General features: G+C 43.6%; 1 protein-coding gene across 3 annotated transcripts; it reads right to left on the bottom strand.

The window, feature by feature from the left end:
- Positions 1-14,456: 14,456 nt before the first annotated feature.
- Positions 14,457-120,372, bottom strand: ONECUT2 (one cut homeobox 2). Of its 3 annotated transcripts, XR_009761224.1 has the most exons (4): positions 118,400-120,372; positions 40,732-40,815; positions 29,456-31,692; positions 14,457-24,761 (listed from the first exon to the last, which is right to left on the bottom strand). XR_009761224.1 is itself a non-coding variant. In XM_061615203.1 (3 exons), the coding sequence occupies exons 1-3, from the start codon at positions 119,607-119,609 to the stop codon at positions 31,406-31,408; spliced, it is 1,581 nt and encodes a 526-aa protein (XP_061471187.1). In that variant the 5' UTR covers positions 119,610-120,372; the 3' UTR covers positions 14,457-31,405. The 3 variants fall into 3 exon arrangements, 2 of the variants coding, with proteins under 2 accessions (XP_061471187.1, XP_061471199.1); XM_061615203.1 differs by having other exon boundaries at positions 14,457-31,692; XM_061615215.1 differs by lacking the exon at positions 40,732-40,815 and having other exon boundaries at positions 14,457-31,692; positions 118,400-120,369.
- Between the last annotated feature and the right edge of the window lie 2,968 nt (positions 120,373-123,340).

Raw genomic sequence — 123,340 nt, 5'->3', positions numbered from 1 at the left:
AGTTAATTTTCTCCCATGGGGCTTTTTTAGATCAGGAAGTGACGGCAGCTGGGGAGGCTGCAGAATGCTGGAGAAATATTTAATCATTTTTTTTTAAATTGAGAGGCTTTGGGGGGCACAAAAAAAGTTTGGCATCAAGGCATCACAGCAGGGGATCCACAGGAGCAGTACAATTTTTAATTTTTTTTAAATGACTGTTTTTGGGGGGTGTCTTGGAGGCCACAGGTTTGCCACCCCAGGTTTAACAGAGAGAAAAAACACACATGCCTCCTACACTCACCAAAATTCTAAAGAAATCCTAAAGTGGCCTGAGAAAGAAGCAAGAAAAATGGGATCCTCTTTCACAAGAGAAGAAATGTGGAGAGCAGGTCTTGACCCACATTAACTACGCTGGCTACATGTTCTGCATATGCTGTGCAGAAATTCACATGCATTGTTGTGCAGCAGGAGCAGCTAGCAGGGAGAGGACTTGCCATGTACCCAGACAGTGAGGGGATGGCACACTCGACAAGGTCAGGGTGCTTCGGGCCCATCAGCAGGGCAAAACTGGTCCTATTGTCGCCACTGCTTCCAGAGCACCCTGCTCTCACCACGGCCCTTCCTTGCCCTGACACCGCTGTTGGGTGGCCATGACACATTCCCCCGCTGGCTGCTCCTGTTGTGCAGCCTTGCTTGAGGTTACAGAAAGCATCACGTGCACACGAATGCACTTTCCCCACGAGACTTCATCGTCTTGAGATTCCTTGGACGAGGAAACACCCAGTGGGGCTGATTCTGGATACATCAATCCCCTCCTATGCTGCATGCCAAGATTTCTTGTGCTAGTTGTGGCTATTGCTCCAAATCAGTGTTTCTCCAGGCCTGATTCCTAAATCACACTTTCCCCCCCCTTTGGAATTGAAATTGGACCCACCCTTCAGGAGGCAAGCCCAGAGCAGTGAAGAGACATACAGGAGCACAACAGACAACTGTTTCTCTGGGTGGGCACTTTAGGCTGATGGGGACCTTTCATGTATTTTTCATGGCATGGTCGGGTACTGTGGCACACAGTTGGGAAACGATGGCTGGAGATGTTGCTTCAACAGGTTATACAGCTAAGAGTGAGCTGAGTTGTGTCTTAATTCAAAGTGAAAGGAGCTTAAGATGGTGTGTGTGTGTGTGCACACTATTTTCCATTTCAGATGATAAAGGAAGAAATGGTTTCCTGAAATGCTGTAACTTTTTTTTTAAAAGCAGCAGCTCTGAGAGACAAAGGAAAAGTACACTCCTAAGTGCTTTTCCTTGTTTGTTGATGCAATTGCATCTGCTCTCCACTCTGCATGAGGCCGCTCGAGACAAATGTTGGACTTTTTCATGCAAAGTAAAATGAAGGTCAACAGAAGGAATCCATTGTTGGGACGCCTCTTCCTCTAGGTATTTTTTAAAAGTCTACATTGGATGCTTTCACTCAGCTATTAAAAGATGCCCATATTTGGATTCTCTAAAGTGGATGTGCCTTTTTTTTTTTGTATGCTGGACTTACTGATTTAATACCCCTACTTTCTAGAGAATCTTAGAACAGTAGCTTGCCAGGGAAGCCTAAGGACTTCTCTACTGGCCAAGCTATACATTATGCTTAATATGTACTGGGCACTCTGTCTCAGTTTTCCTCCCCCTTTAATTCAGGGATGGGGACCCCTTTTTAGCATGAAGGCCGCATTTCCTCATGGGTAACCTTCTGGAGACCGCATGCTAGAGTCCACCCATGCAAAAGCAGAGGTTTTGACTCATACATCGCTGTACCCAGGCAAGCAAGAGGCACGATGACAGTTCGAAGGCACATTTGGCCAGGCAAAAAAACTGGAGGAAGGTGAGGAAGGTTGCCAGGTCAGAAGCATCCTGAACCCTGAGATTTCAGGGGTGGGCCCTAGTGATGTCATGTGGTGGGTGGGCGGGCCCTAGTGACGCTATAGGGGCAGGCCCTAGTGATATCACAGGAGTGAGTCCTAGTGATGTCATTAAGCATGATACATTTAAGCATCAAACACAATTGCTTGGCACATACAATTCAAACAAAAACAGTTCTCTGATTGGAAATTAAGATAGAAATCTTAGGTAAAAGATGGAGCCTGGGTAGGGAACATTTAATCTAGACTACTTGCTTCTGGCAAGAAGGGTTTTAATGCTCTCAGGTCAAGCCAGTCACCAAAAGTCCATTATAGGAAGAAAGGAGCCTAGTGTTGTGGAGATGTTAGATGGATTATCTGTTTTTAACAGCTTGTTGGTTTTATTATTTTCAGCGTTTTGAAATAAATTATGTTTTTGCCAATAATTTTATTGTTTTAATTCCTTCTGTAAACTGCTTTCAGATGTTTTACAATAAAGTGGTATATAAATAGGGTTGCCAGGCTCAGGGCCTGAGACTGATCCTGTATCTTTAGGAGAAGAGAAAGTCAGCCAAGTGCAGGTTTTCTTGCAACATTGTAATGGGAAAAACCACAAGGTGGAATTCTGTCTTCCCCCTGCACAACTTTTAAAGATACAGAAGACCCCTTGGTTGCCAGGCCCGGCCTCCACATCTGCTCTGCCCACTGGTCTGTGTGTGTTGTTGTTTAATGCTGGATCGGTACATAATAAGACCATATTCATGATTTGATCGTGGATGAAGGTGCTGATTTGGTGTGCATTACTGAGACCTGGGTGGGTGAGCTTGGAGGAGTTGATCTGACCCAACTTTGCCCACCTGGATACTCGGTGCAGCACCAGCACAGGCTGCAGGGATGGGGGGGGGGAGGAGTTGCTGTGGTCTACAGAACTTCCATCTCTGTCACCAGGAAACCACTCTGTCTTGGAGCTGGCTGTGAGGGCCTGCACCTGGTGTCAGGCCGAGGAGACAGTAAACTAGGCTTGCTGCTGGTGTACCATCCACCCTGCTGCCCAGCAGCTTCTCTGACCGAGCTGGTGGAAGTCATCTCAGCTGTGGCGTTGGAGAAGCCCAGAACGATAGTGCTGGCTGATTTCAATGTCCATGCTGAGGCTGCCTCTAGTGTTCCGGCTTGGGACTTCATGGCCTCCATGACAACCATGGGGCTGTCTCAAGTTGTTATTGGCCCAACACATAGGGCAGGGCACACCGTTGACTTGGTTTTTGCTCCAGATGGAGGAAGGGGTGGTCTGGAGATAGGGGGGTGAATGTCACTCCATTGTCATGGTCAGATCACTTCCTGGTGAAGTTCAGACTTATGGCTCTGATTCTTCCCTGCAGGGGTGGTGGACAGATTAAGATGGTCCGCCCCCAGAGCCTAATGGAATCCACTGGATTCCTGAATGCCCTGGGGGAGTTCCCAGTAGATTGAGCTGGTGACCCTGTGGAAGCCCTTGTCACACTGTGGAACAGCGAGGCATGTTAGGCTCTCGACACAGTTGCCCCTGAGCGCCCTTTCCGGCACTGTGGAGCCCGGCTTGCACCTTGGTACACCAGTGAACTAAGGGCAATGAAACAGGCTGGATGACGGCTAGAGAGCAAGTGGCAAGAGACGTGTTGTGAGGCTAATCGGGCATGAGTAAAACATCATAACCGTGCCTACTGTGTGGCAGTGAGGGCGGCGAAGAAGGCCCACTTCTCTGCCTCCATCACATCCTCAAATAGCCATCCAGTGGAGCTTTTCTGTATTGTCAGGGATCTGTTGACATCAACTCCAGGAAATGGAGTCTTAGACCCTTCGGAGGCCCACTGTGAATTGTTTGCTAGGCACTTTAAAGTTGCTCGTCTCCATAGCAGTCTTGATGGCCCATCCACATCTACTGTAGTCCCCAATGAGGTGTCCAGTGCAATGTCTGCTTCAACTTCTTGGGAACGGTTTCAGTTATGCGTCCTCATGACGTGGACAAGGTGCTTGCGATGATGCAGCCAGCAATGTGTCCTCTCGACCCTTGTCCTTCTTGGCTTATTAAAGCTTGCCGAGGAGGTCTGACCAAGTGGATCCAGAGTGTGGTCAACGCATCATTGCGGGAGGCAGTGGTTCCAGCCGCTTTGAAAGAGGCAGTGATCCGACCACTCCTGAAAAAGCCCACCCTGGACCCAGGGTGGTTTGTGACAACTACCGACAGGTTGCAAATATCCCCTTCTTAGGGAAGGTGATTGAGTTGTAATGAGAACGAGATGGAGGCTACTAGTAGCCATGTGTACCACACCATGAGATTTTTTTAAAAACAACAACCCTGATTCCTGCTAATTGAGACTTTGCATGGAGATATTTATAGAGACGATGTGTTTTTTCCATTTTTCCTAGTGGTCAGGGGCTATTGGATTTTTGCCTTTCTTATAACCCAAGATCTACTAAAGCTTGATCTGTATATTAGGCAAGTCAAAGTACTTAGATGTAGGTCAACTATCCTGTCTTTACTGGATTTTTCAGCATCTTATAGTACGTCACAAGGCATCTTTGAATTTCTATTATTTTATATTATGGTTCCACATCCAAGGAACTCTGCCCCTGAGGTGATCAGCTAGTTCTTGTCTTTTGCTTCTTTCAGGAGGCAAGCTAAAACATTTTTTACTTATCCAGATATTCTTGTTACTGTTTTCTAATTGTAATTTGTGTCAGTTGTATGGACTGCTCTGTCTATATTAATGACTTTCATATTATTTTAGGTTTAATCTACACTGAATTTCTATTTTGATGGGAAAGTAAATTATACATTAAAAATAAATTAAAACAATTCAAATAAAAAAAAATCCACTGCCACCACCAGATCTTCACAGCTCCATCTGATAGAGCTGTTTCAGGTGGTTTGGAGCTTCCTGAAATCTGACCCAGTAGGAGACAGGAAAGAGTCCTCAGTAGCATGCTCTGCAATGTTTACCAGACACAGATAAAATCGCTCTCTTTCACCACAATCTGGGTGTCACGGTTAATGCAGATCAGTCAAGGTAGGTGTCTAAGACTTCATCTAGGCCAGAGGCAGAGAACTCATTTCCCCCACCTTGGCCAACTTTGACACATGAGTGGTGCTGCCCACCTGTCAATCAGCTGACATCATATGACAACTTGAAAGGGTAGCCTTTGAAGTCCCTTTGCAAGTGATTTCAATACAAACTGCTTGGAAACAAACTTCAGCAGCGATGTCTCTCAGGCATGAGAACAGAATGCTGGACTAGATGGGCCATTGGCCTGATCCAGCAGCCTCTTCTTATGTTCTTCTTAGTGCCAATGAGCTGAAAAGTGCTGAGAGGCATCAAGCTGAAGTCTGTTTGCAAGCAGTCTGTATTGAAACCACTTGCAAAGGCACTTTGAAGGCAATATCTCTCAAGGTCTGGCTTGTACAAGTTCTATTCCATGTTCATGTTATGAGGTCAGTTTTTAATAGTACTGATGGGGTCCCAGCTTTTCCCAGCACTTTTCAGGCAAGGATGCAGGAGACCAAAACTCCTTGCTAAAGAGTGCATAAATCTATGCGTGTGGGAGGAGTCACAGCAGTCTTGGGTGGGACCACACGGAGTTACGTTTCAACGAGGTGGGTGAGTGAAGATTGTTTTTTCTCCCCTCTCTTTTTAACTTTTTTTTTAAGTTAAGCTGCCACTCCAAACTTAGTTGCTTGCAGCAGCCCAGTGGCTGTTACCTTTAAAAATGTTGGCCAGAATGTCCCTGAGACCAACCCAATCTTGTGTGGCCTAGCATCATTCCCAAGAGCATTCTTCAAGTGGGAAGAGGGGAAGATGACAGTCTTCATGTGCTACAGTGGGCGGCAGCCCCGCTCCCTATGGCTGGAGCATCTTTTGCCAGCTTAGGTTGATAGCTCACCACCCTACCTGGACAGGGATAGCCTTGCTTCAGTTATCCATGCCCTGGTAACTTCCCATTGGGACTCCCACAATGTATTCTTTGTGAGGCTGCCTCTGAGAACATTCTGGAAACTTTGGTTAGTTTAGAACAGGGGTGCCCAACATGGCCAGATATTGCTGAACTACAACTCCCATCATCCCTGACCATTCACCATGCTGCTGGGGCTGACGGGAATTGTAGTCCAACAACATCTGGAGGGCACCATTTTGGCTATCCCTAGTTTAGAATATGACCGTGAGATTTCTAACTGGGACTACCTGATATGAGCACATCATGCCAGTGTGCTTCCATCTTCACTAGCTCCCAGTCTGTTTCCAGACCCTATTCAAGGTGCCGCTTTTGACCTTTAAGGCCCTTCGTGGCTTTGGATCAGGGTATTGGAAGAACCACCTCTCTCCACATATATACCTATCTACCCAGCCCTTGAGATCTACTCTGGAGGCCCTTCTCTGAGTGCCTTCACTGAATGAGGTATGTCAAGTAGCTATGGGAGAGAGGGACTTTTCAATGGTGATGCCCTGTATGTGGAATGCCCTCCGCACAGAGGCTTCCCTGGCACCTACTTTGGTGTGATTTGCGCATTAGGTGAAGACCTTTCTTATTTTCCATGAGCCTCTAAACAGTTTCAGCTTTGTACTGCCTTTATGCTGGAACTATGTCTTATGCATTATATTTATTTTATTTATTTATTTATTTAAAATATTTCTATCCCACCCTTCTACCCTATAATAGGGCACTCAGGGCGGCTTACAAAAATAAAATCAGACATGTACATAATAAAATTGTAAGCAGTAAAATCACAAAAACATTAAAATAAATTAAAATTCATAAAATACATAAAATACAATATACATACATATATATAGGGATTGGTACTAAAGGGACTACAAAGGTAAAATTTAATGTAGAAGACATAAAATCAGTGTCAGGCTCTACCTTCAGTCCCTCCCAAAGGCTCTCCGGAACAAGATCATTTTCAGAAGTCTCCAGAAAACCAACAGGGAGGGAGCAGAGCGGACTTCTTGGGGTAGGGTGTTCCAAAGCTTGGGGCCACAATACTTCCATTGTTTTATTATTAATTCTGAACTTTAAACCTGAGAACTTTGTTGTAGTATTTGTAGGTTGTTCAGTATTTACAGTATTTCTAGGTAGGTCAGGTTGACCCTCCAGATGTTGCTGAAATACAACTCTTATCAGCTCTGGCCATTGGCCTTGCTTGCTGGGGCTGATGGGAGTTGTAGTTCAGCAACATCTAGAGGGCCAAAGGTCCCCACAAACCTTATCCCATAGGTAATAACTTACAGGGTGGCTTAGAAACTTAAGTAAATAAATAGATTCAGTGGCAACCTGAGGAATGCAGAAATTCAGATCGTATTTCAGTAGCTTTCACTTCAATTATAATCAAAACTCTTATTTATTTGAAACATTTATATAACTTCAGGTCCGGGGGCCAAATGTGGCTTTCCGGGCCTCTCTATGTGGCCCTTGGAACCCCTTCCAAGCCACACTTACTGGCTATGCTTCACACCTTGAGTGTTTTTGCCTGGTTGGAATGTATCCTGGAACCCAAACAATGCCTTTTGCTTGTCTGGATAGAGGATAGAGACAGAGCTGTGTATGTGTGTGTAGAAACTAGCGTACTGTACAAAGGTAAAATTTACATATGTTACTCCACCCACTTTTGCCTCTGCCTCACCCACTACCAGTGTGTGGCCCTCAGAAAGTTGACCAGAAGGGATTGTGGCCCCTGGGTTGAAAAAGGTTCGCCACCAGTGATATGCTGCCTCTCACTAAAATAATACCAACATGGTTTACAATGAAACAATTCAATACAGCACAACAATGTAAAAACAATTCAATATTCAATAAAAAATATTCCAATAAGAACAACATACCACACAGTTACAGTAGCAGGAGTTGTTCAATTAGTATCAGAGGATAGGGAAAGATAGCTTACCTCAATAGGTGTGTAGAGAGTTCATTACATAGGCTGAGGGCCACTGTGAAGAAGGCCCTGCTCCGTCATCATGAGACGAACCTCTGTAGGCTGCAGTGTAAATAAAAGGGCTTCCTCTGAAGATCTTAGTAAATGGGCAGGTTTGTGCAGGAGAAGGTATTCTTTAAAATAACTTGGTCCTAACTTGTTTAGCACTTTATGATTTATAACCTTAAACTTGGCTCAGCAGCAGATTGGCATCCAGACCAATTGCTTTAACACAAGAGTGATACGTGTGAAGCAGGAGACTAACAGAAACAAAGCTGATTGTCATGAGCATACTGATGACACAGTGTTCCAAATATCCTAGCAACTGCTTCTGATGGCTTCATATAGATTTTAAATAGCATTGAGAACAAGATGGTTCCCTGTAGCACCCCACAGCATAACTACCAGACAGGGGGGGAGTTTCAAAAATAGCCACCCAGTGTTACTCTCTGAGACTGGCCCTATAGATCCACTGTAACACAATGTCACCAACTCCCAAGCTATGAAGGTAGTCCAAGAAGATATGATTGATGGTCTCAAAAAGCTGCGGAGAGGTTGAACAAGAGTAACAAGGTTACACTCCCACTGTCCCTCTCCTGGTAAAGGTTATCTGCCAAGGCTGATTCCATCACAAAACTGGTCTGAACTAGGTCTAGATATTCAGTATCCTCCAAGAGTGTCTGCAGCTGAACTTCAAATAGCTTTTCAAGTCCCTTGTCCAAAAAAGGAGGGGTATTAGTTTTTAGAGGTTTTGAACAACTAATCTTTGGTTGCTAATCCAGAGTAGGAATGGGACAATCTGTCAGTTTTGGTTCTCTTAGTTTCTCGTTTTCTCAACGTTAATTGCAGTTCTCCAGGTTTTTCCAGCAATTTGTGAATTTTTTTTAAAAAAAGAATCCTCATGAAAATTCCTCGGCATTTTAGTGCACATTTTTCCTAATACACACATTTTTGTATGCAGTTTTGTTTGTATTTTCCAAGCAATTTCTCCTAACATAATGCATTTTTGTATGTTGTTGTCACTCATATATTCACTTTTATACACATTTTCCCCATATATATGCATTTTTATAAATATTGTTTGGTTGCTGAACTGCATCGCAACATTCAGGTAAGTGTGAAGGATACGTGTGTTTCAGTTCTCATATTGAAAAGTGTGGATTTGATAAATTTGGTTTTATATGAGAACTGAATTGAATTTCTCTCCCATCCGTGTTCCAGAGTGGCCTTTTTCAGGAGCAGAGACACTACTGCCCCTTTAAAGGTAAGTACCACTCCCTCACATAATAATGCATCGACCACACCCTGGACCAGCCTGGTCAGCCCCTACTGGCTGGTGTCCTTCAGTATGTTTTCAGCCAAAGCAGGATGGACCTGCCCAATTTACCCTAGGCCCAGGGCCGGATTAAGCTGAGGAGGGCCCCTAGGCTGATTCTGAGCCGCCCGCCATCCCATCCCATCCCCCCTGCTTCACCTACCTTTCTGCTTTTTTTGCGGCTGTGCACTTTGCGTGCACAGGTTTGCCATCAATCAAGGTGACAGCCAAGGTTTCCCTAAGGGGCTGAAGCCTCTGCTGCCATCTTGGTTGATGGCAGCAATGCGTGCATGTAGCACACATCCGTGCCATCAACCAAGATGATGGCAGAGGCTTCAGCCCCTTAGGGAAACCTCGGAGACCATCTTGATTGATGGCAAACCGCAAAAAAACAGCAGAGAAAAAGGTAAGTGAAGCAGGAGGATGGCGGGCGGTTTGCAAGCTCTTGTCCCGCGATCCGTGGCTCCTGTCCTGCTTCTGTGGATCGCGGGCCCCCAAGAGCTCCAGGCCCCTAGGCTTCAGCCTACTAAGTCTAATGGATAATCCAGCCCTGCCTAGGCCTGGCTCTGGGTGATTTTTGAGCTTTTCAGAAAAACACTGGAGAATCAGGAGCATGTCAACTCTTTCTCTGCAACCACCTTCCTTTTTCAGAACCTTTAGCCTAGTCACTAGCATCTAACCTTCCAACCTATCAGTCCAAACAGAGCAAGCCCACCTTAGCTTGTGGAAGATTTTGATGACTCCCTCTCCCCATCCTATATTTTTTCAGGAAAACCAAGAGGCTTTGTCATGAACCTGGTGTTCAACATTCATAACTGGTGGGCTGTGTTCAGCTTGGTGGGTCATAAATTTGTGCAAGCCTGAGAAAAGGGCCTGCATAAAAGGGCATGTTTAGTTGCATGACAAATGCAAATATCTGAAGATCATATTGAACAGATGGGACACTTTCATCCTGTAGGATCCATAATTTCTCTATATTGTATTGTAGTTTGTGAGAAAAGCTCTTTTTATGGTCAGTACTGTTATTGGCTGTCTTGATTATCACCAGTGAGCCCATCGCAAAGGTTTTGCATACCCTGGGACCCCGTGACAGGCAAAATGTTTTTAATTACTTGTTTTTAATTGTGCTACTGATGATTTTAATGTTTTTTGCAAACCTCTTAGAGTTTTTTTTTACACTCAAGTGGTATATGAATTTTGTTAAATAAATAAATAAGCAAACTTAATGGTCCTTAATGACTAAAAAGTTCTCTTCACCTTTTGGAATGTCACAACCTTGAGCCAGGAGGAGGGGTAGAGAAGGCATCTGTCACAGCTTTGAATTTGGGAAAAGGCAGAAAGTCAGAGACAGTTGGGAGTTTAGATGGGGAGTAGCTAAACTGTAAGCAGGCCTGGGAGCGTGTGGAGGAGTGGTAGTGCCTTTGCTCTGAGGGGATCTGATGCATGGTTAGCAGTTGTGCTGCCTCCTTTTGGAGCCTGTTCTCTTCCAATATGCTTTGCTTGTAGATTTTAAATCAACGTTACAGGGACAACCCTGATAATAGTAATTAGGAAATGGTGCAATTCTCAGTCAGGGGCAGTTTTGTGTACAACCGTCCATTTGGTCAGAACAGATTCTGGACTGTACAACTTTATGCATGTCTACTCAGAAGTAAGTCCCACTACATTCAATGGGAGTTACTCCCAGGCATTTGTGTTTCGAAATACAGCCTACCACTATTTTTACTCTTTATGGGTTGGATCCAAAATGGAGTTGCATGCAGATCAGAAGGGCCAAGTTAGCCATGACTTAGCTTAAGTTCCACAGATTTCAATGGGAAGTAACTTTCCCTGGATCCAGACCTATGTTTCCAGCTCTGCTTTATAGCTTTCTAGCAAAATCTGACCACACTTCCATGCTCACATATAGAACTCCAGAGCTTAACCCAGTCTGTGTTGGAATTGCTTTTTAATATGCTTTTTAAAATAAATAAATAAAAAAATTTTTTATCCCTTAAAGATGTTTTTAAAGCTTTTTTAAAAAATGTTTTTAAAGTTGTTTTGTTTTGGTGTATTTTAAGGTCTGTTTTGATGATGTTTTGATGTGTTTTTAGCGCTTTTGTTTGCCGCTGTGGGCTCCTGCTGGGAGGAAGGACGGGATATAAATAATAATAATAATAATAATAATAATAATAATAATGTGGAGTTTTGCCTCTTTCCTTCTCATTCCATTAGCGTTAGGGAATGATCTGCACACAGAACATATTACACATATAGAACATTTCCTCAAAATGGTACATGTGAAGTACCATGTGTGCTCTGGACCCCACCCTGTGTACTGAAGTCACTGAATAGATCCTGATCCTGAACTATCAGTCACCCTCTTTCTGTCAATGGTGTGCCTCTGCGCCTAACTAAAAAGGTGCATGTGAAAGTGCCTAACTGTTGTGCAAGGATGAAAAAGAAAGAAGGCATTCCTCGTTTATTCAACTTCGACAAACCATACGTGTTTTTTTCTTTATTTTCACATCAAGAACTATAAATTAAGACTTTGACACATATACAGTAATTTGTTATTAAGGTAAAGGATGTCTGTTGGCACAAATAATTGAGTAAAAACCATTTAATAATAAAATAACATTCATTCTGTAGCTACTTTATTTGTCTGGAACACTCGATTTAACATATCACCTTCACAAAATAAAAACAAAACAGAACAAAAACCCATGACATATAATGGTATTATAAAATATACCTTAAATTACAAGTATACTTGGCAAAACCTAGTAAGCTGGACCACCCACTGTTTGGTTAAACAGTAGCCAGCATTGCCATTCTCTCGCATACCCCTTATTTCCTTTGGATTGAACAACAAAAAAAGCATTTGAACAGTATGCGACGTTACACCGAACGGCTGCATTTTAGTTAAGAATGGTTTGTGAATCTGTTAGCATGACTGGAATTTACTTGAAACAAATATTTGGTTCGACTTATTGCGGAAGAACATATAAAGCTTTTGGGAGGTTTTTAACACTATTACAATCATTAACTGTCTTACAAAAAAAAAAACCTATTTAAAATCCTTGTATCCAGTACCATCTTTGGCAGATAAATAGGAAAACAAAAATAAACAGACTATAGTACAAAGCTTTCATTTATCACAATCTACTTTTATAAGGCCAAATAAAAATATGTTCCTTTGCACTAATGTAAGCACACGTCCAATATATTCTTAATGACAAAAGACATATAAACACACTACTGATGTTCATGTTGGACGTTGTCTTGTATAGCAGACTGCCGTTTTCCACACTCAACCCTATTCCTAAGTTGCACTCTCCTAAACAAAGTAAAGTGTACTTAGCAGTTTATTTGGCTTTATGGTGTAGCTGGGTAGATGAGATTAGGCAGAACATTTGCAAATGGGAATGAACCCAAATATAAAAGGATATCCAATGTGCTAATGACAAGCCAGGTCCGCCACATACTATGGTATTTTTTGTCACTGCAGGTTCACATATTGTGCGCTACCCTTGATAGGGACAGTGTGGTTCAGGGTTGGGCCAAAGGCCTCTTCTCATAAACGGAGAGTGCACCCCACGGCTCCCTGTTAAATCACAAGGATTCTGCAGCGCACTCTTGGTGTGTGCGAGGAGTTTGCCATACCAGTAGAGCAAAACTAAGGCCATATCCACACCATACTTTTAAATCACATTTAAAGTACATGACTCCCCCCCAAGAATCCTGGGAACTGTAGTTTGTTAAGGATGCTTGGAACAGTAGCTCTGTGAGGGGTAAACTACAGTTCCCACAACTGTTGGGAGGAAGCCATGTGCTTTAATGTACGGTGTGGCTGTGGCCTAAGAATGCTTGCTTTACAGCTGATAATGGCAGCTGCCTTCTCTGCCTATATGGTTGAGCCAGCCTCATTCTTCCATTCCAAAATGTTGGATCAGATCATTGGAATCTTGTGGGTTCCCACTTTGGCATTACGGGCTGGAATCAACAAAGGTACCCCAAGCTAGGACAAAATTTGATTGCTGCCCCCCTGCTTTGCAAAATGCTTTTGAAAGCACTGAGTTACAATACAGTGCACAGCATTCTTGACCTGTCTCCAGAATATATCTTTTATAAATACTAACTTATAGGCCATAACACCTTACTTTGTCCTGTGAAGGCCCCAAAAAGGACCACCTCCATTTTCTTTCTTTTTTGGCAAGATACAAAACAAAACAAACGAACACCCTTGAAAACTGAAATACAGTTGCATAGGCAAGGTAGAGGAGTAGCTACTAGAACCGTGTTGGTTTTTTATTTCTATGTTTTTAGCCTGAACTACCAAAACAGCCAGCTGTCAATCACAGCAGACAACAAGCCTTGAACGGACCCTGCTAATTCCGGTGGGGTTTGGTTCGTGCTGAACATTGGCCACCTTGTAACAATACACCCTAAAAGGGACAAAGCACAAAACCATCATTATGGTAATTCATTCCCAGCAACCTAAAGAAAATGCTGCTCTTTCTTCTCAGAAACACTATATAAATTTGCTATAATATTTTGTGTATTGCTGGATATTTTTTTACCATAAAGCCAAAGGAACTCCTTTTGTATTGGCAAACAATGCACAGCTGACTCATATTTCCAATTTAGAGGTGTCTCTCTTCAAACTACCCACACATAAATGACATTTGTCTTAGGGAACTACCAATGGGCCAATCATTCTTTTTAACATTATAATTCGAATCCAATTTGGATTGGGTATATTTTTATTTTTTTTCCAATGTGCACTGATCTAAACGCATATTAGAACAGAAATACCTTCACTTTGCAAACCAATATTTCAACTGTATGAGACAGAACTGTGCACATTTTTCACAGTCTAAATGCATGTATACACAAACTGTTCACAACCGCTAACGGATAACAGGCTCCCATGCATAAATAAATTTCATTAAATGAAAGGGAAACATCTATTTCCAAATGAAAAAAAAGTTGCTATTAAGAACCACAATGCATTACACTGCTAAGTTTTTTTCTTTTTGCCTCATGCATCAAAATTATAGCACTGAAATTATAGCAGTTGCTAATTATAATACTACACCGTTAACACAGAACAATTAATTGTTCAGACCAAGTAGCACAAATGTAGAAAATAATCATACTTTTTTTTTTCTTCAACAGAGCAAATAAACACAGATTGTTTCTTCAGCAAAGTATGAAAAACTGTAAACTTTGGGCTCATTCTGCAACTTTCCCCAATCCAGAATAAATAAAAATCCAAAGGGAAAAAAGACGGACATACACCTTTAAGCGCACCTTTTTTTTCCTTGTCTATTACAAAAGCACAACCTAAAACGTATAAAGCTTTTTTTATTTCTTTTAAATCACAGTTACCAAAATGAAACAAGTGAATAATTTATTACATACGCTATAATAACATTACTCTAAACACTATTATCTATGAGGTATATCTGAGAAAATTCGGTAAGGAATTGAGCGGTCTGCGTTGCCAACATGCCCAGGTTTATATTTTAAAGCTTTGGAACCGTGAAGAAAGAGAGAGAAGAGGAGAGGGAGAGGAAGAAGAGAAGGAGAAGAAGCAGAAGAAGAAGAGAGGGGAAGGACCTTTGGTATTATTATTACAAATCATGTTCTTTGCAGGGTTGCATTGCAAAGCACCACAGTACAATAAGCCCACCAGTTACAATATGGTGGCCCAGTTGACGCTGAGGTATTCACAGGAAGAATAAAAAAAAAGCACAGAGAGGTCTAGACTGGCAAAATCGTTGCTTTGGTTCAAGCAAGGCACTCATCCTGTGGTAAATTCACACTTTGCACATGAAGCATGAGTCTGATAGAAAATGCAATTGCCGTCAAAGGGCCCTGCCAACTGGAATCATTTTCTGTGTTCAGCTCTTGGCCTTCTTTCAACGTTCCCTTGCAGGGAGGGAGGTTTACGGAGGGCCTGGATGGGAGGGGCTTAACACAAAGGATCTATCATTGTCTTCCACACATGGAAGGCATCCTGAGAATTATTATAGCTCTATGTTGAAGGCATATTGCCATATATAATGTATAAAACATACACAATAGGATCCAAGAAAGGAAGAAGAAAAATGGTGTGTCACTTAGAGGAAGAAAAAAAATAAAAAGGAAGGATGCATAGGCAAAAATGAACCTTTTAAGGGGGGGGGTTGGTTGCGTCAAACTGATGAAGGGCACAGTTTGGATGTAGGAAAGTCAATGCTGAACTGCTAACAGCTTGTTGAAAAAAAGTGGGGGATTGCCACTCCAGGAGAAAACCTGTCCCACTTGCCAATAACCCTCTTATATTTTCTTTCTTTGCTAATACAATTGTGGATAGCCATGTTGGACCATTAGGGGGTTAAAGAATAATCCAGAACCCACAGATACCTTTATTAAGATCACAAAGTCATGGTGAGCACGTTTTTGAGTTCTCCTGAACTCTTCATATGTACTGAGCAAAACGGGAAGGGGGTGACATTCAAAAAGACAAGGCAATTATGCAGTTGCCCCAACATCTGCAAGGTTATATTGGCTGCTGCATCTTTTCTGAAAAGAAAAAAATAGCAGACATGGGGAAAAGGTGGAGAGAGAAAATGGGGGTTTAACTTTTTCCGCCCCTGCCGTGGCGCTGACAAAAATCCTCCTCCCCTCCCCATGGCTGCAATTAGTTGCTTTCAAACCTTTCTTTAGTTGATTCTACCTGATATTTTGGAAGGTGGGGTGGTTGTTATGATAGTGTGTAGTATGCTGTTTGCACTGTTTTGTATTATTGTCTTGTTTTACTTTTTGTATATTTTTAATCTGCTGTAAGATGCTTTGAATCTTTTTTTAGAAATAGGCATTGCATTTTTTTGATTTTAAGAAAAATAAGCTAACCTATTATCTCTTGAACTTCCATTCACTGGATGAAAACTACCTCTCCCTGGCCCGCATATTATTCTTATTCTTGTTATTGTTATCATGGCAGCGACACGTTTGATGTCATGTCTAGTTTGGCCCCAACCCTGTCAGTCTTAAGAAGGGGTGCTGGAGGAGGGGGTTACACAGATATAATTGGATTTGCTGTGCTAGGTGTCATACAGATCTTAGGACGGGCTGGGGGGCTAATGGGACAAAGTATCTAAAAGAGAGAACTGAGCGACAACTTGGGATGGGGAAATATGTAAATTTCAGTTTCTCTCCATTTCTAATTTTTCTAAATTAAGTTCCATTCTCCACATGTCTACATCAGTTGGTAATATTTTTTAACAGGTTCTCATGAAAACTCATCTGCATTTCAGTGAGAATTTCCCCTACTATACACATTTTTGTATGCGATGATCCCGAAAACACATTTCACAGTTTTGTGAAAGCAATTTCCTTTAATTTAGTGTATTTTTGTATGTTATTTCAAGCAATATCTGCATTTCTATCAGCACTTTCATTAGTGTATGCATTTTTGTACGCATTCCTTGGCTGGAGAGCGGCACCGTAAAATTGAAGTAAGTGTGCATTTTGAAGCATGACCGTGTTTTGGTTCACATACTGTTTCGGAAAGTGTGAATTAGGTACGTTAGCCTTTAAATGTGAACTAACTCTAATTTCTCTCCCATCACTAATGACTAGTTGTTGCCAGGGCCGGATTAAGCTGAGGAGGGCCCCTAGGCTGATTGGTGTTTGGGGGGGCCTTCTCCCTACCTTTCTACTTTTTTGCGGCTGTGTGCACTGCGCGCAGGTTTGCCATCAAGATGGCGGCCGAGGTTTCCCTAAGGAGCTGAAGCTTCTGCCGCCATCTTGGTTGATGGCAGCAATGCGCACGTGCAGCATGCATGCGTGCCATCAACCAAGATGGCGGCACAGGCTTCAGCCCCTTAGGGAAACCTTGGCCACCATCTTGATTGATGGCAAACCACAAAAAACAGCTGAGAAAAAGGTAAGTGAAGAGGGGGGATGGCGGGTCGTTTGGAAGCTCCTGTTCTGCGATAATTTTTTAGCTTATGCACGGGCCCCCAAGAGCTCTGGGCCCCTAGGCTTCAGCCTACTAAGCCTAATGGATAATCCGGCCCTGGTGTTGCTGCTGTTGTTTTTTAAAAGGGGAAATAGCCATTTCTGGCTTTTGTGTTTATAGTCTTGAAATCTGAAGTAAAGCAAGAGAAATATCTGCACATCCTTCAGCTTCATGCAGCTCCAGTGAAGTGTGTGGAGGGGCAAAGAGCAGGACTTCTCTGCAGCAAGAAGCTTGCTGAACCAGTAGAAGCTCCCGGCATCATTCAGATTTAGAACCCCGTGCATTCAGGGTTCTAAATTCCGTGGGGGGCCTGCAGAAGTACAACAAGCTACCTGCTTAAAACCTCACCCTCCAGTATGTGGAAGGTGTGTGGGGTGCAACACAGCAGGCAGAACCAGCAGGAGTGGGGGGCCCTGTCCCTCCTCATGTGATTAAGCTGAATGGCTGAATAAGGCTCTTGGCAACACTAGATTTGGGGGCAGCAGACTATCTTCTTGATCTAGAAGCTGATGTGAGCTGCCCTAGAAAGTGTGAGTGGGATATGCCCATTCAAATCTCAATTCGGTCTCTAAGGATACACTCCTATGAACAAGTTCCTGGTAGTAAGCACCATTAAACATAGTGGGGGTTACATCTGAGTAAGCATGAGAAGGACTGCACTGCAGTGACTTAAATTGGTGAGCCTCTGTCTTCAGCTTCGTCCTGAATCTTAGTCTCTGCATTGTTGTTGTTGTTATGTGCCTTCAAGTCGATTATGACTTATGGCGACCCTATGAATCAGTGACCTCCAAAAGCATCTGTCATGAACCACCCTGTTCAGATCTTGTCAGTTCAGGTCTGTGGCTTCCTTTATAGAATTACCATGCAGATAATAAGAGTAACCTACCTTACAGGATTGCTGTAAGGATTACAGAGATGTCCCTGTGAAACCCTAGAAATGCACTATATAGGTCGTGCTAAGTATGTGAACCTGTCCTGACAGAAGACAGAACCACACAGTGGTTGGTGGCTCCATGTCAGTGGGGCAGTGGAATCCACTCTGGGGTTTACCCTGAAGCACTTTGGACAGCTCCTTGAAAGTTTGGACTAAAACCCAGAGCAGATTCACTGCCCCACTCACTTTGGAGCCCCCAGTCTCCACTGCAGTTGAATCTGGTGTTTATATCCTCGCGGATGCTTCCTAAACAATGTTATCATCAGTCAGAAGGAAGGAAGCTTCGTGAAAATGAACTGCAAAGATAGAAGCAAATGCACTCTGCAAGAGCACAGCTTTCCTACTTTGCTGCGGAGTACTCAACATACTATAATGGCACCCTTGACCCAGAGAACTCAACCACAGCCATGGGGTGTGCACAGCATATCTCTCCATGCTAAACAGAGATAGTGCTATCAGCTTTGACAGTGGAGATGAATGGGTGTGGTTTAGGATGGCCTGGGAATAAGCCCTCTCTGCCCAGCAGATAATCATTGCTGTATTCCTCCAATACAAGGTGGGGGATCTTAAAGTGGAATCTGTTGGAAACCTGTTTAGACAACACTTCCTGAATCAAACCTAGCAAACATAGCTTATTAAGGTAGGTTAAATGAGTGTTGCAAACTTGTAAGCTGAGAAATGGCAGGATGGTGCTACTTTAAAGGGTCAGGTTTTGTTTTCGTTATGGATCTCCCTACACAGTGAGTTCCTGCTTCAAATGTTCTTTTTTGGGAGGCCAAATTGATGCTCACTAGGAAAGGGCCCTCTCTGTTGTGATATCATCTTTATGGAATTCTGAGCCCAGGGAAACCCTTGATGCTACTTCTTTCCTGAAGAACCTTTTTTTAAAAATCACAATGCTTTTGAACACTTAGGAACATGGGAAGCTGCCTTATACTGAGTCAGACCCTTGGTCCATCGAGCTCATAATGGTCTACACTGACTGGCAGCTGCTCTCCATGATTTCAGGCAGGGATCTCTCCCAGCCCTGCCTGGATATGCCAGGGATTGACCTTCTGCATGCAGAACAGATGTTCTTCCACTGAGCTATGGCCCTTCCCTTACTAAGATGACTGTAGTTTAATCTGCCTATGGTTTACCTTTAATATCATTATTAAAAGCTGTATATTTGTTTTGTGGAATTTGCTTGCATTTTTAGTCTATGCTAATGATATTTATCATGTCAATGCTGAATTTTTAATATCTTGTTGTAAGCCACCTTGAAGGTCTGGTTAAAGCCAAAAGCCAGAATTTTACAAATAAACAGCAGTCGCAGAAAAGGGAGACTTAATAGTGCCATCCTAATTATGTGTACTCAGAAGCAAGTCCTTCTGAATTCGGTGGGACTTACTTCCAGGTAAATGGGATTATGATTGCAATACGGCAGTCTTAAGTCTTTAATGCTCTCATAGTCTTCGGTTCCCTCTTAACATTTATGAACAGTTTGAATTAACTTCAGTAAGTCAATATTAGTCCTAGTATGTTTTGGCTTCATTTTTTGGCATTGGTCATAAGAGCATGAGAAGAGCCCTGCTGGATGAGACTAAAGGTCTGTCTGGTCCAACATCTTCTAATCAGATGCCTTCAGGAATCCCATAAACAGGATGTGAAGGCAATGAAGGCCCTAACCTGTTTTTGCACACTGCCTCTGAACAAGAAGGCTCTGTAGAGCCATCGTAATGGTCACAACCTGAATCTCGGGAAGAGACAGCCAAACCTCTCTTTCATTTTTAAGGATGTATCTTGTGGTGACTTTATACATTGACAAAAAAAGAGGAAATGCATCACCAAAGAGGACAACAGGTGACGCAGGTTTTGCACAAAATTTGGCATATACTGATTTATATGTCTAAATGCAGATTTAGGAATAATGGCTTAAATTCAAATAGAAATATGATACATGTTACCATAGTGGGAGAAGGCAGGAAGCAGGAGTCCTATGTGCCTGCTCAGTCTGCTCTGCAGATGCTAACAGCTGATGGGCAACTTCAAATCTCCTGCTGTTCTCCCTTCTGATGGTTTGTTATCTTTAACTGCACTTCAAATACAGAATGGTCCTCAAATAGACTACCTTCTATAAAGTAGGACACACGGACAACCTATGTATACCAGGATCAAATGGTGCTAACAAATCTTGTGTGAGATCCCCCAGACATTTCCAACAAGTATTTAGCAGCCAGCAGAAAAAATGGCCAAGTTAATTTCCTAGGAACAATGAAAACAAAAGAGTAATAAAACATAACTCATGTTCAACATATTTGCCTTCTTTAGTTTGTAATCCCACACCTTGATCTCAAACACATATACCCTGATCCAGTTGATCCTTGTACAGAAACTTGCATGAGAAGCAAGCTCTCATTCATGCAAGAGCTTCCCTATTTCACTTCAATGAAGTGGGCTGTTCCTTCTGTTCAAAGGGATGCCTTGTTGAGCATCCTCTTCCATTGAAAGCGGAAACACGGTCATCCTGGAGGTTTGTGTGTGTACACATGCCAACACAACTGGAGCTCTACCTCCAGATGGATGCAATCCCGGAAAAAAACACTGGGCGAACTGAAGCCAATGAGATGTAAGGTTAATTGTCCAACCACAGTTGTGCAGATGCCCTTAAATGGATTAACCTCTAAGTAAGAGTATGGTTCTATGTATACTTGAAGGCAGTGATTCCCAAACTTCCACACACACACACACGGGGCCTACTTAAATATTGCTTGGCTGACCACTTAATGATTTTTGTAGCAATTGTAATGCACTGTGCTAGATTCTATATGATTTTTCATTGTATTATATTGCTTCATTTATTTCTTATCTTGTATTTTACGTATTACAATTTGCATTTCATTGAACTCAAACTGTAATACAATAAAATACAATATCAGAAATAAGCAACAAAAATACAGTTAGAAATCAATATGGATATTTAATGTGGGCATGCCACAGACCAACTGGATGAAGCTCATGGACCACCAGTGGTCCATGGACCACAGTTTGTGAAGCCCTGCTTTAAGGCAACCTTCACCAGCCTGGCTGGGGCTGATTGGGGTTGTCGTCCAAAACATCTGGAGGGTGCCAGAGTGGAGAAGGCTGCTTTAAGGGCATGATACTGCACATTCACCCCATTCATTTCTTTGACCCATATCTTAAACACATCTCCTTAGAAGCTCCATTGATCTCAGTGGAGCTCACATCCAAATATGGACTCGATAACTGCAATCTTAAGCATAGTCTGGATTCCTCCCCTCAAGCTGATGTCCCATTAAAACTGGTGCACTTGCTGCAAGTCCAGAACCCTATTATATGATGAACAAATGAAGCTTTTTTACACTGAGTCAGACCATTGCTCCATGTAGCCCAGTAGCAGGCAACCTTTTTTTTCTCAAGAGCTCCATTCCCTCAGGGAATAATCTGTTGGGGGCCACATAGCACCAGTGGGTGGGGCCATGATTATATTAATATAAATTCACAGTAAGAGCTGTAGCATATATTCCTCTCTCTCCTCCTCCTCATTTCTCTCTTTTTCTTCCAGACTTTTTCAACAGATATTTTACTCACTCTGACTGACAGCACCTCTCCATGGTCTATGAGCCGCTCCAGACTGGTGTTCTATTGCAGCAGAATTCTGCAACATGCTCTTGACTCAATAATAGTGCACTAGTGGTGGGTTTGTTCTGCTTTAGTTTCTTCTGCAATGCTTCCCCAACACTACCACATTATTGCTGTCCGGAGGGACTATAGCACAACAAAAGTGGGACAAACATAAACCAGAACATTTATGATATAAAAAAATTGGGGATTTCAGGAGGAAGTTATGGGATGTGGACCGCTTGGAAATGAAGCAGTGTAACCACCCCAAAACCTTTGCAGGCGTAAACCGTGTTGGAAGCGGGATTGTGCTTGACCACCCAGGTAACATCATGAATCGTCATGAATGCTCAATAAAAGGATGCATAGAGTGGCTCACAGACCTGCTAAAGGAGATATTCTTAACTGGAGTTGACAGAGATTGAATCTGTGCCCTTCTGCATACAAAGCATATGTCCTGCCACTAAGCTACTGGCTCTCTCCATTCATTCTTTGGATCCTAGCCAATGGTCCCACTCAACCAGTAGTCATGGGCAACTAGTGTCATATACTAACTAATAGTTCCAGAAAGGGATGCACATCCCCATTCATCTGCTTCAGGATGCTCCAGAAAGGAACAGACATCCCCACCCATCTGGTAGGTGGATGTGCAGATCCTGATCCATCCAGAAAGGGATATGCATCCCTGTGCATCAAGTTCAGGCATATCCAGAAAGGGACATGCATTCAGGCTGCTCCAAAAAGGGATGTGCATCCCTTCCAGTTCAAGCCACTCCAGAAAGGGGTGTACATGGCCACCCCTCCAGGTCAGTGCAGCATGCATGAGTGTCATGATGCAAATGTCAATGGGCAATCCTATCAGCTGTACACACAGAAGACAATTTTTCTGCACGTAGATTTCTCTTGCTGAATCAAGGCAACTGTGCTTGAGATCAAGCTGTTGGACCCCTTTTTTGGAGGCAGGGAGAAGGGACCTGGGGGGGGGGGAGAGGGAGTGGCAGAAAGATAAACACAGAAAATGACTTCTTCAGAATTAGCAGATCCCTCTAATGGTGTTTCTTAGGAGGGGGGGCATCTGAGTTGCAGCTGTCCATAGTGGATGTAAAGGAGAAAAAGTTAAAACTATAAAGAGCACAAGCAAAATGCAGACCGCACAGAGAAAGAAATCTTTGGTATCTTTGGTATCATCAACACGATTAAAATTACAAATGGAAAAAGTCAGTGAGGTAGCCTCTTTGGTTCTCACTAGAAATAGAAAGTTTTTTTGTTCCTTTTTTCTGTTTTTTTTTAATCCTTTTCATTTTTTTTTACACACACAAAGTTCATTCTTGGAAGCAGCTACTTTAAGGGTTTCTCTCTTTTTAGTTTTTTTATTCATTTATTATTTTTTTGCTTGTTGTTATTTTATATTTTCCCCCCAGCTTAGGTTTTTAAAAAGCCACAAAGTTCAGGCAAAGTGTTGCAGTGTCTTGTCTTTTTTTTTTTAATCCCCTGTTGTTCCTGAATGCATTGTTTAGACAAAATATTCCTTGCTTGTCCAAAAATAAAAAATAAAAATCATCACTGTTGTTCTGACAGCAAATAAATTGTAGTGCTTTACGTTGATTTTATAAAAAAAATAAAAATATAAACTATACAAGGGCACCTTCAGTAGATGCTGAATAAGTTAAATAAATAGGTTATATTATGAAGGCTCTTATGTGCCATAATAATAATTAAAAAGGTATGCCTCACTGTTTTTTGGTTTTCTTTTTTTGAGTGAGGTAAGAAGGAGGAATTAACTTAAATAACTTAAGGGTCGATCATTTTATAAACTATTGAGATTGATTATAAGAAATAAAACATGCCCCAATTTGGGGAGAGGGGGTGGGGGATCTTTAATATTTTTGGTATCTTGTCTTTCCCCACATGTCTGTAACAGGACTTTACAAATACTCCCTCCCCCCCAAACATTAAATTTATGTGCCAACCTCAGATTTGCATCTAGGATGCACTATGATTCTAGGATTGATAAAAAAGTAAAATAAGTCTAGCAAAAAAAAAAAAAAGCACAATCCAGCAGAAAAGGCTCTTACACACAGCCCACTGAAATCCGTGACATGCTCTTGCACAACTTTGGTTCATTTCAATGGGACATGCTTGGGAGCATATCCATATGGATTGCAACAATCAAAATAATCAGGAATGTCATGTAAATAATCATGAAAAGTAATCAGTAGAAGCCTGACCCTACAGTTTTAGCTCCAGCTAAACTTGTGTCCAAAATCCAAAATGGTGCACGGGCTCCATTGGAATTGACAGAAGCTTTAGTTGGAATGAAGATTTAACTAGAGCTAAGGCTTTTAGTTTGAGTCTTAATCTAATCAAAATAAATCTTATGATTCATAACCACCAATATAGCCCAAACATATCATGAAAGAAATAAAGGCTGTGAAGATTACTGGCATAACTTTTAAACAATAGCAAAAATAATAATTCCCATAATAAATATAGAGTAGGGCAAGCATAATCTTTTTTTAAAAAATCACAAAATACTTAAATATGGTGACAAGCAAGAAAAAACATCAGAATTTTTGTTCCCCCATAGCTATGTCATTGCCACGTCTCCTCTTTTTTGGGTTTTTAAAAAAGGAGGTTGCTATTCCCGTAAGTCGGTCTGAGCTTTACGTTTTGCTGGTTTTTGTCCTTTGAAGGTCTTTGGATTTAGCTTTAGTTAAGAGAGATCCAGAATAAAGCTATTCAACCGAAGTAATCAAGCACATTCTTTGTTCCTCCACAGATGATTAAACAATATCCAAGGTTTCTTGAAAGTTGAATTCATCTTGGATGTGCCCATGAAAAATAACTCCAAGTATAAATGGTAAGGAAGATGTTGGGATACTATTTTGCTAAATTTTCTTTGTGGAGCAGAACACATACAATGGACAGTAATCAGTGTAAATATACAGAAGTATAAGTTATGACATATATAAAACATGCTAAACACGTCAGCGTTGTCTGTGAGAAAGCCTTGCCATTGTGTGCATGGCAGATAGGGAAGCAACAGTCACATAAATGTTCACCAATAGTGCAGTTGGAACAAAGAAAAGCTGGTTGAGACAAAAGAAAAACAAAATTGCACAAGATTAGGAACAGAAGTGCCTGTTTGGAGTTGTTTGTAATGGGGCCAGAGAGGCTGGCTACCTTCAGATCTCAGAAGAAGGGCTGTATGCCATACATTGATTCAGAATAATTGGCTAAACTGTGGACCACCATTGCTGGAACTACAATGGGATGTCAAACATTAATACTTTCTTTTGCATTTATATTATTAAAATATAATACGCTTCTCATGCCTGACTAGACATACTAGATGTTAAGATTGGACAGGACACAATTTGGGATTATCCCTTTTCACCAATATGAATGTTGATGACATCAGAGATGACATCAGAGCTTAGAGTGAGACCTCTGGTAAATTGACGTGTGTGTGTGTATATACACATCCATGTACAACAGACACACATATATCCATCAGAAATGCATATTTGTGCATACAGTATATTCTATAAACACTTGAGTACTCTGGTCCTAGCCAAAACACAGTTGTATTTACCCCAGGGCCTTAATTGATAGCAAATCCAGGGCCTTACTGGCTTTAACTGACCTGTCCCTGAAAAACAAAATTATTTGCAATGAATCTGCCCTCCACATTTCTCTTTTTCCTCATTCTTATGGCATCTTGCACTGGAACATGGCCCTTCAGGGCTTGCTCTGTCATTTTTTGGTGTGCATGTGCAATGCTGGTGCTGACCTCAAGACCATAGTGCAATGCTGATGAGCACAGCTATACCTGCACTTCTAATGCCTTACTCTACGTGACAGACCCCTGTGAGATTTATGTATTGTCCGTTGTTCTGAGTAGTATAGTATAGTAAAAAAAACAAAAAGACAGAAGTAATGGAAGAACTAATGTGTGATGATAAGCAAAAGTCATAAAATGTACCCTCTGTCGGAGCCATTAAAAAAAAGTCATCAAGGGAAAAATTAAAACAAATAAATCCAGTCACAGGATGCTAAGCAGGGCAGACTTTAAAAAGTTGAGCATTTTCATTTTCCCCAGACAGTGATAGTTCTGTGAGGCAGGTAGGGAGATTTTTCTGCACTTTCCCAAGCCACAGTGCGTAGGATTCTTAGGGGAAGCCCATTAGAAATTTGTAGTGCAGATATGCCATATAACTCACAGCAAGAAGGGAGACGATCAGTCATGCTTGTTGGGCATCCAGCAACAGCTAAAGGGCCAGAGGTGCCCAATCCCTGGCTTACTGCTTTACCAACATAATTAATTCTCCACATGCCTATTCAAAGGTAAGTCCCACTGAGTTAAATGTTACTTACTCCCAAGTAAGTGAACATAGGATTGCAACCTAAGCCTTTTGCCAGGTAAAACATTCCATGCAAACTTTTGTGTAAAAATTGAGAAGTGAGGTCCTAGTCCATAAGAACAGAACCACTGGCTAGGCAGCCAAATTGCAGTGATCTCTTGCATCAGGTGTACAGTTTATATACAGGCAATTATCTTGAGCAAAACTGAAGACATCCTCCTTAACATCTTAAGCTCAACTCTTCCATGTTTCTTTTTTAAGAATTAGATTTTGGTTGCCTATGGTGCCTGCCTGTAAATCACAGAAATTGGGTGTGGGTGTGGGTGAGAGTGAGAGCGGGATCCTTCATTGCATGGTCTCTGGCTCACACAGATTACAATCCTCTGGACAGCAAGCAGAACTGTTTATAGTGTCATCTAGTCTTTCCATAGATAGCTGAGCACAGATTTCCCACTGCTTGTCTGTCTGGTATGGCTGCAATGAGATTTTGTCCGCATCTTTGACAGTAATTTGTGCTAGAGGAGCCCCAGTAGAAGACAGAGGGATTTGTTCTGATACTGTTTCAGCTGGTGATTCTGGCCCAAGGCATAGGGGCACACTTAGCGTTACACAGCGTTCCTTGTAGCAGAGTTATGTGTGTGTATTCTGATGCGGGGGGAGGAAGCCTCTCCCCTTCGCTCGGTTGTTTTTAATACAGGGCAAGAGTCTCTTTAGGCAAAGCAAAGGAGGAATTCTGCAATTTAGTAACTCTTTCTCCTTGCAGCCATTTAACTGGATGCAAAGTCTCCGTAACTGACCAAAACGGGAAAGCAAGGAGGGAGGCACCCCAAATGTACCATAGACGAAAAGAGGGAAAACCCTCAAAGTGACTAGCCAGCAAACAGCCAAAAATGAAAACAAAAGTCATTTACTGGGCAGCAATAAACCTATTTTTGTTTTCATTTTTGACTGTTTGCTGGCTAGGCACTTTGCAGGTTTTCCCTCTTTTCTGTCTGTGGTCTGTAAGTGATCAAGCCTGTCACTTACATGGTGCCAATTGATAGGACTGGGGGTGCTGTCCATGTTGTATAAGAAATGATCCAACAACAACATCTCCTTCTGCAATCCTGAGTGTGTCTGATGGTGGAGGGGTGACACACAGAGTGAGCATTTGAAGATGAGGAAGTACCCCACCCAAACTAACAATGGCGAGAAAGGAGATATAAATGGATTCTAGACCAGTAATTTTCAGTCTGAGGAACTCTGGGGTTCCTCAGAACTTTTATCAGGGCTTCCTGGATACAATAAGAGCAGTTGTGGCAGATGAACTTTCCGAGAAAGACAGCTTGCTTATCGCTGCTAATGTTTCCCTGCAATGTACAGACAGCCACAGGGGAGGGGAAGGTGTGTTCATGCAGGGCAAGGGCAAGGCCTGACAGGCCTGGTCAGTGCTGTGCTTGAACTGAGTAGGCTGCCTAGGATGCAACCCAGAATCATCCATCTGCCCCTTGCAAGCAAAGGAAAAACAGAGAATATTTGAAAAGGTAGGAAATAGCGTGTTGTTCCTTTAACTAAAGTACCATGTTGTATTCCTAATAAGAGATTGTTAAAGGTCTGAGAAGCAGATGAACAAATCAAATCAAACAATGAACCAACCGCATTGCATAAGTGAACATTCTTGAATAGAAAATGACCCCAATTGACCCAGGTTGCAAATATATATATATATTATTTTGTAGAGATGGGTCACATCTACAACCCTGCAGATGCGCAGATCTGTCAGGACCTGGAATATCACATAAACTTTGTAAATCTTTTCGTTTGCACAAGGAGGTCTATCTGTGAGACCACTGTGTAGGTTTTGCAAACCTCATGCAGTGTTAATGTTTTATGACCACTGATCAGCCACTGCAGCAATGAATAGGCCTCAGTCCAAGCATACAATTGCTGCTATAGCAATTCTTAAAATAAAAAGGAAGAGAAATTTAGATTTTTGGCTCAAAAACTTTACGGCCAACACTCTTTTGATAAAAGCGAAATCCATCTCATATCAAAGCAACTCTGAATTTCAGATGCTTTTGTTTTGTATCTTCAGGTTAGATTTTGAAGTAATGTTTTTTCTTGAATGCCTCTTTTTCATAGAGAAATTCAAGTTTGTTCTATTGACATAAGGGTTCCAGTTTCTTTCTTATGAAGAAGTTGATCATAGCTATCATTAATTTATTAAAAAGAATTTTTAAAAATTTTTAGCAGCCCATAAAGGAAAAGTCCTAACCTCAGATAGTTATGAATTTAACCTGAGAGTGTAGTCCAGAACTATATAAACCAATGGGAGTTTTGCTATTGAAATTTGTGTATTTGATAGCAATAGTCACTTCAGTTTTGATGCAGATAATGCCTGCAAGTCAACTTCTTCAACTCCTCATCAAGCTTAGGCCATTGATTCCCAAATGGTAGATCAATGTCCCTCAGAAGGGTTGCAAGTGCCTTAGAGGCGGTTCACATTTTCAGCAGTGACTGGAGGTGGATTTTGCATATAATAGTTAAGAAAATTTCATTTCTACCTTGAATTGACAGAATGCATGTTCTGGATGGAGACAGAATATCACTGATGGGTCCCTATTCCCATTATAGAAGGATTAAATACAAGTCACTGAGAACAGTGTTTCAATCAAGATTCTAGATTTCCCAAAAGAAAAATTATAGCTCCACTCATATTGATGACAGAGGAGAAGAGAATCTTGCAACCCAGATGTTATATGTTCCTGAGGTCAGAAAGGTGGTATTCCAGGGAGAGAGAATGTATAGGAGTCTGAGGGAAGAAATTGTGTGGTATGGGTGATGATGGCGCTGTGTGTGTAGGAGCTGATCACAGGCCCTGCTTGGTGGCCAGAATATCTAGTAGATTTCGAGGAATTGTATGATTTCCTAGTTTGAGAAACACCGATCTAGTAGGAAGAACTGGACCTGGGTGGTCACGACTGGGTGGTCATGGCCGTGTGAATCACACTGGATAATGAAGTCAAACTGCCTGAAGATCTGACAAGGAACAAATTATTCCTTGACTGGATTATATAATTTAGGATCCTTTCTAATAGTGTGAAATTATCCAGCATGAAGCAACAAAATGTCATTCATTTGCACACACAAAACATATCCTTTACCCCATCTCCTAAATGATCATTTAAAAAGCATGTAACATATATAACCCCAATGAACCAAAACCAGCATTTAACTGGTAAGATGCTTCCCCACACACTATGTCAGGTTGGAGAAGCTTCGTTAGATTAGTATCCCAACATCTTATACTTGGAGCCCATGGAATCCTTTAGAAGATTCCATGTGACAGCAGAAATTGGAAAAAAGAAAATAACTTTTTTTAAAAAACATCCTTTTTTGTGTTTGCTTGTTGTTGCTGAAAAGAAACAGAATCAATTTACCTTTACACAGATCAATCGTGCTATACGCCTATTAGCTGTGCAAGGGGAGATAATGAACTGAACTAAAAGTCGTGAGAAATCCTCATCTTTGGTATTGTAGCTGTTGAGGTCTCGGTTGCTCTGTTCCTTGTTCTTTTGAAAAAACTGCATAGGCACAAATTAAAGACAATCTTCAACTTTAAGATTACTGAGTTGTCAAATGAAGCAGCAATCCCGTTGGCTTTTCCATTCATTTTCCTTTCTTGTCAACCCTTTCTTTGAACTCTGCTTCCTAAAAATGTTCCAAGATGTCTGTCAAAACACAGTGTGTTAGCATTGGTTTATTTCCTGACGTGCTTCCTTGTTTTGGTTTTTTTTTAAATTATTATTCATTTCTTTATTCCCCCCCCCCCTAAATGGAACAGTTTGTTGCAGAAGAAGTAGGTGCAGAAAACGTTTCTTTGGTTTCGATTAAGTAGTACATAAAAGAGTCTCAAGTGTCTTTAAAGGATCGTTACAGCATTTGGCTTGCTTTTGAACACTCAAGTGGTGTTCCAAGGAAAGGGGCTATTCACTGGTAAATATGCACATTGAGTGACCATAGCTATTCTGATGAGAAAGATGGTGCGCATGTGTGTGGGCATCATTAGGTGAACACTGTACCCTAGTGTGATCAAAAGTTATTTTTGATGCTTCACTTGAGGACATCATCTCTTTTAGCTCACTTGAAGGGTGAACTGAAATAAGAGCTGTACGTCGCCTGATGTTGATTCATATTCAAAATCTGACTACATTGGTGATGGGAACAATGGCAATGAGAATGATGTTAGAAAATGGTATGTTATAATGGTCTTTGGCTTGCAATATCCTGCATCTTTGGTGTGTTGCATTCTTACATGAGGTGGTAGGTGGGATGGTTTTATCCATGGAACAGACTTGTAGAGCATATTTAGATAAATGCTCCAGTGGTCAGTGACATCTTGAAGGCATTGGTTTAATTTCATGCCCGGAAACACTAACTAACTCAAATACAGAACTGATGTGGCAATTTTTTTTAAAAAAAATGACATGATGAACTTAGATGCCTCGTAACTGATTAGGACATATTAATGGTTGGTTTTTTAAAAATAATATCTAGAGCTTTTCAAGTGTTGCATTTGCTCTGTCTGTGATAGCATCTAAACTGGCTTCCTGAGTGTGTGTCTGCACTATGTACAAATAGAAATTGTGAAGACCTGCAAAAGTGTGCTTGAAACCAATGTGTTCACTAACACCCCCTAACTCCGAGCACGTCTTGTAAGAACAGGCAAAGAGTCCAGAGCTGTTCCTGCTTTCTGTTGTCTTTGTGCTTGATAGTTTGGGTTCAAGGGAACCAAATCGTACTGATCCAAGACCAAATGTTCATAAACAATTTTTTTAAAACAGCAAGTCAGATAATTCTGAAAATGTTTAACATAACAACGCCTGAGTTTCTAAAATAAAAAACCCAATGTTCTTAGGTCTAGTTTAAATTTGTGCTCAGTACTTGTATATTTCAGTGTTTGTGAGCTCGGGTATAGTAGTCTGGAAAAGCTAAGCATGCTGGAAATGAACTAGGTTAGACATGTTTGGATTTCTTTTGGTGAACAAATTTTAGCAAAGTTGGTGCCATTTTGTTGACCGATCTCAAAGCTGATGAATCTTTGAAGCTTTGGTTGGTGTAGTCATGTTGGTCCTGAATTCATTTCAGTCATGAATCACCTACTTCTATTTCACGCATGCTTAGTCTGCCTTGAATGTATTTTTGACCTGTACATTTTTTAAAAAGCAACCTTAAAAGTCATTTTAAATAAAATTTAAATGTCCCACGTTGTAAATCAGTATTAGTGTTTTAAGAGGATTGTGCTTTCAAATCACCAGTGAAGGGCCCCAATAAGAATCCTTTTAATATATATTAGTTGAGTTGTGCCCAATTTAGATTCTGCTCTCCGATCATGCTTTGGTACAAGTGGTAGAGGTTGAGGAGGCTCCCCCGGTGCTCAAATCATCCTGCCATTTCTCGAGGCTCCGCCTCCTAGCATTCATGAAGAAATTACTGACAGTGGTAAGTTCCAAGCCCAGCTGTTGGGAGATGGTGATCTGCATTTCTTTGGATGGACGTTTGTTCTCTTTGAAGATGGCAAAAAGTGTTCTGCGCTGGAGATCGGTGAAAACCAGACGAGATTTCTTCTGGGAGTTGTTCCTGTCTTTGTTTGGTTCTTGTTCTTTGCGTTTGCATGCTTAGGAAAGAGAAACAGAGAGAGGAGAAAGAGAGAGAAAAAGAATAAAGGCATGTATAAGTACCAATCAGCAGAACAGGTGATACATTGATGAAGCTGTAGAGATGTAAACGGTTAAACTTTTATTGTGCAAATTGCAGAAATGTCAATATCCAACCTGCACAGGCCCATGTATTCTGACTAAGAGTGACTAATGGAGACTGTATGCATAGTAAAAACCATTTTGGTTAATTCTGAGAGTGCAATTAACCAGGTTGGCTTCACCAGACAGGCAGACTAGGCAGCTGTCCGCATTGGCAGAATTCAAGGGTTTCCTGCTATGTTGGAAGCAACTCATACACAAATGTCTAGCTAGCAGGGCTAGGCCCGAGGAATTAGTTCAAATTAGTTCGCATTTAAAGGCAAACCATCAAATTTGCATTTTGCAAAACAACATGCAAACTGAAACACTGCCATCCTTCATAATTCTCACTTCTCTGAATGTTTCAGTGCAGCTGTCTAGCCAAGTAATGTGTACGAAAGTGGATAAAGTATGCATAGAAACACATAGTGAAAATAACATACAAAATGCATTATTTTAGGGAGAAATGCATATAGAAATGTGTATATTAGGAGAAATTCTCACTGAAATGCTGTTGAAGAGTTTTTTAACTGATCTAGAAAAAGGAGAAATGGAGAGAAAGCAAAATTGACAGATTCGCTCATCCTTATTAGGCTCTGCTGGAGAACACAAGGGATTCTAAGGCATACTTTCAGTTTGTATAGGGATACCCTGCTTTCATCCTGTCTAAAGTAGCCAAAAAAGACAATTGAACAAGCAATGCCAATGGTTAACAACACAGGAACATTCTTGACTTGCTGAACCATTAAGAAATGTGCGGAACTGGGTGCAGCTTTTAGATTAGTGGTGTTGTACAAGCTGTGCTGAAGCTGAGTTAGGAATATTGCATCTGTAGAAAGGTCACTTCTGGCCTTTCACTGTATGGCAACCTTTCAAGCACTTGAACAGTGCTATCGTATCTGCCCTCAGTCTTCTCTTCTTATGCCTTAACATGCCCAGTTAGGCATGTTAGGGCTTTGTTTCCAGCCCCTGATCTTCCTTGTTGCCCTCTGCTGAATCTGTTCCAGTCTGTCTGCATCCTTCTTAAAGCGCGCTGTCCAGAACTAGATGCAGTACTCAAGATGAGGCCTAACCAGTGCCATATAGAGGCAAACTAGTACTTCCAGTTACTTTAGTTTGTTGGTACATCTACTCACATGTTTTCCAATAATGCAGGGGCAGTCAACATAGTGTTGTCCAGATGTTGTTGGACTCTAGCTCCCATCAGCCCCAGCGAGCATGGCTAAAGGTCAAGGATGGTGGGAATTGTAGTCAAGCAACATCTGGAGGGCATCACGTTGGTTACCCCTGCAATAATGGATAAGGGTAAGGAGAGTCACAATTTTTAAATAACTAAAACAACCACACAACTGGCTCACTAGAGATGGCAAAGTCAAGATGGGTTGAGTTGATTAGGCCAGGAATGAGCTGAAATTTCATTCTGTCAATAGCTGATTTCAGCCTAGAAATGAATATTTAGGCTATACTCAACCTTTACTTCAGTCAGTGATGTGCAGGGAAATGCATATTTGTTTCCTAAAGTAAAAGCCAGTTCACACCTTCCTTTCCTTTCATAACATCTGTCAGACTTTACTTTGCATTATGAATCAGAGTGTTCCACATTTCCTCACCAGCACCCGTGATGTGGGGCTACAGCAACAAAGTAAAAAACACTATAGCCCTTTAATAGTGGCGGCTGGTAACATTTTGACTTGCTGGGGGGGGGGGTACAATTTTTAACCCTTGCTGTTTTCATCCCAGTAGGATTTATACAGCACTTATTTAGGAAAGAGTGCCGTTACACATGTGCAGAGTGATACTGTCTCCTCACTTAAAATATGTCAATTCTCTGCACACCTATGGACAGAGGAAGAGCTTCCATATAAGAGGGTCAAGTATCTTCAGACAACACATCTCTTATTTGGAAATTAAGCCATATCGCATGGCATAAGTTTCTGAATTCATTTATTGATTGCTCCTACACATCCCCTGCCAAAAAACTAAACGCACACAAAAACATTTAAAATGTGAAGAACAGTCGCTTCCAGTTGCATACAGTTTTTCTTCCCCCCAAGATCAATTTAACTTTCCATTATCCAAAATCCCCCCCCCAAATTAAAAGAATAAAATATTCCAATCAATAGACAAAAATAATTGTTTCATTTGAGCTAGGGCACAACAGAGCACAGCAAAACATACTTGCAGTGCATGGCTGGGTCTTGAAAATGTGAAGTAATAATCTCTGCTCATGTGCAGAGTACATCACACTTCACTAATCATGATCAGTCTCTGTTATGTCTGAGATTAAGCAGAATATGTTCTAGGTCTGGGGAAGGGTGCAGAGTCATATCCAGACAGGCATGGAGTCCAAACTTTTCATTTTAGAAATCACTGACAAAACTCACAGAAAAGCAAACTAGAAAAGGCAGTACCAGCATTTTCCTTCATTCCTCTTCACTGAAAATATTCTGAACTTAAGCTGCAGGAGGGGCTTTTCTGGAAATACTGTGGAAAACACTCTGGAATTACAAGTGGCTCAGATCAGCCTGCCCTGCCCCACCCAACTTTTAAATGAGTAAATGCAGGAAAATGGTTAATACAGAGTTTGTTGCAACAAATGCACAAACCATCCACTATTTCCCCTTCCAGTTCCCCAATTCACAAAAACAAATGCAAAATTATTAAGTAAAAAAATGTAGATATTTATTATAGAAATAAACTCACTGTTGTGTGCCTGCTTGCTCTCCCTGTCTCTAGCAAGGTCACAAAAAACCCCTAAACAAAACAAAAAAGCTCCTTAAAGTAGGAAAAATTCCCTGTTGCTTCTCTGGTTACTAAAGAGGAGATATGGCCTCAGGGAAATAGCTCTGAGCATGCTCAGAACCAATGTATGATTCTGTTCTTCAAGCAGTCCTGACTCCTCCATCATTTGTTATACTGGGTGTGCTGGATAGGCCTCATAACAACAGGAGCCTAGTAGGGCTGACAAGCAGGTAGTCCTGGGAGGGACCTCTTTGCCGTAGCTATACTTTTAGAATAGGATTGGCTGAGTGGTGCAGAGAGCTGATTATGCAGAAAACAGGAAGCTGATTGGCCAGAGAACAGGAGATTGACAGAAATGTCTTCACAAGCCTCTATAAGTTCAACAAATTATAAAATGTGTGTGGGCAGGAAACAGTGTGTAGTTTTGAGGTTTTTTTGGGGGGGTTCTAAACTGTTTGGCATTCTGATTGGGAAGGGTACAGCCCTCGTGATCCAGCCTCCATTGCCCTTTAGTGCATTCCTCCACACATAGGATAAATATATGAAGAGGGAGCAAGATGAAGCACATTGGCAGGGCTGGCACCAGGCATGATTGAGCCCTTGGGCACCAGCCCGCCCCGGGCCTGTGGCACTCACCCGCATGCCCCACCTACCTCTCCCACCGCAGTGAATGCTGTGCGTGCTACATGCACATGCCTACCATCAACCAACAGGACAGGTAGGTGGGGCATGCAGGCAGGCATCGCGGGCCTGCATGGTTGTATATGGGGGTGCCTGGAAGTTCCCTCTCTGCAATCTGCAGCAAGGTCCAGAGCCAAACTGGATCATGGAACGGGAGTGTTACCCTCCCACCCTAAGCCCTCAGCCTGGGCCCAATCTGGCCGCCTTCTGGTGCTGGCCCAGCCCATTGGGCTCTGGACCTAGAGTCCACATGTTCACTTGGACATCTTCAAAGGGGCATCTACATGCCTACTGCTGTATGTGCATAAATACTACACAAAATTGGGAAGTCTGGTTGTGCATGGTATACAGTGGTGTAGGAACACATCTTGAGATTTCCTGATGAGACCTGATGTTGAGAACTGGCTTGGGAGTGGGGAAGGCATGGCAACACATTTATCATCACAACTGATTTGGTCCTCTAGTGAACATGAAGTGTTACTGTTCTAAAATTTTCAGATAATATCAAGCTCAGTACAATCCCACCCCCACCAAAATGGTACTCAGTAATATCCAACATTAGTCAAATTCAGAGCACACCCATTGAAATCAATTGATTTAAGTCCATTGCATTCAATGGGTCTGCTCTGAGTATAGCTTTGTTGAATGTCTCCCACTGTCTTTTAGACTGGAAGAAATGTTACAATTACTATAATAATCATCAATAACAACAATAGTTGTTATTGGCTAAGGTCCTGTTCACATACCTACCTATCCTATGTTGACTGAAACCTCAGGAGATGACTTGCCATCACAAATGAAACATCACAGGTAAGGATGGGAGAGAACCATTTCACATTTAAAGGCAAACCTTCCTAATCCACACCTTCCAAAACAATCTGCAAACGAAAACACAGCCCTCCTTCCAAATTTGCACTTCTCTGAATTTTGCAATGCAGTTCTCTGGTCAAGTAATGCATATGAAACTGTACATACAGCGGTAAAGTGTCTATACAAATGCGTATATTATTGAAAATAAAAAAATAATGCATTATTTTGGGGGATATTGTTTTGTTAAAATATGTATATTGGGCAAAAAATTGCACACATATGTATGTATTAGGAGAAACTCTCACTAAAACACTGATGAATTTTCATGAGGACTTTCAATTTATTTATTTTTGCAAATGAATGTGGAGAACTGAAGACTGGAAAAAAGAGAAAGTGAGAGGAAACAGAAATTGAATGATTTGCCATTCCCTAATCACAGGTAGTGGTTTCATGTTGCACCTTCCACAACAGTTCTCAAGAGAGGCAGTTCACACATTCAGCTGTGAGCCATCAAACATTGAGTAACCAAGTGATGAGAGATAAAATGGAGGACATGAAGAATAAGAAGTCCAGGTCCAGCATCAGCACCAGGCCCCCTTGGATCGCTCCCAGGTTCCTGATGCCTCGGCATTGCCTACCATCCCCTGGGCCCTCTATATTGGGCAGCTGAGTATGCAAGCCACCAATTTAAGTTTCCCACAATGCTCCAGAGTGATGCTACATCAGGGGTGTTGTGGGAAATATAAAATGGTGGCTGACAGCTACCTAATGCTGCCACCAGGTAAACTCACAGCTGGAAGTTCACTGCAGTAGCAAATGCCCAACTAGAGGGCATTGTGTCAAGGGCCCACTCAAACCTAGACACAGCCTTGCCTTAAGCTGCAATCCTAACCTCACTTACCTGGGAGTAAGCCCCAGTAAGATCAATAGGACTTCATCTGAATAAACATGCAGCCTCAGGGCTCCTCCAGATGACCTGTTGGTTGAGCATTCATTCAGATGTGTTGCACAAAGCTCACACAGAGGTTATATCCCGTCCTTTTGAGCATTCATTCTGATTTGTTTGTGGGGTGTTTGTATGTTTTCCAGTTCGTCATTTGTTCATCCCCCACTTTTCAGTGGATTTCCCTTTCCTAACCATAAAAAGTCTGTACGGGTTTTTTTCAGCAAAAGTGAATTTGTTGCACTAGAGCTCCAGAGCACTTTAAATCACTTTAATTGTGCAAACCTAAATTTCCAGTATGCACTTTAATCCCTTCCAGAAAATAGTGAGTCTGGAGGCATCTGCAGCCCATAACAGTGTAGGCAAAGTACAGTATATCCTTGAAGTGAATGAATACATATTAAAATGGCTGTAAAATGAATTCAGAACAGATGACTCTTTTTGTATAGTAGGTCAGACAATTTTGACCTAATATTTTATATTTACTCCCGTGAACTCTATAGTGCTGTATTTCCTGTTCTGCTTTGCAGAACTGTGCTGAGTAAATGCAACATTAATCTGCTAAGTTAATGCACATGGTTGGAGACAAAGCTGAGCCAACATAATTCTCCACTTCTCCTTGTTCTGAGCATGGAAAGGCTTGCCAAATACACATTTGCAAAACTGGCAGAGGCCAGGAAGAAGGCCACTGTGGAACATCAACATTTTATAAGTTTGTTATCTATGTCCATTTTTAAAAAAATTATCCTTGAACATTCAAGAAACTCTTGTAATGTAGGTTTGGTTCAGACATTAGCAGAGCAATCCAACCCCCCTTCCCCTTTGCACCCAGCTAGAGGGTGATGGGTTGGATGGGGTGGAGGTGTTTCTCCACCAGCCTTGCTGGCCTCCATCAACCTCCTGCCAATACTTCTCCAGAAGCTGACTTGGGAAGAGAGAACACTGAGAGGGATGGTAAGAAGACTCTGGGAAGCTTGCAACCCTTCCCATGTATAGAGCCTCCTCCCAAAATGCCCCATCCCTATTGGAACTGCAGCTGCTTTAGGGGACCCACCATGCCTTTATGACATCAGCAGCCATCAAACCAATCCTTGCCCTCATCTGAAGCCTATTTGCTTTTTAATCTGAGCATCTGTCCTCCTCCTCCTCCTCCTCCTCCTCAGGTTCGTGAGCTATAGCCTACTATCTTTATGGCCATAGTTCCAGACACATTCCCACAAATTGAGCATGTTACTACTAAGGCTGCAATCCAATACATGTCTACTCAGAAGTAAGCTCCATTGGGTTCAATGGGACTTACTCCCTTACTTACTCACTGCCTCCAACAGTGGAGGAAGACATATCTATCACTGATAGTAGCCATTGATAGCCTTGTTTGACAGCCATGACACCTCTAGTGAGGTGATGCCCCAGCCCTGGGATAAAGTATATAGGAATTCTAAAGGTGATGCTTTTATCAAGTTTCATTTTTCTTTAATTTATTTACAGTTGGGCTGCCATATAAAGTTCTCAGACTGGCTCACAAGAAAAAAAAATCCAACAAATAACAGTATAAAACCAGCAGAAGAATAATAGCAAAGAGTAAAAATAGCTCAAACCTAAACCAGATTAAAAGGCCTGGGAAAATAAAAAGGTCTTCACTTGGCACTGAAATGTCAGCAAAGCAGGTGCCAGGTGAGCCTCTTTGCGGAGGGCTTCATACAACTAGAGGCTATCACTGAACAAGCCCTTACTCTGTCCTCATTGTTGCTAGTTGTAGTTTTCTTTAGGTCGGAGCTAAGAGAGACTCTTGTTAGGATTCTAGTAAATTTCTCACCCTCTTAAACTCTCTCTCTCTCTGTGAAATAGTTACAGGTTTAATATAATCATATGACAGCCCTATACAGCTTGGGACCAGGATACCTGAAAGATCATCTTATCCCTTATACCCAGTCAATCACTACGGTCTGCAGGTGAGGGCCTCCTGCAGATGCCATCTTATCAGGAGGTCCCTCCTCTTAAATATCAGACAGGCACCATCTCTGTTATCTTTTCGGCGCCTACTGAAGACCTTCCTCTTCCAACAAACCTTTTCAGCAGAGACCTTATCCTAGTCTGAGTCTGTGCTGGAATGGCTTTTTAAGGTGTTTTTAAACTTTTTTTTTTTTAAATGATGTTTTGTTTTAATATATTTTTAAAGATATTTGTTTTAATATATTTTAAAGTCTGTTTTTATTATATTTTAGAGTGTTTTTAGTGTTTTTGTTTGCTGCCCTAAGCTCCTACTGGAAGGAATGGTGGCATATAAAATAAATAAATAAATAAACAAACAAATAAATAAATAAGAGATTTCTTCCTCACCCACCCACACTTCTTATTGCTTCACTTAGGTTATTTATTTATGATGCTTGTCTCCGATCTGGTCCCGCAAGAAGCCAAGAGAAGTTATGGAATATGATCAGGAGCTCTTACCTATTCACTGTAGTTCCTAAAAGGTTTTTTTGGGAGGTTATTTTATAACATCACTAATTCATGGCCTGAGGCATCCTCCATCTCATACTTATCTGTAGCTAATAATAAATAATGCAAAGACTGCATGCTTCTCAATGCAATTCGGTAAATACTTTCCTCCAACTGTTAAGTTTGCTCTGGAAAAGAAATTGTGGAGGTCTTCTCTGCCCTCCTCCTCTTCCCTCCCCCACTGAATTTGCAATCAGATCTCATGGCTGCAAAAATCAACACCACCACTTACCATGAATACCTGGTCATGTAAATGTGTGACATTTGCACAAGTAATTGTGACAGCTTGTTTTCAGGCAGAGTGTAGAGTATGATGGGACAGAGACCAGAACAACAGGAATTCAGGAAGCTGCCTTATACTGAGTCTGACCATTGGTCCATCTAGCTCAGTATTGTCTACACTGACTGGCAGTGGCCCTCCAGCGTTTCAGACAACACTCTCTCCCAGCCCTAGCTGGTGATGCTGGGAATTGAACCAGGGACCTTCTGCATGCAAAGCAGTTGCTCCCCTCATGAATGCGGACAACCATTTTCCAAGGCATAACTTAGCACAATGTCCAGGTAACTACTTAGCAAGGTGGTCACCTAAATAATGCTTCTATTCAAAGGGGGAGAATAATTTTTATTACGCAACTGCATATGATTGTGGGGCTGGAGATGCAGGTAGCCATTTAACAGGAAGCAAATTTATCACAACATACATATAACCACTGGTTGCAGGAAATCAGGACCTCGGTCAGCTCCCTGTGGAGTGGTTGCCTCCACTGGAAAGAAGCTCCCATTTGCTCCAATGGCAGTTTTATTTCCAAAGAAAATTGCAGGCATGGGGTGTCCGATCTGCATCAAGACTATAGCTGGATGCAACAAGTTAAACCCCCACTATTCCCCATGCCATGGTCCCAATCCAGATACCACCCCCCACCCAAGCAGGCAGTTTCTGAAAGAAACAGCTTGCATTCAAAGGGCAAACTGCCTGATAAATGCCATATGTAGCTTGGCTCTAAGCATGTCAGTCCTCCAGTACATATCTGGAGCCAACTGCAGGCTTTAATAGTCCCACAACCAGAGTGTTCTTTCCAGTGGAAGGGTGTAAGATTGGGAGCCCAACAGTAAGTGGAGCCAGAGCCAATGATGGGCAGAGCCAATGAATTCTAGTTTTGTCCCCATCCTTCTCCAGGCTGAGTTCTTCAAGGGCATCACAGAGACTAAGGAGGAGGAGGAAGCTGACAGAAAATGCAAATACCTGGATTGATTGTTAAGTAAGGCGGCAGGCAAGCAAGGGCAGGCTGAGGTTGGTGGGGAAGTGCTCCATTCGCCCTGGGTTCCTCTGGAAGGAAGGCCAGGATAGAAAACAAATAAATCAGTCATGGAATGTAACACGTTACAGTGAAATGTTGGGTTGCATTCAATGCTAGTCCTACTCAGAGTAGATTCGTTAAAATGAATAAGCCTAAATTAGCCATGCCTATCAACTTAAATGGGTCTACTCTGAGTAGAACTAGCATTGAATACCACCTATAATCTCTTCCACCTTGGGAGAGAACTCTGAAAGACAGCCTATAAATACTGAAATGAATGAATGAATGAATAAACATTTATATAGTAGAATATTTATTCTAGTGCTTTTGTTTGCCGCTCTGGACTCCTGCTGGGAGGAAGGGTGGGATATAAATAAATAATATTAATCCCGTCAAGTTCAATGAGGCTTACTCACAGGTAAGCACATATGGAATCACAGCCTAAAGCTCATAAAATTGCTAACTGTAAAACTAACAATGCTATAGTTACAAATCCCACTGTGTGCATAAATAATATAGTGGCAACAAATATAACTTATTGAGCTTCTTTGAATCATAGAATTGGAAGGGACCTATAAGGCTATCGAGTCCAACTCCCTGCTGCTGCTGCCTGCCTGCAGAAATCCCCAAAATAAGGTGTTTGGGGGTGGGGAGGAATTGAGCTGGCCTGGGATCCATTAGATCCTCAGCTGGCTCCACCGCCATTGCATGAGAGTATCAGGCCTGATCTGGGTTGGTGCAGTGATTTTCCTGCCCCTGCCTTCTGTCCTGGCTGTCTTGTAGCTGTGGCTTCATCACTCACTTAAGCCCCACTGGGCATCTATCAGGGTTTGGTTTGCACCCAAAGGTGGACATCTAATATCCCAGTTCTGCTAGTGCAAAAAACTTGCACTAGCGGAATGGAACTCCCTCTTCACTTCCTTGCAGCCCTATGTGTGTCCTCAAAATCAGCTCCAGAGGGTTGGAGGGCCCTCTGAATATGATTTTGGGGATGCACAGGGGTGGGGAGAGGAAATGGAAGTTCTGATGTGCAAACAGAACTCCACTGACCCTGGTTTGGATACAACCAGTGTGTAAAGGAGTTTGAAATGTTTCAGTAAGTTGCTGGTTCTATGTAATCAAAAAGAGAGAGAGAGAGAGATTTGGAGTGAATTTGCATCAATATGATATTTAATTCACTACATTTTCTATAAACTATTTAATCTATTTATTCATTCAGTCATTGTTTTTATAACCTGCCCATACTCCAATCAGGAGCATAGAGTGGCTAACAAATAAAACAACTAAAAACAGAAAAATAAAATACGACAATCATAGTTAAAACCACAAAACCACAATCAAATGAGTAGCGTCAACCATCTATACTAAGAATCAATAGGGAGGTTCAATAGATTATATTTATTACTAGTTGTATTTTGTTTTAGGTATTTATGCATATGAAAATGATTAGTAAATCAAACATATTTAAAGTGACTATCTGAACTATATCAACTGTTTTAATTTTGTTGCTTCCTTCCTCTTAAAACAGCCTTTCCCAACCAGTGTGCCTCCAGATGTTGTTGGACCACAGTTCCCATCTTTCCTGGCCATTGGCAATGCTGGCTGAGGCTGATGGGAGTTGTGGTCCAACAGCATCTGGAGTCACACTGGTTGGGAAAAGCTGTGCTAAAACAAGATCAGCACAGCACGTGTCTTGTTTCTGTTATTTGGGCTGATAGCAAGTGTTGCCACCACTCACCATGTGCTCAGAGGCATGTTACCAAATTCTTCCAAGCTACACAGGAAGTGGATTGGACTGTGAAAGACCAACCTAAATTTGTTTGCATTTTGACAAATTTGTTGGGCAATATCTCAGAGAGGATGTCAGGTCTCCTAGTTCCCTGGTGCATTGACTATAGCTGCCCAATTTCCTTGCTTTTAAAAATTTGATAGAAATATCTGTTGGCTACAAACCGGATATTAAACCGCAAGGTTTTTTGCCTATTAGTGAATTTCTCTGCTTTTTAATCCAGAAGGTAAAAAATGGGATCCTGTGCAAGTTTGCTGAGAATGGATTGATCACTGGCATGGTTATTGAGTTCAGTGGGATTTACTCCCCTGCAATGATGCTTAGGATAGGTGAAACTGACCACAGGGGATGGGGAGGGGAGGAGGGGGAGAGGAGCAGGCAGGAGGGGAGAAGGGCAGGTTTGATCATTTGCATGTTTATTGAGTTCAGTGGGAGGGAGGCCTGGAGTGGGCAGGGGAGGAGGAAAAAGGAAGAGGGAAGGAGAGGAAGAAGGGAGGAGGAAGGGAGAGGAAAGGGAAAGAAGGGGAAAGGCAGGTCTGATCATCTGCATGCTTATTGAGTTCAGTGGGATTTACTCACATGCAATCATGGTTAGGATAGGTAAAACTGACCACGGGGGAGGAGAAGGGGCAAGGGGCAGTAGAGGGAAGGAGGAAGGGGGGAGAGGGGAGCAGAAGGAGGGGGAAGGGGGAAGGGGGAAGGGGGAAGGAGGGACTTGGAAGGGGAGGCGGAAGGTGTAAAGGAAGGAGGAGGGAAGGGGCAAAAGGGAGGTGATGGGAGGGAGGAGGAAGGAAGGGGAGGTTTGATCATTTTATTTATTTAATTAATTAATTAGTATCCCGCCCTTCCTCCCAGCAGGAGCCCAGGGTGGCAGACAAAGCACAAAAACACTCTAAAACATAATAAAACAGATCTTAAAATACATTAAAACAAAACAGCATTAAAAACATTTTTAAAAACAACCTTAAAAAGGGTTAAAAACATTATTAAAACATATTAAACAATTCTGATACAGATGCAGACTGGGATAGGTCTCAACTTAAAAGGCTTGTTGAAAGAGGAAAGTCTTCAAAAGGCGTTGAAAAGATAGCGGTGCCTGCCTAATATTTAAAGGGAGGAAATTCCACAGGGAAGGTGCCACCACACTAAAGGTCCGTTTCCTATATTGTGCAGAACGAACCTCCTGATAAGATGGTATCTGCAGGAGGCCCTCACCTGCAGAGCGCAATGATCGACTGGGTATATAAGGGGTGAGACGGTCTTTCAGGTATCCTGGTCCCAAGCTGTATAGGGCTTTGTAAGCCAAAACTAGAACCTTGAACTTGGCCCAGTAGCAAATGGGCAGCCAGTGTAGTTCTTTTAGCAGCGGGGTGACATGTTGGCGATACCCTGCTCCAGTGAGCAGTCTCGCCACCGTATTTTGCACCAGCTGCGGCTTCCGGACCAACCCCAAGGGCAGCCCCACATAGAGTGCATTACAGTAATCCAGCCTGGAGGTTACTAGTATGTGGACAACTGTGGTCAGGCTATCCTGGTCCAGAAACAGCTGCAGCTGTCTCACCAGCCGAAGCTGGTAAAAGGCACTCCTAGCCACTGAGGTCACTTGGGCCTCTAGTGACAAAGATGGATCCAGGAGCACCCACAGGCTACGGACCTGCTCTTTCAGAGGGAGTATGACCCCGTCCAAAGCAAGCAACTGACCAATTATCCGAACTCGGGAACCACCAACCCACAGTGCCTCCGTCTTCCTAGGATTCGGACTCAGTTTATTGGCCCTCATCCAGCCCACCACCGAGTCCAGGCAGCGGTCCAGAGCTTGCACAGCCTCTCCCGATTCAGATGTTACAGAGAAATAGAGCTGGGTATCATCAGCATACTGCTGACACCTCGCCCCAAAGCTCCTGATAACTGCTCCCAAGGGCTTCATATAGATGTTAAACAGCATGGGGGACAAGATGGTACTCTGCGGCACCCCACAACACAGCTGCCAGGGGGCCGAAAGACAGTCACCCAATGCTATTGTCTGAGAGTGGCCTTGGAGATAGGATCAGAACCACTGTAAAACAGTGCCTCCAATACCCATCTCACCATGTCGGCCCAGAAGGAGACCATGGTCAGTGGTATCAAAAGCCACTGAGAGTTCAAGTAAAAATAACAGGGCGCACTCCTCTGTCCTTCTCCCGATAAAGGTCATCCATCAGGGCGGCCAAGGATGATTCAGTCCCATAACCAGGCCTGAACCCAGACTGGGATGGGTCAAGATAATCTGTTTCATCCAAGAGTACTTGCAGTTGCTGCGCCACAACTCTCTCAATCACCTTCTCTAAGAAGGGGGTATTTGCAACCGGTCGGTAGTTGACACAAACCAATGGGTCCAGGGTGGGCTTTTTCAGGAGCGGTTGAATCACCGCCTCTTTCAATGTGGCTGGAACCACTCCCTCTCGCAATGATGCGTTGACCACACCCTGGATCCACTTGATCAGACCATTTGCATGCTTATTAAGTTCAATGGGATTTATTCCCATGCTTTCATGCTTAGGACAGGTAAAACTCACCGAGGGGGAGGGGAGAGGGGACAGGGAGGGGAGGGGAATAAGGAGATTGGAAGGAGATGGGGAGGGGAAGGGAGGGGTGAAGGAAGGGAGAGGGAAGGAGCAAGAGGGAGGGAGGAGGAGGGGAGGGCAGCTTTGATCATTTGCAAGCTTCAGTGGAATTTACTCCTGTGCAATCATGCTTAGAATGACCTGTGGGAGGGGCAGGGAGGGGAGGATGAGGGCAGGAATGGGAGGAATGGGGAGGGAAGGAGATTGGATGCGTGAGCACTGGGCGGAGGGGAAGGCCCTTTCCTTTCGAAAAGGAAAACATTGTGAATAGTATCATTCTTTTTTAGCGTTTCCCCCACCTTTTTATTCTACAGCAGGCACATGTAGCCTCCCACCCAAATTTAAACCAAAGCCACATCCACACCAGACCTTTATTTCACTTTACACTGTAATGGCTTCTCCCAAAGAATCCTGGGGTGTGTAGTTAGTGAAGGGTGCTCAGAGTTGCTGGGAGATGCCCTGTTTCCCTCACAGAGCTTCAATCAGAGCAGCTGACTGTTAAACCACTCTAGCCACTGGAGCTCTGTCAGGGGAATAAGAGTCTCCTCTCAGCACCCTTCACAAACTACACTTCCCAGGATTGTTTGGGGGAAGCCATGACTGTCTAAAGTGAAATAAAGGTCTGGTGTGGGTGTGGCCACCTGATTAGGCAAGCCAAGCAGCTGTGAGTATGGCTTTTAGAACACTGACAATTGGTTCTTACTGAGCATGCCCGACGTTATAATAGATTTCAGTGCTAAATTTCTTAAATTAATTAAAATCATTTAACTTTTAAACTGCAGAAGATGAAGGTTACAATATGGGGCAAGGTCAGTAATAGGATTACAGGTACTCTGTGAACATGGCTGATTTTTAATTAATTTCAACAAATTATGAGAACTCTGACAGAAAAAAGTCCAAAAGGGGTCTGGTTTTTCTCTCTCTCTTTTTACACTTTGGACTCTCGATTCTCTCTGACTGTTTTGTGTATCACCATGAAAGTTTAGAGCAGCCTTTCCCAACCAGTGTGCCTCCAGATGTTGTTGGACCACAACTCCCATCAGCCTCAGCCAGCCTTGCCAATGGTCAGGAAAGATGGGAATTGTGGTCCAACAACATCTGGAGGCACACTGGTTGGGAAAGGCTGATTTAGAGGGTTGTTAAGCAAGCATTTCTGAGTTCAGGTCTATAGGTTTTGTAAGGTTTTGTTGAGTTTATGGGAAGGATCAAAATGGCATGGGGGGTATTTTCAACTTAACATTGCAGGATGCAAAAAGTCCATGCTGACTATAGTATACAGCCACTCTTGTGGCTGTATAATACAATTTGTATTATAAATATTTTTTGATATTGTTTGAATAATGGTGCCCCTGAAAAAGACTTTTACTGAAATGAGTTAAGACATTTACTATTTTATTAACATTCCACACATTTTTCAGTACTGTTTTGATCCTTGCATCTTTGTTTTCCTTTTTGCCTTTGACCATTACCTTTAGCAGTCATGGTTCAAGGCAGATTTCAAGGCACCATTAAAGGGCAGTGAATTGTCAATGATTTGGTTTATTCTTATAATACTGTAAGCCAGGGTCGCCACTGTGGTCTGTGGGCACAATGGTGCCCTTGAGGTCTTCCCTTAGCACCCATGAAGTCTCAGAGTCTCCTCTTCACTGCCTCCCTGGTCATGAAGTGGCGAGCGTGGTAACCTTTTGCTCCCTTGAAAAGTGCATACAGCTGAATGAGGAAGTTGGAAGAGTGATACTCTTTCATTCATTCATTCATTCATTCATTCATTCATTCATTCATTCATATCCTACCTTTTCTCCAAAGAGCTCAAGGTGGTGCACATGATTCCCTCCCTCCTCATTTAATCCCTGCAACAACCCTGTGAGGTAGGTTAGGCGGAAAGGCAGTGACTGGCCCAAGGTCACCCAGTGAGCTTCATGGCTGAGTAGTGATTCGAACCCTGGTCTCCCAGATCCTAGTCCAACACTCGAACCACTACACCACACTGGTCCCATCTCTTTCCCATTTCTTCTTTCAAGGCTCAGATTAATTCTTGGTAAATCCCTTGGTAAGGTGAAGTGTGTGCATCTCTCTCTCTCTCTCTCTCTCTCTCTCTCTCTCTCTCTCTCTCTCTGTGGGGCTGCTTTCGGGAGGGGCCTGATCTGGAGGTGGGAAGTGATCAGAGCATGTCCATGGCACTTGTTCAAAAATCCAAACTTGCCCATGGACCTAAAATGGTTGGTGACCCCATACTTTAGCCACACTTCAGTGTGTGGGCTTCTTGAATTACAGTGTCAGCTCTACCATAGATCAAGGTGAAGGAAGCTGCTTCTGACAGTAATTTGGGTGCATTTCAGGGATGGCATTCACCCAGGACAGCCACAGGTTTAAAGCTTTATCTCGCAGAAATCACTGCCCTCCAAATGAAGGAGACAGATGAAGGCAGGCATTGATGTGTGAATGTGTTGGCCTTTGCACGGAGGTGGTGGGGCAGAGGGCACTATTTGGTGCTTTGGTTCAGGAAGCAAAATGACTTGGGCCATCACTGCTGAGCTGAGCTGTCTCTGGGATGCATTGTCTTGAGGCTGTCTCTGGGACGGAATAAGGAAATGATAGCAGCGGGCTGGGGAAGTTTGGAAATGTGATTGAGAAAATATCTGTAAAGGCTCAAGCAGAAGCTCTGGCGAGACATTTGGCAATATCATTAGTATTCACATCCAGAGAAGAAGACTGCCATTGGATCAGGTGATTTCTCAGAAGCAAAAGCCTCGAGAGATGAAAAAAAGAGGAAAAGGCATGTCAAACAAGAACATTTTTAGTTCTTACTAGACATTTAACAACACAGACCCTGGTAACTGGAGGCCAAGAGGCTGGTTGCAAAGATGAATGATGATACTGAGAGCCCACAGTCAGGAGAATTGAGACAGAATCTTTTATGTTCCCCAAACTTGCAACATTTGCATTCTGCAAATTGAACCATTAGGCAGTCTGGGAAGATCTCCATACATTTTGTAAAGTTTGCACACCTTGTCTATAAAGTTTGCACACCTCACATCATTTGCGTGTGCATGCATATAACTTAAGGCAAATTTTGCAAATCTGAGCAGGGTGCCAGGCACCATGTCTTACACACTTCTGGTGGGACCTTCCTTGTGGCAGGCCCACCTGCTTGCCCAGGGCCTTGAAAGGAGAACAAAGTTCCTCAGTAAAGTTGCAAGCATGCCCAGTGCTTGGTCCCCAGACTTTTGCAACCTGCTTTAACTTGGAATTTGGATCTGAGACCTTTATTGCCCAGTTTTAGGTTTTAGCTGAAGTTCGAAGCAAAAACCTTAGTCTGACTCACCTGAGCTTCTTTGCCAGCAGCACCGGCCCTACCATTAAGCAAGGTGAGGCAGTCACCTCAGGCAGCTTACAAAAGAGCAGCAAATTGTTAGTCATGTTGTTTATTATTATTACATTTTTACTGCCAGAAAGAGAGAGAAGGTTGTGGTGTTTTGTTTGCCTCCATTGCCAACTAACTGGACCAGCTGTGGGAAAGGGGGAATTTGCTGCTCTGCTTCAGCCAGGAAAATGTTTTGGGCTGGCTCTGTTTATATGATTCAGTTCTGTCTTTGCAAACACCTTGTTTGCATGTGCATGCTCATCTCTTGCATGTATTTGGGGCCATCACATATATTATTATTATTATTATTATTATTATTATTATTATTATTATTATTATTATTATTATTATTATTATTAAGAACATAAGAAGAGCCTGCTGGATCAGGCCAGTGGCCCATCTAGTCCAGCATCCTGTTCTCACAGTGGCCAACCAGGTGCCTGGGGGAAGGCCTCAAGCAGGACCCGAGTGCAAGAACACTCTCCCCTCCTGAGGCTTCCGGCAACTGGTTTTCAGAAGCATGCTGCCTCTGACTAGGGTGGCACAGCACAGCCATCACGGCTAGTAGCCATTGATAGCCCTGTCCTCCATGAATTTGTCTAATCTTCTTTTAAAGCCATCCAAGCTGGTGGCCATTACTGTGTCTTGTGGAAGCAAATTCCATCATTTCACTATGCGCTGAGTAAAGAAGTACTTCCTTTTGTCTGTCCTGAATCTTCCAACATTCAGCTTCTTTGAATGTCCACGAGTTCTAGCATTATGAGAGAGGGAGAAAAACTTTTCTCTATCCACTTTCTCAATGCCATGCATAATTTTATACACTTCTATCATCATCATCATCATCATCATCATCATCATCATTATTATTATTATTATTATTATTATTATTATTATTATTATTATTATTATTATTATTATTATTATTATTAGTCCAGAAACGGCCGCAGGTGTCTTAGCAGCCGAAGCTGGTAAAAGGCACTCCTAGCCACTGAGGTCACCTGGGCCTCTAGCAACAAAGACACATGAAGACACAGCACTTGATTGCAGTAAACTAGGTACCTGTGCACTTGAATGCCAGGCATTGAAAAGCATTGGGTGGGAGGTGGTATGAAAGTTTTGCCTGTAGTATTGTATCTGGGATGGCCTATTCATGCATACAAACCAAAGGTGTGGAATCTGTGGACCTCTCTTGCAGGACTACAGTTCCTGTCACCCCTAGCCATTAGCCATGCTGGCTGGGGCTGATGGGATTTGGAGTCCAACAACATCTGGTGGGCCACAGGTTCTCCACCCCTTGATATTGCAGTCATCAAGTGATGTACATGTATTTGTCAATAAGCCCAAAGTCAATGACAAGATCCCTATTGGTTGAGAGGTATGATGGCACGTTTGCAAGATATGCAAGTGCACATCACTTTGCAACAAATCAGGAAGACAGTGTTCAACTAATTGTACAATCTATTCCTTAACTCTGAGGAAAGCATCATAATATCCCCTTGGATGCATTATGGAGAAGTGATCAGATGTGTAATGAGGAAGAGTGATTAATGAATCACTCTATATGTATGAACTGGAAAGCTGGTTCAATTAGTGTTTTTTTAAAATGAAACAGTCTTGCAAGCCTGTCTATTGCAGAATCCTAAAAAATTCACACTTAATGCTGTCATTAAAAGTGTTAGGATGTTAGTTGATCCTGTTGCGAGATTAATGGAGGGCAGAGAAGTTCATGCTTCCTTAAGCTATCTTTCGGAGCTGTCTGAAGTCTATGTGCTTACACATGCAATTCCCCTGATCCAGTAAAAGGCAATCCTTCCATGGAAACAGGGGCATCATTTAAGGAGGACAAAGGGAGCAATGCCCTCACTTTCCCTTCTTTCTGATGTGATTATTCCTTAGCAACACTGATATCTCACTGGTTCAACACATTAAGTGGCTATTTCTACAAACGATTAAACGGGCACATATACTTGGTCTCTACACCAAAGACACAAGGCGTGGATGGGGTGACCGTTGGACATGTGGTGATCAGTTTTCAACTAATTATGAAGCATTAAAAAGCAGTCATAAGTACTTTTAAGACACCACTTTTGCTAAGATTTCTCCCCGCATTTGATTTTTTTTAACACACACACACCAAACAACAATTTTCTTTAAAAGCACGTCTTATACACTTTCTTTCCTCTATTACAGGTTATGTCTCCAGTCCAGTTAAAGCTGCCAAGTTCCAGTATGCTCAGAAAAGCCTAGCCTACTTTTGGTGAAGGACCCTACATGGCGCAGAGTGGTAAGCAGCGGTAACGCAGCTGAAGCTCTGCTCACGGCCGGAGTTCGATTCCAACGGAAGGAGGAAGTCAAATCTCCGGTAAAAGGGGTCGAGGTCCACTCAGCCTTCCATTCATCCGTGGTCGGTAAAATGAGTACCCGGCATACGCTGGGGGGTACATAAGAACATAAGAAGAGCCTGCTGGATCAGGCCAGTGGCCCATCTAGTCCAGCATCCTGTTCTCACAGTGGCCAACCAGGTGCCTGGGGGAAGCCCGCAAGCAGGACCCGAGTGCAAGAACACTCTCCCCTCCTGAGGCTTCCGGCAACTGGTTTTCAGAAGCATGCTGCCTCTGACTAGGGTGGCAGAGCACAGCCATCATGGCTAGTAGCCATTGATAGCCCTGTCCTCCATGAATTTGTCTAATCTTCTTTTAAAGCCATCCAAGCTGGTGGCCATTACTGCATCTTGTGGGAGCAAATTCCATAGTTTAACTATGCGCTGAGTAAAGAAGTACTTCCTTTTGTCTGTCCTGAATCTTCCAACATTCAGCTTCTTTGAATGTCCACGATTTCTAGTATTATGAGAGAGGGAGAAGAACTTTTCTCTATCCACTTTCTCAATGCCATGCATAATTTTATACACTTCTATCATGTCTCCTCTGACCCACCTTTTCTCCAAACTAAAAAGCCCCAAATGCTGCAACCTTTCCTCGTAAGGGAGCCGCTCCATCCCCTTAATCATTCTGGTTGCCCTCTTCTGAACCTTTTCCAACTCTATAATATCCTTTTTGAGATGAGGCAACCAGAACTGTACACAGTATTCCAAATGCGGCCGCACCATAGATTTATACAACGGCATTATGATATCGACTGTTTTTTTTTCAATACCTTTCCTAATTATCGCTAGCATGGAATTTGCCTTTTTCACAGCTGCCGCACACTGGGTCGACATTTTCATCGTGCTGTCCACTACAACCCCGAGGTCTCTCTCCTGGTTGGTCACCGCCAGTTCAGACCCCATGAGCGTATATGTGAAATTAAGATTTTTTGCTCCAATATGCATAATTTTACACTTGTTTATATTGAATTGCATTTGCCATTTTTCTGCCCATTCACTCAGTTTGGAGAGGTCTTTTTGGAGCTCTTCGCAATCCCTTTTTGTTTTAACAACCCTGAACAATTTAGTGTCGTCAGCAAACTTGGCCACTTCACTGCTCACTCCTAATTCTAGGTCATTAATGAACAAGTTGAAAAGTACAGGTCCCAATACCGATCCTTGAGGGACTCCACTTTCTACAGCCCTCCATTGGGAGAACTGTCCGTTTATTCCTACTCTCTGCTTTCTGCTTCTTAACCAATTCCTTATCCACAAGAGGACCTCTTCTCTTATTCCATGACTGCTAAGCTTCCTCAGAAGCCTTTGGTGAGGTACCTTGTCAAACGCTTTTTGAAAGTCTAAGTACACTATGTCCACTGGATCACCTCTATCTATATGCTTGTTGACACTCTCAAAGAATTCTAATAGGTTACTGAGACAGGACTTTCCCTTGCAGAAGCCATGCTGGCTCTGCTTCAGCAAGGCTTGTTCTTCTATGTGCTTAGTTAATCTAGCTTTAATCATACTTTCTACCAGTTTTCCAGGGACAGAAGTTAAGCTAACTGGCCTGTAATTTCCGGGATCCCCTCTGGATCCCTTTTTGAAGATTGGCGTTACATTGGCCACTTTCCAGTCCTCAGGCACGGAGGAGGACCCGAGGGACAAGTTACATATTTTAGTTAGCAGATCAGCAATTTCACCTTTGAGTTCTTTGAGAACTCTCGGGTGGATGCCATCCGGGCCTGGTGATTTGTCAGTTTTTATATTGTCCATTAAGCTTAGAACTTCCTCGCTCGTTACCACTATTTGTCTCAGTTCCTCAGAATCCCTTCCTGCAAATGTTAGTTCAGGTTCAGGGATCTGCCCTATATCTTCCACTGTGAAGACAGATGCAAAGAATTCATTTAGCTTCTCTGCAATCTCCTTATCGTTCTTTAGTACACCTTTGACTCCCTTATCATCCAAGGGTCCAATCGTCTCCCTAGATGGTCTCCTGCTTTGAATGTATTTATAGAATTTTTTGTTGTTGGTTTTTATGTTCTTAGCAATGTGCTCCTCAAATTCTTTTTTAGCATCCCTTATTGTCTTCTTGCATTTCTTTTGCCAGAGTTTGTGTTCTTTTTTATTTTCTTCATTCGGACAAGACTTCCATTTTTTGAAGGAAGACTTTTTGCCTCTAAGAGCTTCCTTGACTTTTCTCGTTAACCATGCTAGTAAAGAAAGGCTGGGGAAGGAACTGGCAAACCCACCCCATATATATGGTCTGCCTAGTAAACGTCGCAAGATGTCACCCTAAGAGTTGGAAAACGACTCGCACTACAAGTGCGGGGACACCTTTACCTTTACTTCTGGTGAATTTGCCCCTGGCTGAGCAGTGCACCCAACCTGTTCTCTACAGTCCGTAGAAACTGGAGATTAGGGGTGCAATCCAGCTCACCTTTCCGCCTGGTTGGGGTGAGTTGCATACTGTGGATCCCCGGTGGCACCATCAGGCTCTTGACTGTGCTAGGCTCCACTGGCCTCTGCTGGCAGCAGCTGTCCCCCATGGCTGAGCTGTGGCACTGCCAGGAATCTGCCGGCATCACTGTGGCTCAGCCGCAGCATCCAACTCACCCCAGCCCAGCCATCATCAGCAGATGGAAGGCTGGTGGAAGCTGGCAAAAGCTCTGAAAATGGGTCATGATGGGGGCATGGTTGAGGAAGAGCTGCAGGGGGGGGACTTACACGATATCTTCCTTGCATTCAGAGCCCTCCCCCAGGTCTCCCTCCACCCGGAAACTAATTTTTTTTAATGGGCCTCTATGGGGAATGCTTTTTCCCCTGGAGGCTGAGCTGTGGGAGCTGGTGCTTCCCAGCCAGCGATGCGCGTGGCTCCCCATGGAGCCGGTGTTCAGCCGGAGTGCGCGGCTCCCGAGCAGGAAGATCCCACAGAGCTTTCCGCCAGCTCCTCCTCTGCCAGCCCCCCTTCCACTGGCTCCCTGGCACTTGGATTGCTCTGCCCATGTCCTTCTAGAGCCACATCTGGACTGCAGTTAATGGTATATTGATGATATTGTCATTACCAAAAAAAATAATGCCAGAGGCAGAGAACCTTTTTCAGTCCAAGGGCCACATTCCCTTGCTAGCAGGGTTCCTGGGGCCACATAATACCAGTGAGTAAAGCCAGAGCAAAAGTAGGACAAATAACGGATGTGACTCTTTGTACAGAAAGGCTACATTCCAGCCATGGAAAAAGCCACAGATTTCTCTCACTCTCCAAATCTCTGCCCGCTGCTGGTCTCCCTGCCTTACATCCCACTAGTCCCAATGGGCACCAGCCACCATTGCTCTAAGTACACTTCCAACAGCAGGATTTTTTCTTGGAATGTTTTCCCTGCTTTCTCCCCCTACCCAAACATCTTGAGTCTCACCTTGAGTCAGACCATTTGGACGAGTTAACTCAGTATAGTTTACTGGGATTGACAGCAACTCACAAAGATCTTTCCCCAGCACCTCCTACTTGAGATCTTGCAACCGGACGATACAGGAGGAGCCTGATCGTAGAATCATAGACTCATAGAACAGGGGCTTATAGGGCCATCAAGTCCAACCCCCTGCTCCATGCAGGAATAACGTGGGACCTTCTGCATGCAAAGCGCAGGCTCCACCACCAAGCTACAGCCGCTCCCCTAATTTTTTTGCCTAACCACAAAATAATCCTAACCCCCTAACTACAAAATAATCTGAAATAGCATCCTTGCATAATAACAAGTTTCAACATGGGGACCATCCCTAATGTATGCACAAAGGAGTCCTATGAGGCAGAGAAGGGAACCCCTTGTATCCTGTCCCCTGGGATTGCGCACAGAGTCCCCACCCTCTACTGCAAGCCCACAAATGCAGGTGACAGATGCTCTGCTACTGTTACACAGCCTGACCCCCTTCCTGCTTCCTGAAGCCTGGACATCCCCTACCCAGTGGAGGCTGGTCCATTAAGGCTGGCACTGCCCTGTCAAGCTCAGCCTTCCCTCAGCCAGCCCCCACCTGCCTGCCTTCTTACTTGCAATCAGCCCAAGGGCTGGCACTGGCCATCAGCTTCCTCCTCCTTTGTGCCGACCTTGTAGGGAGAAGGATGGGGACAAAACTAGAATGAGTTGGCTCTGCCCGTCACTGGCTTAGGCTCCGCCTGTTGTTGGGCTCCCTGCCTTCCGCCCCACCAGTCCCAATGGGTGACAGCCACCACTGCTCCTATCTCCCCACAGTAAATGAACGTTGCTGAGGGTTTGTTCAGCAGAAGGTGAGGGTGTTTGCAAGTGCATGGAGTGGTTAATGTTTCTACCCTGATTGCCCTTCCTGCATGAAGAATTCTTTGCTGCGAATGTGCCACACATTATTTTGCACACCCACAGAGAATTAACTGTTCAGTTGCTGCCTCATTTGTGGATATAACAGCTGTTATGCAAAGTATGGCCTCTTTTGTGGAAGAATGTCCACAACTAGAGAAAGAGACTTGCTCAAGGTCCAACCACATCTCAGCAGGGTTTGGGACCCATTTCAGAGTAGGTGTGTGTTACAGACGCTATGGGTACCTTGCGTCTGAGGGAGAGATAGGGCAGTGGGGTCCGATCCATAGACTTTGATGAGACACCAGCTGTCATCAATCAACAGTCATTTCACCCGGCGGCGGCTGAGGGAGAGATGTGACAACAGGGCTCCTCTCCATTGGCTTTGCTGGGTGACCAGATGGCATTCGGTTCCTCCACTCTCATAGTTGGTAGTTAAAAACTGTCAGAGGTGGTGCTTGCTTTCCTTTTCCCTCTCTCTTCCTTTTTCCTTTTGTACCACGTCTTTTGGACTGTAACCCTGGGGGAAGGGAATGTCTTGCTTTTAATCTGTATACAGTGCAAAATGTCTTGGGCTAGCCCTGCTCCCTTACCCAACTCTGAGATCACCTAATGGGGCCCTTCAGCATGTGCCATAACCTTCTCAGATGCAGCTGCTGACTAGAGATGGGGGAAAAATTCAGTTTGGTTCACATTTAGAGGTGAACCTACCAAATTTACACTTTACAGGAACAGAAACACAGCCATCCTTCAAAATGTGCACATCTCCAAATTTTGCAATGCAGTACTTCAGCCAAACAAATGTTTACAAAAATGCATTCTGTTAGGGGAAAGTGTGTATAAAAATGAATATATTAGTGAAAATGCGTTATATGGGGAACATTGTTGGCAAAAATGTGTGCATTAGTCAAAACTGCATAAAAATGTGTTTATGAGGAGAAAATGCTGACAAATTTTCATTGTGATTTTTTTTAAAAAAAATGCAAATTGATGCAGAAATGTGCTTAGAACTGAATTTAAGATTGGAAAAAGGGGGAAATGGGAGAAGGGAAACTGACATATCCATCCACCCCTACTGGTGACAATATACCTTTAATATGTCTTTAAATATGTTTTGTTTTAATATATTTATAGTCTGTTTTTATGATATTTTAGAGTGTTTTTAGTGTTTTTGTTTGCCACCCTGGGCTCCTGTTGGGAGGAATGTTGGGATATAAATTAAATAAATAAATTAAAATAAAATAAATACATGACTTGGACGTTTCTACAGTGACACCCAGTATGTGTTGAACTCCCTGCTCTGGGAGGTCAGGTTCCCCAACCCCTTGTTGCAGGTGTTCTGCTGCTGCTTCCTTGCTCTAGGAAGTGTTTTGATTCTTTCCCGCTGCTTAGATTTCTTTCTGATCAGTTTTAGAGTTTTAATAGCATGTCAGTGCCTTATCCTCTGCTTTTAGCATTCTGTTTCAATATCCCTGTTTTTATTTATTGGTTAACTTTGTTTTTAATTGATGTGTGTATCTTTAGACATCACTGAAGGGGAAAAGCAGGATTCGCATTTCATAATATATAAAATAAATGCAGTTGGTTGGGATGCAATAGAACCACATAAAATAAGTCAAGTGATCTCTGTGGGAAACTGACAAGAGATGGAAAACTCAACACACCCACAGGGCATGTTTTGTATAAAATTAGACAAATGTGAATCTTACTATCATCAACATATGTTTACTGAGGGATCTACAGCGGCTGCCAATATGTTACTAGGACAGGTTTAAGGTGCTACTGTCAGTATATAAAGCCCTAAACAACAACTGACTACCTAAGGGATCACCTCTCTCCATATGTTCCTAGCAACCTATTGAGATCGGCTGGAGAGGCAAATCTCATTGTGCTCCATGACATGCACTTGAAAGCTGCTGCTGTTGCTGCATCTTCCTTCACATAAGTCTCAAGGCAATTTACAAGCATACGGTCATACAATTATAGAACAGTAGAGTTGGAAGGGGCCTATGAGGCAATTGTGTCCAGCCCCCTGCTCAGTGTAGGAAATAAAAACAACTAAAGATAGGGTTGAAAACAGCTCAGTTAAACAGCCATCGCAGAGACCTAGAAATGGAGTAGTCAGTGACCCGATTCGCACATCACTTTATAAATCACAGTTAAGTTTAGCTATGGCTTAAAGGTAAATGTGCAGTGCACTGGCACATAGGAAGAAAATCACAGCCAGTTCACTCCTCCCACTCTCCTGTCGTGCTAGCAGGTGCTAAGGCATGGTTTGGGTCGGCATTATGTCCAAACCCAGACTGTCTCCAAACAAACAAACCACCAGTTGTAACCAAGATTTGTTCTTGGCTTATTGTGCTTAGTTAGTTTGGTGGGAGGAAAAACATGAACCCGGCTCTGGATGTAATGCTAAGCCAAACCATGCCTTAGCTCCTGCTAGCAGCAGCAACAGCAGCAGGAGGGGGAAGGAGCAAAGCCACAATTTTGTTCCCATGCAGCAGCATGCTGCCTAACTACAGTTTCAAGTGACATGCAAATGAGGCCAGCATGACTGCATCATTTTGTGAAATGCTTTGCCAATCCAATGCTCCTGTCAGTGTGTTTGCACCATCACAGCAACCTCCTCGTTGCCTCAACCCACCCCCTCTACTTTCCAGAAAGTAACAGCAACCCAGCTGCTGGGAAGCTAGCATAGCCCCACCCAGCAAACCTCTTCAAAAGTATGGTGAGGACAGCCTAACTAGGGATGGGTGAGAATTTTAAAATTGACCTTGGTACTGGACTTCCCAACAGTCTGCAGGTTCACTATCTGTATGCTGTGAGTTTCCCGGCTTTTCCTGACATCAGATTTTTTTTTAAAATGACACATTGAACTTTGTTTTGCTAAAGTGAAACTGACCAACCGTTCTCTTTGCTTTGCTAACCTTAAACTGACAAGCCTGTGCCTTTGCTTTGCTGAGGAAAAGTGACCAGCATGTGTGTTGGTTTGCTAATAATAAACTGGTAAGCCTATGTATTTGCTATGCTAAGGATAAACTGACTAGCCTGTGTGTTTGCTTGGCTAACATGAAACTGAGTATCTTGTGTTTGCTAAGGTGAAATTGACTAGACTGTATGTTTGCTTTGGGTTAAAACAATCTCTTGCTTTCTCTCAGGGCTAAGGGGAAGGATCCAACACCATTTGGGAGGAGGAGGAGGAAGAGAAGGGGGGAAAGGGGAAAGGGGGATTGGGTGGATGGGCAGGCACTGGGAACAAGAAAAGTCACTTTCCTTTCTAAAAGGAAAACATTAACAATATCATTATTTATCAGGAAGGGAAAATGGAATGGTAAAAGCAAAAGGATAGCAGAAAAATAACTAACCTGAAATGGACCACCTGCCAGTTCACTGGAATGCAATCAAACAGGCACCAGCAAGTGGATCCCATCCCTAAGCCTTACCCATTTGCTTATATTCCATTGACTTTGGGCTGGATCATATCCGTGGCCAATTCATAGCTAAGTCATTCTGCATTTTTGCAAAGGAAAAGCTTGCATATTGATTTATTATGTGTTGCTTTATATATGTGCTGAGTGAATCTAGCTCAACCGAGTTAAATGCCCAATGGCACTAAAAGAAAAAAGAAAAAAGCAGTTTCTCAATTTGATTTCAAACAGATCTCAATGCGAAGAGGAATTCAATTACGTCCATAATGCTGAACACAATGAAATGACTGTCAAAAAAGGGCTTCCAAAGGTTTAAAATGTTTTCCTTTTTCCTCTAATTTAGTTACAGCAACCTCTTGTATATCTGTGTTAGTACAATCTCTTAAAAAGCAGGCCCCAGAAATCAATTTGATTACCTCTCTGAATTAAGTATGCACAAATGAGAGCAATTGAGATCGATATAAATTAGGTTAAGTACTCCGCTGTGTACAAAACCATTATGTAACAAGGAACAATTGGAATGAAGACACAAATAAACAGAGCGTAAGGGGGGAGGTTAGGACGGTAAACATATTTATCTGCTGATTTCCGTCAGCTAGATCCACATTAAGCGTGCCTGTTATTTTTAACCTTAGGAATACCCTCTAAAGACACTTCACATATCACTGTAAAATAGACATTTAAGAGCCATTATTCAAGCTAGAAGTCTTCCCACCGGTGTAGAGGTTTCCCATTCCTCGCAGGAGCTGGCAGTACAGTCTGATTAAGGGACTACTGGAAGACCCCAACAGTATGCCCAGTTCAGACATGGGTCACCCAGATCACATAGGTCAGGTGTGAGGCACCTTTGGCTGTCCAGATTTTGCTGAATTAAAACCCCCATCAACCCCATACATCAGGGACCATGGCCAGGGATGATGGGAGTTGTAGTGCAGTAACATCTGGAGGGCCAAAGATGCCCCACACCTGACTTAGGTACTTCATACACCAGCATTAGCCTCCTCAATGGGGGGTGGCCATGAGCATTTCATTCATTCATCATTAAAATGTATATCCATCTTTCTATATAAAATACTTACTCAAGGCAGTATATGATCCCTCAAATAGCAAACACAAGTGGTAAGTGCAGTCAAAAATGAAGCCAATTTTGTGGGACACAGAAATAGGAACATGCTCAAAGAAACCCTGAGATATTCAAAAGTACAATTTTAAAAAGTCTAAAGAGGCAACTCTCTTCTTCCTTGCCCCAAACCCAGCCCAATGTAGTCTGAGCATGCTTGGTAGACTATTCATGGAGTGTTGAATGTTCATTGGACAAGAAAAATGCAAAACCAGGAGGATGGTGTGGCTGGCTGGCTGGAACTCTGAATGGGAGTGCTCTTTTTAGGAGGTGAAAATACAATGCAACATTTTGTTGCAGATCCCATTTGTGTCTTAAAACAAGGTAACAAAATGAGATAAAGTATAACCAAAAAATAAACTAACAGTAATATCAAAATAAGAGCAAAATGAACCAAGGAAAATTAACTTTCCAAAATAATAGTTTGCAAAAATAATACAGCTTCACTTAAAAGTAGTTAATGAGGGGGTCAACTGACCCTCACTAGACAGACCCCATGAAGAGTAGCTGCACATCTGAATGACCTCCATCAGGGATGGAGAATGTTTTGGCTTCATGGGCCAGATCCTTATCAAGATCTGCCTTGCATGCCAAATTTGACAGATGAGAAGGGCATGGCTTGCCCAAAACAACCTGAAGGCCAAAGGTTTGGCCTCCTGGCCAGAGGTTCCTCACTCCTGACCTACATAATGGGGAACTTCATACTCTTCCACATTCCACAGGTAAAAATAGGCACATTCTCATAACACTAATGTTCTACTACCAAGAAACACCTCTGGAATCCAGTTCCCTATTCCATTCTGATGAAGGCCTTTGCCTTCCTGCCATGTGTTGCTTTTTATTACAACACTAGCAGCTCCACCCCTGCTCACTTCGCTCGCCATCCCTGCCTACCATCACCAAATCCCCCCCTTCTGGGTCACCAAAGCTCCCCTTCCCTCCATGGGCTGCCAAACTTCCTGCCCAGCCTCCAGCCTGGCCTCCTAGGAGCTGCTGCTGCCACCATCGGCCTCTCACCTGGCCTGCTGCTGCAGACGCTGGCTTCCTGACCGGCCTGTTGCCCGGCCTGCTGTTCAGGCTGTGGTTGGAGAGGCCCAGGCTGCAGCTGCTGCGCCATGTAGCTCGCTGGCTTGCCCTGCCCCTGCTGTCACACTGTGACATCATGAAGGTGTGATGGCATGAGGGCTTATACACACACACACACAAGCATCAGTGTAGTGGTTAGAGTGTTGGACCTGGTAGACCAGGGTTCAAATCCATACTCAGCTATGTAGCTCACTGACTTTGGGCCAGTCACTGTCTCTCAGCTTACCTCACAGGTTTGTTGTGAGGATAAACTGGTGGGGGAATACAGTGTACACAAATCTGGAACTCCTTGGAGGAAAGGTGGGATATAAATGCAATAATAAGTAGAATAAATAATAAATAATATTGTTATGAGCATGGGGGTTGGAATGGATGATCCCTGTGGGTCCCATTCCAGCCTCTGATTTGGAATCCTATGCCTTGGAATGAGGAACTTGCTCTGCTGGTCAGATGAGTCTCTCTTTTGTTAAGCTAATAGAGTGGCCAGGTAGGAGAATGGGTCTATGGGAAGACCCTTTTGTCATTGAAACTCTTCAGGAGAGCCTTTCCCCTCCCCCGTTCCTGGCGGCTAGCAGAAGTTTGTGCTTTGAGTGTTTTTGGGATGGTCTAGAGAATGGCTGGGGCTGGAGGCAGACAGAGAGGCTATCCCTCTGCACCATGGCTTTAGGATGCCTCCTGTAACACTGATGAGAAAGCTGGATATCGGACTGCTGATGCATTGAACCCCTCCATCCAAAGCTCAGGTTGGAATGTGTGCAAATAAATAAACCATATTTCATAAAGACACCGCAGTCTCCACTGACCTTTTTCCCAAGGGAAACCAAACCCTGGATGAGCGCAGGGACCCTGGAAATCTCACTGCTCGGAGATTGGGGAGGCACACAACAATATAAAACAAAGAAATTATCAGTGCCAGCACCAAGTTTCAAGCAGAACTTGGAAAAGTTATTTTTTTAAACAACAACTCCCATCAGCCCCAGCCAGCATGGCCACTGGATTGGGCTGATGGGAGTTGTAGTTCAAAAAAGTAACTTTTTCAAGCCAGGCTGCAAAAGCACTGGCCAGATCCTGTTCCCCCTCCCTGCCTTATAGGGATCTGCCTGCTACCACATCTGAGGATGAGCCCATGGGTGGGGAACCTGTGGCCCTCCAGAAGTCAGACCCCAACTCCCATCTATTAGGAACACAAGAAGCTGGTCAGTATCACCTCACTGACTGGCAGCTGCTCTCCAGGGTTTCAGACAGGAGTCTTTTTCCTAGACCTACCTGAAGATTTCAGGGACTGAACCAGGGACCTTCTGCTTGCAAAGTATGTGCTCTGCCAGTGAGCTCTGATCCCATCCCAAGGATACTGCTGTGCTCTCAGGAGGAAATCAGTGGTGTGTATAACCTCCCCCTTGCATATGTAGTGTGTATACATTTCTCACTGTACAACTTTCCTCTTGTTCTCTGATGAACTTCTCCATCTGACATCCTCCACAGCTCTAGACTATGGGGAACAGGTGCACTGAGTCAGACCATCCAGCTCATCATTGTCCACACTGACTGGCAGCGGCTGTCCAGGACTTCAGACAGGGATCTTTCCCAGCCCTACTTGGAGCTGTTGGGGATTGAACTTGGGACCTTTTGCCTGCAATGCATGTGCTCTACCGCTGTCCAGGTTCAAACCCAGGCATCACCCTGGAGACACCCCTGTCTAAAACCCTGGAGAGGCCCTGAAACCTGGTACCCAGAAGGCAACTGCTGGCTGGGGATGATGGGAGTTGTAGTCTAAAATATCTGTTAGAAGTCATGGCCCTGAATCTGAAACAATATTCACAATTCCTAAGATGAGAGCTATCTGCTGTCACTCTGAACATGGTCTAATCAAGTGAGAGGAAGGACATAGTACATTATGCTTCCTCTTCCATTTCCTTTTTCAAAGGTCCAGAGGTGCTCTCAGTGTGCCCTGAACCAAAAATTCTCTCTCCCTCTGTCCCCCCCCCCCCCGTACACATATCCTGGTCTGATGTGTTCACTATCCCATATATCCCTCTATCAACTGTCCATCATTCTTCTTACAATTGAAATCAATGAAAATCAGGTTGACTATCAAATAAGAGTGCAATCCCAGACACTCTTCACATGTAATCTCAGTTAGAGATCAACTGGAGATCTGGGAAGAAAAAAACTGGTGGGAATAGGCTTAAATAGAGGACCTTCACTCACTTCAACACACAAACCTGTTTTGTTTTCAGGACTTGAATTACACCTCTTACATCACAGCCATACCGAATATGAGTCTTTTGTCTGGCAAAAAGGTGAGCTTGCTTGGGATTGGAGACCCATGGTATGCTTATGAACAGGATTTCTTCAGTCCATATTAGGGTTGCCAGGTTCCTGGCCTAAGACTGATCCTGTATCTTTAGGAGAAGAGAAAGTCAGCCAAGTGCAGGTGTTCTTGCAACACTGTAATGGGAAAAACCACAAGGTGCAATTCTCCCTTCCCCCTGCACAACTTTTAAAGATACAGAAGACCTCTTGGAGGCTGGGCCTGGCAACCAAGAGGTCTTCTGTATCTTTAAAAGTTGTGCAGGGGGAAGGAAGAATTCCACCTTGTGGTTTTTCCCATTAGAGTGTTGCAAGAACACCTGCACTTGGCTGACTTTCACTTCTCCTAAAGATACAGGATCAGTCTCAGGTAGTAGGTGAGTCTAAATAATACCTTTAACCTATATTGTTTTTACTCTTGTTTAACAGAGCTGACTTCTCTCAAAGTACTAGTTCTCCTCCGTTTGGCACTGGTTAGGCCTCATCTTGAATACTGCACCCAATTCTGGACAGCGCACTTTAAGAAGGATGCAGACAGACTGGAACAGGTTCAGAGGAGGGCAGCAAGAATGATCAGGGGACAAGGCCCTATGAAGAGAGACTGAAAGAACTGGGCTTGTTTAGTTTCTATAGTTTCTAAATCGCATGAAGTACTAGTTCTCTTTTATTCAGCGCTAGTTAAGCCTCATATTGAGTACTATGTCCAGTTCTGGACACCACACTTTAAAAAGGATGCAGACAAACTGGAATGGGTTCAGAGGAGGGCTACATGGATGATCAGGAAACTGGAAACAAAGCCCTGTGAAGGGAGACTGAAAGAACTGGGCGTGTTTAGCCTTGAGAAGAGAAGACTGAGGGGGAGATATGATAGCACTCATTAAGTACATGAAAGGTTGTCACATAGAGGAGGGCCAGGATCTCTTCTCGATCGTCCCAGAGTTCAGAACAAGGAAAAATGGGTTCAAGTTACAGGAAGCCAGATTTCGACTGAATATCAGAAAAGATGTCCTAACTGAGGTGTTCCATAGGCAGCTGGATAGGCACCTGTCCAAGATAAAGCAAGGTGCTCTATCTTGGATTCCTGCACTAAGCAGGGGGTTAGACTCAATGGCCTTCCAACTCTACTATTCTATGATTCTGTGATTCCATAAAGAATCCTAGCAACTGCCATTTGCAGAAGATGCTTACAATGCTGCCGCTGCTGTTACAGATCTGTAAGCCCCTTGTCACAACTACAGTTCCCAGAGATGAATAATGGGAAACGATGGTGAAGCCACATGTAAGGGCGGGATTCAAATAGCTACTGCATGTGTGCTCAGTAGGGATTCTTCCAATCCCTCCTGCCTAGTGATGTTTTATACTTCTTGTCTATAAACAGCAGAAACCTGCACCATATCACAAACTGCCTGCGAAAGCCTGAGCCATGATTCAGGTTTGGGGAGAGACATGCCTGTATGTATTAAATCTTTCTCTTCACTTGTGCATTTGTACAATATACAGCCAGAAATTCACTGTTACCACAACTCAGCCACAGTGTGATAAGCAATCTCAGACTGAAGAAGAGCAATTATGAATTGAAACACATAATTGGGAGAATCATGTGGAATAAACAGTCTCTGCGGTGGGTTGCACTAGGTGATTCTTGGTGAAGCACTATGTGTTTCAATGTGCCTATATTAGGGATGGGATCCCATGGCCGATGGTGGTTCGAAAGCGTTCTGTCGACCTAACAGGCTGACAGCAAATCGAGTTTGTTCTGTATCTGCTAGCCACTGATTTTACTAATCCATGCTTTTTTTTCTTTGCTTGCAAAAATATTGATATTAATATCAATATTTTTAAAGCAAATATTGATATTTTGAAGGAAATACTGATTAAAAATATTCCTTTAAAAATATCAATAAATTATCATTCTTAAAATTGATATTTTAAGGGAGGGATTTTTTTTTAAAAAGTCAGTTTTCAAAATTAGCCACAGTAATTTGCTACATTAAAATCCCATCCTCAACAATTGAGAATAAATGACAATGGAAAATTTGGAACCAAATCCTAATTGGATGGCATTCTAGCCTACATATATATATATATCCCTGCACATCTCAGGCTTGTATCTAGGTAGAAATGAATCAGTCCATTTCTAAGCCATGACAATTTTGTGTGTACCCTTTCATAAATCTTTCCTCACAAAATATGCATTTATCCTATTTAATCTCCAAATGCACATTTCTAAATTTATCCTAAAGCACACATTTTAAAATAGCGATGATAACTTTTTTGAACTAAGGTGTCCATCACAAAGTTCATAGTGTGAAATCCAAAGGATGATTATCCTCTAATCCATACATTAGTCTAAGAAGGGTAGATCAGCTCAGTTTGAATCAGAATGACACAGAACTAATTCCTCAAGGATCCTTAGGTGCATGTAGAGATGTGAAGACCTGGAAAAAAATCCAGATATCTTTTTAAAAAATTGTTCCTGTTCTCTCTCCCCCCCCCATTTTTTTCAGTTTTTCAGGGTGGGAAAAGAACAATTCAGAAAAAAAAACCCAAAATGTTTTTTCCCTCTAAATTTTTCTGGTTTTTTTCCTGGGCCTTCACATCTCTAGCTGGACCCTATAGTGGCTTTGCAGCAGTATAAAGCAATTCTACTTGCAAACAAGGGGCATCCAATTTCTGCTGACCTGACCTACTGCAACCCTCTGTTATTATTTAGTATTGTTTGTTAAATTTATGTCCTGCACTTCCTCCCAAAAGAAGCCCAGAGTGGCAATTTGTTCCATTTTGCACACTGTTCTGAAAAGCCTCAGGAAAGACCTTTCAGGATATGTTGGCTATAGTGGGGAAGGGGAATTGATGAACATTAAATGCACCACCTCATGCTAACGCAAAACCACCATCACATACAACTAGAGATAGATGGATTTGCCTTTTTCAGTTTCCGTTTCCTATTTTTTTTAGTCTTGTTCAGTTTCCCACATTTCCACATCAGCTTGTTTTTTTTTTTTAAGTCCTCATGAAAGCATTTTCATAAACATTATGTGGTTGGAGAACTGCGGTGCAAAATTTGGAGAAGTGCAAATTTTGAAGGATGCCTGTATTTCAGTTTTGTTTTGGGTTGTTGTTTTGGAAAGTGTGAATTAGGTAGGTTCACCTTTCAATAGTTTTCTCCCCATCTCGAGATACAACCTGATGTATTCTCCATGATATGGTGCATCTGCTCTTCCAGTGGTTCTTTCCAGAGGAGAAGGCTGCCAACCATGAACCATCCTCATCACCACCCACCTTCTCTCTCTGGCAAGCTCAGAGAGGTGATGCGTGGGTGGGTGGGTCCAAGGGACATTTTGCCCAGGCTCGCCTCAAACCTGATGCTGACCTGGCCACAAGACTATTCTTATCTTATTTACATCTGACTGTTGCATAACAATATTACCAAAAAAACTGTTCTTCTTCGGAACATAGGAACAGAGCTTGGAAAAGTTACTTTTTTGAACTACAACTCCCATCAGCCCCAGCCTGCATGGCCACTGGATTGGGCTGATGGAAGTTGTAGTTTAAAAAAGTAACTTTTCCAAGCTCTGCATAGGAAGCTGTCTTATATGGAGTGAGACTATTGGTCCATGTGGCTCAGTATCAACCACACAGATTGGCAGCAGCACTCCAGGGTTTCAGATGGAAGACATTCCAAACCCTCCCTGGAGATGTTAGGTATTGGACCCAGGGCTTTTTGCATGCAAAGCAAATGCTCTTCCACTGAGCCCTTCCTGTACATTTCTTACATTTCATGTCCTTTTGGCTCCATAGTTTGCTTAGTATTCATTCCCCCGTACCCAGAGCTTGGAAAAGTTACTTTTTTAAACTACAACTCCCATCAGCCCCAGCCAGCATGGCCACTGGATTGGGCTGATGGGAGTTGTAGTTCAAAAACGTAACTTTTCCAAGCTCTGCACGTACCCATGTATGAAAGCCATCACATACGAAAGGCATCTGAAGGAGTGGGTTCCACTCAAAAAAAGCTTTCATCACAATAAATGTTAGCCTTTAAGGTCAGATCTGGTTCCAGCAGTGGGCCAGGTAGGGCACTGGCCGAGGGCCCAGGAACTCAAAGAAGCTCCTCACTGGCCCCAGCCCAACCCTGCTAGCAGATCTAGCTTATGCATGTTGCTATAATACAAAATATTATTTATTTATGTACTTTGCCTGTACTAAAATGTTACATTTTTATATCCAAAAAAGGAAGTGTAAATTGAGATTATAGTAGAGAGACCCAAGGGTTAATTTTAGATGTGTGGGAATGGTGTATCCATTCAGTGGTGAAGAATTGGCACTCATGATTTCCAAAGTTCAAAATGCTATATTGTTTTTCTTTGACAATAGGGGGTTGCCATATCGATCAAGATTTGTTTTACTTTAAAGGGAGGAGTAGTTTGAGGAAGGAATCAAGGGTACGAGGTGCCCATTGGCCACCAGAAGCCTGGAGCTGGCCCTGTTTAAGGTGCCACAGGATTCTTGGCTCATTTTCCATAAAGGACCTATAGCGCTGGTTTGATCACTAGTTCCACACGCTGTGGCTCAGGTAAGGCATCAAATCAACCATGGTTTGTGCTAATCAGACTGAAGAACTAAATGCCATGATTGGGAGCTTTCAAACATACAACAGGGAAATCGTGGAACAGAGCTGTTTGCTTTTGTTTCACAAATGCCATTGCTTAAACACACACACACAACGCAACAACAACTCAGAACCAAAAGTGAGAGCCCTGTGCAAATAACACTGCAAAGGTTATTGCGACATATACAAACACAGTTATGCTCTTAAAACGCCCTGTTCTCCTCCTGCCCTGCAGTTTAACCTTGAACATCTCAAAAAGCAGGAATTTGGACCTTGTTAAATCATGGCCCAAAGTACCAAAAATAAACACTTCTGTGCTCCTAACCCATTACTAACACATGAAATGGAGTCCTCTGGCTCTCATTCTTAGGCATGATGCTACATCAGCTCTCAGTGCCAGCAACTCTGGCAGGGGGTGAGGAATTTGTGTTTAGGGATGGATGAATCTGTCAGTGTTGGTTTCTTTGAACTTCTTTTTTTCCAATCTTCAGTTTGCCCCATTTCTGCATCAATCTGTGAAAGTTTCTTCTAAATATCCACACAAAAACCCTTATGTGTTTTTGTGCAGATTTCTTCTAATACATCAATTTTTGCATGCATTTTGGCCGAATATATACAGTTTTGTATGCAATTGCTTAATATAATGTAGCTGCGTACATTATTTTCACTAATATATGCATTTGTGTGTGCACTTTTTGGTTGGAAAACTGAATTAAAAAATCTAGAGAATTGCACTTATCACAGGATAGCTCCATTTCAGTTCGCTTCTTGGTTCATCCAAACTGAATGCATTTCTCCCCCATCCCTCCCTGTGTCCCCCTCGAGATGTCATTGGACTACAACTCCCGTCATCCCTATTGGCCATCCTGGCTATGGCTGATGAGAGTCCAACAATACCTGAAGAGTTACAGGTTCCCTGTCCCTGGTCTATAGAGATGTTCTTCAGCCATTTAAAAAGCATGATTTAGAATTCAGGATCTGTAAACGACTTATGCAAACATTTTGCTTATCAACCTTGAGGGGAGGAAAAATGCAGAAAGAGGGCAGTGTGTGTAGATTGCAGAAGAGGGTCTTTCTGTCTTTGGCTGTTTGATGGGCTATCAATGTTTATACAGTAGGCCTTCTTGACCCTTGGTCTTTGGCTTCTGCAAGTAGTCAACAAATGAGGACGGGGTTAATGGCACTTGCTGGAACTCCTAATTGCATAAACAAAAGGCTCTCTCCTTTCCAATTGAAGCACTTTTTATTATTCATCTGCTGGAGCCCACACCCCACTCTTTTTCACACACACATAGGCACACACACACAAACACACACACAGACACACACTTCCATTTCTGCTTCTGCCCTGCAGGTCAGTGGCACCTGCAAACCAATTATCTAGTGGAAAATAAAATCCTGTTTCATATTCAAGAGGGACTCAGGAAAAAAGTGTTTAACACACAAACGAAAACATAAATGTTACAACAAAGCAGTACTAGCCTGGCTTCCCAATTTCACAATGCGATCTTGGCATTGCCCAACAAATGGAGCTGTTTGCTCTGCCTGGATTTGGTGGAGCGCTTCTATCTGAAAAATTGTTCTATACTGTGCAGGGACACACAGAATTTAGGAGCTTGGCTTGGTGTGTGATTAACCTGAACCACAGTTGAACCCTGGCCTTTGAACTCTTTCAAATGATACAATCAATACATTCACTCGGCCTTTGCCAACCTGGTGCCCTGCAGCTGTGGCTGATGGGAGCTTCAGTCCAAAATGGAAGAAAGGTGCTGGGTTGGGGAAGGCTGCATTCAGTCATGCAAGGAGCAACCATATTTTGTCTACTCTCAGAAGACAAAATAACAATGGAACAACCAATCCATGGCGAACAGGAGGTAGAGGTGGAAATGCGGAGGCAGCTTGAAAGAGGATGTATTGCTTCATGCATACTTTAATAAACAGGTTTTTTTGGGGGGGGGGGGTTGCATAGTTTCAAAAACCTGAAACATATAATTGTCCAGAGGTGACTGTGGGGTGTAAGAAAAGTCTGCATACAACAGTGCTTCTCTCAAACCACTTTCAGCTCTCTTTAAAATTACTGTCTAGCTCAAAAGAAAAGATAATCAAAAATGGTACAATAGAAGCATGGCCAGTTCCAGGTTTGAAAGTGCCCTCAAAATGCCTACTAGTATTGGCTCTTCCTACATCAGGGGCCGTCTTACACTGCAGCTTACCTAGTGGTGGCAAGGTTAGGCAGCAGCAATGCTCAAATGGAGTCACCATTACATTTTCCACAATGTTCCCAATCTAATGTTGTTCCAGGGTATTGTGGGGAATTAACATGGCAACTCCCAGGGCCACCATTTGAATTTTTCACAACGGTCTGGACTGAAGCTATTTCCCACCATTGCAAAAAATTTAAATGGCGGCCCTCAGATGCAGATACTTGGTGCTCATCTGACTAAAGCTCCAATTAAAAAGAGGGAGGAGTCAGCAGTGGGTCCTCTTGCGATCCTGGGGCTCCAGGATTCCCAGACAGAGGCACTGTAAAGGTGTACAAGATTATGCATGGATCAAAGAAAGTGGACAGAGAGCAGTTTTTCTCCCTCTCTCGTAATACCAGAACTTGGGGCCATCCAATGAATCTGAATGGTGGAAGATTCAGGATAGACAAAAGAAAGAACTTCTTCACACAGTGCATAGCTTATGGAATTTGCTCCCCCAAGAGGTGGTGATGGCCGCCAACTTGGATGGCTTTACAAGAAGACTGGACACATGTATGGAGGATAGGGCAATCAACGGTACATAGCCATCATGGCTATGTTCTACCTCCATTGTCAGATGCAGTATGCCACTGAATGCTAGTTGCTGGGAATCACAAGTGGCAAGAGCACCGTTGCCTTCAGATCCTCCTTGCAGGCTTCCTATAGGCATCCGGAAGGCCACTGTGAGAACAGGATGCTGGAGCGGATGGGCCTTTGGTCTTCATATGTTCTTCCTGTTACCCTTGGTGTTCACTTCTTTTTGTCTCACTGTTGTTCCTGGTCGAACAGGTTTTGTTGGGCTTTGAAACAAAAACCTGCCAATGCTGTTAACCAAAAATGACCATCAGATAAGTGTTGAATTATTTCTTGACTGATTCATCCCACTCACTTCCTTGCTTGGTACCCATTAAACTAAAAGTCCTTCAGCTCAGCAAGACACCGGGGCCTCTACAAAGTCAAGGACGGAGCCAGCTTAATGGTTCCCTCTACGGGGTTACTCCTGGAGGGTTTCCCAGAAAATGTTATATCAAGATAGAACGTTAAAAATCCATGCAGATCTTTTAGGAAAGATCCATAAACAGAAGCTGGCAGGAATCCAGTATCATCTGGCAATGATTAGATTGGCTGCCTATCTGTAACTGGCAGCTAGGAGGGCCTTTGACTGCCATTGGCTGATTTAATGTGTTCATTTGTCACTGGTGCTGCTCTGAACCCAGGGCTCTTGTACACTAGGGGTGGAGGAGAAATGCAATTCAGTTTGCTTTTAAAGTTGAATCTGTCAAATTAATCCATGGCATTTAAAGCTGAATCTATCACACTTTCTGAAACATTATGAGAACTGAAATGTAGCCTTCTTTCAAAATTTGTGCTTATCCAAATTTTGTGATGCAGTTCTCCAACCAACCAGTGTTTACAAAAAATCATATTTTAGGGGAATATGTGCTAAAAATGCATATATTGTATTTGTGAAAATAGCATTAAAAATAACATACATTTTCAGAGAAATTGCTTGCAAAAATGTGTACATTCGCTACAACTACATCCAAAAATGTGTTTATTAGGAGAAAATCACACTAAAATGCTGAAGAATTTTCAGGAGGATTTTTTTTTAATCGCATATTCTTGCAGAAATGTGAAAAACTGGACTTAAACCTGGAAAAACGAGAATCTGAGATAACTGAAACGTACAGATCCTTCCATTCCTTCCATACCGTTTATAACACTATAGCTATTGTTTGCTGTAATGTTCTTTTGGAGCAAAATTGTAGTGAACCACCCATACCACCAGTCACATATTGCTGTGTTTTGGAGGGTGATTTTGCTTGTTTTCCTGTCCACATCAATAACAGGCTGCATTCAGACTAAGAAAGGTTCTGTGCTTGTAGTCACATTCCCTTCCATTCCCTCATTCCACCAACTTGTAAATGCTTGAGTTCACGGTGTTGGCCTGAGCTATCCACCATTTTAGGGAGTGCAGTGATAGGTCTTCTGTCCAAATAGATGGGGAGAAGGCATGAAACAAAAGTTGCTGAATACCACCCCCACAAAAACAAACAAATCAGCACACATAATAGCAGGAAACTGTGCAAAGCACCTTCCACGCAATGAAAGTATTGCAGAATTATTCTGGATTTTTCACATATGTCAGAATGTTTGCAATAGAAGAAAAAGAACAGAAGAGCATAAGAAGAACCTGCTGGATCAGGCCAATGGCTAGTCCAGCATCCTGTTCTCACAAGGAGGACCTGAGCGCAACAGCACTCTTCCCTCCTGTGGTTTCTAGCAACTGGCATTCAGACATACTGCCTCCAGCTGTCGAGGGAGAGGATCTCCATCATGCCCAGTAGCCATTTATAGCCTTATCCTCAGTGTATTTGTCAAATCCGTTTTTACAGTCATCCAAGTTGGTGGCCATCACTGCCTCCTGTGAGGGTGAATTTCTAACTATGTACTCGTGAAGATGTACTTTCTTTTGTCTGTCCTGAATCTTCCAAGATTCAGCTTCACTGGATGTCCACGAGTTCTATGGTTATGAGAGAGGGAGAAGAACTTTTCTCTATCCACTTTCTCAGTGCCATGCATAATTTTATACACTTCTATCATGTCACCTCTTACTTTTCTCCAAACTAAAAAGCCCCAGATGTTGCAACTTTTCCTCATAGCAGTTTGATGACTGCAATTCTCGAAGAGTGATGGAATGATAATGATGTCATTTAGAAGCAGGTCTGGAGAGGGACATGGTGATGGGTTCAAGAATGATGGCTAGACCAGGCAGAGATACCAGGAGGCTAAGGCCATGTTCTCCGACACAGATCGACACAGGTGAGCACTCCTGTATCACTCCTGTTTCTTAACAAGGATCATTTCCACCACAACAATTACACAAGTTGCTAATAGCTCTACCCGGGTTTGTAATAGCGTCACTTTTTTATTTAACTACAAGGTTGTTTGTTTTTCTGGGTTAAAACTACAGCAATACAAATGGGAGCTGCAACAAAATGTTGCAGTGTATCCTCACCCCTTAATATACAGGTGGCTAACCCATGGTCCAGATCTGCCCATACCATTCCTGGTGGCCCCCAAAGCTCCTCAACAACTTGGCTTCTTTTTTTGGGGGGGGGAAAGGTTAATTAAAAAAAATCCTCCAGCAGGTGGCACTACTGAACCCCACCATCAGCATCACCGCTCCCCCTCCTCATGAGACCAGCAGAGAGGTTCTTTTTTTTTCTCAATTAATTTTTATTCCAATTTTCAAAACCAAAACAATACAAAAAGAAAACAACACAAATCAATAACTAGCACAATACAAAAAGAAATATATATATATATATATAAAAAAGAAAGAATATTGACTTCCGATTTGTCATAGTTCAGCTATAAATCTATAATATATAACAAACCTATCTCTTAATAGATTATAAAATCACCTTCCTCCAGCGGTTATCTTAGTTGGTTTCAAATCTCATTAACATCATATCATTTTAATCTTCCACAAAAAGTCAAAGAGAAGTTTCCAATCCTTGAGATACATGTCAATCAATTTTTTTTCTAAATAAACATGCCAATTAAACCAACTCATCAAATCTACTAAGTCCAGTAATTTCAAATCGCTATAATTCAGCTATAAATCTATAATACATAACAAACCTATCTCTTAATAGATTATAAAATCACCTTCCTCCAGCGGTTATCTTAGTTGGTTTCAAATCTCATTAACATCCTATCATTTTAATCTTCCACAAAAAGTCAAAGAGAAGTTTCCAATCCTTGAGATATATATCAATCAATTTTTTTACTAAATAAACATATCAATTAATCCAACTCATCAAATCTACTAAGTCCAGTTATTTTAAATCGCTCTTCTGTCATTATCCATATTGGGTCCATCTTCCATCTTCCATCTTTACGCACCCAAAAATCTTGCTGTCATAGTCATATAATAAAAGTCTGATAGGAATTTCCTCCATCACAGATATTTTCTTGCCATCAAATCCAAACGTATCACTGAAGTATTGTTGCAAAGCCGCATCTCTGTTCCTCTTTTCCACATGATACACTAGTACATCTCTTGAAGGTTTTTCCATTTACACAAAACAGGGATTAATTCTGTTAACTTTCTCCATTTCAAGTTCCATCAAATCCTTCCAGTCCAGGAATTTTTTTGAACCGATAATATCTTTATCTCCAATCTCTTCAATTCCTTCAGGGACAGCGCTGAATTCCAAACTGTAATATTTGTCTCCAGGATCCATCACAGCCAGGAAATCCAAATCTTTTTTCATGTCCATAATTAAGCCAATCTCCATAGTTTGAACCTTGCCTTTAATTTCTCTTTCATCCTTTTTTTGTTTTCCAGATCTATCTTTATTCTCCTTTCTCATAGAATCCTGAGTTTCTTTCAGCTCCTGTCTCATTTCGTGAAATTCAATTCTCCACGCTTGTCTATTATTTCTCAGTTCTTGTTTTATTGAGTTAATCCCATTCATTATTTTCTGAAACATGTCTAGAGATAAAGTCCCTTCTTGTACATCCATGATCTGCTTAATTGTCATTCTTAAAGCCAAAGGAACAAAACTCCTTCAATTTTCAATGTCCCAAACAAAGAGCAGCTTATTTCTTTAACCAGTTACAAAGGAGTTAATCTTTCCAACCAACTAACGTCACACGCTAGACAGCCCTTATCTCTTATCTGCCCGGAAGTGTAAGAACGGCTTTAATTCACAGCGTCCAAATAACTAGTAGCAGAGAGAATGAGCAGATTCGTCAAAAAAAAAAGTAGATCAGGAAAAATAGTCCCAGCCATATATTACACAAAAGTCTTATAAATCAATCAGAAATCTCTCGTCCGTTGTAATCTTTAAAATGCTATTTTCCATGTCAGCTTTTTGCAATAAAAAAAGATAAGCTATTTATATTTTCTTCCCCCTTAGTTCCGTGAATAAAAAAAGGAAAGTCTTACCTCACCTAGGTTATCTCAATTGCTGTTACTTTGACAAATCTCTTTAGCTGTATAGATAAGAAAATGATGAATGTAGACAGGAGGATGTTTGCCTGTTAATCCGTATAAAAAAAAATGGGTCACTTATCCAGCTGAGCTAGCATAAAAATCCTTGCTCTGGCTGAGCTGCTGGAAGACAGACAATTCTGACGAATTCCAGACTCCAACAATCAAAGCAAAGCTGTGTGGGAAATCTCACGTTTCTTCCTTATCCGGAAGAAATTATTCCCAGTCAGAAAAGAGTCTTCTGACTGAATTTAAACTGGATAAGTTTCATCCAAGACGGAGCTCGTCTCAGAGGCTGCACAGGCGTAGGGATCCTCCTGGGAAGTCCCCCAGCAGAGAGGTTCTAAAGATCCACAGATGCCTTATGCAGATCTTTTACTTGTGTCCCAACACATAAATGGGACTGTATTGAGTAGCCACGCCCCGCATAACACACATGCCATCCATCCCCACCCCGTTGTCTGTGCATGCAGTTTGAACATCTGTATGGAAAGAGACTTCATGTGTACATGTAAAGCCTCCCTCCCTGTACAATATGTATATGTGTACTGTAGACCCAGATACCAGAGGTGGGGATAGTCAAATTAGGTGTGGCTACTTGGTGTGGCCACCACTCACAATTGTTAGAACAATGCATAATTAAACGTCTGCATAGGGCTGTTGTACTCCATGCTCTGGTAATGTCCAGACTGGACAGAGCTTGGAAAAGTTACTTTTTTGAACTACAACTCCCATCAGCCCAATCCAGTGGCCATGCTGGCTGGGGCTGATGGGAGTTGTAGTTCAAAAAAGTAACTTTTCCAAGCTCTGATTGGAATATTGTGATGCGCTCTACATGAGGCTACCCTTGAAGTCACCTTGGAAACTTCTTCTGGCCCAAAATGTAGCAACCACATTCCTGGCTGGGGTTCCATTCAGATCTCACAGTAACCCCTGTTTTAAAACAGTTGCATTGGTTGCCAGTTCATTTCCAGACCCAATTCAAACACTTGTGTTTAAAGCCCTAAAGTACTTAGCCCCCAGATACCTGAAAGACTGTCTCCTTCCTTATCGGGTGTTGAGATCAACAGAGGGGGCTCTCTTGGTAGTTCCGCCACCCTCAGAAGTTTGGGGTGGTAATGGCCCGGGAGAGGACATTCTCTGTGGTGGCCCCTAAGTTGTAGAATTCCCCAATGCATATAGAGGTATGTCTGGCATCTTCTCTGAAAAGTTTCATTGTATGCTGAGGAAGCATCTCTTCACCCTGGCTTTTGACACTTGAGATGTATATTTTAGGACCCTCTCTAGTTGTGATTGTAATTAATTTTAAACTGTTTTTAATAATGTATTCTATATTGTTGTGACCTCCCTGGGACCTACTGGTGAGGGGCGAGTAATAAAAATGTTAGTGATGATGATGGTATCAGCTACAATCTCCTGTTGCTATCAATGTGGGGAAAAGACCTGTATGGTGGTACCTTACTAATATTATGAGAAGAGGAACTGAACCAGATACTCAGAAGAGAGCAGAATCCAGAACGGCTTATTATGTAAATAGCTTAAAGCAGCCTTCTTTCACCTTGGCTCCTCAGATGTTGTTGGACTCCAACTCCCATCATCCCGGACTGTTGGAAGTCCGACAACATCTAGGGAGCCAAGGTTGAATAACTCTGGCCTAATAAATACCATGGATTGCAGAGCTTAGCGGATACCATGGACTGCAAAAAAGACAAATAATTGGGTGTTAGAACAAATCAAACCAGAACTATCACTAGAAGCTAAAATGATGAAACTGAGGTTATCATACTTTGGACACATAATGAGAAGACATGATTCACTAGCAAGACAATAGCACTAGGAAAAACAGAAGGAAGTAGAAAAAGAGGAAGGCCAAACAAGAGATGGATTGATTCCATAAAGGAAGCCACAGACCTGAACTTACAAGATCTGAACAGGGTGGTTCATGACAGATGCTCTTAAAGGTCACTGATTCATAGGGTCGCCATAAGCCGTCATCAACTTGGAGGCACATAACAACAACAATAAATGTCCAGATGATCCCAAGTTCAGATGGAAACATAAGAAGCTGCCTTATACTGAATTAGGCCATTGGCCTACCTAGCTGAGTATTGTCTACACTGACTGGCTCTCCAGGGTGTGGCCTAGGGAGAGTTCCTAGGGCAAGACAGAGAGGCCTGAAGGGACGCATTTGGCCCCTGGGGTTGAAGTCCCCTACCCTTGGTTTGCAGAAAGGCAAATCTAGGTCCACTCAATAAAATTCACGAAAGGGCCAGAGAGCAGATTTTTAAAATCACCATCCAAGGAAACTAGAGCAAAGCCACGACAAAATGAAAAAGTTGGTTGTGTGCTACCAAAATGCCAATGAAGAGTGAGTGAGCCAGGCTTCTTGGGGAATGGTGTTCCAGAGCCTTGGACCCCAAACTGAACACCCACTGCCCCATCCAATCAAATCTCTGATGGCAAAAGGATGTTGATCAACAGAATGATTATCACAGTGAGTAGGTAGCTTATATTTCCTTTATGTTATATCCAGCCCATCTAAACCTCAAAGCTGCTCATAACATTAAATGGTATCACACAAATCAGCAAAAGCAACCATTTTTAAAGGCTTTTTATCCCACTCAGCAGAAAAAACTGCAATGTAAGACCACAACTGCAAAAGCAAAACAGCAGCCTTTGCTCAAAATTCATATGAAAATAATTTTTAAGGTGGGGGGCTTGTGTTGCCACAGTGAATATTTCCTGAACAGAATGGTGAGTTGCTTCCCCCCCAGAAGACTTCCCTGTGCTTCCAAGCAGCTAATACAACACTAAGGATATATGTTAAGTGGACCTCAGGTAAGGGTGTGATCCTGTAGCCCTGCAGATGCTGCTGGACTCCAGACCAGCACCCAGCCCCAGCTAGTAGGGCCAATGATGAGGGATGGAGCTGTGGTCCAGAAACATCTGGAGGGCCCTAGGTTCCCCACCCCTGGCCTAAGGGCCATTCTGCACATAACAGTGACTGGTTTGCACCTTTGAATGTGGGTCAGCACTAATCACATGGAAGTGAAAAAGGGGAGTGCAGGCAGATGTGTGATATGAAACCTGCCACCCCTGTTCCCCAAAGTCCAGCCCTACTCCCAATGCCCCCGTGAACATCTCTGAACTTGGAAGTAAGCCCAGCTATTTATTTTGTTTAGCGAGATGATGGTGGTGGTGATGATGATTTCAGTTTTGTACTCACCCTTCACCATAAGGTCCCAGGGCAGGTTACAACGAAGGATGGGCGAGATATATGATTTGGTTCACATTTCAAGCCAAATCTATCAAATTTGCACTTTTTGAAACAATATTTATTGATTGATTTAAATTGATATCCTGCCCTTCCTCCCAGAAGGAGCCCAGGGTGGCAAACAAAAACACTAAAAGCACTTTAAAACACCTTGAAAGCAAAAGATTTTAAAACATATTAAAACAAAACATCTTAAAAACATATTTTAAAAAACAATTTTAAAAACATCTTAAAAGGTTATTCCAGTACTGAAGCAAACTGGGATAAGGTCTCTACTTAAAAGGCTTGTTGAAAAATGAAGGTCTTCAATAGGTGCCGAAAAGACAACAGAGATGGTGCCTGTCTAATATTTAAGGGGAGGGAATTCCAAAGTGTCAGAGCCACAACACTAAAGGCTTGCTTCCTGTGGTGTGCAGAACGGACCTGTTGATAAGATGGTATCTGCAGGAGACCCAGTGATCGACTGGGTATATCAGGAGTAAGATGATGTTTCCAGTATCCTGGTCCCAAGTTGCGTAGGGCTTTGTACACCAAAACCAGAACCTTGAACTTGGCCCAGTAGCTAACGGGCAGCCGAAACACAGCCATCCTTCAAAATTCGCACTTATTCTAATTTTGCAATGCAAAAACCAGTTCGCAAACCAATGTTTATAAAAAATGCATGCTAGGGGAAAGTGTACATAAAAATGAATATATCAATGAAAATAACATAAACATTAGATTAGGGGAAATTGTTTGTAAAAATGTGTACATTAATTAAACCTGCCTACAAAATGTGTTTATTAGGAGAAATTGGCACTAAAATGCTGGAGAATTTTCATGAAGATTTTTTTTAAAACAATCACCAATTGCTGCAGAAATGTAGAGAACTTAATTTAAGACTGGAAAAATAAGAAACTGAGAGAACCAAAAACTGACACACGTTTCTATCCCTAGTTACAACAACTTAAAATTAAATCTTAAACACAGTTTAAAAGATATTACTGTCACGGGAATAGGGGAGGTTCTGAAAGCATATATCTCATGTGTCAAAGGCTAGGGTAAAGAGGTGCATCTTCAGCATAAGACGGAAACCATGTAATGAAGGTGCCAAATGCACCTCTGTGGGGAGGGAATTCCACCTAGAGACTGCATACACACCCTACATTTAAAGCACAGTTTCCCCAAAGAATCCTGGGTACTGTAGTTTGTTAAGGGTCCTGGGAATTATTCCTCATAAAGTTATAATTTCCAGCACCCTTAACAAACTACAATTCCCAGGATTCTTTGTGGGGCAAAATATGCTTTGAATATGCTTTAAAGATGTGGCATGTATGCAGTCATATACCGGATATAAAAAAAAATCTGATAAAATTGTATAAAGATATTCATAAAAATAGCAATACGAACAAACTTTAGAAAAAGTAGACGTAATAAAAATTATCAAAATATAGAGAATATAAACATTTTAAAAACCAAATGGCCATAATAAAATTACGTGTCTGGGTAGGTTTGCCTAAACAAAAAAGTTCTCAGCAGGCATTGAAAGCAGTACAATGAAGGGACCTTCCTCAGGACTGGAACCCTGGGAGACCAGTCCCCCTGCTCGGCCCTCAAGTTTACTGGGTGACGGGCCAGTCAATGTCTCTCAGCCTAACCTACCGCACAGGGTTGTTGTGAGGATAAAATGGGGAGGGACAGAACCATGTTTGTACATCACCTTGAGCACCTTGGAGGGAAGGTGGGATATAAATGTACACATAAATAAAAATAAATATCAATAGACAGGAAGTTCCAGATAATAGAGGCTGCCACGCAAAAAGGGTTCTTGATCCAAATTGCACATGCTCAAGCAATGAGCGATGTTGAAGTCTACATACAAAACAATATCAGTATAGGAAACAGATAAGGAGCAGGAGGAATAGAGGAGACATTCATTTTGGTTCTCATTGATATGAACTTCCCAAAACAACATTGCAAATCAAAATGCAGCTCTCGTTTGAAATCTGTAGCTTTTTGAATTTTGTGATGCAGCTGGCCAAGCTCCCCAAAAATGCGTATCTTAGTGAAAGTAACCTGGGCTGCAAAAATGCATTATAGGAAGGGGAATGGCTTGCAAAATGCATATATTAAGCAAAATTATGGATAGATGTGTGTGTATATTAGGAGAAGTGTGCATGAAAGGCAATAAAATGTTATGTAGATTTTTTTTTTAAAAAAGGATGAGCAAACATTCATAAAAGGGGCAAACTGAACTTGAGATTGGAAAATTGACAGATTCTGCCATTCCTACACCAGAGGATAGGATGACATCTAATGGGCTTAAATTGCAGAAGGTTGATAACAGCCGAACCTTAGAAGCAACATTTTGATGGTAAGAGCAGTTCAACAATGGAACTAACTGCCTAGAGGCGTGCTGAGCTCTCTTTCACTGGAGGTCTTCTCCTAATTGGACAACCATCAGTTGAGGTTGCTCAAGCAGATTTCCTGTATTGAACAGGAGGTTGGACTAAGCCCCTCTAAGGTGAGGATTCCATGCTAGGATCCTCTAATGCAAGCATGGGAAGCCTGTGGCCCTCCAGATGTTGCTGAACTGCAACTTCCATCAGCCCCAGTAAGCAAGGCAGTACAAATAAAGGAGAGGGCTACAGGTCCTACCCCATTAAAAGAGGCCACCAGTAGCTAAGGCCCCATACATTAAGGGCCAGAACCATGGGTACAGGGGAAAGTCTTTGCCTGGTGCTAAAAATGGATAAAGATGGCACCAGATGTGCCTCCCTGGGGAGAGCATTCCACAAGTGCCACCCTAGTCAGAGGCAGCATGCTTCTGAAAACCAGTTGCCGGAAGCCTCAGGAGGGGAAAGTGTTCTTGCACTCAGGTCCTGCTTGCGGGCTTCCCCCAGGCACCTGGTTGGCCACTGTGAGAACAGGATGCTGGACTAGATGAGCCACTGGCCTGATTCAGCAGGCTCTTCTTATGTTCTTAAGTGGGGGGCCACCACTGAAAAGGCCTGTTCTCATGTTGCCACCCTATGAACCTCTCGTGGAGGGCCTCGGATGACACATCGTAGGACCCAGTCAGTTCAGATGAGTTGTAGTTCAACAACATTTGGAGGGCCAAAGGTTTCCCATACCTGCTTTAATGTATGGGGAAGGGCTGAAGCTTAGTAGTAGAGCATCTGCTTTGCATGCAGAAGGTCCTTGGTTCAATCTATGGCATCTCCAGGTAAGGCTGGACATTTTCTCTGCTTGAAACCCTAGAGAGCCACTGCTAGTCGTTGCAGACACTCCTAAGCTAAATGGACCAATGGTCTGACTCAGTATAAGGCAATGTTCTATGTTTCTACGATTAGATATTCTATATGCTGTCTTCTAATTTCTTCCTATTTCTTCCTAGTTCAGCTGCATAAAGTTCTTGGATGGATCCATAGATGCAGACAGCAAGCAATAAGGCAAAGGACAAAATACAACTTTAATATGAAGTATGAGTAGCACTGTACGGTTGCCAACTTCTGGCTGGGCGGTCAGGTGGGGAATGAGGTAGAGAATGGCTTGGCCTGCTCTCATGACTTGCCATTCTTTATTTATTTAAGAAATGTATATACCCTGCATCAGGACTTATTCTCACCTTTTTTCCTCTACTGCATAAGCAGCCAGCACATTGCCCTCCCCCAGACTAGTTCCATAATATACTATAAATACGTTATGAAGATTTGAAAGGAACCAGTATTTATCTTCATTTTCTATTTCTTTTTGCCTTTTCTCATCTATTTTTTAAGAAACTATCTAGCTCCTTATTAAATCCCATATGCTCACCTGCACAAAAACTTATTTCACACTGCACAATTTTTTGACGCTGCAAAAGATGTGTCTAGCTGCATATTAGAATAAACCCTGCCCCACACGTCACTCCCTGTCTCAAAGCGGCATATGATAAAAGTAAAACATACAATACGCAACATTTAACACATAGATTAAAACATAAGAAATAGAACCATTACAATAGCATTCATGGGTGCAAAGGCCGCCTGAAATGAAATAACTTTTACCTGGTGTCTGAAATTCAGCAGGGACGGTGCCTGCCTGATTTCTAAAGGAAGGGAGTTCCACAGAGTCAGGCCCACTACACTGAAGGCACAACTCCTCGTTGACATGAGTCATATTTCTGGTCTGAGGGGACCACAAATAGTGATCCCCTCCAGATGATCTCAGTGATCAACTTGGGACATTCAGGGTAAGGTGGTCCTTAAGGTATCTTGGGCCTAAGTTTTCAGGGATTTGTACACTAGTACAAAAACCTTGAACCTGGCCTGGTAGCAGATGGGAAGCCAGTGCAGACCTTTCGGCACCAGTTTCATATGTTAATCTATTGCCATCACCATCTTGTTATGCAAGGATAAGCAGGGGAAGCATTTTCATGGCATGGTGATAAAGCACTATTATTGTTATTCATAACTACAGCAGCTGCCAAAGGCCAGCTATAAGGTCCAGTAGAGTTCAGAAAGAATTGGCAGCCTTATAGTAGTCTCTGGGTTTTTTATAACCTAACTCATTCGTTTTCAACTGCCGGGCCAGGATCTGTAACTTAGTCCCCAGCTTGCTTCCTAGCCTAACATGGGTTGCACCAGCACCAGCACCAGCACTACCATTCATTATTTTATTATTGACTTCAGCTATATTACATCTTTCCACCAATATGATCAAGACAGCATATATAGCTTTCCTGTCCGCTCCATTTTATCCTCACAACAACCTAGTAAGGTAGGTTAGACAGAGAGATAGTAACTGGCCCAAGGTCACCCAGTGACCTTCATGACCGAGTGGGGATTTGAACCAAGGTCTCCCCAGTCTTAGGTTGACATTCTTAAGTACCACATTGTAACCACACTGGCTACCCAGTCATTTTAATGATTGTTCTGTACTGCTTTAATGATTTTTATATTGCTGTACACTGCCCTGATATTTTATGAGAGGGTGGTATATAAATATTTTTATAACTACATACATACATGGTAAAAAATAGAGTGATTTTCAACACTGGTCCTACTTAGAGTAGACCCACTGAAGTTAACGGACATGATTAACTTAGGTTTATTAATTTCAATGGGTCTGCTCTGAATAGGGCTTAGTTGAATACAACCCTAAGAATAATGTGTATATGCTGTTGTCATTGAAATGGATATTTTAGGAGCACAGGGTCTCCATGCATACATTAGACTTTCAGAAAAGTGGAGCCACAGCTCAGCAATTAACCATGTGCTTTGTATGTAGAAGGTCCCAGGTTTAAGGTAGCAGTTGCTGGGAAACACCAGGCCCAGGAGCTTTGGAGTGGTCTGTCAGTCAGAGTAGACAATACTGAATATGATTCAATGTTCCAGTCTGGATGTGATGATAAACCATTGGTTTACCATAACACAAGTGGGCAAGAGTGAGCTTTGAGCACTCCCTTTTCTCATTTCTCTTATGGTGCAGCTGCAAAGAGGAGACTGGAAGCATATCTTCCTAGTTTAAACCAACTGGATTTCTTGTGAAATCCAAACTGGGAACTGTGGTTAAACTATGGTTTGTTGAAACTAGCCAGGATTCTAAGCCATAGTTTGATCCTGGGTTATTCAACAACCCTTAAACTAACCAAAGATCACCCTTTTGGGCACAGTGAGAAACTGCAGCTAGTTAAAAGCAGGAAGCAGGTGCTTCCAATCTTCACAAGTGAAAGGGAAAGTAACATACAAACTCAAGTCTTATTCATGTGGCAATAAACTATGGTTTAGCTTTATGCCAAATGAAGGCCAGTATAAGGCAGCTTCAGTGGGGAAGGAGTAGAGCACAGGTGGAGAACTTGTGACCCTCCCAATGTTGTTGGGCTTCGTCTCCCATCAGCCCTGGCTCCTAGCTACTCCTAGAGCTATGTTTCCCTTCCTCTTCCTAAACCCCTTGTTGTAGTTGTGATGGCACCATGCCAATACACTGATGTCTTCAGGGAGCTTCCCCTAATAAATCTGATATCTCTTTCTTTGGCACAAGTAGCTTGCTTTCAGTTTGGTTCACTTGTTTAATACCATCCGCTGTTACCTAGATGAAACCACTTAAAAGAAATTTGCAGGGACATAAAGACTAAATCTATCGAATGGGTGTGTTGGGTGGGGGGGGATGGGTGCCTTTTAACTATGCGGTTTCCTTAAAGGGAAAGATTGGATCAATAGGATCAATAGAAAAGGTTTCCCTGGCTCTGCATAAAAAAACACATGCACACACACAAGGGAGGAAGCCTTCTTTTCTTACTGGTTTAACTCCCTCTCTGACAAATGCAAATCAATGGATGTGTGTTTACAATAGATTCCACTAACAGAGTGGACTTGGAGAATGCTGTCACTTAACCCAATGGTTAGGAGTAGAGAAAGAAAGGCAAAAAGAAAAGACCCAGCAAAGACAATGATCCTGGACAGCTGCCAGAAGCCCTTGGGTCACTGCCAATTTACATAAAATGGAAAACATCGAAGGTGCCCTTATGTTGAACATGGAAATAGGCTCTAGGGATTAGGCAGGAGGCTAAAGACTCAACAGGCCTCCCAACACATCTGCAAAGTGTGTGGCAAGCAATGGGGTCAAACTGGATTTTGAAAAAAAATACTTATAATAATTTACACAACACAATCAATGTACACAGCACTTTACAGAGCAGCATAAAACAAAACAGGCAGATCCTTGTTTTCACAGGACTCATCAAGGGAGGCCAGCCAGAGTCAGTGGTGGAGGCCCTATAATTTTACATACTTGGTTCCTTTTCCAATCTGTTCATCGACTTTGCACGCAACAGAAAATATCTCCCCGTAAACCAGCATTGGAAAATTAACATTTATGATTGATAAACTACCATCTTGCACTTCTTGGATTGAGCCGGTACTTTGCCAGAAAGGCATAACAAGAAAACAGGAGGAGATACTGACTTTTCAAATGGATGTCTGGCGTCATGCACTAACCTTTTATTGCTTTCTCATTCCACTGCATTCAGTTAATTTGCTTTGCATCTAATCAGGACTGCAAAATCTCAGTCCAGAATCGTAGACAAGATTGGGCCAGAGGTAGAACTTTTACCCATATATTCTCATAAATTTACAATGAAGGCCTAGGAAACTATGGCGGTCTAGGACAGGGATGGGGAATTTTGTGCCCTCCATATGCTACTGGATGCTGACTCCCATCAGCTCCAGCCAGCATGATTAATCGTTAGGGATGATGGGAGCTGTAGACCAGCAAAATACAGTGTGATGTTTCATTGTTACATGCATTGTATACACAGTTAATAAGGGAATTCTTTGTATGAGGTTGGTATTAGAGTAAGTATGGTAAGGAGAGAGAGAGGAGGGGGAGTGAGTTAGAATGTTCAGGAATGCTGTGTGTTGATTGGTTGAGTGAACAGGGAACGGTGTGTTTATTGGTTGGTGTGTGAAAGTTGACAGGTAGGGCTGAATGTTTGAGGGAGGGTTGGATTATTAAGGGTGGTGGTTGGAAGGGTAGGCTAGATAGGATTATAGTGTTCTCAAAGGAGAAATTACCACGTGCAACATATAGGAGACTAGTGAACATTGTGCTGTAACCGTATGCTTTCAGAGCCAGCATATTAAGTTATTTTGTTTATATCTGTTCCATCTGTTTCATAAATTAATTCAATTTATTTTAACACACGCATGATTCTTGGCCTAGCTATCATCGAGAACAAGCGGGTTGGCAAAGGGTGAATATAAGTGGATACAATTATTTATGGTGACAGTGAAGTACCCAGTGGAGTGAAACAGTTGCCGGTTTCCAGATAAGCAGCCCATAGCTGGGATCTTTAGTGGCGATAAAGTACCCAGAGGGGTTGGGGTTTTCTGTTGCCAGGACAGCCTGAAAGCAAGAGTTGGGAGAATAAACAATGACCCTAGTAACAGCTTTAATTAACCCTTTGTGTGTGTGGTAAAAGTATCTCTACCTGCTCCAGGCTGTGTGTTAACTGGCGAGATACGACAGAGGGAATCAGGTTACCCATCTCTGGTCTGAGAGCTGTGTGAGGCCCTTCAGAAATAAGCATAATGCAAACCTTGACATATGTTAAGTTTTGCAATGTCCTAAAAATACCAGCTTTTTTCCATTACAAAAAGTTTCCTAGTCCTCAAATTTCCAAAGAAAAACCAGATATAACTACGGGATGTCTCTGGTTATGCAGAAAGGAGAACTTGAGCACATGCAGCTTCCCCCACCCCTCCTGGCCTATGATGGAATGAGCTTGTCTTTTATAAACAACTATTTAAGGAACAGTACACGCACTAGGTTTGTTGTGAGGATACTACAAAAAAAGACCTCCCTGCATGATGACAGTTCCCCCTTCCAGCCCCATTGCTTATTATACACTCACCATATTGACTAGGGCTATCACAGCATGTGTCTCAATGCCTCCCACTCCATCGGCCATGAAGTTTTGTACTGTGATGACCCTGCTCTAGGGTTTTAAAACTAGCCAGTGTTTCTCTGCTCCAAACAGTGAAAATGCACTCTCATAGGGACTAACTGCGTGCAACATTAATGCGTTGATTAGCAATCACGTCATTGGTTTTTAAAAATTACGTATCAGGCATGGGAGGTGGGTGACAATAATTGGCACCACAGTGTATGGGAAGGGAGGTTTAAGCCTTTGCTTCTCTGCTATAATCTCAGTAAAAATCCACCCCAACCCAGTGGGCGTGAGTTCCAGATTGTGCTTTATCGCCACTGCATTCTGCAACATGTTCCTGACACAAAAATAGTGCATTAGTGGATGAATTTATTCTGCTTTATCAATAGTTCTGTAATGCTTCCCAATGCCACCACGTTATTGTCTGGGCTATAGCACAAATCAGAACCCATCAGCACTCTTCATTTAAAGCAGTATCATACCACTTTGAACAGTCATGGCTTCCCCAAAGAATCCTGGGAACTGTAGTTTGTTAAGGGTGTTAAGAGTTGTTAGGAGACTCCTGTTCTCCAGAGTTCCTTGGTACTGGGTTGATTGTTAAACCACTCTGGAAATAAAAGATAGCAACCCCTATCCCAAACCCATGTGGTAAGAACATTATGGTATGGGGTGGTGAGCTTTCATCAGGGAGAACCATTTTCAGTGGCTTCCCTTTGGCAAGCATATCATGCACTCTTATCAGTAGGCCACAGATTCCCCATGCCAGGTTTAATTTCATCACCCTACTTTTTAAACCCAGCAGCTGGTCGAGAGCATCCAACTTGATGGAAGGAGACTGAAGCTGATGGGATGTGAGCAGCAGTCATCAATTTTGCTGTCCAGGATAACATTCCAGTCAGGTTTTGCAGGAAAAGCTCCTGCATGTAAATGGCTCCTTAATTATTAAACAGGCCTTATCCTGCAGTGTTTGGTGAAGCGAGATTCCCAGTGGCTCTTCCAGAGTGGGGATTTTTTTTTTGCCTTCAGCTGTCTGCACATCAGCATCCTTTGTCACATTTTATTTTGCCCCTCACTGCATTTCCCATTCATATTACGCTGCCCTGCTCTCCAACTGTGTGATTCTGCTCTTATCTACTCCCTAACCATCTCATGCTGCAAAGCGGGAAGATGCACTTGTATATATATTCTTAAATATACATTGGTGCAAGGTCTTCTTAACGTAAGAGATGCCATTGCGAATACTTATTAAGGAATTCATTCATAAGTAGACATTCATGTTGCCAAGGCATTTCCAGGAGTTCATTTCCCATTTTGATTTTCTTCCCGGAAGAGCATCTCTCTTGAGCTTCTCAGCAGAAAAAACAACAGATGATGTTGGTGCACTGTGGGGTATTCCCCATAATGCTGCAGTACATCAGTTTTTCCTGTTGATGAGCAAGTATAATGTGCTGGAAGTGGGAAGCAGAGACTTGGCTGAACCAAGGAAAATGTTTTTTTTATTAAAAAAAAAGGCTGTTAGCATCAGGTATAAATAATTCTTTTCATTCTAGGTTATTTGGAGGACATGTGCAGCCTGCATTTGGAGGATGTGTGCATCCTAGGTTTATATTATATGTATATATATTCCATTTGTCCTCTGCAAAATGTCTTCAGTTATACGTTCCTCTTAATGTAGCTTTGCTCTGTCTTGATTTCATATGATTAGTACTTAGGACATGCTCCAAAGTCAATACTGGCTATATACATTTAAATTATTCTCTTCCTGAAGGAGAATGGGTATGTATATTCGATTACTGGAGCCAAAGTCCAAATGTGATTAAATTACGGTCGAGGTATGCTTATAACCCCGACAAAGCCTGCCTGTTTCTATGAGAATAATTCATCTTAAAAATGATATAGTGCAGCAAGGCATGAATGCTAATCTCCCCCCCCCCCTATTAGTATTTTGGTCTATGGCTCCCATGCCTGGGGAAAATACTACTATTGAATACAGTAATATTTGGCTCAAGTTGTGTGTGTTGTATTTTAAAAAGCACTAGGGGTTTTGCAGGACTTCAATCAGATCTTCATTTGGAATCTTTTTTTCCTTTGTGCTCTTAAGTCATCATCATCATAATCACAACTATATATATTTCTCTTCAAAAGAATCCGAACAAACATTTTGCTGCTTGAGGTGAAAAAAAAAATGCTGTCCCATTCCATGCACAGAAACTGACCAGACTGGCAGCTGAATCTCACTTCAACATCGGCCATAGCAATATCTTCCACTGGATCTGAGGGCGAGCCCAGAGGGCACAGGTCAGATCATGTGACTCACACAGCTTAGTCTTCCAGCACCTTGCCACTGCTACCTGTACTCCAGCTTCTGCCACTTAGGACACTCACTCTGCCTAATGACAGGGCCAGCTTTGAATCTAAGAGTCCTGCTGGTTCAGATAATAGCTCTGCATTTACAGTAGGAGATACACTTTAGAACCAAATAAGACATGTGGGTTTACAATGTATTCATATTTTTGAAGGTGAATTATGTAAGATACAAACGGATACACTTTACTTGTTATGAAAAATAGTAGTGCTATTAGGAGCCAGTGCTTAAAGATTTTAAGGATTTTACAGATTTGTTTTATGTATGGTTCTTTGAATGCTTTTGTAGTTTTAAATTTCTGTACGGATTTATGTGTGCTTTATATTTTTAAATCTCTGTAATCCACCTTTGGACCCACATTCCAGGTGAAAGGTGGACAACAAAAATAAATGTATTATTATTATTATTATTATTATTATTATTTAATCTGGATCTACAGTGGATAGGAAGATTAAGTTATCTTTCTGTTAAGTATATGGCTTGCAACATTATTGTTTCTGGATTGTGTGATTACAGTTTTGTTGTATATTTAGTTATTATTAATGCTTTTATTTTTTGTGATAGAATTATGTATGTTCTTATGATAATAATAAAATAATAAAGGCAAAAACAATCAGATCAAGTATAATTAAAGAGAGCCTTGAAAAGCACATAGAGCTGAAAGAGGAAATGAGAAAGAGCTCCATTTTTCCAACTTCCTCCGTTAACTCTATGAACTTTTCAAGGGAGAAAAAGGGAACATTCTTCCCACCTCATGACCAAGGGGCATTGGGGGTGTTCAGAAGCTTCATGCATGCCAGGAGAAGACCTCAAGAATGCTGTTGCACCCTCTGGGCATCATCAAAGTACTCCCGGTGTATTGTATCAAAGGACTGATACGGATTCTCCACCATTCACATATGACTGTCCCATAAATTCAGTGTGTTAGTACTAGCATATAAAGCCCTAAATGGCTTGGGCCCCAAGTATCTGAAAGAGCATCTTCCCCAGTATCAACCATCTTAGACCCTATGATTGGCAAGCAAGGCCTCGTTGACAGTGCCACTATCAGGGGCTGCCCGGTTGGTACTGATAAATGACAGGGCCTTTTCAATGGTGGCTCCCCATCCCCCCCAAATGAAGTGTGTCTGTCTCCATCACTACTGACTTTCAGGAGGAAGGTGAGAACATCCCTGTTTACCCAAGCATTTGATGGCTGAAGGGGATTGTCCTTGGCAACCTGGAGATCCCTGGATGGAATAATGTTTTTAACCTGCCACTCTGTTTTAGAATGTTTTAAAAATGTAACTGTATTTTAGAATGCTTTTATCTTTCTTATAATTATTTATTATTATTATTTATTAGATTTATATCCTGCCCTTTCTCCCAGTAGGCAAAACAAAAGTTCCAAAAACACCATAACACTTCATAAAAACAGACTTTAAAATATATTAAAACAAAACAACCATTAAAAACATATTAGAACAAAATATATTTTAAAACATGTTTAAAAAGCTTTAAAAACATCTAGTTTTTTTAAAAAAATGGTTTAAGAACATCTTAAAAAGCAATTCCAACACAGACATGGACTGGGATAATGTCTCTACTTAAAAGGCTTGTTGAAAGAGGAAGGTCTTCAATAGGTGCCAAAAAGAAAACAGAGATGGCACCTGTCTAATATTTAAGGGGAGGGAATTCCAAAGAATAGGTGCCACTACACTAAAGGTCCGTTCCCTATGTTGTGCAGAATGGACCTCCTGATAAGATGGTATCTGCAGGAGGCTCTCACCTGCAGAGCACAGTGATCAACTGGGTATATAAGGGATAAGATGGTCTTTCAGGTATCCTGGTCCCAAGCTATATAGGGCTTTGTACACCAAAACTAGAACCTTGAATTTAGCCTGGTAGCTAATAGGTAGCCAGTGCAATTCTTTCAGCAGTGGGGTCTCATGTTGGTGATACCCTGCCCCAGTCAGCAGTCTCACTGCCGCATTTTGCACCAGCTGCAGCTTCCGGACCAACCTCAAGGGCAGCTCCACATAGATTGCATTACAGAAATCCAGCCTGGAGGTTACCAGTGCATGGACAACAGTGGTCAAGCTATCCCAGTCCAGAAATGGCTGCAGCTGTTTTACCAGCCAAAGCTGGTAAAAGGTACTCCTAGTCACTGAGGTCACTTGGGCCTCTAGTGACAAAGATGGATCCAGGAGCACCCCAGACTGAAGACCTGCTCTTTCAGTGGGCATATGACCCCATCCAAAGCTGGCAACGGACCTATTATCCGAACTCGGGAACCACCAACCCACAGTGCCTCCATCTTGCTAGGATTCAGACTCAGTTTATTGGCCCTCATCCAGCCTACCACGAGTCCAGGCAGCAGTCCAGGGCTTGCACGGCCTCTCCTGATTCAGATGTTACAGAGAAACAGAGCTGGGTATCATCAGCATACTGCTGACATCTCACCCCAAAGCTCCTGATGACTGCTCCCAAGGGCTTCATATAGGTGTTCAACAGCATGGGGGACAAGATGGCACCCTGCGGCACCCCACAGCACAACTGCCAGATTGCAGAAAGATAATCACCCAATGCTATTCTCTGAAAAAGACCCTGGAGATAGGATCGGAACCACTGTAAAACAGTGCCTCCAATAACCATCTCACCAAATTGGCCCAGAAGGATACCATGGTCAATGGTATCAAAAGCCAACGAGAGATCAAGTAACAGTAACAGGGTCGCACCCCCATCTTTCACCCAATAAAGGTCATCCAACAGAGTGACCAAGGCTGATTCAGTCCCATAATCAGGCCCGAACCCCGACTGGAATGGGTCAGGATAATCTGTTTCATCCAAGAGTACTTGCAATTGCTACACCACAACCCTCTCCATTGCCTTACCCTGAAAAGGGGGTATTTGCGACAGGGCGGTAGTTATCTCAAACCAGTGGGTCCAGGGTGGGCTTTTTCAGGATTGGTCAGATCACCACCTTTCAGGGAGTCTGGAATCACTCCCTCCCGCAACAATGCATTCGCTATACCGTGGATCCACTCAGTCAAACCCCCTTGGCAAGCTTTAATAAGCCAAGAAAGGCAAGGATTGAGAGGACATGTTGCTGTTCAATTGTTTTGTTATATTTGATGCCCTGGGTTCCTTCAGGAGGAAGGGTGATGGTGATGATGATGATGATGATGATACCTAAGTTAAGGAATCCTCCAGGAATGAAGCTCCTTTTAAGGTAGGCTTTTTTAACGGTGAAATTGACTAGCTTTGCTTTGCCATGGATAAACTTTCATGCCTGTCCCTTACTTTAAGGTGAAACTGACCGGCTTGTGCCTTTGCTTTGCTATGGATAAACTTTCAAGCTTGTGCCTTTGCTTTGCTAGAATGAAACTGACAAGCCTATGTGTTTGCTTTTCTTTAAAAAGATCTCTTGCTTTATCCCAGGGCTGGGGAGAGAAGGATCCAAGACCATTCAGAGGAGGAGAAGCAGGGGAGTGGGTGGGTGTTGGGTAGGCACCCTTTAAAGCCCCAGCTGAAGCTGCCCCCACCATCTATGAGCTGGTGTAGGAACCTATTCCTATTCTTTCCATGTTGTTCCTACATCTGGTACCAAGGTTTCTGTTAAAGAAATGATGTCCAGGAACACATCTACTTTGTTAACTGAGGTATTACTGTAATGATAATACCCATGCCCCAGTTTGCTACAAGTAGAGGGATGGAGTAATATAGGACATTGCAATGTGGCTCTAGTATACTAAAGCCACATGGTATACTTTGGGGATTGTAAGGAAGGGATGGCAGTCTTAGGGAAAGAAATAATAGCTTGGTGGTAGAGCACCTGCTCTGAATGTAGAAGGTCCCAGATTTGATCCTCAATATCTCCAGTTAAACAGTATCTCGGGTAGCAGGTGATGGGGAAAATAATCTCTGCCATCCAGAGTACACAATATTGGCTGACATGGACAAACCATCTGACCTCCATAAGGCAGCCGGCAATGTGCTACAGAATTAAGGGGGGAGAGGAAATGTGCTCCCATTAACCCTTGCTTCCCTAGAGACTCGTTAGAACAGCCAATGCCAGAGTGGGGATGGGAATTTACTTAATATTCCATGGCATATTTTCCTAGGGTTTATCCACATCCCCATGGAAACAGCCCATCTCATTGCGTCTCATTCCTTAGTAGACATGGGCGAATGCTTCAACTTCAGTTTCTCACTGTTTCTCATTTTTCCAGTCTTAAATTCCGTTCTCTACATTTCCACAGCAGTTTACAGTTTTGTTTTTTTTAAAAAGCCCTCATGAAAATTCCTCAGCATTTTAATGCAGATTTCTCTTAATATACAGATTTCGGTATGCAATTTTGCCTAATGTATGCATTTTTGCAAACCAGTGTATTTCCCCCAGTATAATGCAGTTTGCATAACAGAGGATTGGAGACTTATGGGGGCTTTGTAATATCTGTTTATTACAGGCAGAACATAGTGGAAGCGAACATACTTCTGCAGTAGGCAGCACAGGTGCTAACTCTTCATCTGTGTTCAAAAGACCAACTGGATACCTCAAAGATGTGTCACTTTTAGCCAACTCTAGCTTAAAATTCCCAGTTCTCTGTCTCCAAACTGCCTCTTACTTTCTCTCTGTCCCTCTCAGGAACTCTGGCAATTGTGGCATCCCAAAGGCTAGAGAGAGATTCCAGACCATTAAGGACATTACGTTCCTTTTGTTAAGCCATTAATCACCCATTGCATTGAAACTAATGTGCAGTCAACTTAGTGGAAACTAAGTGCAGCCAACAGTCTGGTTTTTGCACATTATTTAGTTAATTCTTAAGGCATTTGCCTTAGGGCAGAGCTAGACATAAGGAAGATCACACGTACATTGCTAAAAATGGCAGGCCCTCCTTGAGTTTGCCTCCTCTACCCTTAACATGTAGTTATGGAGAGACATGTCTAACATCACTATGTCCCCTCCCACCCCCATAACAGCTGATAATGTAGAAAGAGGGGATCCATTAAATGGATTCTGCTATTAAAATCAGTGTAATTGTGGCAAGCTTCTTTTTGAATTATTTTGTGTAGTGGGAGCTTCTTATATGCCCATCAGCAGTAAGAAATATTGCATGCAATTTTTCCCCAAAAACAAAACCCTCCCCAGATACGAGTAATAGATAGATTTTGCTACATTTGAGAAGAGATAATATATCTCTGCTGACGACATTTCCCCCTTCATCTTCATCTTTTCACGATGGTGTTTAATCACAGGTTCAAAGAGAAATTGTTGTACAAGTTTACTTGTCCTAAGCAAGTATACTCTGAAATAAATCCTACTGAGTTCAGTGGAACTTGCTCTCTCTAGTAAGTGTGCTTAAGGCTGGAAATTTTGAAAGATTGTCTTAAGCAACCCCAAGTAGTTTCTAATTATAATATGTATGTAGGCAGCAACAGTTGCACCCCCTTTGCAATATCACAGGGCATCATACAGTCGGACCTCAAAGGCCATCTAACCCAACCTTCTGCTGATGAAGGAAATCCTCTGTTACAACAGGTCCCTGAGAGATGGCCACCAATGAAGGAGAATTCAGCACTTTTCGGGCAGTCTGTTCCACTATCAAACTTGTACTGTCAGGAAGTTCTTCATTTCTATTACTACTACATTTATATCCCATCTCTTCTCCAAGGACCTAAAGGTGACATACTTGGTTCTTCCTTTCTCCATTTTATCCTTACAACAACCCTGTGAGGTAGGTTAAGTGGAGAGGCAGTGACTGGCCCAAGCTCACCCAGTGAGGTTCGTGGCTGAGTGAGGATCTGAACTCTGGTCACCCATATAGTAGTCCAACACTCTAACCACTACATCACAAATGTATTGTCAGAATTCCTTGTCTTGTAAATCTGAACTTGTTGGTTTGGGTGCTCCCCTACTGGAGCAACAGAAGACAAAATCCCTTCGTTATCTATGTGCCAGTCCTTCATAAGTCCCAGGAGACTTGTGTTTATAATGGTTTATAAACTGTTTTACTTGTTTTTACTGGTATGATTATATCTGTGCAACCCATCCTGGGACTTTACTTAGAATAGTGGTAAATTTGTTTTTAATAAAATAAACAATAAATTTGAAGATGACTATCATATCACATCTTAATAGTCTCTCCTCCAGGCTATACTCTTTCAGCCTTTCCATAGGACACATCCTCACCATACATTTAAAGCATTGTTATACCACTTTAAACAGCCACAGCATCTTCCAAAGAGTCCTGGGAACTGTAATTTATTAAGGGAACTGAGAGTTGTTAAAGAATCCCCTATTCCCCTCACAGTGCTACAATTCCCCAGAGTGGTTTAATAATAAATTCCTCTTCTGGAGAACTGTGGGAATTGTAGCTCTGGGAGGGGAATAGGGAGTTTCCTAACAACTCTCAGTTCCCTTAACAAACTACAGTTCCCAGGATTCTTTGGGGAAGCCATGACTTTTAAAGTGATATCACAGCACTTTAAATGTATAGTACAAATGTGGCTCACCTCTCGCCATTTTTGTTGCTCTCCTCTGTGCAAATTCCAGTTTGTTGATCTTTCTTAAACTGTGTTCCCAGCTGTCTTTCTTCAGTTAGTTTATTTTGTAATTAGTCAGTAAGACACAAAACTGCTTTTCTTTCTAACCCAGGGATGGGGAACCCTTTTCCTTCGAGGGCCACGTTCCCTTTTGAACAATCTTCCAGGGGCCATATGCCAGGGGTGGGTGGGGCCATGGACAAAACTGGACAGAGCAGTGAATATATATTTTACCTTTGTACAGCAGGGTAGTTTTACACACATTCACACACCCCTTTCTATCCTCTTAGAGTTGAAGGACATATTCCAGCCAGGCTCAAGAAGGGTGCAAAGAATGGCCCATAGTGGGTGTGTCTGGAAAGGGGTATTGTCTCAGGAGAGTCCCTAGGGCCGTATAGAGAGGCTTAGAGGGCCACATTGGGTTCCCAGGCCTAAGGTCCCCCAATCCTGTTCTAACATGACATATATGAGTAGAAGACCTATGTGTCTAAACATGACCGCCTGTCACACTGAGTAAATCCTAGGTGACATGCCTTGGGAACAGCCTATTAAGTCGTAATTGTCCCTTATTGACTTTGCCCTCTTTCACCTTCTTTGTTTATTTACTGTTTATTGTTTCTTTATTTATTAGAGTTATATCTCTCCCTTTGTCCCAAACTGTTGCCTCAATCCTAAACATGTATATTTAGAGAAATAAATCCTATTGGCTTTCAAAAGGAAAATTACCTCTCCAGTGGGCACATTTAGGACTGTTGCGTAAACCTGGATGAAGCCAAGATGATATCTGATTCAGCTACACATGAACCTAAGAGGAGGCTGCTGGATCAGGCCAGTGGCCCATCTAATGCAGCATCCTGTTCTCACAGTGGGCAACCAAATGCCTATAGGAAGTGTGCAAGCAAGACCGAAGCACAATAGCACTCTCTCCTCCTGCTGTTTCCAGCAACTGTCAGAATAGGATGCCTGATTGGGAATCACATTTCTGAATGCCCTCTTACTTATAGTGCAATCCTGCACATGTCTACCTAGATACAAGTTCAATGAGACTTATTTCCAACTGTGTGGGTTCTACCCTTAAATTGGTCTCATGTACTTGGTCTTCAAGTAGAAAATTAGCCCAGCATTCGTGCTTCCTTGATATGCTAGTTTTCTACTTACAATGGGTTTTTGTTTTTACACTGGGGAGTATTCAAACATGGTGTCTCCTACCCCCATTTTATTATTATTTATTATTCCATTTATATCCTCCCTTTCCTCCAAGGAACTCAAGGTGGCATACACATATGGTTCTCCTCTCCCCAGTTTTATCCTCACAACAACCCGTGAGGTAGGTCAGGCTGAGAGACAGTAACTGGCCCAAGGTCACCCAGTGAGCTTCATGGCCGAGTGGGGATTTGAACACTGGTCTCTCAAGGTCCCAGTCCGATACTCTAACCATTACACCACACTGGCTCACACTACAATCTGAAGCTCTATGGTCCACTCTACCACCTCATTCTGGACTTCCACTTTTGATGCACGTGCCCCTTATCTGTCATGCCGGCTTCTAGTGAACATAGATTCCTGCTGGAGCAGATGAAAGGTCCATCTACATCCAGCATCCTGTTCTCACAGTGGCCAAACAGATGCCTGTGGGTAGCCTACAAGCAGAACCTGACCACAACAGCATTCTCCCCCTCCTGTCGTTTCCAGCAACTGGGATTCAGAGGCAGACTACCTCCCACATTGCCAGCAGAACACAGCCATCACGGCTAAGTAGCCACTGATAGCCTTAGCCTCTGAGAATTTGGCTAATCCCCTTTTAAAGCTGATCGCCAATGAATGAATGACTGGCGGTGGGAGTAAATGCCACAGGTTAGCTATGTGCTGCGTGAAGAATGACCTCCTTCTGTTTGCCCCGCATTGCATTGTATCTAATATTGTGATTAGTGTGTGTTATTTCGATTTTATTTGTTGGAAGCTGCCCCCTCAGTGGTTGTCACCATCAGAAAGGCAGAGCAAAAATCTCTGCATGAAAAAAATGGTAAATCCCACGGAGAGATGTGGAGCTGACGCTTCCAGCTAAAAGCCTTGGCATCCCCCCTCCCCCCTCCCGTTTGCTGATGAATATGTTCGCCTGCGGGCCTGGACTTCCTCCCTCGCAGCTGGTTCCGCTTCACTAGCCCACGACCGATTTCCAGCTCCAAGCCCTTCAGATCTAGCTCGCTTGTGGGTCGGGCTGGAAAAGGGAAAGAAAGGCTAGATCTGCATGCTTAACTGGACGGGGTCACGTGACGTGACGCCAAGAAATCAATTCCTAAGGGCAGGGTGAAATTTACAAAAGCGCTCGCTCGCTCTGCTCCTCTTTCTCCACCTATTTGACCTTCCAAAGAGTTGCGGGGCGGGAGTGGGGGGGAGTGGGAAGACTTACTACCGTCGTCTTGCGTAAAGCAGCGCACCAAAATTCTCGACAGGAACTTGAGATTGAATTTAGGAGGCGGAATGTTTTGAGGCAGATATTTTGAGCGGAAATCTTGTACAGTGGGGTTTCGCTACTCTAATATCTTCTCCCCTAATTCAGCCCCCCCGGTTTGTATTTATTTCAGAAACAAAGATTTCTGGTTGTAGAAAGGTCGGGCTGGTTTCCATGTTTGTACACGCCATCCATTTAAAGCACGTTGCTTTACCTGGGAAAATCCTGGAAACTGTAGTTTACTAAGGGTGCTGGGAAGTGTAGTTCTGTGAGTAACCTACAGTTCCCAAGGCTTTTATTTTTTGGGGAAGGGGGGCATGGGTTTAAAGTACAAATAGACTCCACTCTGGAAGCCATGGCGTCCCCAATGGAGTTTATGGTGACGCAGTTTTGAGTGAAATGAGCTCTGTGCATGCCTTGAGAAACTCTCCATTTCGGACAGCCTACGGATAGGAATTGAAGCCCGAAGCAAACGCGGATAGTGGCAATGGATGGAAGATTCGAATCCTCCGCATGGAGGGAAGAAAAGGATTAGGGGGCTAAGTCCCGTGGCATAAATGGAGCCTTAGTTGAGGGATCGGAGCCGGTAAAGGCGACATAGTGACAAAGGAGAATGGGGCACAAAACCTTTCGACGCGATTTTGTCTTTCCGGAGAGCACAATCCTAATTGTCCGCAGTCGAGAGTCAAAGTGGAGGACTTGGGATGCATGCGCCTGGGTTCAGAAAAGAATTACATCCACTGAAACGCGGGAGTCGCACTCAGGACGTGTCGCACTAAGAAACGCTCAGGATTTATAAAGGAGAAGATCGGGGCTGCAATTCGAATGAGGCACTCTTGAGAGTGAGGCTCCCCGGACACAACGAGACAATTCTGAGAAAACATACTCAAACTAAGCGAGCTCAACAGGGCAGTGTCCTTCGGAAGGTAGCCCTAATGCAGTCCGCAAACCGTTTCAGCCAGAATGGACCACGCAGCGGAAGGAATTCATGGCATTCATCTGGTGGGGTTTAACATCCTGATCCTAGGCGCTTAAGTAAACCTCATCGACTCTGCCGAATTTACTTCCATTGCGTACAGTGGGCAGTAAGTGTGTTGAGGATTGAAATTTGCTTAAACCATTGAAGTCAAATCAGTTAGCCTGCAAGGAAAGCTACAGTCCTTGTACATGCATTTAGTTAAAGGTAAGCCCTTAGGGCTTAGTGGGACTTTTTCCCGAGTAAGGCCATCATCGGATCCTATACAAGTTTACTCAGGACCAGATCTCTCTGCGTTCAGTAGGATATTACTCTCAGAATGTGTAGTGGCAAATTAAGAAGTGCAGGGTCCCTTCATGTTGATCACAGCCGTGCCCCCTCTGTTTCTTCCTTTTTTTTTTTTACTGTGTGGTTGAGAATGAGATCCTTGTTAATGCCTAGGAACCAATAAGCGTGAAAAAGGAGAGTGTTAGCTGCTAAGAAGAGTCTTCTCAGTGGCTGACTTGCCTCCTTTCACTCGGATTGGCTCCAATCAGCAGGAAAGAAGCATGTTAGAAGATCTTCTCAGTGGCTAACACACTCCCTTTCATGCTGATTGACTTGTAGGATGCTGGAGACATAGGGACCCTGCTCTCAAAAAAGTAAAGGGTCTAAGACCCCTGAGACCTTGCACGACTACACCCCTGATTGCAACTGCAGTCGATTAATTGCATGCCTTTTCTTCAACAAGTCGATTAAACAAATCGATCTGCATGTGGATGAAGCAACAATTTTGAAGGCAATGGCATGCTCTTTTTTAAGTATAGGATGCACAGATATGCCACAGCAAGCACGATGTTAGAAGGGGCGTTACCTCGATTTTTTGTGTGTGCATTGTTGTATTGATTATTGTGTCAACAGCCTTGTGACCATCCATGGTGAAAGGTGGTCTACAAATACTGGAAATAAATAAATAAACGTGTTAAGAAAAAAGGTAGTGGCTGCCTTTTTAAAGATGACACATCATCTTCAATTTTTATTTCTATTTAAACAAATTTAAAGGAGGAAAAAAATGGTTGCTTGATTGTGGGAAAGGGCATCTTTTTAATAGACCAAGAGACTGTCAATGAATGCATCTAACCGATTAATAAAAGACCTGTGGTATCCAGTAGTGTAGTGGCAAATTCAGAAGTGCAGGGTCCCTTCATACTAGGCACAGCCACGCCCCTCCTTTTTTGCTGCTGGGTTGAGAATGAGATACTTGTTAATGCCTTCTTCCACAACAATAGACGCTCCTAGGAGCCAATAAGCATGAAAGAAGAGAGTGTTAGCTGCTGAAAAGAGTCTGGCTCCAATCAGCAGGAAAGGACAAGGAAGCATGTTAGAAGACTCAGTGGCTAGCACACTCTCCTTTCATGCTGATTGGCTCATAGGATGCTGCAGATATAGGAACCCTGCTGGGATTCTGCTCCCCAAAAGCTAAGGGGTCTAAGACTCCCTGAGACCCTGGACGACTACACCACTGGTGGCATCCAAGCTAAACTTTCATAGGATCTGGCTGCGCATGGATTACTTCAGGTGGATTAAAAGCAACAATAACAAGGACACATTCTACCCACGACTTGCAGAAGAGAGAACTGTAGTTATATATTTCTACACCCCAGTGTTTGGGATGGGAATGGGTAGCCGAGGAACTCCGATACTTATAGATTCTGTTGCCTGTTTCGGCTTGCCTTGCCATTTACAAACCACTAGCAGCTCGATTTTATGTACATATTCCTAACTCAAAGAAAGTTCCAGTGAATCCGGCGGGACTGATTCCCAAGGAAGAGTTCGTGCATAGGTAGCAAGCTTTAAGTACTTGGAAACGAGATGTGATCCAGGAGGCAGTTAAGCCTCCTGTCAGTCCTAAGAATTCGTGAACTTGGAAATCAGTTGCAGTGAAATCAATTGCACTTATTTCTAAGGAAATGGGTTTGGGGCTGAGGTGTTAGATTTTAAAGCAGGAGAACGCAGATAGATGAATCCCATCGATTTCAATGGAATTTGCTTCCAGATTATTGGCGCGATTTGCTGGAGACCAGAAGAATGTAAGGCGATTTTAGTCCTAGCCACTCCAAAGGGACTGACGGCCGACGTAAAAGTTAAGAGGAAGCCGTGGACGGATTTTACGATTCTCAAGCTTAAGCGCATCCACTTGAAAATAACAAGGCTGCAATCCTACACACACTTGCTAGAGATAGTGTGGGAGAGTGGCGATACTGGGAACGGAGATTTCTGAGCGAGCCTATATGTGTGTTTGAATTTTTGCTAAAGATTATACCTCCCCTGCAAATTAGTCAGACAGAGACTTTAAGCTTTAAAATAAGAAAGAACTACTTTATTCTGGAAGTACATACTTGATAGGAAAGAAATATCTAACTAGCTAGCTAAGTTGGAGATGCAAACACTAGGCTTAGTGTTTGCCCTCATGCTTGGAGGAGAGGGAGAGACAAAAGAGAAGATGTCTGTTCTCCCTCACAAGAGAAAGAAGAAGGAAGGAGGGAAGGAACTGGGATCAACATGCTTTGCATATCAGTCTAGTAGGAAGGAAGAGACAGCAGGAGATCAAAGGACGGGTATAGCCTAGCAACCAGAAGGTCTCATCTCTAGCTACACTTTTTAACCCCATGCAGCCTCAACCCACAAGTTGGAGTTGAACCACATATTCCAACAGATAGTAGGTCCCAGTCAATTAAGCGCGGTTTACTTCTAAGCAATAGGCCCCAAACACTTCCCATCGTTTTCAGCGGTATTTACTTCCAAGTAAGCGGGTGAGTAGGATAGGATCGCAGCCGACTGTGGGTGGATGTTCGGGGAAGAGGCCAACTCGAATCCCAATTACGGCCACTGCCTTAGTTCGGCGTGAATGCGAACGCTCCGTTCGCTTTCTCTGAAGAGATTTTTGTAAAACCTCCTTGCCGTTCACATGGTTAGATCCGGCCTTCCTCTGCCCCCCCCCCGCCACACACTTCGGGGAAAGAGGCTGCGGCGATGTCCCGAGAGAGAAGAAAGAGGGGAGGGGGCTGGGGGAGGGGACAAGCCCAAGCCAGGCCAGAAACCCACCCAGGCTGGAAAAGGAGGAGAGGGGAGGGGAGGGGGCGGCGAGGTGATCGCGGTGTAAGCCTTTGATGCCGTTGCTGGGAAAGGCGAGGGCCGTCCGCTCGCTGTTCCTGGAAAGGCGCCGGCTCGAGTTGCTTTGCCGATCAATGCGGACTTGGGCGCGCACGTTTCTCTGTTGTTGCCAGCATTAATGCGCTTTTAATCTTCGCAACATTATCAGCATCGATCCGCCTCCATATACACATCGGCTTGAGAAAGTTGACACAACCACAGGGGCGCGCGGAGGCGGACGGGAATAAATAGAAACAAATAGAGAGAGGGGCGGGGGGGGGCTGCGAGAAGGAGGAGGAGGAAGAAGGCGCCGCCAAGGGCAGAGATGTGGGGCGGGGGCGAAGAGCCAACGCCGACCCCCGCCTCTGTCCTCCTTGGCGGATTGCTCCTTTCTCGGGCCGGCTTTCCCGGGTCGGGTGGTCTGCAATGGACCCGCGCCGGCTCAAACACTTAAGGAACAAACGGCGAAAGTGATGCTCATTCCTAGAGCCGGTTCCTCCACGGAAAAGCTGCCCTGAACCTGGCCAGACTGTTGATCTCTCTAGCCGAGTTCCTGTCTGCCCTGACTGTCAGGCACGAAAAGCATGGGGCTGTCCCCCCGCAGAGGCAACTAGCACTTGTTCCTACACCACCCACCCGACCCCAGCCCTTTCACCTGGAGGTGGCAGGGATTGAACCCAGGCGCTTCTCAGGGGTCTATCACTGAGCTGGTCTCCCTGCCCAAAGACTCGAGGCCTTAGTGGTCTGTCAAAGCACCGATGTCAAAGCATCATCATTTATGGGCATGAGGGACTCGTGTCCATTTATTCCAAAGGGAGAATTAAAGCCTTCCTCCAAAAATATCACCTAGCAAAATCAATGGGATGCCCTGCCCCATTCAATGCACACGTACTAAGGCAGTAAGCATGCCAAAGGATTGCTTTGCACACACCATACATTTAAAGCACATGGCATGTAGTTTGTTAAGGGTGCTGATATTGGTAGCTCTGTGAGGGGTAAACTACAGTTCCCAGGATTCTTTGGGGAAAGTCATGGGCTTTAACTGTACAGTGAAGATGCAGCCCTAGTGTGCTTAACTTTGGTTGGATTGATGATGATGCTACTAATAAGAATAAGAATAATATAATTTGCAGGGGACATGATTTAGCCGAGTCGAAGCAACATAAAGTTCCGTGTATCATGGGAGTTAAGTAGGGGTCATTAAAGTAGATTACAATTGCAACCCAGTCCTGTACATTTTTACTGAGATTTAATAGGGTTGCTTTCTCTGCAAACAAGGCTGCAACCTTGTACATCGGGGGTGTCTATCCTGAGGTCCTCCAGAGGCTGTTCTGCTTCAACTCCCCTCAGTCTCAGCTGGCAGCTCCATGTCAGTGAAGCAGAGGAATCCACTCCCGGTTTTAGTCTGAACTGTCAGGAAGCTGTCCCAAGTGCTGAACCTATTAGTTAAGCACCTTGGACAGCTCCGTGGACGTTCAGACTAAAATCCAGAGTGGATTCCACTGCCTCACTGACATGGAGCCACCAGCTGCCACTGCCCACTTGTAGACAGCTTTCATTGAGTACCTGAAGCACTTCACGCAACAGTCCTCCTGTTCATCCTTTCCAGAACCCTGTAAGGAGGGCATTCTTGTTATCACCCCCAGGTTGCAGGCCAAGAAGTAGGCGCTTGCCTACGGCCAACTAGTGAATTCAGCCTGGTTCACAGAGCTGAAGGCAACTTGGAGCTTCTAAGCTGCGCCCAGAAAAACCTGATATCAGCAGGATTGACTTCCAAGATGTTCTCCACTGAGGAAACAAAGTTAATTTTCATATGCATGACATAGCATACTTAAAACGTATAACTAGCACCAAAAAAAGTGCATTCATATAAAGCTGCCTTAGACAGCTTCTCACCCCATACTGACTGTTCTGACTGGCAGCAGCTTAGCATAGTCTCAGGAAGAAGCCTTTCCCAGAAGTCCTACCCAAGACCCTTTGTAGGAGCATAGGCACATCAGATGCTGCCTTATGCCTTCTCAGTGGTTCTCCAGGGTTCCCAACTGGGACTCTTTCCCAGCCCTATCAGGAGATACGATGACCTTTGGCGTGCAAAGCAGACACTCTCCTGCTGAGCTACAGCCCTTTCCGGCAGCTTGAACCTGGGACTGTCTGCGTTCAGATGTGCTCTGCCACTGACAAGACAGCCCTAATTCAAACAACAGCTTTTCCTGAAAACATGTACCAAACACAATTCACCAGGGCCTTGTTTTCCAGTTTCCACACGGCCCCCTGCAATTACAAGGCTGACTCGGAATCAGGGGTGGAAGTGGCGGCCAAGCCAAAGGATGGAACTGACACAGGGAAGGGGTGTTTGCTATTGGCTTTAGCAGTGGAATTAGGTAATTGTAAACTTTGGACTTGATGGACTTACAAGGCCTCCCTCGTGGATCAACAGGCAGGAACAAAGGAAGCTGCCTTCTACTGAGGCAGACCATTGGTCTACCTCACTCATTGTGGTCTACACTGGCTGGCAGTATAGCTCTCGAGGGTGTCAGATAGGGGTCTTTCCAGTCCTACCTACAGATACTGTGGGTTGAACCTGGGGCCATCGGCATGAAAAGCAGGTGGTTTACCACTGAGTTACAAAGATGGTAATGTGCATAACCTCACTTACTTCAAAATATGGGAAGGCAACCTTCCTACTTATTCTGCTAAGTGGGGCTCTGGACTTACACTCCCAAATTCTGCTGGGCGCCACCACTTAATATAATTTAGTAATGCATGCAGATGTCTCAAACCAGTAAATTTATATTGAGGGATGCAGGCCCACTCAATGCAGAAAACACTGGGATAGTATTAAATGCCTTGAAAGAAGGGCAGGCATTTTCTGTAAAAATGAAACACAACCGTACAACATGGAGAGCTGTGTGAGTGCATAATTCATAGCATGTGGATCAGCAACTGGCAGCCTTTGAGTCAAATTAGCCTCTCTGCCCTCCCTAGTTATTATCTGGCTTTCCAATATCCAATCTAGAGGCAAAAAAAGAGGTATATATGCGGGAACTGTGGATGTGAACATAGGAAATTACCTTATATCAAATCAGATCATTGGTCCATCTAACTTGGTACTGTAAACTCTGACTAGCAGCAGTTCTCCAGGGTTTCAGGCAACAGTCTCTCCCAGCCCTACCAGATACTCTAGCATTGAGCTGCATCCTTACCTGCTGCCATGGGGCAGTGGCAGTGAGATCTTGACTTGCTACCCTCCACCCACTTCATAGGAGTCAGACCAGGGGTGGGGAGCTTCTGGCCCTCCAGGTGTTGCTGGACTCCATCTCCCATCAGCCCCAGCCAGAACAGCCAATGAACAGGGATGATGGGACCTGTAGTCCAACAACATATGGAGGGAGATAGCTCCCACAACACTGAAGTAGGTCATCTGTCTCATCAGGCATTGTGAGACTAGGGATTGTCTTCTCTGAGGAAGGAGAATGCTTTGGCCTAAAATAAGCACAATAATCAATTTCCTTCCTGGGAAAGAGTGGAGAGCAGAACTGCCTGCCATGTTATTTTTATAGGCTCCACTAATGCTCTGTAGAAGCCATTTGATAGGTGGAAATGAAAAAGAACAGGACCAGGAACATGGGCTGAAAATGGGGGAATATCCTGAAACAATATTTGCCTTATACAGAGCCAGACCAATGGTCCATGTAGCTCAATATTGTGGTGGCTTTTTAGGGTTCTAGACAGAAGTGGAAGAACACATCCTTTGCATGCAGAAGGTCCCAGGTTCAATCCCTGGCATCTCCAGGTATGGCTGGGAGAGACCCCCGTCTGAAACTTTGTAGCACCATTGCCAGTCAGTATAGATGAGCGGTTCCCAACTTTTATGAGTAAGGGACCCCCTTTGTAAGCTCAAATAATTTTGTGACACCCCCTCCACGCTAATTGTAATTTTAGCCTCTGTTAATTGAAAAAAATGGTGCATGGCAAAATCATACCTCCAAATATCCCTTTCCATTAAAAGCTACCTACAGACAGGAAGGTATTGCTTTCTTTTCTTAATGTAAAGGTCAATCCCCTCCCCCCCCCGTCTGTACAGTCTTGTCTCCCAACACCAGTGGGTTACAGTGTTGGGCTAAGATCCAAGTTCAAATCCCCACCCAGCCAGGAAGCCCACTGGATGGCCTTGGGCCAGACAGTCTCTCAGCCTGACCTATCTCACAGGATTGGTGTAAGGATAAAATGGAAAGGGGAGGAACCATGTGACCACCTTGCACAACTTGGAGGATAGGTAGGATATAAGTGAAATAATAATTAAGTAAATACATTTCAGCTGAAGTATGTGGACCCCAGCCTCAGCCAACCTGCTGACCTTTAAAATGATAATAAAGAAACAGCAATGTGGTAGTGGTGGGGATGCTAGATTGTGAAAACAGAAGGGTGGATAGATTGAGTAGGGGTGTTGGTGCTTTTCGGCCTTGGGATGATCATCAGAACTGATGACTTGGTTAGCATGACTTGGGGAATGAGAGTGGAGCAGAAGACAGATCAGCACACGCACACACACAAACACATCTGCCCCTCCTGCAAGCATCTGCAGGTGTGCATGCATTTGGGCATGTGGGAGGGTGGAACCCTCAACTGCTACAGCACCTTGGAGAGAGAGATTGGGGGGCTGGAGTGTAGGTGGAAGAACGGGGGGATGCTGGCACACACACTTAGCCTCAGAGATGGGTGGCAAGCAAGTCCTGAGTTTCCTCACTGCTTCTTCATTCTGTTTGGCCTGAAGGCAAGATCTGGGTGGCCTCACAAATAAGAATAATGTTTAAAAGGAGATGTCAGTGACTCAGGAGCCAAGAAAGGCAGGCAGGCTGGCTGCTAGGAAGGAAGGGGAAAAGCAGCCTTTCCTTGCAGCCTTGCTTCTTTTTGCTTCACAAAAAGCCCTCTCCTCTCATTCTGAGTAAGGGCGTCATCACCAGTGGCAGTGCGAGGAGACAGGAGTCAGTGATAGTAATCCCCTCTTCTTCCTGGAAGCTCCATCCTCAGCCTCCATTGGCACCTGCCACAATTTTAAAAGTCAGATGCTTGCCCTTGGCGTGCCTAAAAGATACTTTAGTCCTTCAGCAAAAGTCCTCCCCTCTCATATGGAGCAAGGGGGAGGTGTTGTCTGCAGCAGCAGTGGGAAGTAGACAGTGTCCAGGGAGTAAATACTTTTTTAAAAAAATTAATAAACAATTCATTTCTTTATTGTTTGTGGCCCCCTCTGGATTACTTTGCAGCCCCCGTGGGGATCATGGTCCCTAAGATAGGAACCACTGGTATAGACAACATGGCCTGCCTTCTGCCCCCCCCCCCCGGTCAGATTGATGGCTGATTGTCTGACTCAGTATAAGGCTCATTTCTATGTTCTATTTTGCTTTACTCCCTAACCCTAAGCACACATCCTAGGACAACTTTAACATAATGCTGAACTCCGAATTGTCTCTGCAATCATTACAGGTCAAAGCAGGAATTGACTGTTTGAGCAGTGTGGATTGTTATTATTCAGAATTATGTGTGTGTGGGTTGTAGGTTTGTAGATTGTGATTCTAAGTGCACACACACGGAAACAAGTTCAACCAAAACTTGCAATGAACTTTCAAACCCCTTATGTTAGGATCAAAGCCTAATACGGAAAGTATTTTACGCTCTTTCATCTAAATCCTAAACACATGTGTAGCCCAGTCATGTGCATGTTTACTCAGAAGGAAGCTCCACTGCATTCATTGAAACTTACTTCCACAGAACTGTAATGTTAGGGCTGTTTCTTATTTCCATTTAGGAAGCTGAATGGGTACTACTGTGCGTTAGTAATAAGCCCTGATTAACCTACATGTATGATCAGGTTTATTGCATGGTGGGGATGTGCTCATAGAATCCTTACATGTTGCCTGTGCTTAAATATATCCCATTTAAAGCAATTGAGGATTAAATGTGCTTAAATTTGTCTGAATAGAGCCCCACGTAGTGAAATAATCAATGTTGTGATTTCAGTGTAGAAATTTGGGAGCATGTTAGGGCTAAGCTGCCCAGTAAGGCATGTATTTAGAACAAGGCAAAAAGACTTTAATTGGAAGAAATTTGAGATTAAACCACATACACCACCACCACCTGCTCCCTCTTGGACCACCATAACTCTCTTAGGCAGGTCATTACCATTCCCATTTTACACATAGGTAAGTCAGAACTGTTGGAATGTATGAGGTTCAACTCCAACTTGGTGGGTTGAGGCTGCATGGGGTTAAAAAGGGTAGCTAGGGAGGAGACCTCTTCGTTGCTAGGCTATACCTGTCCTTTGATCCTTGCCGTCTCTCCCCCTCCTGCTAGACTGATATGCAAAGGATGTTGATCCCAGTTCCTTCCCGCCTTCCCAGTTCCTTCTTCTCTCTCAAGAGGGGAGCAGACATCTTTCCTTTGTCTCTCCCTCTCAACCAGCATGAGAGCTGCACTGGGACCAGTGCAGACTGCTCCAACATAGCTAGTTAGCCAGATATAGGACTCTTTCCTATCAAGCATGTACTTCCAGAATAAAGTAGTTTGTTCATATTTTAAAGCTTAAAGTCTCTGACTAATTTGCAGGGAAGGTAGAATCTTAGCAAAGATTCAAACACACACACATAAGCTCGCTCAATACGCTCTGCTCTGCTACGCAACTCAATAGAATTCCGACAAGAACAACTTGCCCAGTCCTGACTAGCAAGTCCCTGAAGTCGGATCTGAATCTAGAATGTCAGCTGCCCTCTAAACCACACTCTCTTGTGCTAAGGATATTAATATTTGTAGAGTGTATTTTATGAAGGTAAGATTTAGGCCAGAGTGTCATGGCTTATCACAATATTGGAATGTAACATGTTGTTATATGCCTTCAAATCGATTATGACTTATGGCAACCCTATGAATCAGCGACCTCCAATAGCATCTGTTGTAAACCACCCTGTTCAGATCTTGTAAGTTCAGGTCTGTGGCTTCCTTTATGGAATCAATACATCTCTTGTTTGGTCTTCTTCTTTTTCTACTCCCTTCTGTTTTTCCCAGCATTATTGTCTTTTCTAGTGAATCATGTCTTCTCATTATGTGTCCAAAGTATGATAACCTCAGTTTCATCATTTTAGCTTCTAATGATAGTTCTGGTTTAATTTGTTCTTACACCCAATTATTTGTCTTTTTCACAGTCCATGGTATGCGCAAAACTCTCCTCCAACACCACATCTCAAATGAGTTGATTTTTCTCTCATCCGCTTTTTTCACTGTCCAGCTTTCACATCCATACATAGAGATCGGGAATACCATGGTCCGAATGATCCTGACTTTAGTGTTCAGTGATACATCTTTGCATTTGAGAGCTTTTTAAATGTCAAGTTAAGGCAATAGGTCGTTCCAGTGGTGCATGGTGCCCATTGGGACTGGTGGGGTGGAAGGCAGGGAGCCCAACAGTAGGTGGAGCCACAGCCAATGACAGGCAGAGCCAACTAACTAAGCCCTAACTGAAAGTTCTATTAGGGCAACAGTGAGGCTGAAGAGGAGAAAGATGACAGGCTGTGCCATCTTGTGGGCTAGTTGTAAGTAAGAAGGTAAGTGGGTGGGGGCTGGTTGAGGGCAGATTGAGGTTGGTAGGGCCCACTTGCCCTAATGGACTGGCTTCCACCTGGTCATTCTAAGCTCACTGCTGTCTGTTCTGGCAGGCTGTGGCTTCCCAAGATTTCAGGGAGGAGTTTTCTGAGCCTGTCAACATTCTAACAGAATACGCCAAGGATCGGACCTTGGACTTCCTCTATGCAAAACATGTGTTCTACTACTGAGCCATGGCCTCTTCCCAGTATGCGCACACCATATAGCATGCCCCAGCATGGCATAGCCTGATGCAGAGAGTCAGCTGTCCGCATTTAAAAAGTACTCACACTGGGAGACAAGATGGGATAATATATATATTTGATTATCGTCAGCAGTAAATCAAAACCTTTCCAATCAGCTAAAAGCTGATATACAAGGGCAGCAAGCTTTAATCAGTTTGATCATTAGATTAGCCAACGAAAGCTTTACAGCCCAATTCTAGGTATGGTTCAGTAAGAAGTTAGCCTGGCTGCAACCCTTCCTCCCTAAGTGAATGCACTTGGATTTCGTCCCCTAGTAGATTAATTGGTGACAGACCAATTTTTATGGGCGAGGGCCATTTTTGAATCAGCGAGGCTGAAAGTTAGGGGCACACATGTTAACTCCCCCTCCAGGCTCTTTTTTTATTCTGCTGTGTTATTCTAACAAGTAAAGAAAAAAAGAGAGTCTATGTATGTCCAAGATATCAACAATGGGAAGTAACTTTTGTCTGTCAAGGGTGCAATCCTCTGCACACTTATCTGGGAGTAACTCCCATTGAACTCAGTGGAGTTTAGTTGAGTAGATTGCTCTGTAAATTCTAAATCATTTCAAGGTCTGAAAAACAACCATATGTTGTTTTTTGGTAATATGCATATTATTTAAATGTATTCAATGCACTGGTTAAAGGCAGATTATTAATAAACTATATTAATAAATTATTAATAAACACTTTTGGCAATGAATTTTCTGACAGTTTTTGTGGCAATGAATTGGCTGAGTATTGGCTGAGTATTGTCATGACAAAGAATGTTCATAAACATTCCAATCACTCAGAGAACAAAACAGTCAGAATGTCTGTGGTCCCTGTTCAGTTCCTGTGAGGAAAGAAAAAAATGTCAGTCTGGCTAGGAGTGAAACCTCACATATGCCCAAGAGACAGAGGTAGCTTTTTAGGGTAAGCTGAAGGAGCCTGGAGGAAAAAGGAAGAGCACAGAAAGAGTGACAGGGTAGGAGCTGAATGTCACATGGTAATTTGACAAACCATCCAACTCTTGGTGCATATTCTAGTGTTATTCTTTGCTGTAGCTATGCACACAGATATTATGTGCACCAATGTATATGATTAAAAGAAATGGTATTTTAACAACCTGACAAAAATACAGAATATAGTACTGGATGCTATGGAATGGCAAGATGGCTTATATAGGGAAGGAGAGCTGTGTGTTTTGTTATAAAGCCTTATACAAACTTTAATATGAATAGGTACTCCAAACTTTCTCTCTCTCTCATGGTATGTTACAATGATTACAGAATAAATAATGGTCAGAGGCTAATGCATACACAAATCCAGACAAATTTTGGAATGTTCTCTTTGATGTGGCTAAAAAAGATGGAGACACATATTATGCATACAGGCACGCTACTGAATTCACTGCTGAGCGCAAAGACCTTTCCACAAAGTGGATAGTCAATGCTGCTAGGTGGGACAGGTCTTATTGCCTTCTGAGTCAAGTAGGGGAATCAACAAGTAATGAGTAGGGACAGATGGATCTGTCAATTTCAGTCTCTGTTTTTTATTTTTCCAACCTTAGGTTCAGTTCTCTCTATTTCAGCATCAGTTTGCAAATTTATTAAAAAACAACAAGCTATTTGCATGAAAAACCATACACACTTTTGTCTAATATGGATATTTTTCTTGCAATTTTCTCTTATATATACAAGTCATTTTTGTATGTTATGTCCAGGTTAAATGCATTTTTGGAGCAATTTTCCCCTAGTATATACACTTTTGTATGCCTTTTTCGGTCAGAGAACTGCATGCCCAGTTTTGGATATGTGCAAATATTGAAGGACAGCTATATTTCAGTTTGTATATTTGTTTGGAAAGTGTAGATATGGGAGTTTTGACCAAACAAATTTCTCCATCAGGCCTAGTGATGAGTACTAATCATCTGTTTGATAGTGGCAATTTGGCTAACTCCTTACTTTCTCTCTCCTCCTGCACTGCACACTTTTTCATGGAAGGATCACATCTAGAACTATTTATGTGCAGAAGCTTATTTCCAATGGAGAAATAAGGAGCTTCTGGAAAGTTTGGATGAAAACCGGAGCAGATTCACTGTCCCACTGACATCAGAGCCACTAGTCTCCACTGCTTATTTCTTTAAGCATGTCACATTTTTAATATCAGGATTACAGTGCACGCATGTAGATGCAAATATACAATGATAAATAAGTTTGTTGTTAAAAAATATTAGCCACAATGTGCATTACTCTACTGTCAGAAGACTAGCCATTATCGTTATTCTTGTGGTAATTATTATTGCTATAGTGTTCTCTCTGTATTGGTGTATTATAATAGCACTCTGCTTCTAAACAGTGTTGAAATGTAGCTGTTAAGCATGCTTCAGCTCATTGATTTCAAGTATGCTTAACACTCTCTTGGATTGTGTCCACTGATACAGATGTGTAAGGACTATTAAAAATGACTCAGAAATAGGTATCAATGAATTCAGTAGGACTAACTCCAAAGGAAGTGCATGTAGGATTGCACTCTTAATTGAAATGAAATGAAATTTCATTGCACTCTTAGTTAAGGGTGAGCTCCACAACTATTTAAATAGTGTTTGGTCACTGACTTTGATAGTATGTGGATTGGAGCTTAATTATTTTTTTTTAAAAAAAAGGTCTGGTTGCAGAAGTCAGATATATATTATTGGGAATAAGCCTATTTTGTAAATATTATCCAAAATGTATGAACATAATCCACTGGTAGATGCTCCTGCAAAAGCTCCATAAAAATAAGTCAGAGGTGTGTAAGGACACTACTAGATTCTTTCAATGGTAAGTGTGCCAGACACATTCCCAGATGATTACATTTCACTAATGGATTACAGTTGTGTTCACTAATCTGTATGTTTCATAATGATGATGCTTGCATTGCCTTTGTGCAGTTCCCACCTTGCACTGAAGAAGATCCCAGCATTTTCTGTCCCCCATCTCTTAAATGCACTCTATATTCAGATTCCTATGATTCTTGAGCCAGTTAATGGTATAAAACTGCAAGGCGATATAAGAATTACAATCGTAGCAAAAAAAGAAGCTGCAGATAGCAGAGAGCTATAAACAAGTATATATTTAATGAAAAAACACGCGCAAGGATGCTGCTACCACTGTTAAACATTCTCAAGTCCCACTGGTTCCAGTGTGAGATAAGTGAAGCATACAAAGGCTCTCCCACTGATTTCAAGGAGACTTCAGAGGTGCTTAAGTATGCCCTCTCATATTATATGATATGGATATCCCACAATTAATTATTCTTGTATGACCTTCTCCTTCGGCATTAGAATGACTTGGAACATGTAACAGAACTCCAGACCCCATTGTTTCCCTGCAAGGTACTTGTTCATGAGTGTGCTTCTCATAGCTCAGTTCAGCTGGACAGCCAAATTATCATTTAAAGGTCCTTAGGACAGCAAGGTCAACAAAAATAAATCCCAAAGAAAAACAAACAGATTATTATAAAAAAGAAAGAAAATATTGTACAAGATGGCTGGGAAAGGGGAGGTGAGGCCAGAGTCCTGTTTGCAAACAGAAGCATTTGCATTGATCTAAGTGGGAACTCGGCCATGTGCTCCTGTGCCAATTAGGCACACATCATCTGATGCTCTAGAATTGCGCAACGTCCACCGCACATTTAGAAGGAGCCATAAGGAGAGGAGAAAATGTCTGCAGGCACTGAAGGTCTCTCTCCCCCCCCCCTCCTTCCCAGAGGGAGACGGGGAGGGCAAATGAGGGAATGGTAATTAAGAAACACCGGGTGTTAATCGAAATGATAGCTTCCTGATAGCACTAATATTCGCCTTTGTCGGAAACTGTGGGAAAATGTTGCTGCTCATTAATAATCAGCGCCGCGCAGGAGTGGAAGGAAGCGATCCAGGCATCATGAAATCCCCCCGAATGCCTTCTCGGATTGCTGACGATCTAGCGAAGTGTGTGCGTGTAAAATATAGCCACACATACACACATATAATCAATGCATACGTTGCAGAGATTATCTGGTCCTCTCTACTCCCCCTTCCTGTGATGTTGCTTCCTCTAATTGAAAATCGTTATATTTAGGGACGGGGGGGGGGGACAGTGAGGAAGTGAGGGGAGAGAGCGTCGTCGTCTACTTTTGCATAAGTGATATTTATCGCAAAGGTGAAAACAATTAACTGGCGTGTTCTCCCAGCGAGGGCAGGCCGACCTAATGGTGGTTACGCGTTCACCATCCCAGCTCAGAAAGGCAGCTAGAAACGTCTGTGTTCGCGTCTTTGTGTGTGAATTCTTTATTTTAATTTTAAAATCCGATCAAGTGCCACAGACCGACGCTCCCTGCTTTTTAAAACATTTATTGTGTGTTTTGTTTTATTTTACAGGCGGGTTTCTGCTCGGGACAACAGCCTAAATAGACATTAAATATGTAAAGAAATCACCCCAGCACAGCGGCCCATCTCGCCCTGTGGGGGTTGAACATGAATTTTTAATAGCTCCAAGAGAAAAGGACAGAGAAAAACCAAACCCCCTTCCTCATCACTCAAAGGCGGCTCTTGAAATTGACTAGACTTTCTCTCCCGAATACACAGGACGCTGCTGCGAAATTGACAAGACCAAAGGGTGGATTTCCCACCAATACTCATCCCGTGAAATACGCAGAATATTTCACATGAAATATGAAAGAAGCCTCAGTGGCATATTTAATCAAGCCCCTTGTTTTCCTTCGCTGCTACCAGGCTCCAATTCTTGCCTAACCAACCCAAATCAGAGTGTGCTTGGCAATCCTCTCCCGCTCCAGTTATTCCCCCAGCTCTCGATAAGCACCCAGAATTCTTTTAATAATTCATAGAAAGAGGGCTTTTGTTCTCTCCCCCCCCCAAAAAAAACACTTTTGCGGATCTTTGCAGCTACCGTGGAGAGCCCATGATATATTTACTCCCTAAATCGGATCCTTATAGAACCAGGAATTTCCCAGTACACAAACTTGAATTTGGGTGAATTTGGTAATATTGGCAGCATTGGCTATCTATGCACCAAGGAGAACTCCTTAAGCTGCTTTGCAACAGGTATGTCAGGGCGAATTCGAAGGCAACGACGGATCCACATCCAACACTGAGCCGAAGCATTTGAATGTGTTGCGCCGAGTTAGGACGCACACACCCCTTATGCAACCCGCATATCATTGAGAGCAATTATAACCGCTCCGTGTGGCAAAATCAGAAATCCGCTCAAATAATCAAGATTTTTGCACGCCCTGGAAGGAAGCCTCATTGATTTCAATGGGCCCTATTTTGTGTAATGAATTTAGATGAGAGATGCAAGACAGCCGCCTAGCAGCACAAGCCTAAATACGTTTACTCAGAAGTAAGTATAACTGTGATCAGTGGGGCTTACTCCTAGGTAAGTTAAAAGTACAACCCAAATAGAATCGCACGCCCCAATATGTTTGTGACATGACAGTATCTTGACCTCAAGATATCCCATAGGCAAGGATTTATTTTTCATCTATGGTTACCCTTTACACCCCTGGTTTTTGAATAATGGGGCAGCTTTGAAGGTCGGATGTTTTATTTTTATTTTTAAAAGTTTCAAAATATCAGCTCCTAACCCCAATATGGGCGGGTAATCCCATTGAAACCAGTAGGATTTCCTTCCAAATAAGAGTACTGAGGACTTAAATCCTAAAAAAACACGAGAATTATGGATGCAATTCCCCTCCATCCTGAAATTCCTTCTACTCTGCTTAAATCCATTCTTTGAGAATCAGAAAAGGTTCTGGGTCCCCCAGCCCAGCCCAGCCCCCCATTCCAAAATAAGGCTGTGCTAAACCAAAAGAAAACACAAACGCTAAGCCGGACAGGCGGCTCTCCCCGGCGTTCTCAGCGCTTTGCTTTATTAAGGCGAACAATCTTGCTATTAAAAAGGGGGACACCACGCAACCGGCGGATCGATAGACCAATTCAGACGGTTCTCACGTTAATTATCGTCCGTAAGATCCAATGAGAAAAGGGGAGGGGGAAGCGGAGCTCATCTTTGGATACGTGGTGTTTCCAAACTGTCTTGTTGGGGGGGGGGGAGAAGTGACAATGCACACACACACACACACGAACAAAGGATATAGCCATACTCCCAGCCTCACCAGCAAGGCAAAACATTCTTCTCCCCCCACGCGCTTTCTCTCCTGCATTAGTTTTCCACTGGCTCATAATTAGGCAAGCAGGAATGCTAATTAATAATAAATCACCGGAGAGGTGTCAGAAACAAGCACCCGCTCCTCTCCCCGCCCCCTCCGGGGGGGATTTGAAATGTCTAGTCAACCCCTTGGTAGGTAGGTATGAGCCAAAGATAGGGGTGGGGGTAGGGGTAGGGGTGGGGGTAAGGAAGAATTTTGGAAGCGAAGAGTCATCTCTGCGAAAATGGTATCCCTGCGTAGCCTTCCCTTCTGCTAATCAATACGAGCCAACGATTAATTGCAACAGACCAGAATCAATCAAACTACAGGTGAACGAGGCAATTGCCAGGGAAAAAAAGGAGGAGGGATTTCTTTTATTAAATGCGTTTGTAAACATTCGACGACGACATTAGAGGCGTTGTGAGAATGTTTAAAAATGTCCCGCTGGAACAAGTATATGAAACAATAGATCTCCATGTACTAGAAACCACACTCTCCGCTGGATGTAGCCTTGGGTGTCTACCTGCATTGTGATGGGGGGCGATGAAAAGATGATAGGTGAATTCTTCTCCACGCCCCCCATATCAGATTGTACAATCGCTAAACATCGAAATAATGGTGCAATCAGTTCCCCCCTTTTAACGCATACATAAACGATTTATTAATTCATTTTCGAAAGCTTCATTCCCTTCTGGCGTCTCCAAGCTTTAGCCCATTCCGCATAATTTGGGAAGAAGGACTGCCGGTCCTATTTCCGTGCCTGCTTTTCTCCTGGTGATTCATTTGTCAACAATCCGTACTGTGATATTTTTCATTGCACGCCTAGCACACCTTAATGGACGAAATGTCTTGCCATCTTTAGAACAATAGAGGAGCAGAAGTCTTCTCTTAGTTGCCACTAGAGGACGCCCGCAAACAACTCGGCACACATCAAAAGAACAATATACCGAGAAAATAAAATTTAAAAAATTGTGATTGTTCTCTCTCCCTCCACTCACCTCCCCGCTCGAATATATCCAATTTGTTCTGCAGAAAAGAGCTCCCTTTCCCCCCTCCTTCCGACCCCAAAGAGTCTCAAAGCTTTCGGATGCATTTTGCTGGCAGCTGAAATTCTCGGCGCCTCATTTTTCACAGACCAAACGTCGGTTTTGATTGTCCCTTTCCACCGATGATGACTTTTACACGATACACACACATATCTGGGGAAAGGGGTGGCGGTGGAGGATGGAAGGTCTCCACCTCCACACACAACCACACGCTTTCTTAAATTTGTTTTGCAAGCCCCTTGGTTCCTGGCGAAGACGAAAGCTGTGGTTTTGCGTTAGGTTTCAAACGTAAGACACACACATCAATACAAGAGCACCCAAAGATTTGAGCCGGGAAAGGCGCTGCCCTTTCAAAGTAGGGATCGCCAACATGGTGCCCTTTAGATGTAGTTGCATTCCAACTCCCATCAGCCCCAGCCAGCATGGCCAATGGTCAGGGACGATGGGAGTCGCAGCCCAACACCATCTCGAGGGCACCACGTTGGCTACCCCTGTTTAAAGCATACACAAAGCTGAGGGTGCCTTCTCCTCCTCCTCTTCCACCGCTCCCCACACGTCCTAAAAGCTGATCAGGGGAGAGAGCAATTCCTCCTCCTCCTCCAGGGAACTTTCCTGAGAGAGAATGTGTACAGCCTCTCTCCGTCCACACACAGAGTCGATCAGTCAAAAGACAACACGAGACAGTGTTTTTATTTTGGATCATTCCTGCTCGGAGATTTAAACCTCAGGGATTGTTTAGAGGTGTCGCCCTCTAGCACCGACAGAAACACAGAGAGACCCAAACCGAGATCAGAGACAGGTAATAATAATAATAATAATAATAATAATAATAATAATAATAATAATAATAATAATAATAAAAGGCATTGCCAGGGGATTGTCTTGTTAAGCATCATATCGCGAAAAACCAAGGAGGTCGGTTCTTGGGACACCTCGGCAGCCAAGTTCAAAAGCTCCGAAGGGAAGCCGCCCACAATTCCCCCACCCTCGCCGGCAACCTCTCCCCAAGACCCCGAGACAGCGGGACAAGCAGACGCGGCGACTGCCGTCTCCCAGCGAGAGCGAGCAGCGTCCGGAGACCCGCCGGCGGTGCCTTCCTCTTCCAGAAAGGCACCCCAAGGACCCAGAGAGAGAGGGAGACTTACCGGCAAGCCTTAAGGCTGACATCCTCTGGAACTCGGGTTCCTGCAGCCATTTCCACATTCTCCTGAAGGTCTCCCTGCCCGATTTCAGTTTACTCCAAGGTTTAGGGTTCCTTAGAAGGTCTGAAAGGGTCCCCTGAGAACGGCACAGCACCCTCTGGGCAAAAATGGCCTGGGGGATGCTGTAGCGCTTCAGCTCGGCCGTGATTCTCTGCGCCACTTCTTTGGTGTTGATCTCCTCCAGCTGGCCAGAGTTGTTGACCTGGGTGCCCCCCGAGGAAGAAGAGGGGGGCCTCTCCCGGCCGGAGGACAAGACGGGCCCGTGGGACTGAGGGTGGCCGCCAGGGTGGCTGGGGTGGTGCATTCCGTTGAGGTGAGACATCATGGGGGCCGGCGGGGTGCTCAGGCCGCGGGAGAGGTGCTGCTCCCCCCTGGCCAGCATGGCCGTGTGGGCGTCGAAGTTGGGGCTCAGCATCTTCTCGTGACCCGACGGGCCGTAACTCTGGAGGCCCTGCTGGGCGTTGTGGATGGAGCCCAGGCCGTTGCCCAAAGGGGTGCCCGCCAGCGGGGAGAGGCTCTGTCCCATGCTGGGCATCTCCTTGTAGGGGCTGTAGAGGTTGTTCATGGCCGGCAGACCCCGCTCGTCCCGCATGAGGGTGAAGCTCCCGCTTACGTTGCCGGAGAGGCGCTGGTGGTGGTGGTGATGGTGGTGGTGGTGGTGGGCGTGGGGGTGGTGCGGGTGGTGGTGGGCGTGCGGGTGGTGGAACTTATCCGAGACGGTGGAGATGGGCGGCAAGGGCTGGAGTGGCGTCAGCGTGGTGTAGGTGCTGGTCATGCTCATGCCGGGCGGCGAGGAGTCGCAGGGCATGCTCATGGCGTGGTGCAAGGGGATGGACAGCTCCGGCCGGTAGTCCCCTGCCCCGTCCAGCAAAGAAGCCATGCTGGTCACCATGGCCGAGCGTGAGGAGGCGGACGCCAAGTCCTGGTGGGAAGGCGGCGGCGGAGGGCCCGGCGGCGGCGGGTGGACCCGTAGCGCCCCGGCGCTCCGGCTGGAGGGCTGATGGTGGTGCGGGCTGGGGCTGCCCATCAGCTCTTGCTCATGGCTGGAGGGCCCGTGCAAGGGGCCCAGTGTCTCCATTGTCAGCTCCGGGTTCATGGCGCAGCTGTCCAGCTCTTTGGTTAGGCATCGATAGGAGGTACAGGCAGTCTTCATTCAGTCCATGGAGCGGGGTGGTGCGCTGGGCAGGGATCGGGCGGCTCGCGGGGATGGCGGCGGCGGCGGCGGCGGCGGTGCTGAGGCTGGCTGGCTGCTGGCTGGCTGGCGGGTCGGTCGGTCCTAGCTGGGGAAAAGCTCGGGTCGCGGCGCCGCCGCCGCCGCTGCCGCTGCCAGCCAAAGGACAAGGATTCTGCTGCTTTTCGGAGGGGGCGCGAGCGCGAGGGGGGTGTCGCTATAAGGCCTCTCAGTTGTGTGCGTGTGTGAATGTGTGGTGTGTGCGTGTGGGGGCCGGAGGGCAGGAGATCTGGGAGCCGAGACAGAGAGAGAGAGAGACAGAGAGAGAGAGAGAGAGAGAGAGAGAGAGACAGAGAGAGAGAGAGAGACGGGGGGTGGGTGAGTTGGTGGGTGGGGGGGAGGGAGGGCAGCCACCAGCCTCTCTCTCTCCGTCAGCCTGGCCAGCGCCGCTGCAGCCGCCTCGCCATGTCCTAGCCCTTGCCTGCTCTTACGTCGTCTGTTTGGGTAGCTGGAGCTGTCCAGAGTTGCGATCGCGGCTCGCCTCCCATCAACCTAGCCCAGCCCCGGGAAAAAGGCGGGCGTTCCGGCCCGATGGACGACCCGCTCGCCCACTCCGGCGGCCCCGTCGGGCCAGCCGGCTCAAGGTCTGCAGGAGCTCGGCCAATGGCGAAGGCGAGGAGGAGGAGCCCCGCGCTGGGAGGCTTCAAGCTTGCCTGAAGATTCCCAGGCACTGGAATCAAACGCCAAGGAGAGGCAGAGAGAGAGAGAGAGAGAGAGAGAATTTAAAGATGCAGCGTCCCCCCGGCTGGAGTAGCGTGGCTGGCTGAGCCAGCCAGCCCTCTCGCGCGCGCGCCCGGGCACAAGCAGGGCGCCCGCAACGCACAAAGGGAACACGCGAGAGGGGGGTTGTGAGGATGGGGGGAAGAACCACGCCCGGGAGGGACGTGGCTAGCTTTGTCGTTGAAAGAGAACGAAGCATCTGGGCCCCACCATTGCAATCTTTATAGGTGGCGAATGGGGAGCCCAAAAGGGGGGGGCGATCTCCAGCTTTGGAACCGCAGCAGAGATCTCGTGTCCGCCTGTCTCTCGGACGGCAGCATACCCGCACCGCCGGCGGGTCAAGGTTATAGCAAAAGGCTATAAAAATGTACCCCCCCCCTCCACACACTGTTGCGAACCCTCGCATTTTCCGTGATGGCAAATTAAGGCGCTTGTAGTAGGCGGCCAAGGCAGGCGGCCAAGACTGCGACGCCTCTGCGTGTTGCCTGAGAGTGAGCCCCCACCCCACCCCACCCCCGCGCGCCTCGAGTCCAGGGGGCTTCCTTTGAGTAAACTCCGGCTGCGGACAAACCATCACCTTCCTGCACCAGCTCCAAGTCCCTCGAAGGCGAGCTTCTGTTTCCGAGCAGGCGCTCAGCTGTAGTTTGGGCAGATTTGCTGTCGCATGATTTTTAAAAAATGTGTAAAATCTACAATCTGTTGGGGAGAGGGGGGAACCCGGCAAGCTTGAGGTTTGCCTCGCTGATTCCCCCTCAAACCCCAAGAATATTTCAGCCGCCCCCCTAGGCTTGATGTAGGAGGCAAGTAGCGCCGCGGAACTTAGCAAAACTTCGCTTCATTATGCAGCAGCCGCGCTCATTAGCGGGTGTGTTTATAATCGCAGCTGTGAGCCAGCGGCCGGCTGAGGCTGCAGCGCCCTTTGAGGCAGACGGCGGCGCTTGCCTTAAACAACAAACAACAACAAGGGGGTGTGAATATGCATAATATATGCGCTATTTATGGAGAGGGATGCCCTTTTCTGTAGTCTTGACTTTGCAATGCAAGCTATCGACAGACCGGAGGGTGCTTAGAGCTGGGCTGATTTGGGTTTCCAAGTAACTCTCCTCCTCCCCGCCCCCTTCTAAAAAGATGGTTCCATGTAAGCCAGTCCCCAATGAGTCCTGCTTTTCATCAACTACGAAACTGGTATTGCGATCATCAAGCTGTTAGGGCACATGCTGCTTAAACAGACTAACTCAAGGAAACGAAGACGTCGCTGCCCCGAGGAACGTACAGCCCAGTTTTTATTTTACTTGCTGGTCTCTGTGGGTGTGTGTGTGTGTGCGTGCGCCCGCGCGCCCCCCCGCGCGCGCACGTATGCAAGCATTGCAATCCTACACAAGCATACCCGGCCCTGAACGCGTTTGAGGAAGCGCACTGAACTCGAAATACATTGCAGGGAAATCCAGTCCCGAAGTCGATGGCCGAGACAACTGCAATGGACTGCCTTTAAGTCGATCCTGACTTATGGCGACACTATGAATCGGCGTTGGACTATGACGTGGGAGACCAGGGTTCGAATCCCCACACAGCCATGCAGCTCACTGGGTGACCTTGGGCCAGTCACTGCCTCTCAGCCTCAGAGGAAGGCAATGGTAAAACCACCTCTGAATACCGTTTACCATGAAAACCCTATGTGTAAGGTCACCATAAGTCGGAATCCAAAATCTTGGACCCCCCCCCCCCCGGCTTGCTGATACCTCTCTCTAGTGCCTGGATGGTGCCATTTTGGCTGCATAAGGAATAGCACTCACCACCTGGGCATCAGTAACAGAGGGGAGACCTAGGACACATCCACACCATACATTTAAAGCACATTGCTTTCCCCAATGAATCCTGGGAACTGTAGATGTGACGATTAAGTGTGTGAATACAATTAACCTGCTTTTAAAAATGTGATTAGCAGCAAGGGTGGGGAGGGTTCGGCAACTTTGGGTATTCAGAGGTGGTTCTACCATTGCCTTCCTCTGAGGCTGAGAGACAGTGACTGGCTCAAGGTCACCCAGTGAGCTGCATGGCTGTGTGGGGATTCGAACCCTGGTCTCCCACATCATAGTCCAACACTCTAACCACTATGCCACGCTGGCTCTCTGGCCACAACTAAGGGGAGCTGTTAAATTCCCCATCGATTTCAGTGGGAAAGTTCAGCTCCCGCAATGGGATTTACAACTCATTTAATTTCGGCCTGATCGTGGTCAATGTGATTAGGCATTCCTAGAAGCAAGACCCTTGATTTTAGTGGAACTCAGCCCCCCTCCCTCGAAAGAAGGTAGGACGGCAGCCGTATAAATAACCTTGCTTCTGAAAAGCACGGTTAATCGGATGTAAAAGTTCCTGATGTGACTTCCCCTAGGTAAGGATCGCCGTGGCTGTTATCTAGAAGGGTATTCTATTGTAATCCTAATGGGGGAGACTATCCAAGGAGAAGCTCAGCTGGCCTGTGGGTCGAGCTGTGTTAGGAGCCCCTCACATGGCACAAACTGCGCTGTAGCATTTGCCTTCAGCCAGCGTCACTAGCTTGAGAGAGAAAGAGAGAGAGAGAGAGAGAGAGAGAGAGAGACTTACAGCAAATGTCGCAGGCTTGCTCTTGAAGATGCTCCAGCTTAAATCGCAAATAATAATAAGAATGCAGAAGAAAATACAAATGATTTTTTGAACTCCTGCTTTTTCTGGTTCCTGTCTAAATAACTCTTAATAACCCGGAACACAGGGACTCTGGAAGATTAATCCTATGTGATTTGGGTAAGGCAAGGAGATTTAATATCTTTGCCCCAAACCCTATTATTTAACTGTATTTACTCCAAAGGAAATTCCCCCAAAGTTGGACATACCTGCCTCCCCTAGTAACTTTGCCTAGGGTTGTAGAGGAACCTTTTGTGCAGCTTCCCACTTCA

This window comes from Rhineura floridana, chromosome 1 (genome assembly GCF_030035675.1).
Source record: "Rhineura floridana isolate rRhiFlo1 chromosome 1, rRhiFlo1.hap2, whole genome shotgun sequence".
Classification (NCBI taxonomy): domain Eukaryota; kingdom Metazoa; phylum Chordata; class Lepidosauria; order Squamata; family Rhineuridae; genus Rhineura; species Rhineura floridana.
Note: the sequence above shows the minus strand (reverse complement) of the source record. Positions and strands in the feature narration are given on the sequence as shown.

Excerpts from the sequence above, each read along its gene's own strand:
- ONECUT2 (XM_061615203.1), bottom strand. The coding sequence starts at position 119,609 with ATGAAGACTGCCTGTACCTCCTATCGATGCCTAACCAAAGAGCTGGAC. Across the intron at positions 40,816-118,399 it reads GTCAGCCTTAAGGCTTGCCG|AGGAACCCAGGGCGAATGGA; the intron begins GTAAGTCTCCCT and ends CCTTCCTTCCAG. Across the intron at positions 31,693-40,731 it reads TTACTTAACAATCAATCCAG|CATGCAAACGCAAAGAACAA; the intron begins GTATTTGCATTT and ends CTCTTTCCTAAG.